General features: G+C 34.7%; 1 protein-coding gene across 1 annotated transcript; it reads left to right on the top strand.

Moving 5' to 3' along the window:
• The first annotated feature begins 3,185 nt into the window (after positions 1-3,185).
• LOC129229479 (equilibrative nucleobase transporter 1-like) lies at positions 3,186-97,792 on the top strand. Its single transcript, XM_054863792.1, has 13 exons — positions 3,186-3,238; positions 27,455-27,718; positions 37,081-37,223; positions 50,804-50,850; positions 52,847-52,923; positions 63,910-64,002; positions 66,440-66,662; positions 68,166-68,225; positions 70,275-70,442; positions 73,399-73,503; positions 89,191-89,389; positions 91,693-91,813; positions 95,774-97,792. The coding sequence occupies exons 2-13, from the start codon at positions 27,494-27,496 to the stop codon at positions 95,906-95,908; spliced, it is 1,596 nt and encodes a 531-aa protein (XP_054719767.1). The 5' UTR covers positions 3,186-3,238; positions 27,455-27,493; the 3' UTR covers positions 95,909-97,792.
• The last annotated feature ends 18,591 nt before the right edge of the window (positions 97,793-116,383 follow it).

Genomic DNA, 116,383 nt, shown 5'->3' with positions numbered 1-116,383 from the left:
ATGGAGGTAGAAAAATTCTGGTCTTCAGTATCAAATAAGGAAAATTTACAGTTAACTAGCACGCAAGGAAATAAAGATATGTCCAAAAATGCTACATTTTCATCGAAGAAGCAATCTGCAATAATTTTCATAGGAGATTTGAGATGGATCATTGAAGAACATAATTAGAATAACTCATTAGACGAAGTGGATCTACGAATTGTTCCACACATAGACTGGGCTGATAAAAATGATTCAAAAAAAGTGGTTGCGGCAACAAATGATACAGACGTCGTAGTGCAATAACATGTAATGCAAAAACAGATCGTAACCTTTTTAAAAGTAACTAATCTTATGTTTTTCGTTTATTGTGTTGTTAAAGAATGTGATAAACACGAATTTAAAATGCGCATTCTGGATTATTTACTAATTTTTGTACACATTTTAGTAAACGGAATATTCAACAACAAATGTCAGAGATATCTCCACGTAAAATTGTGAAAACAGCCAGAGCGGTTTTTAAGACATAATTAATACGTAAATTGACTTCTTAGACTCCAAAAACTAGTTCTAATCTAAAAGTAAATTTGTAGGTACGCCCGTTGCAAAAAACGTAACGAGCAAGTGAACCAGAATGGCTACCATCTTTGATGGCCAATAAAATGATTTCGCGCTGGATTCAACATGTCTACCCAAGATATTCTCACATTAGAACACCTACAGATCAAGATTCTAAAGAAAAACGATAGTGTAATTTTTAAATTCAAAAAAAAAAACTTTTTACGCAGCTTCAGAAGTATATAATATGGGACACACAATGTGCGTGTAATAACTAGAAAAACCGGATTTCTTGAGAAAGATCAACTTTTTTTTTCCAATAGTAAAAGTTTTCATTCATACTTGCAGAGGATCTCTTATGTGTAAGGTGTGCCTCTTTAGAGAGGCATAAAATCTTTTTAAGGGGGCACACAGCTGTGAGATTCATGTCACTTATCCTGAACGTAAAAATAAAAAAAATATATAAAAATTTAAAAAAAAAGCATCTGAATTTTTACGTAATTGAAATTGACGGATTTGAATTCAAATTATGTTTTTCTTAATTACGGATTGCGATAGAACACTACTCGTTGTGTTTTTTGTTTCTGCAGAAGGATTATAATGGTAATGGAGAAGAAATGCGTTCCAGCATATTATTATGACTGATGATTTTCTAAATTAGGTTCTACGAGGCATATGCAGGAAAAAGAAATGGTGATGTCTTAATTAAGATGCGGTAATAAAGATAAAAATTTTATGTCCCATATCCATCGGTACACTTGTCACAAAGATTATGTACAACGTATGACGTTATGTAATTTTATTTCTTATCAATCTTAAATGATGGGAATATGTAATCTGGAAATTTTTCTTTGCTGTTTGTCCATAACCACGGCTGCGGAGTCGGAGTCAGATTGATTTTGGGGTAAAAAAGTCGGAGTCGGCAGTCGAAGGTTCATAGTTCTAAGCAGTGATGTTCTTATCAATTTTTCTGAGGGTATACTCGTACTCCCAGTAATCAGTTACGCACAATATGCGTATGCGATCATATACATAATATGTCATAATATGAAAAATTTTGAAGCTTGAGGTTATACACTATACGTCTAAAAATATTTGAGGGTATACGCCGTATATGGTGTATATCCTATGAGAACACCCCTGGTTCTAAGAGTTGGAGTCGGTTATATCCTGCTTAGCCAGTACTAACGGAGTCGGACTGATTTTGGGGTAAAGGAGTCGGAGTCGGGAGTCGAAGGTAGAAAGTTCTAAGAGTCGGAGTCGGTCATTTTCTCTTGAAGTCCACAGCTCTGCCAGTACTAACGGAGTTGGAGTCGAAGTCGGACTGACTTTGGAGCAAAGGAGTCGGAGTTGGGAGTAGAAGGACTTCTGAGAGTCACAGTCGGTCATTTTCTCCAGTCGGTCATTAAGTCTGCAGCTCTTCCAACACAAACGAAGTCGGAGTCAGACTGATTTTGGAGTAAAAGAGTCGGAGTTGAGGGTCAAAGGCTGGAAGTTCTAAGAGTCGGAGTCCGGTCATTTTCTCCCAGAGTCCGCAGCTCTTCCAGTACGAACGGAGTCGGAGTCCGGTCATTTTGTCCCAGAGTCCGCAGCTCTTCCAGTACGAACGGAGTCGGAATCGGTCATTTTCCCTTAAAGTCCGCAGCTATGCCAGTAATAACAGAGTCGTAGTTGGACTAATTTTGGACTAAAAGATTCTTAGTCGTAGTCGAAGGATCTAAAATTTCAGAAGTCGGAGTCGGTCATTTCCCCTCCGGCTACGCAGCCCTGTCCACAACGCCGCTAAAACTAAACCAAGATTACTCAAAAAGCTGACTGGTTGTCAATCACTTTTTAATTGATTCCTCTCATCGGAATGAGAAATTTAGTAGCACGTGTGCCTGTAGTGCCAAGCGAGTTGACTGTCGCGTAAAGGAGCTCATGCTATTCTTTCACTTTTCTACCTGGATATACTTTCTGATAACCGTCCGCTAGAAAATTGATTCAACTAAACGACCTTATGTGAAGGAGACCTTGGTAACATCATAAAAAAAACGGTTTTCTGCGCTGATCTTTATCTTTATGAAGCGGTATTGATTTGTTACACTTATTCTCTTAGTATGCACTTGTATTATTCTTGATGTGAACTTGCGATTTCATTAATGCGAATTTCAGCTAAACGAAATTTCAGTTAAAAAATCATTCATGCCTCAACACGCGTTGAAGGGTTTAAAAAAAAAGATAGTCACTAAAAAAGTTTTTAGGAGGAAAGATTTCAAACTAGCGTTAGATGGAAGTTTACAGTAGCAAAGCAATGATGATGAACATCAAGAAGATGTCGTATCATCTATCAATTATTTACAAACGCAACTGAAGAAAATATCGTGCGCAATAAAAACCCAAACAATTAAATAAATTCTCGCAAATGAGTGCAATTATTTCATCAAAAGAAAATCATCTTTTTCCCACATCAACACTGAAAACGAAAGAAGTCATCAACCGCTTCGAATGCTAATCTCGGGGAAAGAGCACGTTTAAGTCACTGACACACTATTATTACTCGATGCGGCCGAAATTCAATGTTACGTGACGTCACAAATACTCGACCAATCAGGAACGGTTTCGGACGATGGGATTCTAAGGAGCGCGATACCTGAATGAATGAATTTAGTGTGTTGGTTGATTTCAAGCTCTAGTGGTAGATTTTACTAACAATTGCAAGGTAAGCGCTTTGAATAAATAAGTAGTTAATGCGATTTTGGTCTATGATTTTTTCATCGTGTAAAAATTATTTACTTGTAAAAATGAATGAGATCTGAAACAATAAATATTTTGTCGTCAAATCAAATTAATTGGGATCAATAGAGTTTCAGAATTAACTGATGTCCAAAACGTTTCAAGGAATTTTTAAAAAATTTCAGAGAATATTAATGAGCTCCGGAATAGTATGCAAATTAGTTTGGACCTAAAGAATTCTAGATTAACGCAGGTCCGAATCGTTGAAGATATTAATGTTATTTTCTTGTAAATATTAATGAAATGAGTAACAATGAATATTTTACCGTGAATCCAAATTAATTGGAATCTAAAGAGTTTCAGATTAACTGTAGTACAAATCGTTTCAAGGTATTAAAATAATGTTTCAGAAAATATTAATGAGCTTAGGAATAATTAATGTAAATTCCTTAATGAAAAATTGGTTAAGAATAAAAAGTTCCAAATTGACGTAGGTCTGAATCGTTCCTAGGTATCAAGATTATTTTTCAGTGAATATTAATGAGCTCTGGAATAATTAATAAAAATTCATCAATACAAATTAATTGGAACCAAAAGAACTCAAGATTAACGTATCCAAATCGTTTATGATATAAAAAAATACTTACTTGCAAATATTAAAGAGCTCTAGAATAATTATTACAAATTTATTGATTTAAATTTGTGCGGGTCAAAAGGGTTTCAAAATAACGTAAGATAATTATTTCAAGGCATTAAAATTATTTTCTTGTAAATATTAATGAGCGCTGTAATAATTAATTTTAAGTCGTTGATGTGAATTAGTTTAGTTAGTTTAAGCGAAAGAGTTCCCGACTAACGTAAGTCTGAATCGTTCCGATGTACTAAATTTATTTTCTTCTAAATATTAATTAACTCTTGAACAAGTAATATAAATTCATTAATTCAAATTAACAGGAAAATAAAGAGCTCCAGAATAAGGTGTAAGTCCGAATCGTCTCAAGAAACTAAAATTATTTTAATGAAAACATTAATGATCTCATGAGCAACTACTATTAATTTGTTGATTCAAATTGTTTGGGAACGAAAGAGTTCAAGACGAAAGTAAATCCGAATAGTTGGAATTAACTAGGACTTGGATAGGTCAAAAATTAATGGGATAGGCAAATCGCGAACAACGAAAAGTTACATTCTTCGTATTGATTGGAATTAGTAGAGACCTAACGAGAAATTAAAAAATCAACTACGGGGTAATGGTAAAATGGTAAGACTTCTTTGTGTCGTTGAATAGTATAATGTATAACTAGAAAAAGAGGGAAAAATCGGATACTATTATGAGTATTTCCTGTTGATAATTATGCATTTTATAAGTTTTACAAATGCTCCGATAATATTAATATTTTTAATGTAAAGATACTCAAAAATAGTGTTAAAGATGTCTTAAACTTTTAAAAATCGTTTTTAAAAAATTTTCACTCATATGAGTCACGAGGTCTTCTCAATTGGACGGTTTTGCTGACTGTTCAAAGATGAATAAAGAATTCATTATTATAGTTATTAATTTAGATTTCGAGTAAACACTTTGAAAGGTACGGGATCTATTTGGTGCTAATGCCAATGCGAGCAAATACTCAAATGATCAGCAATTTCGAAGTTCAACCAATTTGAACTGAAAACATATACCTACCTGCAGGGCCTTAATTCAAGCGATCAGGGGGAGCTTAATCCCCCTCCCCCTGGAACTTTGGGTGACTAATGTAAATGTTTATTTGATACCGCCCTCCCCACCCCCTCGGAAACTATTGAAATAACGTACACGTCTGTCTCGAATATTCTAAAAAATAAGAGAAGGAAATTTTAACATTCCTATATATTGTCCCATTTGCAAAATTTACTTTATTCTTCCGGTCTATCATTTCCCACATTAAAAATGCATAAAAGGTATAAGACCTTGAAAAGTTGGCGTAATTCGTTTATTAAATCATTCTCTACGACCTTCTGCTTTTTTTTAATCGATCAAGCGTTTCATATTAGATCGGTTAAAGATATCTGCAAAGTGTCGCGTTTCGGCAAAACAAATGTCATACAAACGAGATAGTTATTCTCCCAAACTAAAATGCACGACTAACTTCATAAATAAAACAAAGATGTTTAGTTAATCACTCGATTCTTAGTCACTGCAAGTAGTTCAACGGAAAACAGTTTTTTTGAATTCTGAGAATTTCTTTAAAACTTCGTTTATGTCGTTTTCGACTATTTATTTCAAAATGCTAGAAGTTTTATGTCCCTTATTCTACAACAAACTTTTGGTACCTTTTTTATGCTATACAAAGCAACCGTTTTTCGCAGTATAGTCGACAAACGTTCTTTCGCTAATAAAACTAATAGAATAAACCAACCAACGAAGATTTTTTTTTTTCAATAAAGAAGGGTTTTTAACTTTTTGTGGAAGGAAAATCCCAGTCTTTGTAAGTGTTTTATTCCCTTATAAGTTACAGGATGCAAGCTAATATTTGACAAAGAATTTTTTTCCAAATTACCATCAAAATTCGATATAAAACCTTTACCCAGGAGCACATCGACGGAAGTTCACTGCAACCAAAGCCTTTTTTTTAATCATAATTTTTATATATTTTTCTTATTAGATGTAGGTATGAGCTATGTGTGCATGATTGGGTTTCAGCATTTGGTAAAATTGGAAATTTCATACAGAAAATTGAAAATTTTCCTTCTCCCAAAAATGTAAGGTCGGGGCGTCCCTGCCCTCGCCGTCCAATGAAAATCGATAACTATATCGAGGCTCTTTGGCTAATTTCTTAAATCCCTGTGAGGTGGCGCAATCAAGCTATAGAACTGCGAATACGCAATGTGAAGTAATTTCATTTCGAGAAATAAATTTGTTTCTTGAAAGAAAAACTGAAAATTTTCACAATCACAGTAGTTTCTGACAAAAATTGGGGATCTTATTCACCAGGAAAATATTTTGGGCAGCAAAAAGTTAAGAACTGAAACTGAAAGAAAGTCCTTAACCTTGATCCGGTTGAAAGACATTTCTTCTAAAACCTCAAGTATTGAATATGAAAATACTATTAATAACAGTTATAATTTAAGCCACCATTCTGTTTTCTTGTAACTTGACAATTTTTTGTTCTGAATTGGTTGCTAAATAATTACATCCTTTAATTATGAGTTAAGTTACAAGCTACTAACTTATTTTATACTGTTTTCAATAATATGCTCTATAGAAAAAAATGTAAAATTTAACAAGAGTCAGTTATTTTGCTTGTTATATTTTAATTTTCTAGGAACTTTTTTGGCAACAGAAAGAGAAAATGGTAAATTAAAAATTGTACATTTGTGTTGCAGTTTTTTTACTTTTTTACTAGTGACTAGTTTTGCTTTGACAGAACTAGTCGCCAAGATATTTTTAAAGATACTCTTTACATTTTTCTATTTCTGAATAGGATCTTAAATAATTTTTATTATTTCTTTTTATTCACTAAAGAACAGCTTTCTAGTAACTTCAAAACACGTGTATGACATTTTCATTTCAATTTTGCCCCAAATAACGCAGAATTTGCTAGGACGCACATTTAATTAGTTAGTTAGAAAATATTAACTTTTCGTTTGGCAAAATGTTCGTCCAAATCTAGTCAACTGTTCCATAAGAAAAAAATGCAAATAAAATTAATTGATTAAATAAAAAAATAGATGAATAAATAACATAAAAAAATTATTACTTTACTTATTAAACTTAAATGAAACCTGAAACATCCCAAAAATTTAATTGTTGAAAAATCACTCAGCGAAAAGCTTGGAATCGTTAAAAAAAAGCTTATTTAGTAAAAAATCAGCCATTTAGAACCTTGGAATTGTTTTCATTCAGACGAAATAAGTTTCGCGCGTTCTTTCTATTTAAAAACAATACACAGGATGAGAACGAGTTTTCATTATTTGGTTTTACTTGCTTGTTTTTTCTGTTTTAGCATGTTCCGGCTTTTATTGGAGAATTTTATTTGGTTGCAATAAGAATTTTCCATGCTAAATTTGCATTCATTTGAGACAAAGATAATTGTTATATACAATTTTAATATATGAGGGGGTATCCAAACTGTATAACTGCATCTTATATATTATTTCTCTAGTTTGTGTTTTTCTGTCTATCAGCAATTACCTCCCTTATTCCTGCATCAAATTCCATGATTTCCCCCCCATTTTAAAGCTAATTGTGCCGGCCAATGACGAAAAATAGACCCACGGCATGAAAATGTTCCATTTCTCTTTAATTTGAGACTTAAAATCAGCAAGAGGAGGTCCTTTAATCAGCGGCGTAGCTACACTTTCTTCCGCCCGGGGCGGTTCCTCAATTTGCCACCCTTTTTTATGGGAAATAGTTGACACATTAAAGAGTCAAAAGTATTTTGATAAGATTTTAATAAACAAGAAAATAAACTTATTTTTTTTCTTTTTTTTCTTGCAAAAGAAAAAAAAAATAATTCAGAGTCTCACCGAAACATTCCAAAAGTTAGTCAAAATTCGGAATTTTAAGCAACTTTTAGTAAAACTTGTAGAAAAGATGCTTGGAGTTCATTCCAAAATTTTATTTTGTTTTCAAAATTAAAATTAGTTTTATGCATTCTTCGGTGACGTTAGGGAGGTCGGGACTTCTCAAGAAATTTTTCCGAAACTGAAGTGTTGAAATAGCAATTTTAGGCTATTTTTGGATACGTGAAGATATTGGGGAAGGTTCGGGGGCGCTCTCCGGAAAGCTTTTCAACAAATTGAAAAACACGTAAATATAACCCCTAACTCCAACAAAGACTGGATTTTCATCCAGAAATATTTTCAAACTTGAAATCAATTTTAGTCTATCTTTGATGACGTAAAAAAGAATAGGGAACATTCAGGAGCTCTCTGGAAATTTTTCGATACCGAAGTTTCAAAAACGCAATTGTTAGTTATCTTTGACGGCATAAGTTTCCAAATGTTTCCAAAAATGTTGGGAAGTCGGATGGTTTCTCCGTCTCCCCTGGAAACTTTTTGAAAATGACGTCCTAAAAACGAGACTTTAGCCGTTATTTGACGGACAACGTTATGAGAAAGAGTTTGGAGGAGGGTTTCCCACCCGAAATCTTTTCGAAACTGTTGCTGATTTTAAGCTCTTTACTACTGAGAAAAAAAAAGGATTCGCGGTCTTCCCTCAGAAATTTCTAAAAACGAAGTTTGGAGCCAACTGTTATGACGTTAGGCGATTTCGTGCATATCTGGGGTCCCTACCTTAGAATTTTTCTGAAGTTTAAGTTTAGAAAACACCAACTTTAAGCTATTTTTGGAGATATTGGATGAGATGGGGATTTTGAAGTTCGATGTTGATGTCCTATATTTATACAGGAAGGGCCAGGGCTTGACCGTCCTCAGGAATTTGTTCATATTGAAGTTATAAAAACTCAGTAATCAATATTAGGCTAAAAGATGAGATGTGAAGGGATTGGGTGGGCGTTATCCCTTGGAAATGTTTCGAGACCAAATTTGGATGATTCTCTTTTTCACTAATAGAGGTCGAAATGTGAAACGCTTCGTCTAGAGATCATTTTACTAATTAAAAACCTTTAATTAAAACGAATGACTAAATGTGAAACTCATTGTAAAAAAGAATTAGTTGATATAGTGAAGTAGTACAAGCAATTATTATTCGAGTTGTGATTTTTTTTTTTTAAATAAAATAAACATAAAGTCCATTCTGTCTTAGTGAAAATTTTGTAGTCAATGACCAATCAAAGCAATTGTTGAAACAGGTAATGCTATCCTGAAAATGAGCAAGAAATCGCCCGCCATTTGAGACCTCTATCCTTTTACCCTTGATGTCACTTTTCTTTAAAAAAAAAAAAAGTGTTCTTTTTTTTTCTTTTTAATACGGTGCTTTTCTCGGAATTTACTTAAAATCAAGTGGTAGCTTTATCATATAACGAAAGTTATGAAATTTATTGTTTCCTCCGTAATAGTTGACCTTATAACAGCAAAAAGGAAAAAAAACATGGTCCCTTGACTTTACACTACCACCTCCCTCAGTCTGTAGCTTTAGACGAAGGAACAGAAAGAACAAACAATTGTGCTGAGATGTCCACAAAAAAAACACATGTTTTGTATTAGAGTAATTTTATTATCATAGTCGAACTAAAACCTTGCAATTCGGAGAACTTTTTTTCTTTTTTGCATGCAGTAATAGATCAAAAGCATGATTTCCTCATAGGGAAAACGCGTTAAATTTTTTCACATCAAAAGTGTGAAATTGCCGCCCCTCAAAAAGTGCCGCCCCCTCCGCCCCTCCCCAGTCGTCAGAGCATTCAGCTTTCAACCGAATGGTCCCGAGGTCGAGCCGCTGTTCGAGTGGCCTACAGTTATAGCATTTTTAAAATTTGCGTTTTACCTATAAGATCTTAGGCGCTAAAATGGGGTCGTTTCCGAAGTTTTAAAAGTATTTTTTTCTGAAAGAGCATGCTTAAAAACATAGGATTTGACCATTTTTTAAATAATTTGACAAAGTTTAACATTTTTAAAAAATTATTTAAATCGACTCAATTTCAGTTTTTACGCTTCTGCTCATGATATCACAAGTGATGAACTGCCATTCACTGATGCCATTAGCACGGAGCGCAGGAGCGCAATATTTAATTCGCATCTTTACTCACATGTACTGGTAACGATATACGGTTGGTAGCAAGCGTAGAGCGCAATATTTAATTCGCTTCTCAATTATCATAACAAGGAAACGCGGTTGACAGCAAGCGTAAGCATTCAGTGCAGTAGTGGAATACTTGCCGAAGTGCATCACTTGTGACGTCATAAAGACCAAGTCTTGTTTGAAAAATCGGACACTTAAAATAATTAATTTAAAATTAAATGTTGGTAAAATGAAAGTATTTTCTGGGCCCATGTTTTTTTTTTTTTTTTTTTTTTTTTTTGCTCATTCCATCAATTTCAGTGACTAAAATTAGTTCTTTTGACTGAAAGAAACAACCCCATTAATGCGTCGGGAATGCTCTTTTTTTTCTGACTCATTGATGCAGTTTTCATTAAGCATACTGAACGATTACAGATTATATACATTTTTAAGTCATTATCACAATTTAGTCCGTGAGTTACTGAGTTCGACAACCGAAGGTATGAATTTTTACATAGTGTTTATACGTGGTATTTTTGAAGCATTGAATTAATTTTGAGCGCAAATGCTTCTCTCGTGTCAGTACATACAAGTACAGCAATAATAACGCAGTACGCTTTTCTGCCGCTAGGCGTGTACAGTAGGGTGGTTCAAAAAAACTTCTTTCTAGCTATCGAGTCCAGGACACCCCTATTTTTTTAAGACTTGCTAATAGATACTGTAAAAGTTTTAGCTTCTTACTCAAATTTTAGGAGGGTGCTCAATGACCCCTTAGTTTAACATTAGCCGTAGCATACACTGTTAAAACTACAGGATGCATTCGGCACCTTTCAGGGGAGAAACGCTTGTTCACCAGCGGCACCCAATACGGAGCCGAAATCGCACATCTAAATAGGGTGAAAAACAGGCACCTTTTAAAAACTAGACAGCCGGAGTGAAAAAAAGGAACCTTCGGAGAGAGAAATGGCACCCTTACTATAGATCCTCCTCCCCCCTCCCCCGTATTGTGTGCGTTTTTGAATACAATTGTGTACTTTTTTTTTAGTTTTGTTTTGATTTATGATATTCTACGTTTTGGACATTTTTCACATTGAACTCGGTATTGGAAATGATTAAAACACGTAATTACAGCATTTGATCATATTTCAGAGTTTTCAACATAGTTGAGAAGTGCTCATAGCGTTAATTCATCTGATCGTGCTCTAACTCAGTGTTTCTCAACCTCTTTTGACCCACGGGCGCGGTAAAAGAAAATGAAAAACTTTGCGGACCGGTGAAATCTTTATCGTTTTCTTAAAGAATCATAAAATAAATAATATGAATAATAACTCTGGGGTCGTTAAAAAACATGTGAAAAAATTCAGGGTTCTGATGATTTTTTTTTTTTTACAAAAAGTAATGTTAAAATTTAATAAAACAATAAATATCTACCCCTTCATTTGTATCAAAGATCTGTCACAAATACGTTATAATTTTAAAACGAGTAATTATTTAAAACATGTGAGAAATTATACATTTACTAAAACTTGACGTATTCCGAAAATGAAGCATAGCTGTACTTATGGATTATTTAAATGATGAGCCAAAAATATTCAGGGATATTACAATTACGGGAAAACAAAATCGTTTCATAAACGTTAATCAAGATTAACAAAAGAAAATTCACATAGAGTTTTTCAACAGCTAAATAAAAAACCAAAAGAAAGTTCTAACGCTTTCGAGGACCGCTAACAGGAAATAATTCTAACATTTGAATGAAAAAGAAGAAAAAAAGAGCTAGACTCAGAGAGATTTTTTTTTTTTCGCTAGCTTTATGTTATAATCTACAAAGCACAAGAAACATTTTTATTAAGGTTCTTTTGGTGACTAATAAAAGCTGTTTATCGAGTATTCAAGAAAATAATGACAGATATTTTTAGTAGCGTTTTGAATGATGGAAATTTCACGATAGTAACGGTAAACGGGAACTAGAAGACTAACGGTTACTGAAAAGCAATAAATGCACTTTTAAACACTTAACTATGTTTGAAAGCCCTAAAAACTACAAAGTGATCAAAAGCTGTACTTGTAATTTCGGATAATTAATCCTAGAAAAGTCTGCTTTTAATCCAATAGTGTACTTCATTCAATGTGAAAGACACACAAACGCAATCATCATTTGTCCGCCATATTGAGGTGGTTGAATGTATGTCTAAGGCAAAAAGCGCATGCGCAATGAGTCTTTCTGCGATTGCATGATGTTCTGGCTCCTCTGCTCTATTTTCTAGCCTGTGTTGCACCTTCAGGCACTATGCTTTCACCTTAGAGGGAATATTTTCACTCGTCTGGAACCCCTGGTTTTAACAGTGTAGAAAATGCCACAAATTTAGAGACTTTTAATTTACCAAGTTATTTTTATGTGAACAATTATTTTATTGCAATGTGTATGCACATTACTAGTGTAGATGATAATGTGTAGCATTGGTTTTTCAGTTCAATGTATTTTGTTAACCCACCTCCCCATATGTATGAAGCTTGGGGGACGGAGTTGAGCATGCTCTTTTTCAGTTGAAATAGGAAGCTAAAATTCTTTCAGTATATTACTATCTATTCGACCTCTGGCTAGTTTTGTTTATCTGCAGTGTTTTGTTCTTGTTTCGTTTTTTATGATGGCAAGTTTAAGTGAACAGTGTGCAGCTGCGAAATTTGGCTTTCTGCTCTTCAGTGTTCATAAAGAATGACAGATTTGTTGCACACAGGAGAGTGGTTCTTCCATCTATGTTATCCTAAATTGTTCCCCTTCCTTCAGGAGATTGGGGGGTATTTTTAGTCTATAATTTAAGTGCTTGTCCTGTCCTTGTTTTTGTCTCGTCTTTGTGCTGTTACAAATGTTTTTATGTTGCTCAAAACTATTTTTCTGTGTACTCTTTTGGCTTGTTATTCAAAACTTAAAACTTCGTTTATGGGCTTATTTCGGCAAAAGTTTCCAAAATTCTAACAGTTTGTCTTTTACTCCTTCAACAAGTTCTCTCCTTTAGCACCTTTTCGAATTTAAACAATCGAGTAGCGCAATACAAGCTACTAAGGCTCTTGCGCCAAAAAACCCAATCCAACCAACCAGGGGCGGATTTACAGTCTATTCAAGGGGGTGGCGGTTGAAAACTGTAAAAACCCCCTCCCCCAACCCGTCACGTAGGGGTGTGTGTCAGAGTGTCAATTGCTCCTCCCCAGTCCCCACTCTCTAGGGCTTTGAAAAAATTTTTTTTTACATATAAGTGAGCGTGGTATTTGCTATGAAAGATAAGATGCTTTCAACTCTTTTACAACGTGAATATTTTTTCGAACATGAGGCTCATAGGAGTATGGTCTCGATAGGAGTAAGTTCTAAAGTCTGGTAGTACGCCGAAAATGAGTGAAGACATTGTGAAACAAACCCCTCGGAAAAAAATCGGTTTTGTTGATTTTTTAATTATTTAAGGGGGGGGGATATCTCCATGAGTCTCCCAACTTGCTCCAAATGTACATGTTTTCGAACTTTACACCTCTCTAGCTCCTCACAGCAGTGTTAATGGCCAATATAACGCTCCCTTTTCCTCCAAATAAAAATAATGGCAATAAAACTGTCGAAAACTAATAAAACATTAGGGGGCGCCATTTCCAAAAAGGGGACATGTAGTGGAAAAACGGCAATTGTATTTGAATTCAAAGGGTCATTTTACATAAGAATCGGTAAGAATTATGTCAGAAGCATTTTGATTCTTTTTTTTTTTTTTTTTTTTTTTTAAGTTTAAAACATCCGAGCTTGCAATAGGGTTGTTTCCTTTAGTCAAAAGTAGTACTTTTTGTCACTGAAATTGATGGAATAAGCAAAAAAAAATAACTTGGACCCAAAAAATACTTTCATTTTCCCCAACAGTTATTTTTTAATTTTTTTAAAATGTCCGATTCTTCAAACAAGGCGTGATCTTGATGACGTCACAAATGATGCACTATGGAGACTCTTTCTACCGCATTTCCACGTTATGATAATCAAGAAGCGAATTACAATTGCGCTCTACGCTTGCTATCAAATATATCGTTGCCAATACACGTGAGTAAAGATGCGAATTAAATATTTTGGACCGTGAATGGCAACACTGAATGGCATTTCATTATTTGTGATGTCATCGGCAGAAGCGTTAAACGATGAAAGAGCATCGATTTAAGTAATGTTTTAAAAATATTAAAATTAAAGAAATTATTTAAAAAAAATGGTCAGATTCTATGTTTTTAAGCACGCTCTTTCAGAAATAAATACTTTTAAAATTTTGGAAACGACCCCATTGTTCCAGCTAAGAGGGTTTTTTCAATTATAGGGAATATTTGAAGTGCAATAAAATGTATAGACTTCTTGCTCATATTGTTTAATATTTCTAATTATTTATTTTAATGTATTAACTTTAATGTTACGATTTTTTTTTTTTTTTTTAATAAAGGAAATAAAAGAAATGAGTCTCTTTAAAAAGTTACGTAGTGAAAAGCCGGTTCTGCGTTCGGCTGCCTCCTAATCTGAACATCTGTTTTTGCACTACAGACCCTTCTATCACAAAAGCTGAGATGGGCACAGAAGGCCTTGGCCTCCACGGTAGTAGCGCAGCCAGAAATACATTCTGGATGGGGGGGGGGGGGGTTATAGCCGTCACAATTGACAATATACATTAAAACCAAGAGCTCTAGGAAAGGTTTTGACCCCAAAACCTTCCCCTGGCTCCGCTACTGCCCCATGAGCTGTTTCACCCCTACGTTTAGTACTTGAAATTGAAATATATTAAAACGTATGGGTAGTTTTAGTTATAGTTCATATTTTCATTCTGGGAAAACCAACATGAACTTAAAAAAAAAAAAAAAAAAAAAACAGAAATTAAGTACTAACGAATTTAACGTAAGTACGTTCAGTGTTGGGTTTGAAAACATACAGTAAACCTAAAAACAAAACGATTGAAATAAGATTTGGGGAGCTGAAACTCGAAAAATCGTGGATCAAAATTATCCAAAACGAGTGTTCCCCGTGATGTAGCAGCAGAAAAGCCAATAAACACTTTTGTCAATAAATTTGTATTTTTTTGTTCCAGATTTTTGAAGTTATCTTTCCCAAGGTTCAAATAGCATTTTCTACAATAATATGAAAACAAGTGTTTTTAAAATAAGAGTTGTTGCGATACAAAGGGATAAGACTCAAAACCAAGAGAAGACAACAAACTTCCTCGCTCTTTAACATCTCAAAAACGTGTCTAAAATTTCATTTTTGAAACATCAATCCGACGCATTTCCTCGCAGAGCTTTCAACCCCATGCCTTCGCTCAGGAACTGACATATAGTCTACCTGCGTTGGAAAAAGTTAAAAAGTGCATTTCTTCGTCCGTCCTCGACTACACTTTTGTCTAAAACTAATTTAAAGCAAATTCATAAAATTTACCTAATAAAAATTGTAGCAATTGTTGGAAACTTATTCAATTTCAAATTATTCTTTTCTGAAAATGACGGTTACGGAGGGTGCGGTGCCCCCACCGCCCCTCTATTAAATCCGCCACTGCAACCAACCACAACCAACCAACCAAACAACCATCTGTGTTATTTAGTTTTTGGCTAAACATGGTTTGGTTTCACGGGTCTTGTAGTCAGTGGCGGATACAAATTTTGCAATTAAGTATATGTTCTCTAACAATTCCTTCAAAGACGGATGAAAATGATGATATGCAATACTGTTCAACATGCTAGCAGGTTTTTTTTAAACAGTCTGCGACGCATACTAAAAAGCTGCAAAATAGTCTTCAAAGTAAGCCAGCATTAGATCCGTCGTAACACTTATCGTAAATCATCGCTAAAGAATGTCTAACAACAAAATTCTAAACGTAAAAACTACGAATGAAGCGCAGGCAAAAAATATTCAAATTAAAACGGTGTTGTGGAGCGCATGGGGGGGGGGGAGTAGCGACTGGAGAATATGCTACCACCGAAAACTGCTTCATAGATTTTAGCGTGTTTTTGTTTTTATATTTTCTTTCTGTTTCATTCCGAACTGTATTTTTCCACTTTAAATTCTACAGCTTCGTACAAAAAGATAATTTTCCTGTTCAGAATCTGTAGAGCTCTTCAAGAATCTAACGGGCGTCACGTTGTTTCTGCTAACGGGATGTCCGATTGACATTACATATTACACTCCGGCAAAGAAAGTGACACAGCTCAAAAAAAAAAAAAAAAAAATTTGAATTCTGAAATTTTGAATTCAAATTATGTTTTTCGCACGAACTGAGACAGGACCCTACTCATTGGAGTTATTGTTTCTAGAAACAGCTCCTGCCCCCCCCCCAGCCTGTCTCTCCTCCTGGGCGGTTACGTGTGCAGAGTTGTGTGTGTGCGTAGACCTGTGTGTATGCACGTAAGCGTGTGTGAGGGTATGTGTGTGAAGTCGTGTGTATGTGTGTGAACGTGCGTGTGTGTAGGACATGGACGCCTCCGACCAGGAGAAGCGGGTAGCTCAAAACCGGTGCAGCCACGCCGCTCCGCCAGCAGAGGACGGTGGGCGGTGGTGCTGCAAAGGCTTCTGGACCAAGTTGAAAAAGGCACGGACACCAAAAACGGTCAAATGAGAACAATAAGCAATCGTGATTGCTAAAAAAAAACGGTATTGAAGAGAACTAAGGTTTTGCGTAGTACTTTTAAACGATTTTGTCTTAAACACAATACGCACAATACGCGATGTTTAGTGGCTACTTTTTGTTGCCTAAAATAATAATGTGAACTTAAATTTTGAAATGTTTTCTTCTGAATTATGAAATTGTAATGATGTGTCACTATTGATTGTACAGATTCTACGCCACCACGCACCAGTTATGTGAGCTCCCTTTACGCACGTTTTGTGGTGAAATAGAGCTTTAGATTTTAAATCAATAAATGGTACAATTTTTCCAAATTTTGTATTGTCACTTTTCTTTCTGGGGTGCGATATGTTGCATATTGGAGAGTAAAAATTACAGGTAAAAGTTCAGCAATGCTTCTACTAGACGTTCTCAAATAAATGGCTATTTAAAAATCTAATTTTTCATCCTAACACCATCGAACTCATTTGTTCATTGACAATCAGTAAAGTTATTTTACGATGCATCAAAAATTTTTGTTGAGCTTTTCATAAAAATATCAGTGCCCAAAAAAGATATTTGGAACTTTCAGAAACGATATACGAAAGCCAAGGACGCGGATTCTTCGAATAAACACTTCCTCCTTATCCGCCTTTCATTTGCAGAAACATCGCCGGAGGCGTTTGTTCTCAAAAGCTTCTACAAAAGTATCTAACTTACGTTCTAAATATAATTTAGAAGCACAATATAAAAAAGAACTTCCACCTTTCACCTCTCTTCAAACTTGTGAATCTACCCCAGGGTCGAGGAAAGCCCACAAACTACTTGCATGCCTTAGAAAAAGAACATTTTTCTTCTGAACGGTCATCTGCGGACAGTGTTAGCATGTGGTTGTTCGAAAACGAAACAAGACCACCCCGGACGATTGCACAACAACCGGTAACAGGTGGAGTGTGCCTGTTTTGAATAATAAATACCAATAATAAGTTTTCAGTTCTTCTTATGATATAATTGATGGAATCTTGCTTTTTTCAGTGCAAGATGTTGCTGAGAATTCTTCGAGAGAAAATATAAACATAAAAAAAAAATAATTTGAATTTTGACACCTTGAATTCAAATTATACTTTTCGTAATCACAAGTGCATTTGTGTGTGGGAGTATGTGTATGTGTGTGTAGGCATGTGTGTTTGTGTCTGTGTGTGAGGGGGGAATGTGTATGTGTGTGTAGGCATATGTTTGTGTCTGTGTGCAGGCATGAATGTGTGGGTAGTTGTGTGTATGTGTTTGTGTATGTAGGTGTATGTGTGTGTATGTGTATGTGTGTAGTTGTGTATGTATGCGCGTGCGTGCAGGACATGGATGCAACCTGGAGACGGCTTTCGCTATAGGAGCAGCATCGTGAGGAGCCGGTCGACGATTATGGTACGGAGGGTGGCGGTGGGAAAATAAAATGATAGGACGCCAAAAACAGTCAAGTGAAAGCAATAAGCAATCGTAATTGCTCAAAAAAAAAATACATTGCATAAAATTCTTGGAGCAATTTCTTTCGAAAACAAAGTCTTTATATTTGTCTGTACAGCAATTCATGGAAGAAGTGTAACAAGCCCAGTAGTAGAGTTGTTTTCAGCAGTCTGCGACGCTCATTAAATCTAAAAATATAGTTTACATGCAGAGTCGTAGAAGGTGGGCCTCTTTTCAGTTCGGTCACCGGGCCCCCTTCCACCCCTTAAATTTGCTAAATTTATACTACACCTATTCCGAGCTGAACCCTTACTTTGCGACTAGGCGGATATACCTCTCGTCTGAAGGATAAACCGACATTAGATTAGTCGAAAAATATAAATCGAAACCCAGAAGTGCTTAAAAATAAGATGCTATTTCAAGTATGACCTGCGGATGATTATATCCCAGAAAATACGGTACAAATCTTCATTAGCCGAAGTTTATGATTTTTTTTTCTTTGAAAACTTAAGGTTTTTTCAATTCCTTATATTAGCTCACATTCTCCGTACATTTATTCATATACATATCTTGTTCAAATCTTGCGACTCAATTTTCGCAAACTTCACGTGATCGCATTCTTCTGAAAGCCTCAGAACCGACAATGGAAATTCTGCAATAAAATTAATTAACAATTAATTGCTAAATTGTTTCAATTTTAATTAATATTTTTGCATAAATCCTCTAGTATGAGGACGAAAAAATGTGCTCAAAAATTAGGAAAAAAAATCTATAGAAACCTCTGCTGTTTTTTTCTGCATCAGATAAAATTTATTCCGATGTTCCAAGACAATATTAAAACGTGAATTATAATTACTTTTAACTCATTTCATTCTAAAATGTAGGTCAATTGGAAATTAATTCATTGATGATCATGGTCATTGTTGAACAATGCTTTTTTAAAAATTTGTATTGAAGCTTTCAAATTAGCACTATTTCCAGCTTTTATAAAGCAAAATATAAATATAGCTTCCATACACAAAGACAAAACTTTGCCAATTAGGAATTGACTTTAATAATTATTATTTTAAAAACATGTTTTTAAAATACCCTCTAAAAAGAAATAGTCCACATTTTTTCTCAAGAATCTGCGACCCACATCGTGCTGATGACAGAAAGTTATATTGCATCAGATGAAGTATTACCATTCATGGTAACTTTAATCCGCACTTTATACATATAAATTTGGACCCAACTCATATTTTGATGGTTTCATTGTATTTGCTGAGAGAAAACTGAATAAAACTCCTAAAATGTTGTAGAGCCATGGAAAACGGTCATTTTGTCTCGCAGTGACGCCGCTTATATTTCATCAAAAATTGTAATTTTTAATAACAAAACTTTTTTAAACCTTCTAAGGGTTAAAAAAATTTTGTTGCTGGCCCATTTTACAGTATTTTGTCAAAACGTCGAGTCCGCAACATGACACTTCTTTTGCCAAAACTATTTAATTTGCTGTTTCATTAGCACAAAATGTTATTCTGAGATAATCCTACCAATATCTATACTCAAAATAAAACAATGTGCTAATCAAACAATAAATTTAAATAATTGTGTCAAAAATAGTGTCATGTTGCGGACTCAACATTTGGACAAGATACTGGCTCTTAAGCAATCCCAAACGTAGTCTGGATGCTTAAGTAAAATGTTTTGTCACTACTTTTTGAAATTATTAATTTTTAAAGAAATATATGAATTGTTACATGCGGGACAAAATGGTCACTTTTAGTGGAATGGCCCTGAATTGTTATTTAAAATCAAGAAATAATAGGTATGAAATCCAATCAAAATATTATCCTGTTACAAAGTATCTGGTAATTAAAGTCACGTAAAATATTCGATGCAAAACAAATTGCTTCAATAAAAGTGGTGCAACTTTTAAAGTAGAAAAATATAGCATTATTAAATGTTTAACAAACTCTCTTCCTACTTCATTTTTCAGTTAAAACCCGACATTGCCAAATAACTATTTAACCATTAACCATGCCTAAATTAAACTGTTTTTTTTTAAATATTTTTCTTTAATAGAAGTTTAAAGCCAGAACATAGTATTTCACCATAAGAACATATTTTAAACTGTTTTTTAAAAATCATAAGAGTTAATTATAAAACAATGTAATATTTTATTGTAGCTGAGTGATTACTATACAAAAGTAAATTATTGCTCGCTCAAAAACAAATGCATGTGCTTTTGATGATAAATTATTTATTCTCGCTACAAAAATAACTGATTTAGACGATACTTGAGAAACAATACGTTGGAAAACTTTTTTGTTTTTTAAAATGAAGTGAGTTCTTATGTATGTTCAAAATGACCGAGACAGTAATGAAAAAAGATTGAGAATAACAAGATATTAATATTTAGCAATTGAAGAGCTTTGGAGAAGAACACGTTTCGAGACAAAGAAGCGAATCCGAGAAAATCGGATTATTTTTTTTGCTTGCTCTTTTTCTTAGCTTTATGCAATCTAGGTTTTCTTTAATACGATAATCTTAACTGTATCAAATGGAAAAATTTGTTGAACAGTTGATATTAAGACATTGTTCTTTTAAATTTTGAACTTTTCAGCTCTTGATATTTCTCCGTTGTCAGTGGTTTTCTTCAAAAGAGCTTATTAAATTCAGCAGGATTTTATCATATTACTTAAAATAGATTTACCTGATAGGTGAGTGATGGAAAACTAAGCTTTATATGCTTAAAAGGCTTCAATAATACGTTCAGTCGGTTAAAAATCTCTATTTCTGCGAAAATATCACATCAAGTTCATGCATTGTACCTTAAACCTAAAAGAGAAAAAAGAAAAAAAAAAGAAAAAATTAATTAAATAAATGACATTAAAAAAATAATAAACGGATACAGGGTAAGAAACAAAAGTAGAGAGAAACTGTTTAATTTTTATTTATTTAACGTTTTTTTTTTATTTATTTAATTCATGCCTAAATGTGGTATACAAACCACAAGTTTTACTCGATTCGAAGCGAAAACCGAATTAAAGCAAAAAATGTGGCTTTTATACCACAAACTTGTGGTTTTTATACCAAACTAACTTTGTGGGGTTTATTTCTGAACTAGTTTTAACGTTGTATGCTTGTACGAAGGCAAAGGAAGTTTAGTGTTAACAAAACATTTCTCTTAATATTCAACTAAGATTTTCTTTTGAATCAATCCTCAATGAATTTTGGCTCTTTCCTGACGTCTATACGTACATGTGTAAGTACACACGTTTGGAAAACCTAAAAATCTATTTTTGCTTGACATGATTTCATTGTGACAAGTTTGCCGTAACGTCTGTGCGTACATGCATGTGAACAAGCATTTCGCATAATGTGTCTTGTATTTATCAAAAATGTTTAGGTGTTGAAAATTAGTTGCGCCTGCATCCCCCCCCCCCTGTATCCCAATTGATCCTATTAATGCTGTGGACTCCTCGGAGCACCCCTCGCTTCTCAGTGCGACAGCCACTTTGGGAACCCCTATAAACAGAGCATGTGTACGTGAGCCTTTTATTTTGATTGAAATCGAATGTTCCGCAAGGGCACTGTAATTGTTTGTATCAGGTCGTAGTTCCTATCGAGAAGCTCTTCTTAATTTTTTTTTTCCGACGACTAAAGCTCTACACTAAGAATTCTGAATAGTAGTAACTGGCTACCAGAGTCACAAAATATGGTAGCCACTTTTGAATTTTGGTAGCCATTTTTTAAAATCTATACAGGGTGTCCGAGAAAGACCCGTACAACTTCAAAAATTTATTGAAAGAGAAACAATAGGATTACAGCGAAACTAATTTGTACATTAGATAGAATAACTCAAAAAGTTTTTTTCCTATAACTTAAGCAACCTTAGGAAATTTCTACATGAGATCCTTTTGTAGCACGAACAATATCAAGATGATAATCGAATTCCATCCACGATCGTTTCAGCATGCTAACATCAACAGTAGCTACAGCTGTTTGGATGTTTTGTTCCGTTGTGTTTGCGTATCGGATTTTGTTTCAATAAACCACGCAACACATTGAGCTTTTTTCACGCGATCCGCCATTGAAATAACTAAAATGCTTTAATATTCCTCTGCGTGACATATAGCGTCATATATAGTCAGAAACATACTGCAGAAAAAAACTTTTTGAGTTATTCTATGTAATGTACTAATTAGTTTCGCTGTAACCCTATTGATTCTTTTTCAATAAATTTTTGAAGTTGTACGGACCTTTCTCGGACACCCTGTATATTTAACGCAAAAAATGAAAAATCCTGAGGTCTGCCCGAATTACGTTGCCAAGGTGAAGACGTAACGTCTCAGGGTTGAAAACGTGTTGTCATAGCACGATATACGGTATGAATTTTTACATATAAAAAAACACATGGTGACACACTTTGGCGACTAATACCTGATTTTTTGGTAGCCATTTTCAATGAAATGGTCGCCCGTTGGCGACTGGCAACCACTAATTTAGAGTTTTACCAAAGATATTTCGCCTACTATTGAGATTACTATTGCCAACAGTTCAGTATTTCGCGCCACTTGGCGAGTCATGTGGCCACAGAGCTCCCATTACATTTTCATTACTAGCAGTAAAAGAAGTTTTGTAGTCACTAAAGATTTTTCATATTTCAATGGAATTTGTTTTTGGTAATTAAAAAAAATATTTCTTTGAATAAGCGTGCAAGAAAGTCACGCGGAGTCCACACTTATTTTTTTTTCCTTCTATTGCTTTGAGTATGAGTCAAACCACGGGACGTGCTACGATTACAAAACATTCCTTACATAAGCGTTTAATAATTAATGAATTAATTATTTTTTCGGAAGGCAGCCAAATCTTATTCTACATGGAAGTTTCCGGTAAATATAGTAGGGTACTATCTTAAGCGTCTTTGATCACCGGAACTAGAATCTTAAGAAACGATCTAAAATAATGTTCGTATTTTTGAAAGAACACGGTAATCTTAATGCGTTCACAATGTGTTACAAGTTTTGATCATGACGGGTATGAATGATTTTGCAAATTGCAAAATTAGTAACTGAAACAGAAATAACACCTGAAAAGTACTTAATCAAAACTAATTCCTCATTTTTAGAAGGACTTGTTTCACTTTTTACACTGCTACTGCTTTTGAAAACGTAAATTGATGTAATTGCCAAATTAAGAAATAAACTTTACTAAAGAAAAAGGATATGGGGGATCAAATCACAAACGCGATGACTGGAGGGGATAGAACCTGCGTATAAAGTTTTGAGACTCGATCAAGATTTAAGAAAGAAAAAAAAGTTTGCAATCGCATGTTTGCTGAATTAACATAATAAAATCCATTTTTTTTGTCAAGTGTTTATAAAGACGTAACGTATTACCATTTTAAGAATATTATGCTTTTAGAATGATTTTTTTCCTTATTTTAGATATTGGTCAGGTATAGTAGAGAGTGATTTAAATTGGCAGAAGTGTACTTCTCTGTACCTGTGGTTAATTAAATTGGTTAAAAAAAATTCTTAATAACTGCGAATCAAATTTTTAGAATTAGGACAATCAAAACCGCATGAAAATTTGTTGTCTAACTGTGTTGAAAGTGCTGAGTTCAGCGGTGATGGCTATTTCTTCACGAAACTTGATCAGTAAGAATCCATAATTAGCTAACCACTTCAAAAGAGAAAAATACTGTTTAAATGAACCTAAAAATATAAGCAAACATGCAGCGATTCAAATGAAAATTAAACGCAAATAATACAATGATATTGGAAAAACATATGATACAATAAGTAATACAATGATATTGCAATACCAAGTAAAACAGTAAAACAAAACTACTGTTAGTAAATTACGAATAATTACTTTAGTGAATGAAAATTAAATGAATGAATTACCGTTAGTAAGTTTTAAAAAAAGGTAAGAGAATCGTACGATCAGTGAATAATCACTGTTAAACAAACACAGAGCCTCAGAAAAGACTAGATACCTTCACTACAAAAGTCTGTACCCTCAAAGACAAATAAATTTTCATGTGGTTTTAATTCTGATGTTTCTCTTTAAACTACTACGAGGCGTATCCGGGAAGTAAGTACCGTTTCGTTCTAATGCCGCTGCAGCGCTGCTGTCGGCGCTCAGTGCATGCGTACTTGTTTCCTCTGTTCATCGGCTACAAACTCGCGCCATTACGGTTGATTTGTCTTGTGTTTTGCTTTTACTGTGGCCGTATATAATGTTTAAAAAAATCGATGATCCCGCCGACTGTGAAATTCGTTCTGTGATCCGGTTTTTGAATGCAAACGTAGAGGAATGCTCAGTGAAGGATTTGTGTTGCTGCATGACAATGCTCGGCCCCATACTGCTCGTGACACTCAAAGACTAATTGAACAGTTCGGTTGGGAGCAGTTTAATCACCCGCCGTACAGCCCAGACTTGGCACCGTCTGATTTTCACTTGTTCCTGCACATGAAACGAGAACTTGGAGGTAGGCGCTTTTGCTTGTGATGACGACGCAAAAAACGCTGTAAATTTATGGATCTCTTCATTGGCGGCAAGTTTCTTTGAGGCAGGTATAAATAAGCTGGTGAGCCGCTACGACAAGTGCCTCAACAATGGTGGAAACTATGTTGAAAAATAATTTAAGGTAAGATCTTTCATGTAAACATTAAATTATCTTTAGAAAAAAAATTATAGCTTTTTTTTTTCAAAACGGTACTTACTTTCCGGATACGCCTCGTACTTTTGCACTAACTGTATTTACACTTTTTGTACCTGTGGTAAATTAAATTTTTTAAGAAAAATTTCTTAACCATTGTGCGTGAAATAACAAACGTCTGAACACCCAAAACCGCAAGTAAATTTGCTGTCTATCCATGTTGAGCTGAGGGTGCTGAGCTCAGCGGTGACGGTCACTTCTTCCCGAAATGAGATCAAGCTCAATAGGGATCCATCCTTAACTAACTACCTCAAAATTGAAAAATATTTGGCAAATGAACCTAAAAATGAAATAAAAATCAATCATTACATTAATTTAAATGGAAGTTAAATACAATGCTATTGTGAATAGCATTGTAAACAGTAAAACAAAACAACCGTTAACAAGTGAGAAAAAAATGTAAATCTAGGAATCGCATGATCAGTGAAGAATCACTATAAAACAATCGCAGAGCTGCAACCAAAGGAAAAAGAGTAACTTCAAAATGTTGCCGTTAAACAGAGAAATTCGTTGCATTGAGACGTGTTAACTACACAACGTGCTGTGAATCCGACATGTTTTTATTGCGTCCTGAAAAGTTACTTATCATGCAGTAATCTGGTTCAATGGTACAAGCCATCGATATTCAATTTATCATCATGACATCAAGTCAGTCAATTAAATGGACACTTTTTAAATTCATTAAAAAGGGTTAAACTGCTACTTCCCTAAATCTTTGGTTTATATTTAGTCAAATAACTATTTTTAACGCCACTGAAAAATACTTTCATCTTTTTAGCGCATTTTTTTTCACTTCGAATTGACTTTATTTAACTGTATTTCCTTTAGTCATTATTTACAATGGATTATATTGTTTTCAAATGGTGTTTTTTTTTTCTACTTTCTTTCTCTTTTGTATATACGAAGGGGAGGGGGCAGAACGCCATAACTTTCTCAATACTTTACCAAACTTTAAAATACGGCATCATTTCAAATATTTTATTCACCACTTTCAGTGAAAAAAAAAGGGACAATTCATAATTTTGTTGTTTTGCAGGAAAAAAAACTGATTTATTCTGTTTTTTAATACACACGCTTCAATGCATAACATCCCGAAATGGAGACTCATTGACCTAGTTGCGTCGTACATATAGTGCTAAGGTCGTGAGTTCAAATCCTCATGGGTGGAAAAAATATCGTTTTAAATATTTATTTTCTTCAGCAGAATTCCGATTCAAGTTTCATAAATATATGATCTAAACACTTTGCAGGATTCTGAGCTGCACTCCCCAATTGATAAAATCAAAGAAATAAGACATCAGCTTTAACATAGTAAATCGCTGTGTAACTGTTTAAAAGTGTTTTTTAAATAGAGGCATATATTTTAATGTATATTGTTGCATTAAAGGTATTTAGTATATAGCACCGCGAGATGGAGGGCCGTTACTCCAGTTGGTAAGAGCGTAATGCTAATAACGTGACGTTTCTGGGATTGAATCTCCCAATGGGCCAGAGAATGTAGATTTTGAATGACTGATTTTCTACAGCTGAATTCTGATCAAAACTTCCATGAATATATAATCTTAATCATTGGGAGCAGAATTCAAAAATACCGTTGTGTTCTTGCTCTTAACGGTGTTTTTTATGGGTACGTAATAAATTCTTTAATACTTCATCAAGCATCAAAAGTAGGACATTTTAAAGATTTTTGTAACGCTCTCAGCGGAAAATAAACAAACAAGTCATATTTTTGCTGTTATTACAAAAAGGCTATATATATATATATATACAGGGTGATTGTAATTGAAGTTCCACTTTCAAAACGCTGTAAAAATACAACCACTGGTCAGAATGACGTCAAATTTGAACGGAATATTATCGAAGACGGGGGAAACGTATAGCAGAAAAAAATAAATAGTTGTAGTTTTTAGCAATAGATGGCGCTGTAAGCATCATAATTTAATTATATTGATTTTTAATTGTAATGAGGCCAAAAACCGCAGAAAAAACAGCAGTAAAAATCAAATCGGTCTTTAATTTTCCTCAGACTGGCGCAAAAGTTGTTCAATATGCTGTCCCCCGCCTGTTTTCTGAAACAAGTTGAAATCGAGAAACAGCATGTTCCACAACAGATCGAAGTGTTTCCTGGGTCACGTTTAGAATGTGTTGCGCAATGCGTGCCTTCAGCTCAGCAATGTTTGCAATCGGAGCATTGAACACAACAGTTTTCAGATACCCCATAGCCAGAAATCACACGGGTTAAGATCAGGTGATCAGGACGGCCAGGCTGTAGGGAAATGGCAACTTCAATGAGTCGTGCGCATACAGGTGTTTTGATTTACATATTTTGACACCTGCAGATCCATTTATTGCTAAAAATTCCAACTAATTATTTTTCTTCAGCCATTCGTTTTCCCCCTTCTTCAATAATATTTCGTTGAAGTTTGACGTCATTCTGACCAGCGGTTTTAATTTTACAGCGTTTTGAAAGTGGAACTTTAATTATAATCACCCTGTATATATAACAGGCTTTTGAATTCTTTATGTCGAGTGCGAATGCTTCGCACTGGTCAGCTAGTTGACTACATTTAACTTACCTTACGGCTGTCTTTCTTTTAGTAATAATGGTTAATTTCAACATTTCTGAGTAAGTCATTCATCGCATTTAAGCATGTTTGTTACACATATCTTGCAAGATTGAAACAAAACTGCATAATGATGCCACAAAGAAAATAGCTCGCCTCAGCGCTTCTCTCACAATACAACATTAAGATCATTTTTAACAATTTTCAGGTGACACTTGAGCTGAAGTGAATTGAAAAGCATCCAGCAATGCGTCAGCTGACCCGGCACTTCCTTCTCTGGTACGGCCTCCTGGAAACATTCGTCTTCACGGGGAACATCTTCGGATGGACAGCCCTCCACTACATGCTGAGGAAAGAAGGGATCTACGAGCAGGTTTGCGAAGAGGAGAGTCTCAGTGTGAACACTTCTGGATGGAACGCAACATTCTGGGACACGAATTTGTCTTCTCCTGTGAACAAATCTATAGCAACAGTAAGAAAAAATATTTTTGCTTAATAGTTGAGCGCCAAAAATCCGAACTAACTGGCAACATAGGTAGTTCGGATATTCAAATTGTTCGTATTTCCAAAAATAACTAAGAAATTACCGTTTAGGAATTTTGTGTGTAATTTAATCAATTTAGTTGATTACACAATTATAGATATTCGAGCAATTTATTATGGGTTATTCTTCATCAGATTGAGTTCACAGTTTTAACGTTTAAATATATGTTCGGTATAATGAATGTAGTGATCATTGGAAAAGCGCTATCAGCAAATTTTGAGTCACAATGAGTTCCCTATTATCTAAGTTAATTTAAAAATCGGGTTTTTATGAAAAACTGATTGGCGTTGAAACTGTCCACTTATTGTTGGAAAAAAGGACCCCTCCCCGCTCTGGCAACATCAACACCGCTAATTTAAAGAATAGTTAGATCCTTTACTGTGTCATTCAATTGCTCTGAAGAAATTCTATTCACTTTCCATGTACAGGTATGATCGGAATCCGTTAAAAATCCTTGATTTTGTGTTATAATCAAAAAGTTATTTTTGGATATCCTTAACCTCCTTGAACTCATACTACTAAATTGTTTCAGAAAGAGAAAAAAAGAAAGCGTTTTTGAGCAATCACGTTGCTTATTGTTCTCATTTGACTGTTTTGAATTCCTATGATTTTATGAACATATTTTTTTGAAACAAAAGAATATTTTTATCACAAAATTCGCACTTTAGTTTTTGTTTTGAAACAAAAATTTTTTTAATTTTTATTGATACTGAAAATCAATTTAGACAAGTTACTGGAACGAGAACGGGACGGTTCCAATACACCACATAGGTAGCAATATATTTTTTAAAGATACTTGGTGCGCTGCCTGGCGTTGCATGGTCTGCCTCGAAAATCAAACTTGTGTCAAGTGACTTATGATCAACAATCTCATTCAAATAAAAGAAGAAGAAAAAGTCAAATTTCCCGTTAGTGTGTAGAAAAGAGCAATTTCATGAATAAAATTTAAATTTATACCTGTGTGGATTTAAAAAAAAATTAATTCCAAACAGGATATTTTTATTAAGTGGGGTAAATATTCTGTATCGCGGATTTTCTGGCGACCCCCCCCCCCCATAGGGTGGCGAAAACCTGTCTATGTGAATTCCTGAGCCCATCAAAAGACTTCTACTTCAAATTTAGAAAAAATTAGAAGAAACTGTGGATTTGTATAAGGAAGCCCCCTATGTGAGTTTCTGAGTATCAAAGTACCTCTGTGCCAAATTTGGCAAAGATCCGACTTACAAATTGATACAAATCCACGCATACACAGACACATACAGCCATTTTCGAAGTAAAACTTTTTATGCGAGGGCTTTGAAATTCTGATCCTCAACCTTTATGTGTGACGCAAGTGACGCATTAATTGTTTTTATGTGTATAGATTATTAAAATAGAGGTTTCATACAGGTAAATTCTAACAAAGACAATTAAATATTTTACAACAATTTATTGTAATTCTTGAAAGTTTTTATAAAACGGAGCTGCCCCCTTCTTATACAAACATCTTCAACAGTTAAATTTCGACAAGAAGTCGCTTTTGAGGTAGGTAAGTTCAAGCTAAACAAACTTCAACTGAAGCAAAAAGATTTAATTGCATAAAATTATTTTCAGAAACAGTGTATTCTAAGAGGTGATACTATCTATCTGCGTAATTTCCTCACACGAGTTACTGTCGGAAAACATCTCGACAATTTGGCAGAAAACATAAAAAGTTACGATCTCAACGTGACGCTATTAAAAGCAAGGAAGTGTAGAACCTTACACTTTTATATTAACAGGTGGCAGAGAATCGTGTGTTATGAAATAATTTTCACGTTTGTCTCGGATTTTTTAACATGTGATACCGGCAGTAAAATGTCGGAACATTTCTTTTCCAACAATTCACGTTTGTTTTATTATGCATATAGAATCCGACAAACATTGTCGCCAAGAAACACTTTGAAACAGCAGACAGATTAAAAACTAGAAAAAAAAAAAAAAAAAGTATCCCTAAACTATTCAAGAGACACATTTCTTCAAATACTGGAGAGAAATAAAAACTTCTGAGAAAAGTTCCTTCTTTAGTTTAGAATGTTTCAAAAGACGTAGATATACTACAACTGTATACATGTATGGGGAGGGGAGGACATCATTCTGCTTTCTTGTAAATCGACATCTTTCCGAACTTGATTGATGACTAAATAACTAAATTCAGCTTGAATGAATGAACTCGCCAATTTCGTCGACTTCTTTCTGTTTATGTGTCATTATTGCATGCAACCATCATGATCAAGGTCACGTGACGTTTGTCCAGACACCAGACAATCAGAGGTGACTTTTTGGTGAACATTACATACAGTCATACATACAGTCGGGTTTTAATAAAAAAATATTTTAGTTTTTACTGTGTTTTAAAAAGCGGTCAACTACTGGAAATGAGTGGTCAATTACTGGCGAAATCTTTAACCAAAACCTTTGTTACTACTACTGAAAATAATTTGAAAAATAGTAACTAAAACAGAAAAATGACTAGCAATCCTTAATCCTGATAGTTTTATTGACGCATAAAAAAAAAAAAATTCAAATTGTTTCTTGTGAAATTAAGTTGAACTTGTAGGAACGTTCATACAATGGTCAACTATTGTCGAATCACCCGACTGAGAGTTACCAGCTCATGGCCTCAGGGTTGTCTGGCTCAAAAACAATTGCGATCCCACAATTTACATAATTTACGCATTCGATACTATTACTGTAGAAATGTCAATTAGTAACACGAAGTAACTACTTAACATGCATATCTTTCCTTAAATAACAATAATTTTACAATTACTTCAGCACTATGTCGTCATTCTTAATGAGTCGATCAAATAACGCTCAGAGTGCTTTCATATACAGTGTATGTGGGGAAAAAAAAGTTAAAGGTAATGAAACACTCGAGGTGAAACATATCGTTCTTTTGTGTAGCTGATTCCATGTAATAAAAAGGCAAGATCAAGGACGGTGTAAAAAGCAGTCTTGATGAATGGGATGTCAAGGATAATGGACGTCTGCTTTCATTGTCCAGGTGTTGATATGAATGAACTGCTTAACAAAATCGTGTTACAAAATGGATTTTCTTTCAGTTACTTAATTTCCTCGTGTCTGACGCTTAATTACTGAGCAAATGAGAGGTATCAACGGTGATTTGTAAACCAAGGACACGCTCATCTCCGTCGAAAGCTGGATTTGCCACAAAATAATCTAGATGGTAGAAAAGGCTTACATTTTAATGAATTGTTGAAGCAATGCTATGCTGTAGCAAGTAAAATACATTTTGTAGTAAGTTACCGCCCTAAGCCAGGGCTAAGGCAGAAATACTTAAAATACACCACCAGCTCAGTTATTCCATCCGAGGACTGCAGTTTCGTGCTTTTTAGCACTCATCAGCCCGGAATAGGAATCACATGAGCTGGTGGCGAAAATCCTCTTAAGGGAGCCAAGAGAGCCAAACAAACTGGTAGATAATGTAGAATTAGCACACCAGACGAGTGACCGCAGCAATGGTGCGGTTCAAATCAAAAGATTGATGGCAAGGCGTGGTATTTTTTAGTAAGTTACCGCCCTAAGCCAGGGCTAAGGCAGAAGCTCTCCCTTAAGAGGATTTTCGCCACCAGCTCATGTGATTCCTATTCCGAGCTGATGAGTGCTAAAAAGCACGAAACTGCAGTCCTCGGATGGAATAACTGAGCTGGTGGTGCATTTTAAGTAAGTAAAATACATGCAGTGAAATCAATTACTAACTAGTGAATTCAATTAAAAGCAGGGTCCGACTGATTCCGGACCATTAAAAAAAGAAAAAGAAAAAGAAAACTTGGTCACCAGTTCTTATAGTACAGAACTGTATAAAATATTCTTATAAAGTATGAGAAATAATTTGTCCGCTGCCTACAATTAGTCCTGGCTCCTAAGATTATGCATTTTTTGTAAGTTATTAGTCTCAGGTATTACACATGTCACATTTTTAATCCTGTAATTAAAATAAAAAATAAATTAATGTTTTCATCAACGTGAAACATAGTAAATAAATAAATGCAATTTCAGTAAAAAAGTATATGTAAATAAATGTAATGTCTGAAACTGCAAAAATAGCAGTCGGGGTTAAAATGAACCCTTTTTTTCTATTAAAAAAAAAAAGAGTTCATTTTAAAGTTTTTTTCTTTTTTTTTCATCTTCAAAAATTTATTTATGAAAAAATATTAAGCAAAAGTGCGTACCATTTTAAGAGAAATTGCACGTTTATAACATTGTTGATATTTAGATACTTATATTCACTGGAGGCATGTTTTTGCAATGAATTATGAAAACAAAATTTGGGTGAAAATGTATTTGAAAGAACATTATACTTGAGGCAATGAGAAGCGAAGGGATGCATGTGGACATTTTCAAGTTTTGAATAAAACGCGTATAAATATAACGTTCTAGGTAGGCGTTCATTGATTTTTACTTCCTTTTACAAAAAAGGAAGCATTGTATTCGCGAAAATATTTTCACTCAAAATTCGGCCTTAATTTCCACTTTGCTCACCCCCGAATTAATGTTGAGTTTCTTTTTTCAACCCGACTACACGCAGATAAGTGCCTAAGAACGTATAAACACCCAAAATATCCATTTTGATATTCCCCGAGTTAATTACAACGACTTTTCTCGTGACGCCCGTATGTATGTGCGGATGTATGTCGCATAACTCAAGAACGGTATGTCCTAGAAAGTTGAAATTTGGTACGTAGACTCTTAGTGGGGTCTAGTTGTGCACTTCCCCTTTTGGTTGCATTCGAGTGTTTCTTAATGGGTCTTTTGCTCCCTTTTGTGGGGAAATCATTGTTAATTTCGATGTATACTCAAGTGGTGTTATAATTTGGCGGACACTTGGCGATATATCGCCAGTCTTTTGGTCGCCAAGTTGGCGACAAATTTGGCGTTTTTTTTTTTTTTTTTTTTTTTTTTTTTTTGAAATTTTGCTTCAATTTGGTCACTGGGGTGATATTTAGAGAGTAAACTATTGAATCACATTAATGGGATAGTAACATTGTCCCACATAAATCACAGTAATGGGAAAATGGCATTAAAATTGGAGTAAAAGGAAGTCATCTGATGCACACATTAACTCGTTTTTTTCAAAATCATGCTGTACAGCAGCACCTACCAGGACTACTAGTGCTATCTCTTGCCCCAAGACAGAGGAGGGGTTCACCTACCATTTGTACTGGTTATCTCCAAATTTTTAATTTTGCCACTTGCATCCCTTTGCTTCTCACTATCTCATTTGTAAAAACTTAATCTAAGATCTATTACTCTGTAATTTGAAATTTCATCTGACATTTTTTTTTTTTTTTTTGCTATGCTGTAAGCCATAGATAAAAGTATAAAACTTTGCAAACTCATACCAGAGGATCCGTGGTGCTAAATGGTTATAACTCAAAATTTTCTAACGGGGGTATTTGCTCATGACAAACCGTTAATAAAGTACCATACTTTTTTCAAGTAGTACAATTGTTTGGTGATTCCATAAAGTGTTGGAAGGATAAACAATGGCCTCTAGGTAACTTTTGGAAAAAGAAAAAAATTGAGAGGGGAAAAATCAAAAAAGTTCAACAGTACAGCACTCTCCTCAACTCGTACTCAATTCGTGCACAAAATATATTATTCATGACTATGTTTAAACTACCAATATTTTATTCCAAATATAAGATTATTTTCTGTTGGACGAGGTGTGAGGATCAGTTCTTTGAATATCGTTTGCATTATCTTTTTCTTCTTTACTTCTTTACTAATAATAAAGCTGAAAGTCTCTCTGTCCGGAGGACGTCTGGATGTCTGTGACGCGCATAGCGCCTAAACCGTTCGGCCGATTTTCATGAAATTTGGCACAAAGTTAGTATGTAGCATGGGGGTGTGCACCTCGAAGCGATTTTTCGAAAATTCGATGTGGTTCTTTTTCTATTCCAATTTTAAGAAAAAAAATATCATAAGATATGGACGAGTAAATTACGAAATTATCAAACGTGGAACCCTAACATGGGCACAAGCCAATTGGCGAGATACGAAATTATCATAACGTGGAACCGTAAGATGGGTACAAGCCAACTGGCGAGAGAATTCACCATACATTATTTGTAAATATACAGGCGAACCAAAAGACCTTTTGATTTTTCTATTACGGGCAAAGCCGTGTCACTAGTACTAGTAATAAAGCTGAAAGTCTGGATGTCTGTGACGCGCATAGCGCCTAGACCGTTGGGCCGATTTTCATGAAATTTGGCACACGATTAGTTTATAACATGGGGCTGTGCACCTCGAAGCGATTTTTCGCAAATTCGATTTTGTTCTTTTTCTATTCCAATTTTAAGAAAATTTTATCGAGCAATTATCATAACGTGGACGAGTACAAAAATTATCATAACGTGGAAAATGGGCGAGCAAATGAACATATCAAATTGGCGAGAAATTCATCGTCCATTATTTGTAAATATACAAGCTAACCAAATGAACTCTTAATTTTCTACTGCGGGCAAAGCCGTGCGGGTACCGCTAGTTAAAGATAAAAGCAATAAAAAATTCTAAAAACAGTTCGATTTACTCAAACAAGTCCAGCAAGATACAACTGTTTTTAGAATTCATAAAAAAAAGAAAAAAAAACCTAATAGCAGGTCTAGGTCAGTCATTTTTTCCAACAACGAAGAAAAAAGCTTGAATGGGCTTAACAACCATCGCGGGTTGTTCGTTCCGCTACAAATGTACCATTCATTCTAATGTTTTTCTCGTAAAACTCACTCGATTCTTCCCAGAAGAAAGCTTTACACCAGTGCAACAAAATTTAAATGACATTAAAATCAATTTTCTAATTATTATTCCAACTAAATGTCGTTTGGCGAATTGAGGTCAAGGCATACTAAAATGGTAAAACGTGTTAAAAAATAAATTAACAGATAGTAGTGAAAAGAAAAAATATATTATTAACGCTGAGGTGTGAAAGTGTAAGATGAAGGTTTTAGAACGGTTGATTGCTGATGCGATGAGTTTTAAGAATCATTTTTTGTTTAATCTCTTATCTCCCATGTTCTCCACTTCTTCCAAGCATGATTGATTACAAGTTAGTTTCAGAAAACGTGATTCATTCATTGTTCTGTTAAATAATATTCTATTTGTGTTTGAAACGTGGCAACAGCAAAGTCGGTGGATAATTCGTTGTTAATCCGTTTTTACTTTAAAATGGTAAGAGATTATGATCATAAAGAACTAGACTAACGATGTCACTAATTAGCGTGGGACAACGCTGTTGTCTGATAAACGGTCTTTCAACCTATGTTTTGTTATTGGGATTTCTAAGATTGCCTTTATTGTTATGAATTTACTAAAACAGGTATTTCCGAAATTTTGCAATTGGCGGCACCCTTTGAAGAATTAGAATTTTCCCATAGTATGCTACTATGTCTCGGATACTCTCATATATTGATAACATGCACAGCTCGCAGCAACCCACGCCTTTTATTACGGCACCCAGTTCAGGAACGGTAAAATATTGAGTGGTAGAACACATGGTACTTGAATCATGGGTTGGGCTTCGAATAGTGACAGGTGTATAATGTGAATATTATTGATCAGTGTAGAGTTTTTTTCCGAGCATGTCTTAGTGGTACATAATGCATTCTAAGCTGTAGATGCATTATGATTGAAGCCAATGATCCTCATGAGTCTTCGTGCTCCACCTGTTTAGCAAAATATTAGTACACAAGATCTTCGACAGTTGGACTAGAATCAAAGTAATGAATATGAAACCAAGTCTGTAGTGTGTCTCAAATTGAAATAAAAGAATTGCCACAAGACTTCTGTAAGTCATAGAATTGACGTTAAAGCCAATGACCAGCGCATAACAATGGTTCAGTAAAATGGCACCAATCGCAGAGCACAGTAACAAGTCATTGATCATGTAACTTATTGCGTCAACTAAGTGCAGGACATAAGTGGCAAATTTTGCTTAATGTTGTGCAATACGTTTTTCAAAGCAATCTCTTATATAATTAAAAACTGAGCGTATCTATGTATGTCCAAGCTTCTTCTCCTGAACGACAGTGAACTGACCATCGAACCAGGTATCGATGGATTCGTAATCTTCCCGTCTTCATGTTTGGATATTTAACATAATCCTCCGATAATAATTAGCGGAGATATCAATTAAAAACTATTAATTATGAAACTTGGATTTCGACATGAAATCCCTATTTTTCGAAGGCTTTCCTCCATTCAAATTATTACTATTCAGTGCTTCATCTCAACTTTCCGCAACAATGCTTTTAATAAAATGTATAGCGGGTGAAGAAAATCATTGAGATGAAAGATCTGTTGCCATTTTTTTCTCGAATATGAACAGGTAAAATTCTTTTTTTTTTTTTTTTTGAGGCTTTTCCTGTAATCAGGGGATTTAAAATGTTTACTTTTTGGGGTTTTCCGCAATCTGCCGCAAAATTTCACTGACTTTTTTTTTTTTGGTTCAAGCCTGAGTGTTGAAATCTCGTCACTTGACACAACTTTTATTTTCGAGGTGGACCGTGCAAAGCCGGGCGACGCAGCTAGTCAAGAAAATATTTTGTGTCTTATAAAAATAAGCTGTTGCATATTCATTTAGTTATTTTATTTATTTTTTTAAATGATTGCTAGGAAAGAAAATGAAAAAAAAATATAGTGAGATAAACCAAATTACTTATGCTAAACTTATAAAAGTACATCATTGTATGGTGTAAAACTGCTACAAGATGGCACTTAGCAAGGTTAGCTTGGTTTTTGTAAGGACACACAGGTTAGAAATATTCAAAAATTCTCTGAATTAGGGTGCATAAAAAGAAAGAAAAGGTCGTAAAGCCTGAGCCCGATTAAGATATCAAGGGGCCCAAAGCCAAATAATTTGTTGGAGCCAATGAATAAAACAATTTTAATCATTGACTAAAGCAATTTTATTCGTTGACTGAAACAATTTTTGCCATTTGGAGGCCCCTAAAGAGTGGGGGCCTAGGCCACGGCCTATTCAGTAATCAGGCCCTGCATAAAGCCTCACTAGCTTTACATTTGTCAAATCTTAGGTATCAGATATAAGCTTGAGGGCTAGTGATGAAATAAAAAAAAAATCCCATGACTAAGCAATTGGCTACACGAATGCGTAATTATTAGATTTTGTAGAACCAATTACTGCGACTAACTTTTCGCCAATACATTCAGCTTAAAAGTATAAACGCCAAAACTAATTTCTTGAATGTTTGGAATTAATTAATTTATTTAGTTTCTCTTTCATTTTCCAGCCAACTTACCGTACTTGTGAAGAACAAGACCGCATTCTCAATTTAGCCTACACAATTGGAAGCTTTTGCATGGGCTCGACCTCCTTCATATGGGGATTTCTACTGGATAAATGGGGGTTACGAATCGTTCGAATCATCATCAAGTAAGTGTTCTTTATTATGAGCTGCAGAATAAAACAAATTCTGATTTGTGATAAAACTTCATTTTTTAAATTATAGAACATTTCACGGTGAAATATGAATAAGATGAAAACTTATTTCAACTGAAACACAGACTTTCAAAGAATTGCAGCCAATAGCTGTTTCAAAGCTATAAAAAGGCATACACATTTTCCGAAATCAAAATCCGAAATCCTTTTTGCATTGATGAAGGAAATGAAGAATCCGACTTGAATATTCCTCTTTGTCTTCATACTTCATTTCTTTGAAATTTAAGAATATGTAATTATTTGTGTTTTAAATTAAAAATTATAGAATGGAGATACAGGGAGGGTCAAAAGTATTTCATGCCTGAATTTAAAAAAGAAAAAAAAAACCTGAAATATGTACACGTTCTTTTTTTAATTGGAGAGACATCATAAAAGTTTTATGCAACGCAATCAATTTTTATAAAGTTCCACATAAGCTACCATAGTAGCATGTAAGACGTCAAACCCAAATTCAATTCAACTCCATGTGTTTTCCAGCATTTCAGCAGGTATTCCTGGAATGTCTTGAATGATTCAGTAGCAACATCCTGAACTGGTGCAATGAGACAGTGTTGCATATACTGTCAGACTGCATAAATTTTAATCATGTTTTTTGTAAATTCTTGAATCAGTTCCATCCATCTTTATTGGAACTACTAGAGAACACACCTCGTCTTAAATTGTTCTCCTTTCTTCAAGAGATAGAAATTTGGTCTTTAATTTAGTTTTTGTTCTGATGTCCCTGTTTTCGTTACGTATTTGTTTCGTTATTAACGTTTTTTATGTTACTCAAAATGATTTCTAAGTTAATTTTTTTTTATTCGTTTTTCAAAACTAAAACTTCGTTCAAGTGTTTTATGCTTTTTTTTTTTTTGGTAAACTTAAAATTTTTGAGAAGATTTATGCTCTTTACACCTTAGTTAAAACTCACTTTTCTGACACTTCTTTTTAAAAACTTTTTAACGATCGTTTGGCGCAGTGTAGCTTACTAAGGCCCTTGCGCCAAAGACAACCCAATTAAACCAACCAAACAGAACTCGTGTTCTCTTTCACACTCGTGCCTCTGTTAAAATTCAGATTGATAAATAAAACAAATACGTCTATAAATATTTGGAGGTTTCTTAATAGCATATGGGAAAACCAGAGTGTTAAAGCAGCCTCAAATACTCAATTGCAATAATACTTATACTAAAAAAGTCAACATCAAAACCTGTCTTTCCCCCCTTTTTTGTTACTAAATTTAAGAGAAAAGGAACCGCTTAAATGCGCACAAAATGTAATTTTCTAAAAAATTCGATTTTGTTCTTTTTTATTCCAGTTTATTAAGCGTTATTTGTTCATAAATTTTCAAATTTGGGGACAAAAAGTAGTCGCTCACTTTTAATTCAAATTTCAGTCAAAACGGTTAACCCTTTCACTTAAGATGAATTTAGTTCGAACTTTTAAAGTACAGCAGTTATTCCTTGCCAGCATTATAGTTATTCTGATTTCAAGCATCACTTTCGTTCAGACGCAAAGGGGGGGGGGACTTATTTCTCAAACTTCCCGATTAAAATTCTTTATTTGTTTACCATGCGCGTAAAAAACTTTCGTTTTTTTCTCTCTCTTTCTAACTCTCCCCCTCCCCCACAGCACTTTGTTTCCATTATTTTCATTATTTAAAATTGCTTACATCCAAGAAACCTTGGCGGTCAAGTTTAATGATGTTTGTGTCAAGAGATGTTTGTCTGCGAATGATCGTTAATAGGGGCCTCATTTTAACTCTTGAACCTGAAATACCTCGGACTTTGTAAAAACGAAAATCCTATTAAAAGTTTCTGTATTATTAAAAATTGAAATCAGGAAGCAGGAAAAGCATACATTACTAGTGCGCTCGGTAGACGAGCGCAATAGGTATGAAAAACATCCAAGAGTCCTTCAAAAAGTTTGAAAAATCCCAGCTTGAAATGATTGAGTGAAATTTATTTTAATTTCGCTAAGTGACTGTTATTGCACTTGTTGTATTTTTGCTAAGCAATGCTTCATTTCTTAAATAGTAAAAGTAAGATTCAAATTACAGGTTTTGTGTGTTTTTGCATTTTTTTTTCTTTTATTTTAACATCATTTATTTTGATGCCATAATTTGTATTAATGCTTCGCCAACTAAACCATTAGTTTTAGTATTTCATAAAAAAAAGGTTAGCTCTCAGAGGCACCTAGCTTTCTCAAAAATTTACTGTTCACTAGTTAGGATATCGTCGGCGTCCAAGCTAACACCACCAAGTCCAAGTTTAGTTTTGAGAATTCGTCAATTTAAGCTTTTGAAATAATTATAATAGTTGTAAATTTAACAGATGCATAATTCCTATGGGGGTTAATTCAGGAGTTTCGAACATATTCTAATTCACGTACCCCATTTTATTTGTCATTAAATATGCGTTTTATTTTAATGGCCATTTTATTAAAGTGGTTTTTTTTTCTTTGGTAATCAGATATAAAACTTACAAACTCTCTGAAAATAACTGGTGGGGACGCTGGGTTTTCTTTTCGTGTACAAAGTTTATCAATGTAGTGCCCTTGATTGGTTAATAACGCCCATAATAGAACAAGAGCTGTGCCCCCAAAACGCGATTTATCTCTTTTATGGCTTATGGCAGGTTAAAATAATAAAAAAATGCAATTAAAAACTTAGGTTCGAATCCCCCCCCCCCCCCCACTAATTTTGGGTCACAAGGCTGCGTGGGTGGATGAAAGGTCAAAAAAAGAAAAATATTAAAGTGATGAGTTAAATGGCTAAAAATTATATCATAACATTAAATTAATAAGAAAAAACACGTAGCGAATTTCTCCCCCAGCTATGTTGGGGTGAACGTGGTAGCCCCCAGGGGTAAAGTATCGATTATAAAACTTTAAAAAAAATTATCACTTTCGTGGGAGGGAATTTTACAGGGTATTAGTTTCATTATTTTGATTGCCAAAAAAAATTCCCCCCAGCAACTATGGGTCAATTTGTCAAAAAAAAATTTTTTTTTGTTCCTCTTTATTTGGTCCACGTCGAGTATTATTCGAACTTACGCATGACTGTTTAAATTGCAAAAAAAAAAAAAAAAAACCAAAGTTTGAACGTTTATTCGATAAAAAAAAAAAACTCGTAGCAATCCCCCCTCCACACCTATGGAGGGGGTTGGTGCGCGGTTTTACAACGTGGTGCTCCCCCCCCCCCCAAGGGTGAATTATTGATTGATTAAATTAAAAATAAATGATCACTTTCGTGGAGGGAATTTTACAGAGCATACATTTAATTGTTTTAATTGAAAAAACAAATCTCCCCCCCCTCCCCCTCCAGTAACTATGGATCAATTTGTCAATTTTTTTTTTTTTCTTTATTTGGTTTGAGTCGAGTACTATTCGCACTTTAGCCAGACCGCTTAAATTGCAAAAAACAAAATTTGAATGTTAATTCGTTAAAAAAACTCGCAGCAAATTCCCCCTATCTATTTGTGGGGGGGGGGGGGGTTGCTACGCGGTGCGCGGTTTTACAATGTAGTGCCCCCCAGGGGTGAACTATCGATTGATTAAATAAAAAACAAATAACTGTCGTGAGGGAATTTTACAGAGTATACATTTAATTGTTTTAATTGCAAAAAAAAAAAAAAAATCTCCCCCTACCCCCAGTAATTATGAGTTTATTTCACAAACAAAAGTGATTTTATGTTAAAATTGCAATAACGATTTTTTTACTTGTAAATGATAATGCGTTAATCCGATGTGTTAAATGAATATTTAAAATAATAATTTGGAAATTCATATAGATTTATTTACCTTCGGCATATTGGTTGTGATAGTGTCTATCTAGTTTGATAAAAATGTTCCTGCAATCTCGATGATATAAATCTGCTTCTGTTAAGAACTCGGAAAAATCTAAATCACGGAATTTCAGTTTTCAATGTTTTCGAATCTTTGAAACTTTTAATCCTTCAAATAAAGTTTCTGTCAAAACATTATCTTTTATCTGGTGGCTGGCTAAACTTAAAATTACCCTTTAAAACACTCATAATATAAAAACAGCAAAATATATTTTTGAAAAAAGGATTTTTTTTACGTTTTCAGTTTAAGGATGCGGTACAGGGTGCTCCGAAAAGAAAAAAACAATAGCTATAACGACTTCACTGTGTTGGCTACAGTTGATCACTGACGAAACTGCCCTCGGAACAGCAAGAAGAAATCATCACAGGCGTATACTTTCCCCTTCCTTCTTTTCATGCTGAGCACACAATGGTGAAGCAGATGTACGGACGCTGAATTGCTTCCTTTCATTTTGAAAAATATTTCAAAATTTCTAATTTAAATTAAAAACATTTTGGGGGGAGGGATTTTTTTCCTGCTACAATCAAATGTAAACTCTGAGAAAATCCCCCCTCTCTACGAAAGTAATCTTTTTTTTTTATTTAATCAATCGATAATTCACTCCTGGGGGGCAACAAGTTCGCCCAAACATAGCTGGGGGGGGGGATTTTCTACGTGTTTTTTTACCGAATAAATAATTGCAATTGTTTTTTACAATTTAATAGGTCATGGGAAAGTTCGAATAGTACTCGACTCGGACCAAATAAAGAGAAACAAAAAACTTTTTTTTTTGACAAATTGACTCATAGTTACTAGGGGGGGGGGAGAGATTTTTTTGGAAATCAAAATAATGAAACAAATACCCTGTAAAAATCCCCATCCCCAACCCCACGAAAGTGATCTTTTTTTTTTTAATTTTAACAATCGATATTCACTTCTGGGGGGGGGGGCTCCCACATTCGCCCCAACATAGCTGGAGGGGGGATTTGCTACGTGGTTTTTTATTAATTTAATGTTATTATATAATTTTTAGACATTTCACTTATCATGTTAATATTTTTCTTTTATTTTGACCTTTCATCCACCAAAAATAGTGGGCGGAGGGGGGGGGGGATTAGAGCCAAAATTTTTAATTACATTTTTTTTATTATTTTAACCGGTCACCCGCCATAAAACAGATAAACCGTGTTTTGGGGGCTCAGCTCTTGGTCTACAGGGACGACGGGTTCGAACTGAAAAATTCATTTTGTGTTGAATAGTCCATTTATTGAGAAGGCTATAGGCTATATAACATTGCGCTTTGACTAATAGGAGTGGAGCAGCAATAAGAAATATAATGAAAACGGGAAAATTTATATAATTGTATAAAATGCTTGGAACGCCGAATACACGTACATTTTTGAGGTAGACCGTGCAACGCCTGGCAATGCAGCTAGTAGACTCATAATTGCTGGGGAGCAGAGATTTTGTTTTGCAATTAAAACAGTTAAACGTATGCTCTGTAAAATTCCCTCCACGAAAGTGATCATTTATTTTTAATTTAATCAATCGATAATTCACCCCTGCGGGCGGCACCACGTTGTAAAACCGCGCACCAACCCCCTCCATAGGGGGATTGCTACGAGTCTTTTTTTTTTCTTTTTTATCGAATAAACGTTCAAACTTTGGGATTTTTTTTTTTTTTTTGCAATTTAAACAGTCATGCGTAAGTTCGAATAATACTCGACGTGGACCAAATAAAGAGGAACAATAAAAAATCTTTTTTGACAAATTGACCCATAGTTACTGGGGGGGGGGATTTTTTTTGGCAATCAAAATAATGAAACTAATACCCTGTAAAATTCCCCCCCCCCTACGAAAGTGATCATTTTTTTAAAAGTTTTATAATCGATACGTTACCCCTGGGGGCCACCACGTTCGCCCCAGCATATAGCTGGGGGAGAAATTCGCTACGTGTTTTTTCTTATTAATTAAATGGCTAAAAATTATATAATAACATTAAACTCATCACTTTAATATCTTTCTTCCTTTTTTTTTTTCTTTTTTTTACCTTTTATCCAGCCACGCAGCCGTGTGATCCAAAATTAGTGGTGGGGGGGATTCGAGCCAAAGTTTTTAATTGCATTTTTTTATTATTTTAACCGTCCACAAGCCATAAAAGAGATAAATCGCGTTTTGGGAGGTCAGCTCTTGGTCTATAAAGCATTCTCAACATTTTGCTTGTTGCTATACAAGGTTCTAATTTATTTATCACTATCTATGAGTTTTTTTTAGTAGGCATTTTATTATTAGGTTTTCCTCAATCAGCACAAAACGCAAACTCTGAAAATAGTGGGCAACGCCGGGCTTGCTTTTGTGTACAAAGTTCAATGTGGTGTTCCTTTTTGGTTAATTATGTTAAGCTTGTTAACAAAACAACGTTAAATACAACATTCTAATATTATTTGTGACATCACTCTCTTCCCGTAATCTCCCTCTGTAATTAGAGAGGGCTCTTATTAATAATATTTATAACAAATTAATAATTTCGCTTATTTACCATTGGATAGTTGCATCACTCTCTTCCTCTGTATTAGAGAGGTCTGTAATTAATGTTTATGAAATTCTGCTTTGAGACAATGATTTCGCTTTTGTACCATCGGATATTTTATGGCATCACTCTCTTCTCGCACTCTCCCTCTGTATTAAAGAGAGTTCTTATTGATAAATTTTATTACATATCTTGCTTTGAGACAAAAATTTCAGTCTTATATCGGTGGATATTTTGGGCATTACTCTTTTATCACTCTCTCCCTCTCGATTGACTCTCAAATAAATTCTGGATATAGTAAAATAAGTTCTGGCCACAGAGAGTTGTAGCTTATACACTCAAACCTCTTTTTATGCGACTTTTTTTTTGCGGTATATTAAAATTTCAATCGGATTGGTATTCAATTGACGAAATTATTTTTAATTTATCTTCAAGTGACGACATAGGCAACCCGATGGGAAACCACCGAGACCTCCCAAAATTTTCCTTATTCAGGAAACTTTGTCCGAGTACTCGGCAAAAAATTATCCACTATTACAATTTTGTAAGTTTTTGGGTTATTTTTTATGTGAGACTTTTTTTAGGCGGTCCCTACCCACTGCAGGAAAAAAAAAATAACTGTGTTGCGAAAACAACTTTTTAAAGCTACTGGTGAAGTTTTGAACAATTTTTTTATGCGGTCCCTATCCAACGCATAAAAAGAGGTTTGGGTGTATAAGGTAAACACAACAGTGTTGTGGCCAGTGCTTCAATAGTAGTCACTTCAAGGTTTATATTTGAAAAAAAATAGTGTTCCAGTTCTCCCAATGGATTCAAAAGTGCATCAAACGTCCAGAAGGTATTACTTGATATTACCTCCTGCACGTTTGAGTCTATTGGGAAACCTTGAATCCTACTTTTAAATATAAACTTGAAGAGGCCACTACCGAAGCACTTGACCTTACCATTGGATATTTTACGACATGACTCTTTTTGTGTTCTCTCTCTCTCTCTCTCTCTGTGTTTGACCGGGAACTTAACAAAACTTTTTATAACTCATCCTGCCAGCAGACAATGATTTTGCTTTTATAATATCGGATATTTTGCGTCATCACTCATTTCTTACTCTCCCTCTATTGATTCTTAAACAAATTCTGGCTATTGTGTAATGTACTGTCTTCGTGATAATTAAACTGAGCAAGAATAACTTTTCCTCCAATTTTGTGCATCAATGTTGTCCACAATGAATATTGCCTACAGCCAGAGCAAATTAACGTGGCAGCATTTTGAAACATTCAAAAAGCCTGCTCACGCCATTTAACCTTGCTCCCCAACTATGGATTTATTTATTTATTTCGATTTATAAAATAGTTTCGTCTACATTTTACACCTCTTTCGGTTTTAAAATGACTCGTACAAGTATGATCCATAGGTTTTGCCCTTCTTCGATGTCTGTACAATTGAATGAAAGTAAAAGCACCGAAGATAACGTTAGAAATTTCTAGGATTTCTAACATTTTATGCAACGCCACTTTTCAACAATCACCTGTTTTTTTCACTCGAATTCAGAAGTTCAAGAAGCATTTCAAGTTCATCAACGAAAACTTGCGCAATAAATGCATTGGTACCCAGTGACTTGTAAGGTCGATACAACGCGCTTTAAAAACAAGGATATTTACTTTTCTCTTTCATACCTTTTTTTGTTTTCAACGAATCTACTGCCACAAAAATAATGGGATGAGAAAAAAAAACTTGAAAGTTTTTAAAACATGAAACAATGCTTTCTCATTTGATGGTAGGTTAAAAAAAACGGGAAAACAATGGGAATTAGTCATGCCACTATTACAGTTTTTCCTCTTCAATTTACTCAGTAATATTTTTCTTTAGTACTGGAGACACTGATGATTCATATTTTTTTCATCATATTTCACCCCTTCCCCCGTTTTGTCACAAAACGTTACACTGGACCTTCCCCCTCTCCTCTCTCTGCCCCGTGCCTACATTATCTAAGTAAACTTTTATAAAAAAAGGCATTACTTGTTCACACTTATCCCCCCCCCACCCTCTACACCTTTTCACAAACAGTCATTTTTTTTCCAAAGCCCCCACTCCCTTAAAGAGTGACGCCATTTCTGGACGACCCCCAACGGATTTACAAATAATACTTTTAGCTAAGATTGTAATATGTTTCATATTGAGTTACATTTCCATGTTTCTGGTCTTCAGGTAATATGTATTAGGAAAAAAAAAACTTTTAAAATAAACTTTTTATTTTGCAAACTTCGCAAGTGAAATACACCAATTGAAAACATTGGATTCATACTGTCATACCTTTAATTTTAATCAAGGTTATTTTTAGTTGAAGATTAAATGTAAGTAGTGAAGCACCGTTTATACGTTTCTCTTACATAAGTTTTTATCAGTTATACGTTTTTTAAAATGGTCCCTGCGAAATCTAATACACATTAACCTATACCTATTATACGTTTTTTCATTTGTACGCTTTTTTTATACAGTCCCTTTAAAAACGCACAAACGGTTCTTCACTGTAATGTCATTATTATCGAAATATTTCAGTTGAATAAAAAATGAACAAAATTTTTAAAATTGTTGTTTTTTCTCCTTTTTTTTGTGAATCAAATAGATTTTATAGGTCCGTACAGATCTTGTGAACTAAACCATTCACACAAATTTACTCAACCAATTACCACAAAACTTGACGCAGATGCCATCTATGTCACTATTTAATAGTTTTTATGTATAAAAAAATTCATACAACTCTACCGCAAAGTTAATGATCCTTCTAACTTTTACAAGTCTAGAGTCTGGGAAAATCCATTCATATTATGAAATAAGGAGTTTGTGTGCTCATGTGTATGGCACGCTGTCCGGGGAAACGGGAAGGACAGAAACATGAAAGTTGGTAGAGTTTTTTTTTTTTTTTTCATTTTTTGCCTCCATTGTGCTTCTTTTGTTGCGAATTTGGTAAATTAGAGAAAAATTATATAATTTTCAGCACTCCTTACACCGCAGAACAAATTGCGTAAGAAGCACATGTTTTAATCCGAGTGTAGAAAATCCAATTTTAAATAAGGGGAGGATAAAAATAGGGTAACGGCACCATTGCCAGACAAGGGTATAGTAACAGACATTTATCAGTTAAGATTTAAATTAAAAGAATTTAAACGGCTAAAACTGATATTGCTGTGACCCACGAATACTCAACCATCTAGTGCTATCAGAGTGAATTTTATGAGCCAGTTGGTATTTATACAAGGCAGTGACGGAATGTTATGAGCAGCCACCACGAGGTCAGCTGGTGTTTCATGTTCATTTGAATTTAATAAAGCTTGAGTTCTAAAAATAAAGAACTTTTGCGCATTTTGAAGAAGAAAAGGAAAAAAAAAAGGAATTTTTGTTCAGTACACATCCCTTTCGTCATCCTATCTGTTACTGGGCATCATCAGATTTCTCGGTGTCTGTTACTGGGGGGTCTGAGCTTTTTTCGAAATTGAGCAAATAAAAATAGAATTAACTCATTCAGAGAATCCAGAAGCATCCAAACGTTAGATGAGATGTAGTTGCGTGAGATAAAAATAGTTCAAAAAGCCTAAATTCATTAAAAGGCTCAGAAAATTGAGTTAACCTGAGAGCGATGTCTTAAGCACGTCTGTTACTGTTGGTAGTTCTTACATTTTTTAATGAATTTTTGAAAAAAGCATTTATGTCTGTATTCAATGGTAAAAAGAATTAAAGAAATTAACTGATGATTACTACACACATGCATTTACTAGCGAATGATAATTTAGCTACGGAGGAGTTGAAAATACACAATACACAATTCGTATTTCCTTGCTAACGTGCAAAACCATTCAGATAACATCTAAAACTGTGACCTCGTTGCGTAGACAAACGAATATAGGTTCCTTACCATTAGAGCTTTTAAATGCTACTGAGGGAAAAACAAATCAGCAATACAACATCTTTTCACTTATGCTATGCTTCCACAAGTATTCAGCCAGTTTCGTTTACTGTCATTTTTCTGAGTTTCTAGAGAAATACATGAGTTTTTTTAGCTCATGTTGTTCTGTAACTTTGGTTATATAAAGGGTATAACTGAGCTTACACTTTCCAATTTAACCATGCATTCATTTAGGAGACCAACAACAAATTGAAGTGGCAAAAGTATTTTATACATTCCGTGTTGTTAAACCGCTGAGAATAAGCTCTAAAATTTCAAATGAGGTGTACTTAAAGAATGTTGAATGTTGTAGCGTACACAATTATTCTATGAATTGTCATAAAATTATTACTTATATTCACCAAGATAGAAGCAGTTTTCCCATCATTCGTAAATTTTGGCTAGTACCTGGCAGAGTTTTCTGCCAAACTTTCAGAAAACTTGACAGCATACTAAGGAAAAAGTATTACTGAAATTTGAAATAAAAATAATGACCATTCGATAAAATATGATCATCTAAAGGAATGCCACGTGAATGCGCGAACGATGGGCAATTAAAAATTTCATCTATTCGAAGTAAGGATATGTGACAATTTATGTAAGGAAAAGAAAGATCTTTAATCGTTACAAAAACAAATATGAATAAGTAATTAAAAATTAATTATCAGTAAAGACCCATCAATAATCATTTATATCAAAAACAAAATAGTTTTCAATATTTTACGCTTCTTGAATTCCCTTCACTTTGGTTTAATGTATTGAATCATTTAATTACTTTCGTTTGCGAACTTTAAGTATCGAATGGCTTATCAAATTTTGCAAGAAAATCTTACATGGATATCGGGGGAAAAAAAAAAAGACAATGAATTTCTCTTTTGCTCGATGACAACGATCTGGGCTTAATATCCCCTTCCTCGTCCTTTTTTCTTTTTTTTTTTAAACTTTTGCTTTATCATATACAAGTTCGTAGTTTCATTATAAATAAACGAATTGTCTGTCGCAGTAAGGTTGAAATCAATATAAAAAAGATTATTGAAAATAATATTTTTTTTTTTCTCTATAAAATGCTTCTATCACGATTCTACATGACTTCGTCTGTCAAACAAATAGTAAAAGCTGGAACCCTCTCGAAAATTTTAAGCTTATTTTCGTGTTCCACCGAATTTTTCACAAAGCTGACGATTCCAAAAACGCATAATCATCGCCTTATCTGAATATTTTAGTCCTAATGACATTTGCATATTGCTCTTCGCAACTAATGCATAAAAAATCTAAATTATTTTTATTTGCGGACGAACAATGAAGTCAGAAAACGTTGTAACTGGCAATTACTTTCTTGTAAGTGGCATCAATAAAATTGGAGGTTTCGCGAGTGGTGAAAGATGCGACATTCGCGCTCAAGTGAGCATGTCGCGAACATTGTGCGTTCAAGTAAAACATATCCGCTGTTAATAGCTTGTTTTCAGTAAGGTATATGGCATGGTTGACTGCGCTTTTGATGGTAGCCTTTTTAATACTCTTTAAAAAAGCTCGCATCTTCTTGTTTTGCACTTTGAACGTTAATTAAAAGCTGCTTTTTTGTTTAAGAAATAGCTATTAAAAGAAGGATTAAGAATGGGGAATAAATTGCACCCAGGTTCGATTATATGAACTAACGGTTTTTTCTTCCCGAAAGATTTTACGAAACATTTCTTTTAAATCATTTTAATGTGTGTAATAAACTTAGTGAGCTAAAAAAAATGCAATTTAAGTCCCTGATGGAGCTTGAATAAACCCCTATTTGATGACTTTTGATAATTGGATCTTTTTACCCATAAAGTTCAGAATAAGGAAGACGTTTTATCACGTTGGGCGCTGGCGAGAAATTTTGACTATTTCTCATTGTGGCGAGGTTTTATCCCAGTAACTGAAAGACTTCCATATTCACAAAAAGTTCGTTGAAAAGCTAACCAAAACCTAACTCAAAAATTTAATTAGTGATTAATTTAAATAACCGCAATAAATTTGTCAGTTTCATTGTTTTTTCGACTCATAATATAACTTCCCAATTTTGTGAAAAACATATTCTTGGAGCTAGCCTATCATTTTTTCGCAAGTAATTATATTATTAAAGAACATTATGTTAAGATGTGATTTTCCATTAATACTTCAAATTCATCAAAATTGGAGGAAAAAAGAAAAAAACTGAGAAATTATCAGTACGTTAGCTGTCGATAGAGTTTGACATAGTTCAAATATTTGAATGAACGTACTAATATTGTTTTAAAACAATATTTGATTGATTTAAAACCCAAATTCAATAAAACAAAACTCGCACTAAAGTTAGTTACACGACTAGTGAGTTGTGGCTTAAAAACAATATAACCAACAATGTTATATTGTTTTACACTTCATTAAAATTTTATGATTTAGAAAAAACATTTTTTAACTTCAAGTATGTAATATTTATTTAGACAACAAAACATCACATTATTATTTTTTTTTCTTTTTTGCGTGTATTGTGATATTGGAGACTAAAACGCTTAAAACTACATTGCGTAAAAACCTTGATTTTCTCCATTGTTGTTGGATTTTTTTTTTTTTTTTTTTTGAGTTGTATCATTTTTTGCCAAGGTGCGAAATGCATGGCGGGTTTTGAAAATTAAAAATAATAAGAAGAAGAAGTGGAAAACGAAACATTCATCAAAATTATAAATTTTGACTGTTGCTGAACAGAAATTTAATTCGTAACTGCTGTAGTTATCTTTTTTTTTTAATATAGGTGATGAGGTGGGGGTATGTAACGACAACATTACATTTCTTACGCAAGCTTACAGCTTTCAAAAACTTTCAATGATTTTTGAATTTTTTTTATTTATATAAATACAATTGAAACAGGGGTGAACAATATATATATATATATATATATATATATATATATATATATATATATATATATATATATAAACACATTTGTGTTACATATATATATTATATATATATATATATATATATATATATATATATATATATATATATATATATATATATATATATATAAAGTCTCCATAAGAGATATACCCATAAAGCCATACATGAAAACATTACAAATATTTGAACGCTAACGTCCAACTTTTCTCGGGTGAGACTTGCAAGTTCTTGCTTAAATTATTTTTACTTTGTTGTCTATACCACATGAAAAAATGGAAAGTTCTATTTTTCTTTTGTTACTTATTGAATCATTAATCTCTTCTCTGGCAGTGGTTTGATTACAAGTGGATGCATTCTTCTTTCTTTGACGATAAAAGGTAAGAACCTGTGAAGAAATATAATGATAGTCTATATTCAAGTATTTATTTTTTTAAGCTTCATGTTTAGTTACGATAATGTCAAAGTTTTATGTGTGTTTCCTTCTAACGCAACGTTTGAGTAAATAAGAGTCAGCTGCTAAAGATTACAAAAATATACCCCATAGTTAGGAAATTCCACGGTGACAGACGTATCAGCAGTTGCACAAAATACCTCATAGTGCTCCAAATATCGCACCCTTGCAGTGAAAGTGACGTAACACAAAATTTGAAAAAAAAAAAAAAAAAAAAACTAGCTATCGATTTGAAATCTAAATTTAATGCTCCTTCCTGCCGCAAAAACTCATAGTTAGCTTTCATAACTAGTGCGCAGTGGCGTAAAAACGGTAAAATCAATTGTGACACATAATTAAAATTTAATGATGTAGAAGAACAATTTTCGAACTTTTAGTACACGTTATTAATTTAGACAACAAAAACTAACCAATAAGCATTACATCATAAATTTGTTGTGTGTATTGTAATATTTAAGACTAAATTGATTAAAACTATTACAGTAAAACCAGTAAAGTTGACCACCTGTCAAAAATGACCGCTATTTTCAGGCCCAGAATTAGATCTATAGCATATATAAGTCAATTTCTCCAAGTTGACTACCTGTTTAAGTTGACCACTAAAATAGTGTACCGCAAGTGGTCAACTTATACAGGTTTCACTGTATTGCGTAAAACCTTGATTTTCTCCCCAATACCGTTTCTTTCTTCTTTTTTTTTTTGAGCAATCACGATTGCTTATTGTTCTCATTTGACTGTTTTGATGTCCTATCATTTTATTTTCTCACCGCCACCCTCCGCACCATCACCGTCGACCGGCTCCTCACGATGCTGCTCCTATAGCGAAAGCCGTCTCCAGGTTGCATCCATGTCCTACACACACGCGCATACATACACACCTACACACACAAACACATACACACACGTATACATACAGACACCCACACATACACACACAAAAACATACACACATACGCAAGTACCCGCACATTCATGCATGCACACAGACACAAACACATGTGCCTACACACACCTACACATACCCCCTCCCCACACACATTCATACACACACATACACATAACCCGTACACACAAACATGTACCCCCACACACAAACACACACGCCTACATACACACACTCGTGATTGCGAAAAACATAATTTGAATTCAAGATGTCAAAATTCAAATTAATTTTTTTTTTCAGTTGTCCCTTTCTTAGCCGAGGTGCGATATACTAAATTCTTGTCAGGGGTGCCCTAAACTAAAAATGTTGGGAAGGCGGAAATTTTCAATTTTCCGAATAGAACTCTAAAGTTCACCGAATGATAAAATAAGGGTATGCAGCACATCTAATGAAAAGGGAAATTCGGACATTTAAAAAGAAATTTCGGACATTCAGTAGGTATAGCTTTACTAATTAATACCGCACCAATGGAGGAGAAAAATTTGATGAAATAAGAATCGAAGTAAAAAAAGAAGTACACTTCGGGTGAAACCTCTGTACTTGGACGCAAACCAGTGTTGACTGTTCGCAGTTCTGCTCATCAAACGCGATGAAGAAAATTTATTTTTCAACTCTGATGAATCTTGTTAAAGGCTAGTTTACTAGATTTAAAATAAATTTCAGACTTTTTCATAAATATAAATACTTATGCGTGTATTTCGGAATAAATGTACTTAGTTTCTGTCGCACTGAAAATATAGAAACCAAAACTTTTTGCATGTTTACTTTAAACCGGGTAAACGTGGAAATCTGTTAACACGAAATTCGGTTAACGCGAAATGTTTTGTTGTCCCCATCGAGTACGTGTGAACAAAGTTTAACTATCGATATAAATCTGAAATATTTTTGTAAATGAATTTCCTTTATTCGTGCAAAACGTTATGAACACCCTGTACATTAATGAATATTTCCGAAAATTTTACATGACCTTATTTTTTAGAAACATCCTTCTTCCTTTTCCCGTCACTAATACTCATGTGCACAGCTGGAATACCTCTGCGCTTGGCAAACATGCAGGTATGTTGGTTCATTTTGCCTTTATTATACTTTTAAAAAAAAATGTACACATTAACTTTATTCACAAAATAATACTTTAAAAAAACACGTAATTTTTTTAAATATGCCGAGCATTATTTAATGTGAAATAGGGTAGTATGTGACCACTGAATGAAAGTTTAAACACAATTTCATTTTTCTCAAATACACATTATCATTAAAACGGGACATAAATTAGTGATACGTAATAGCAGGGTTGCCAACCTTGGAGGAACAACTTGAGGAGCATGTGTGGTGATTTTGAGGAGCAGTTTGAAAATTTGCGGCGTAGTTTAGTATTTTGTATGAAAATCAATAAAAATTACCAAAATCTCTTATCTAAAATTGTTTTAAAGCTTTATTAATCATTTTGTACAAGTGTAAAAATAATTATTTAAAAAACAGCTTCAAACACTATTTCAATCTTTGTGTATAAGCATCTTTGATTCCCCATATTTTCATTTTTAACATGAAAATAGCTAAACATGAGCTTGAAAACGTTCGGCTGGAAAATGCGGAGCAAAATAACTTCTTTGCGAAACCGCGGAGTTTCGCCATTTTTGCGGAGCAGTTGGCAGCCCTGATAATAGTAAAAACACTTTTAATTATTTTTCAAAGATAGTTTTCTGATTCGACTTCTGGTTTTTTAAATGTCTAAAAAAACGTTCGTACTTTTACGTGTAGGACCCAAAAGATAAGAGACTAAGGTCACCAATTGCATTCAAAGCATGTAGTTGACGTAATTTTTTTTAATGCACTCTGTTACTTCTACCCTCAGTGTTTGGATAGTTTCACTCATGTCATATGGTTCAATTGTAAGTGCAGACCATTTTATTTTTTAAGCTAGCCAAAGCTCTTCGACGACGATCGAAGTATGGCTGTCAAGACTATCGCTGTGACATTATATTTCGTCAGAGTTCGTTAAAATACCTTCAGAAACTGAAGAGACGTTTAGGAAGGAGTACGTGATTCTCCACAATTTCGAGGATAAAAATGTACGAATGGTACGGGTGTTTCAAAGACGAACAAATATTCTTCTGGAAAGATGAGCGACCCGGTCACACGTATCAACGTGACGGGTCAAAATAAGCATGTTAAAATCCTTCATCAAAATTAGCTACAACTCGTCAAGTGATTGGTCTTAGAGATGTTCCCAAGGGTTCGACAACAACCCCTTTGAGATACTAATTTTTTATTCCGTGAAGTTGGAAATCGACCAGAGCGATCATCTTCAGAGAAGGATTTTTTTTCGTCTTTGAAACTGATACCATTCGTACACCTTCACTCTCGCCGTACAGCAGCGTTTTTCAATTTGTTTGATAAGTGGAACCCTTTTGAGTGTCGACTTTTTTCGCGGAACCCCTGGTTTTTCCTCAACAGCATAGTTTGCATTCAACATTCTAGAAATAGTTTATTTTCAATAAAGCACTTGTTTTTGTCTAAAAAGATTACTACTTTAAAAAGTTATTTCAAACAAAACACAATTTTCTCGAAACGTCTGCAACTCATTTCCCCCAAAATGTGACAGTTTTTACTTTAATGATATGAGAGGTACCTGTTTTTGTTACGACAAATACATCCTTTATGGATGAAAGCATTATTTTCAAATCGGGTTCAGCACGAAGTCTGTATGATATTTAGTTTTTGTCGACAGACAAATTGAGAACATAAATTAAATTGCAAACAGTAAACGTGACAACAAGGAATTTCGTGACAATTGAGAACATTTATTGAAAGCATTCATCTTTTTAATTGCACCATAATTTCACTGAATGGCATAATTTTAAATTTCTGGTGTAGGAAGAATCAAATGCCATTTCAGTAAAAAAGTCGTATTCTAGGGTTGACAAAATTGAAGGCTATACATTGAAAATAAATGGCCATTCAATCAACTATTGATATTTTTTAACCATTCATTCGGAAATTACTCATTGAACAATGAACATTTCACTCAAACCACTATTTTTTAAGTCACTAAATTGAACGTTTCGAAAAAAAAAAAAAACAATGCAAGTTTCATGGAATCCTTGAGTAATCTCCATGGAGCCCCGGGGTTCCATGGAACACAATTTAAGAAACACTGCCGTAGAGGAATCACGCCTTCCCCAGCATCTTCTAAGGTTTCCAAAAATGTGCTTTAATCAAACGCTGACAAAACCTAAGATTGCAGCGTTGGATTTCAAAAGCTACATTTCCAACATAGCCGTCGCTAAGCAGTTTGGCTAGCTTAAAAAAAACCATCTGCACTCGCATTTGAATCACATGACATGCGTCAAACTGTCCAAACGTTGAAGAACAGATCACAGAATGCGTTTTATTCCTTGCTTTGGCTGTCATTGTTGAAAATAGTCTCCGAGCTTTTGTGTTCTACTACGTATTTTACAAAAGTCCCCTTTGGCAGCAACCATTTTCGCCTAAATTTTCAGCACTCACAGTATATATTCCTTCTCTAATATGCTGTATGTACTTCAAGGGTTTGGGATTCCTTCTACTTCCCACAGAGTGCGACATTATTTTACTCATGATGATTTTTACGGGTTTGATGTACTTTTGTGCACAATTCCGTGCCCAGCGAGTGTTTTTCTGAATATCTTGCAAGCAAACATATTTTGAATGCAATAAATTTCGAAACTCATTTGATGCAAAATTTAGCACATTTCTACCATTTGTAAGGTAGTATCCAAAAACATGGATTCATTTCCAAAATTGGTACAACCACGCAAAATTTAGCGCATTTTTGTCATTAGTAAGGAATCTTAATGGCAATGAATCGTTTTCAAGATTGAAAAAATTATTATTAGGCGTAATTATTATTATCATTTTTAAATATTAAAATAATCATCAAAAAAATAATAAACACACATTTCACTCGAAATTCATATACGATGATAATTCTTAACTTCTCTTTGTGTGGAGAAAACATCAGTCTATTTTTTTTTTACAATTTGAATACACTTCCTATTATTTGGATTAAGAGCACATAAGTATAGCTTCGCGAAGGCCATCCTTTCGATGAAATAAGCAAACGATTGAAGAACTAATCTTTTGTCCAAATGCGCTGCTCCCCATCAAATCCCCATCACTTCAATCTGTAAGGGGTAATTATGCTTAAATAAAAATATCTTCTTGGCCTTGGAACGCAATGGGTTAGTTCTGCCTGCTGGACAGTTAAAAAGAGTGGAATGGTAAGTTGAACGATTTGCCTATTTCTTTCCCACAAAGCTGGCGACGTTTTGAGTTGGCTTGGATTGATTGACCTTGATCTGTCACTCAGTTAATTGCAAGAGAGTGTACTTGACTGGAGTTCGTTATGTAATATTTTCATAGCTTTTGTTTGTAATGTTGCGGGAATTGATTTTGGGTCTTTCTAATTGCATCTGTTCATGTCTTTCAAAGCAACATTTCGTCGTGTTCCTTCTATTTTTTTAAGTAATCGTAATCGATATAGATTGGATCGCAGAAAAAACATCGTAGATTGTATTATATTTTGCCCTCAAGAGTGCCAGACTTTTTTGTTTTTCGGTACTCTAGTCTATCCCTATAGTTGTGTGTATATACAGTACTCCTCGCTCCGCCTATGCGGGAGCTATTCCTTTTTATGAGCCTTAACCACTGTAGGAAATAATAAATGTATAACAAAAATGTAAAATAAAAATTGCATTTTACTATAAATTCGTGTACGGGTGAAACAATTCAGTATATGAAAACGAAATTTAAGAAAAAGTCGCAGCACTTCGGTTTATTAATTATGAAAAAGTCTTTCACTAAAAATGCACTCGCGTAGGTCAGACCGCCCATTTATGCAAGTCACAATGAGTTGAATATTGAATTAAGTAACAAAAACGAGACTGTAAAATTTAATTCATGAATTCCTTATTTTGAGCTTAACTGCAAGAGTCACATTTATATTTAGCATATGTTTTTTTTTTTCAACCTGGGTTGTTCTCCAAAGACCTGAATCTAATCACAAATTGATCAAAAATAAAAATGCTAAGAATTGTTTCAAATATTTATACTGCATCTTTATGAGGAGCTAAATAAGAGGAAAATGAAGGGTAGGAAGAAAGGAGCACTTTAACCATATTACATTTCAGCTATGCAAGCCTGAAATATAAAATGCCAAGAGAGTGACATTTTACTTACAAGGAGACAATTACCAAGGCCTAGAATTATATTTAAGGTTTAATAAAATGCTACTATCATTTTTTTTAAATAAACCTTTTATATAAAACAGAATTGTTGTCCAGAAGAGTGAAAGCAAAAAGTGCCAGATACGTTTGAACTTCAAAATTATAATAAGACAGCCAGGAAAATCAGAATCTCAAAATACTCTAGCAATTCAGTAAATTGATGCGATAAACAGCAGATTCATAAATCCCTTCCTTTTGCCTATACTAATTGAACTTATTCCTAATGCCAGGAGAATGACATGAAAACTTCGGGACAAACCATCTTTAAATACTGTTTTGTTTTGAACTTTTGAGTATGCATAATTTAATGCTACAAATTCATTTTTTAGAATGCTTACATTAAATTTTCAAATGATTTAAGTACATTGGAGGAGAAGGTTAGGGCCATTGAGAAGAAATAAAATGGAGGGAGTGAAGACTTTCTTACACAAACCAAAGATCCCAAGTCACGTGATAGATTTTAAAGCAAAGCATTGGAGGAAATCGGGTTTCTTTCGCTCGTTTCCCACAAAACATGTCAACCATTTGTCGCAGTTGAGTCACATGACTTGGTGTCTTATCAACAGCTTTTGCTAAGCCCATGCGTGGAATTATTCCTCCCATTTACTTATTCCTGCTACTAAGGTTCGGACTGGCCAGGAGCCATATAAGCTACCTTTACTGCTATTCGGGCATAGAAAAAATTTCATGCCCTTTATTGGCTTATTCTAGTGCCAATCAAAGTTTCAAAGCTGTGACGCCACTGTAATGTTTTTAGTTGTCTTTGAAGTGTGTTTCTTGTTTGTAATCTGCTAAATACGAATAAACATTTGCAAATGAGATCTTTAATTGAATGTTGCTGACAAAAACAAAATTTTAATTTCTAATCAATTTCATCCTTTGTAAAACAAATGAAAGCTGCCTTTGAGAAACTGCTTCGAAATAAAAATAGGTAGCGCCATCTTTAAGAAAAAAATGCATGTTTTTTGACAACGTTTTAATTTAAATTGAAATTATTTTTTAAATAATTCCCACGTTAAATTATTTTGTTTATTAAAAAGCGAATTCCGCAATTTTTCATATTCTTAATGATATTTAATGCAATTTAAACAGTTGTTCATATATATATATATATATATATATATATATATATATATATATATATATATATATATATATATATATATATATATATATATATATATATATATATATATATATATATATATATATATATATATAAAAGAAATGATTATCATTTAAGTTAATAACAAATACTTATTGTGAATAATTTTATACATGCTAATTTCTAATATAATTTGCTCTTGTGAAAGTAAATAAATTGTTTATCGTATAACTTTTCTTTCTCGTTGCTATATCTATTGTTTCACATTGTATCTGGCTGATATATTATGTACATCTGTTTTACAATATTTACTTTATTTTTATGTGAGTTCAATATGAATTAATTATGATTAGTTCCCCCTGTTGGTTTTCAAATACATGTGATTGGACTAGAAAGCCATAGTATCATTAAAATAATAATTCTTCCACATCATATGAAGAGAAATTACATTTTCATAAAACAGTTTTGAAACGATTCAGAACCAAAGCAGTTTTCTAACACTTACACATACATACACACATACTTTTATGAATAAAATATGTACATCAAGAGAAAAAAATGCAAATCATGAAAGGGTGCTCACCCCAATTTTCAACTTCTCAAACTCTGCGAGAAACACAGAGTTGTAAAACAGCTTGTTTCAAAGATAACTTAAGTTTGACACTTCTCAAAAAAAGAATTATTTTCACAATATTTTAAATTCAAATTTTTTGAATACTTTCAAATTTTTCAATGATCGTATGATATTTAATGTATTTGAATGATTACATTCAAATGGTTTCAAAACTATTCATGAAACCACGATAATCTTATCAGCAATACAGCAAAAAAATAAGGAAAACGTTTTTGCTAATTTTGCTGAAAATATTTAGCAGCTGCTGATCTTTTCATGGGCCCAGTCTAAAATGTTTAGTTGTATTTATTACAATACAACAAAAATCATATATTGATTTCAAAATTTTCAAAATTGTCTCAAAAATGGTTGAGTTTTCAAGTTTTAGAATTTTGTGAAACTTTTTTCCCCCAAATGTATTTACGTTAAATAGTTAATGAAACTGCATGAAATTCTCTTGAATTGCCTTATCAACTGTGTGTGATATTTTTTTTTTCAAAATAATAAATGAATTTAAGGTGTCAAAGGGTGCGATTTCTGAAAGTTTGACTTAAAAATGATTTGACTTGAAATAACATATATATATAATTTTACATTAAGAAACATAGCTTTTTAATGTTATTTTCAAGGGTTTCAATTACCTATTCCTTTTTACAGAACTTTAAATATTATGAAGAATATTAAAAGATAAAGAATTCGCTGTTTAATTGAAAAAACTTCCATTGAGAATTAGTTGACAAATGAGCATAATCAACTTCAATAGTACCTTCTTCAAAAGCGCCATTTTTTGCTTATAGATAATGCTATTTATTCGTTTAATTATGTATTTTACTTGTTTTTTTAATTATTTTTTTTAAAGCAGAGCATTACTTTATTTTATGAATTATGAAATTAGTATGAGACCACAAGGATATATTCGCCAGACTCACTCAATATTCAATTGGAAGTCTTATTCTCGGATGCTAACTCATATTCAATAGAAATTAGCTAGAAATTGTTATGTATTAAATAGTTCACTAGAAGTATTTATTATTAACTTAAATGATAATCATTTCTTAAGAAGAGCTGTTTGAGTTGTATTAAATATCATTAAGAATGTGAAAAATTGCGGAATTCGCTTTTCCATCAACAAAATAATTTACCGTGAGAATTATTTTAAAAATAACTTCAATTTAAATTAAAACAATGTCGTAAAACATGCATTTTTTGCTTAAAAATGGCGCCACCTATTTTTATTTCGAAGCATAGTTCCTCGAAGGCAGTTTTAATTTGTTTTGCAAAGGATGAAATTGATTGGAAATAATAATGCTGTTTTTGTCAACAACATTCAATTAAAGATCTCATTTGCAAATGCTTATTCTTATTTAGCAGATTACAAACAGGAAACACTGCGAGAAACGACAAGCAACATTGCAGAACGTCCAGCTTTGAAGCTTTGATTGACACTCGAATAAGCCAATGAGAGGGCTGAAATTTTCCTATGCCCGAGCAGGAGTAAAGGTAGCTTATATGCGGCCAGGAGAATGACTTTCTGGTTTTTCAAACGTTTTAAAAAATAATAATAAATTAGTTAAGTTTTCATTTACACAGAAATACACAGGGAAAATTATTTCGAACTATAAAAAATTTTGTGGGTCAAGCAATTCTCGTGTTATTCTTCCCGGGCACGATATTGTTAGGATTTTAGAGAATTGGAAGCCTATTAATTTATTTTGTCCCAAACTTCTAGAAAATTCTAACTTTACGTGATGCAACATGCAAAGCAGTTAACAAACATGAAATGCATAATCGACCTTCGCGATAAGCTTTTTTTTTCCTTCGCTACCGATCTTGAACTTCAGCGGATGACAAAGCGAGCAATATTTTATTCTTCTCTTCAAATTAAGCATTTTCGAACCACACGGTCAAAATTCGAAACATTCAAGGACTAGCCATTCAAGGCCGGTGCGCAGAAAATTGCTCTGCACAGACTAAGAAAACATTAACTCTACTTTAAACCATCATTATTAGAAAGAATAAATGCATTCCGAGACAATAAATAGAAAGAAAATGGCGTTCTTCAATTCTAATAGATACTACGCAAATTGGAACGTTAATTGAAGTTGCTGCGGAAATCTGGCCTACTGGCCTTGTGATTTGTTTTTAACTTTTAACGATTAATGGTAGTTTAATAGCTATATACCAGCAACGCTTGTGGTTCAAAAGTCGACCAGTTATATTTAGTGCTTTCCTGATCGTTTAGCGACTTCCAATCCAATATGTTCGCATTCTTGTTGAAGGCGAAATCTTTCATAACACAAATATCTTTAGATAAATATAAGATATAATACAAATATATTTTCTATTTTACTTTCAGAAAAATATGAAAGATCTTATTTTTAAAACAACTGATTTCAAGTTGAAAAAAAAACCACACCTTATCCTTAAAAAAGGAAAGGGGAAAAAAATCAGACATTTCGTACCGTATGAAAATTAAAATCGTGTGGGAATTTCATTCCCTCAAGTCGGGAAATTTTTGTGAAAATTACGCTTAAAACTAGAAAAAAAAAAAAAAAAGAAATGCTTTTTTTTTTTTGTGTGACATTTACTGTCTGGTGCAATTCGAATTATGGTCAGTCCATTTCCCCAGTTTCCCATATTATTTACTTCCATTAGTTCGGAAAAAAAAAGAGAGAAAGAGAGAGGTCGATGCATTAATGCGCGTAACCGAGGCAGTCGTTGGGATTTTTTTCAAAACCCAAGCATGTAAAAATCCCAAGATCGAGGACGAAAATCCAAAATCGTGTAAATAACAATTCTGACAGAAATTTCGTGATTGCTACAATTGTAGTTTGCCAATTATCATTCTGAAAAAATGATAAAAGGAAAATTGTGATAAAAATATTAAAATTGAACTCTCAACAATTATTTCTTAAAAGATGGTGTAAAATTCGTCTACTCCAAAAAAAAAAAAAAAAGTTAATATAGAAACTTGATACAAATATTCAGATAGTACAAGAAGGGCAGGAAAGCTATGCAGCGTAAAGAGAGAAATAACATCCAGGGCTAGAGCGGAGAAGCCTTTTATTTACGTGCACAATCTTTTTTAATGTTTTAAGTACTAGCTGACCCGTGCGAAGTATTCGCGCTTGATAGTGGTAATTCAAAGATCCATTTTTTTTTCAAAAGGAGTTTTATGAAAAATAGTAACAATGAGAATTGCTTATTTCCTCCCGACGGCGTCGAAAAAATAAATAAAATAATGTCTTATTTTGTAATTTTACCAGTTTTAGGAAGTATTAAGGAAGAACTCGAAAAAAAAAAAAAAAACACGCCCTTCAGAAAACAGTATTTATGAAAATAAACGTTTTTTTTTTTTTCTTTTCTAAATTTGATGCAACAGTACAACTGTGGTTCTGAATTTTGCAATGACTTTAGATAAGATATTCTTGGAATCTTGGATCAAAATTATTCAGAGGGAAAAAGTCATTCAAATGCGACGAAACCCATTGAGTTTGGGAACCCACTAAGTTCGCTTTCTTAGCAAGACGCTCTAACCAGCTGAGTCATAAGGCATCACCCGAGGATGATTATACATTAAAGCAACGCATATTCAAAAACAGAATGAACTGATTTTTTTTTTTCAAAAAAAAAAAAAAAAAAACGCAACAATGTGAAAATTTTCGATGAAAGCGGTGGAAAATATCTTTAAAATGATGCATTACTTCGGAAACTTGATGATTCATTCATAAAGTTAGGCGTTGTTACAAAACAAAAAAAAAAAGAGGAAATAACATATAAGATGTGCATTTTAGATTAATTAGCGAAAAAAAAATTGCTTTTAGTGAAAATATTATGTTTATATATATATATATATATATATATATATATATATATATATATATATATATATATATATATATATATATATATATATATATATATATATATATATATATATATAAAATATTTCACGGGTAAACAAAAAACCCTTAATCTTTTAACAAAATCCTAGAACGAAGTGCATGGTCCAGCGTAGTGAAGTTAAATCACTTTATTCCTATAACTAATATTTTAAAACATAATAGATTTTGAGTGCTTATGAAATGCTCTTTTTTAAGCACATCACATCAAATGCCGGATTTTTTTTTTTTTTTTTTTTTTTTTTTTTTGAAGACGTTAAAATTTTAAAAATACATTTTTAACTACTGACCTACGGTACTACTAGAAAACCTGCATAAGAGCTGTCTATAAATGGTTTCACACTTTTTTTTCAGCATTTGTTGACCCCTCCTCCCCTTTTTCACACAAAGTCATAATTCACCAGTTACACTTTCCAAAGTCACACCACCAAAGTCACATTTTCGTACTTGCTACGGAGTCATTAGGCCAAAAGAGTCATTAACCGAGCTGGAACTAGATGTTCTCTCTTTGAAGTCGTCTCTGGATGGTATATGCTTGAAGTTATGACTTAGCCCTGGCTTGTGGGTAGTAATTTTTAGCTTATTGCCTGAAACGTTTGCCATCATTTTACGAGTTGAGTCACACCATTGCTTACGGACTCTCACTGATGAGCAAAATTTTAGCTCTATATATATCTAGTATTAAGGTACTAATCTCAGGTTCAATGAGAGGGCAACTGCCTCCTGCTCGACTGACTATTTCGGACTGATGAGTCAACAACAAGGATGAAACTGCAATTTCTGTACGTCATTACGCTGTCGGTTTACGCTTAAAATTCCATTAACGGCTGGGTTAATTTTAGAATTTGCAAAATAGATAAAAGTTAAGCTGCGAAAAATATTGAAGAAGTTTCTTTCGCATGCATCACGAAGCATGGAATTTTTTTTTTAACTTCAAATACATATTTTTGATCCCTCAGTTTCATGTTAAACTTTTTTTCTGTATCACTGAAAATAAAATGTTCTACATAAGTACTATTACATATTATACTATTACATATTATACTAGAGCCAGAAGGTTATCGTTTCAAATCTGATCGCAACATATTTTCAAGCATAATTCTTTACGGAAGGAATGTCATTGGAATAACGCTGTAACTTTGTTGTTTTTTCTTTCAGATTGCAGACCTGTTTCCAAAATACCGCTCCACAATCATCACCCTATACAGTGGCGCCTGTAGTGCCTCAGCTTCCATTTTTGTTTTCATTAAAGTAAGTTCTGTCGTATTTATAATACTGGATTGAAGGTTGTAGATGAAAGGAGTAATATAATTCAATTTTTGTTGGAACTGTCTTACTTATACCACCGCATTCATCTAAAAGTAGATCAGATTAAAATAGTGTTTTTGAAGAAACTGATACGGTGAAACTTGTGTAAGTTGACCACTTGCGATGCGATACTTTAGTGTTGTTGTTGTTTACAATCCTTCATTGATCCAGCGGCAGCTAGATCAGATTCATGATGCCATGAACCCTAGCGAAGTCAAGAACCAGTAGTGGGCTAGCACAGACATCTGCCAGAGTGAACCACAAACAATCAAGGATGTGGTCGGGGGATGCCGGTTTCAGATTGCATTTGCTGCACAAAGAGAAGATCTTACACCCAGAGTCGAAAGTCATGTTCTTCAGATAACCACTTATGAGTCTCGAGACGGCCGTTTGATTATGTCTGTCACCCTCGAAATCTAACGAGCCTCCCGGGGTCATCCTGCAGTACCAGGGATGGGCGGGAGGGGTGATCCAGACTTGCTTGTCTCCTTGTTTCTTCATAGAGAAAATTTCCTTATAAGTTAATATGAAGTCCTTGTTGGGCAACTCTGAACAACCTCTTTTAGCCAAGATGTCTGCGGCTTCATTGCCATGGATGTTTACATGAGAGGGAATCCACTTAAAGTGGTCTTCCCTTCCCTTGGTTAGATTTTTGAGATGGGTGATAATCTGAATACCCACAAGGTCGCACACACTGCTCCAGTTCTGTAGGTATTGAATCGAGCTCCGACTATCAGTAAGGATCCAAATGTCACCATATTTAGTGTCGTGAAGGATGGTATTTAATCCTTCATTTATGGCGATTAATTCACTTCTGAATACCGAACAGTTATCCGGGTTGCGTCTGTAAAGCTGGACAGAAAGACTTTCGATAAAGACATCACTCCCAGTGTTATTCAATTCATCTTTACTGCCATCTGTGTAAATCAAAATGGCATCACTCGGGATGCCATCTATAACTTCTAGAGCCAACTGTCTTAAATAATCTGGAGCATCTGTGTTTTTGTTAGTGACGGACATAAGTTCAGTATGGAAGTGAACTCCGGGTAGGCCCACAATCGGGATCACACAAGGTCTTAGAGAAGACTGCTCTACTGATTTAGAAATTATCTGCATATTATCAGCCAAACTAAATGGGCTATATTTCTTTAATCTTTGATTATTTATCCAATTGCACAAATATTCTGATGTTCCATTATGGTTTCCATAGCTGCGTAATTTGTTAAAATATTTAACCAAGTTTGAGTTTCTTTCAAGACCAAGTGATGGAAGATTTGCCTCATAGAGTACAATGTCGTTCAGGCAGCTGCTTTTCAAACCTGTTATGATACGAGCTGCACATAACTGAACCCTCTCTAATTTGGAGAGATTCGTTAAAGAGGCGCTGAAGTATACTGGGGACCCATACACTAAGATAGGTCTAATAAGAGCAATATACGTTGCCCTTAGTGTTTTTGCATCAGCACCCCAATTTTTTCCACAGATGTACTTAAGGATGTTCAGTCTCTTGCGACTCTTGTTGACCAAATGTAGTAAGTGCCCATTGCACGTGATCTCTGGATCCAAAACGAAACCCAGGTACTTAGGGTGTTTGACATATGAGAGAAACTGGTTATTAAAGAGAATCTGGGGGCGATACGAGTAAAGATGTTTATTAGTAGTAAAGAATCCCGTATATGATTTTGAAACATTAAAAACCAGTTGAAGTCATCCGCAAAGTTCTTACCACTTTAAACCAAAGTTCGCCACTTTAGTGGTAAACTAATAGATGTTGATTCATATGATGTAGGACTGATTCTCTACCTGAAAAAAGTGGTCAACTTAGGCAGGTGGTCAACTTCACAGGATTGCACTTTATTATAAAACAAACGGTTTTTTTTTTTTTTTTTTTAAAGAGAGACACTGCTGTCAATCATCTAGTTAAGGGATCCCTACTTCAGTTCATGACAAATTTAACCAATATTGTTTACAAAATAAATTCGCAAACGTTTCACGGCATGTAGAGTTTACAGGTAAGAGATCTATGCTGTGACAAGCAAAATAAAAAGCATGAAAAAATAAGAGATTTTTTCCCTTTTTGAAGAGATTAAAGGTCTGAGGATGAACAAATGAATGTCAAAAATAAGTAGCAAATATTTCCCTTTTTTTGGAATTTCCAGGTTAAGAACAAACGTAGACTAATAATGAAACTTTTATTAGTACACGGCTAAAACAGATCTAACATATATTCAAAAGTAGTCTTAAGCAATAATTGTCACTCGCCGCAGGCGGCATTGAGCCACCGCGAGAGGCCGAGCCTTTAGCAGCAACATTTACGTCAGCAAAAAACAAAAATAAATGGACACAAATTTCAATCGACGTGATGGTTTCTTACTTCTAGTATGGCTTCGATGCTGGTCTTCCTTGGGAATGGGCTTGTTTCCTGCTGGTGGTGCTGAGCGTGTTGATGCTGCCCGTCACTCTCTTCTTATTGCCAGCAGACAGAGTAAAGGAGGAGGACAGTAAAGGAGGTCTTTTCCCTTCCCCTCAAAAAGAAGTTTCGTCTGTAGCACCCTTTGTGTGGGGGACATTTACTTACATTCTAGATGAATTGCCTTTCACGAGTAAGCAAATCTTTTCTTCAAGGTTTTTTAAAAGTTACGTACCAGGGATACGATAGTGTAGTAATGAAAATATCGAAATTAGTAGCAATCTAAAGAGCATGGTAAAACATAGTTTTTGCATAAGTTATATGCTCTCGTGTCCCGAATATATCGAAATAAGGTCATAATGTCTGCCAAAATTTTAAGAAAAGTCGCCAAATTTAGCACGTTTTGGTGAGAAATGGAACATACCTTTCAAGCGCTTTGCAGATGGATGCCTTGGTAACGTGCAGATGGTGAAGTATTGTAGTATGTTCCATTTCTCGTCAAGTCCTTAAATTTGGCGACTTTTCTTAAATTTCGGCAGGCTTTAAGACCTCATATCACGATAACGCTCTTTCGATTGCTACCTATTAAAAAAAAAATGTCAGTACACCATTAGTGTCGTTCCCGGGTTAGAAGAAACAAGGAACGATGTTAGTAATAATGTAGTCTTCTTTTATATAGTTTTGAACATCACATCAGGTAGATTAAGCCGTTTCCTGGCATTTCTCACAACTTCAAACAATCATAGAAGCGAGTATGTTTGCAATTTCTACTCGGATGATAACCTTCAGGTCTTGTAGGGTCCTTGGACGATTTTAAGATACGTGGTACTTCCAAAATAAATAAATAAAATCGGAAGGTGCCGATTTGGGGAGCGGGCTTAGGACGCTCCAAATCGCTTCGTATTGAGATAAGGCGCTCCCGGAAGTGTTTCTTCAAAACAGCCAATGATGGCCCTTGAAGTGTGAATCGTTCTCCGTCCTGGCAGGAAAAAAATGTCATCAAAAACAAATTCATCAAATCAGCGAGGGGGGGGGATACATAATTTCTCTCAAGTTATAAAGGCATAAGCCCGCGGATAAAATCTGCTCGCGGGTCAGATGTGGCCCTTGACCGGTTGTTTGGAGTCCCTATGTTAAAATTAAAACTAAAGGCGACATTAAAGATTGGTTACAATTTTACTGCAGTTTTCAACGAATATATAAAGATAATTTGATGCTATGGGAGGCAAAGAGACCCAAGAGCACCTTTTAAAGTTTTAAGTAAAACGCGCGTGCTAAGTTGAAACCATAGGTTGGCTTTCAACGAAAACTCTTTCTAAATCATGCTGTAACTAGAACCACCTTTTCCCCTAAAACAAATGAGATTTCCCTCTAGCAGTTCGTTATCTTCAAATAACGTTATAATCGTTATCTTCAAATTTTTAATTTTGCTTCTTTACTATGTTACCTGGCACTTCAAATCCGTAACCTCATCCAAACGATTATAATTGGCACGACACTGAGTGATTTGCATATTTTTCAGCTTCAGCAATGCCCAAACATCCACTTTATAAAGCTTAATCAATGATATTAAATTTGTTTATTTTCATCCTAAAAAATGCAAGCTATTTAATACTGCATGGGGATGAAAAAGTTTATTATGAAACAATATCATAAAATGCATTAATAACGTTTACTTTTGCACTCTGAATTTCAGAAGCATCAATGGCGTCAGAAAAAAAGGATCCCAAAAAGGACATGAATTTAAAAAAGAAAGGTAAGAACACGTTTTAAATTCCTCATAAACGAGGGGGAAAAATCTTTTTTCAGAAAGTTCTTTAAATTCTGAAGTGTTAGAGTGCTCCTTTTTTTTTTTAATTAGAATTATGCCTCAAAATCTAAATGATATTTAAACTTAAGATGTGTGGAAAATTCAAATTTATCTTTTCTCTTTTTGAATACCTTTCAGTTATTATTTAGTCAAATAAAACAGATAATAGACCATTCTTGTATACTTCTTTGAAAATGACTTGCGAAGAGGAGAAAAAGATCATCAATATTAAAAAAGGATGTTTTCACCGAAATTAAAACTCAAATAAAACTCTCTTTATTTATACTATTATTATTTTTTTACATTTCACAGTCGCTCTGCCATATATAAATGATTGAAAAAGCGCCTTACGTCCCTATTGACGTTTTGTCACGCACGATATGGCTGAGATATTCTTGCTCCAGGCTGTACTTTATTACTTCATCAAAGGATCAAGTCATTAAACAAAAGACAATACTAAGTCGAATGGTAGTATTAGATGATTGAACTTACCACGTTACGCAGATGGATGTTTTTTCAACTGTAAATATAAGCCGTAGACCGTGTAGAATTGAAAGGCTGAATGGAATTTTTCTTCATTTGTAACTCTTTAAAGAAATGCAATGGGTGATTAACTGAATTCAACTGCTAAAACAGACATTTACTTGCACTCAATTTAGCGAAACACGAGGCAACGGAAAAAAGAATAATGACTGATAAAACGTTATCACAAACCCCTTTTCAAGTGAATGAAAACAGGTCTGTGGGGCTGTTTTAGGCGTGTGGCTTCATTTCTACACACTCGGAGGATTCCGAAGAAAACTGAATTTGTTTTGGTCGAAAGAGCGTAAATCACAAATTACAAATTTTTCAAGACATGAAACTAGAAAGAAATTTTATTTTTTTTAGCAAATTACTTTGAATTTTGAACGTAAAACTGACTGCTTTATATATGGTTTAAGTTTTAAGTTTTGAACAACTATTTTAATGTAATTATGCGTAAAAATATCTACAAAATCGCCCTTTTAAACACAAATTCAAAAATGAATAAAGGAATGAACAAAAATTATTTATTCATTTAATAATTATTTTGTTCATTTGAATATACAAAATAAATCAAGTTTTTAAGGTTCAAAGTTTTTTTTTATTCATAAGTGCAACATACATTGAACATATTTAGTAAATATTTCAAGGAAACAAACAGTAAACGAAGCATTAAAAATAATTATAACAGCTAATTTTCATCAACACTCGACTCTGGTTCAATATCGCTATCAGCAATTTCAGCTTCAGTTGTTGACCAATTCAACAACTGAAATAACCTATTTAAATTGTAGTGTTATAGTAATCTTGATGTTGAACTGGGATGTAGCCCATCATCTTTCGAATGACCATTATTTTCGCTATATTTAATAGCACTTTCTCTACAGGATAGGCTGGAGCTGAGGGCGTTTAGACAGCCTGCGTCTTGACATTTCGATATGAGACCAAGGTCTCCGCAGTAGGGGAGAAAATATGCGTTTGAGCTAAAAAACCTCGTGCAAAAAAAAAAACGAAACCCAACGTTAGCATCCAGCTAAAAAGCTAGAATAAGGATATTTTCTTGCAGATTTTAAACTACCATATTAAAATAGTAGACACGTATTTGTCATATCTTTCATTTATATAAATATTAACGAATTGAAATAATCAGTTGTCCAACGTTTTGAAGCACAAAAAATGCCAATTACAGCAGACACGTGTTTCGGTGTTACAAGGAACACCTTTTTCAATGCAAAGAAGTATGAGCTTCTGGATGAAAAGTCATTCGACAAAAGCAACACGGTGGAATTCTTTTTAACACCGAAACAAGTATCTGCTGTAATTGGCAGTTTTTGTGCTTCGAAACGTTGGATAACTGATTATTTTAATTTTCAGCACAAAGGTCTTATTTGTTATTAACGAATTGGTTGATGAAAGTAAGATTTCGTGAAACATTTCGTTCCGGACTAAGACAGTGAATGAATTATTTTTCAGAAGCTGAGGCAGAATTGAGAGTAAAGGAACGTCCTTTGCGTGAGTCTTTATTATCAGCTTCTTTCATGATGCATCAGTATTGGTTCTGCTGGTTGCTGCTCTACACTATCATCTACATTGGAACTCTTCATTTATGGATCGACAGAACGACCACTGACCCTGACGAAGGTAAGAGAAGGAATTTCTAAAAAATGCCACCATCTAACACAATACCCAATCTAGAGATCGAAAAAATAAAGTTTACCCAATTTATTCCTTTTTTTTTTTTCCTCTTAAAGGTGCTACTTAAGGACTAGTTCTAGTGCGTCCAAGGCGAAATCAGCGATCGCCAGCTCAAAAATTAATGACTTTAAGGTGTACAAAAGCACTAAGTAATTGGTAAAATCAGATCCGGCAAAATCAAAATGTCGCATTTATGAACTAATTTATTGAAAATATATTACACTGAAATCCCGTCCCATTCACTGTAAATATAACCATGAGCTCGGCTTTGTTTAACCACTTTAAAGCACGAATTTTCTTCGTAAAAACTGGTAAAATATGAAATTTTTTTTGACAGAAATGACTATGCAATTTCAGTTGGGGAATGTGAAGGGATTAAAGTCTTTAAAAAATACATAAAACAAACTGTTTTCGATTGATTGCATGTTTATTTTCAATTTCAATATTTAAATTAAATTGTCAAACTTACAAGCATAAGAATAGCTTAAAAGTTTGGCAAAAATAATGGATATACTGCGAATCCTGTGTAAATTGACCACTCGCGGTGCACTACTTTAGTGGTCAACTTATAGAGGTTGATTTAAATGATATAGAACTAATTCTGTACCTGAAAAATGCGGTCAACTTTACAGGTTTTACTGTAATACCTTTTTCACACAAAAAAAAAACTGCTTTACACAAGAAAACGGGATAAAAAAGCTGCATAGCTGTCATGCAGTTAAACCTGTAGAGTTGACGACCCTTGTAAATTGACCGCTTTTTTTCAGACACAGAATTGGTCCTTTTTCATTTAAATCAAGCTGTGTTGACCGCCTGTTTAAGTTGACCACTAAAGTAGTGCACCACAAGTGGTCAACTTTCACAGGTTTCACTGTGCCTTCAAACAACCAGCTCTGACATTTTGGTTTTAGTAAAAACTAGCTGCGTTGCCCGGCTTTGCCCGGTCTACTTTGAAAATAAAAATTGTGTCAAGTGACGTACATTCAACAATCAGGCTTAAATAAATAAGTAAAAAAAAAAACATCATGCAAAATTTCCCCTCCAAAGAATGACGACACATATTAAAATACTTTTGAGAAATTAAAATAAAATGAGAAAGATCGATTATAAAAAGCGCGTAGCCATGGAAACACAAAATAAAATAAGTTTAAGAATTGAAAATGAGAAAGATGGAAATAAACAATGGATTCAAAAGCGTTACCGTGGAAATGCAAAAAAAAAAAAAAAAAAGTTAAAACTTGAATAAAGAACAGATTTTTGAACTTTATTTAGTTCGCTTATAACTTTTTTTCTAATGGAGATAGAGGGTTAAACTTTCGACCATAGGTTGAGTTAGATTTGGAGTAAAAAAAAACAGTTCTTGCCAATGGTGTTAAAAAGAAAACTGTGGGATAATTCCTTCACTTTTATTGATAAATTTAATGAAGAAAGTAGTGACTAAATTTCAGCTAAGCGTAAAAAAATCGAGCTAAAACCGCAAATAACTCCCTCCGTAATTAAGTTAGAGCATTGAAACAAATTGCGTAGAACGCGTAAAATTCTACCCTTTCCAACGATATGTAATATTAGTATGTACAAATAATTTTGCATCCCCGTATTTGGGAAATCATGTGCAAATTGGGCGTAAGTCAGAATAAAAAAAACTACTCGACGAATTTTTTTTTTTTTTTTTTGAACCGTTCTGCAAACCTTCCTGGTGCTAAAAGAAAGATACTGTGAAAATTTCAGCGAAATCGGCCTGGTAGTTCTCGAGTTTTGTGCGTTCAAACAAACAGACGCTTTTTGGAGACTTCATTTTATACTATGTAGAGATTAGATATCATTTCTTACGTTACTTTTTTACAACTTGGTATCAGTTGGCGAATCGGTTGCTGCACGTGGACGGTTTCGTCCACATGATTTGTCGAAAACGACTGATAGGGGAAGAATTTCGAGGAAGCCATAACTAATTTCAGCATCACACAACGCATCTAATAAGCACTGCATACATGATAACCCCGAAGTTCGCAAAAAAAAAAACATCGCATTGTACGACGCGATTAAAAAAAAATAACCGCATCACAGCTTCAAAGTTCTGCTAAAACTTCTATTCTTCAACGTATATAAGTTTCAGATCAGCTTACCCTAAATATGCCCAAAAGGCGATTCCATGCAAAAATGGATATTTTGTCCCGCACGTGACAACAATATATTTCATCAAAAAGTACAGTCAAGTGCCCATACTTGGGACAGTATCCTAACTAGGAACATTTTGTAAAATTTTGTTTTAAGGACTGCTACACCTGTTGGTACTTCACCAGTAAGAAATAAATGGTGTTACAGAATAAATGAATAGTTACGTTATGAGGCTATGTGAGTAGAACTTTGATGTATTATCTTTATGGGTTATTTTTATGATTTTGAAAATTTTGCAAAAATATGCGATTTTTAAGTATGAAAATAATTTTGGTTACGAACGCTAACTGAGATTTGTTTCAAAATTCATCTCGGCTATGTATCTGTGCCTTATTTGGGCAAATTCATTTCCACCCAACTAATCCAGTTGAACTTTCATAGGTTTGAGAAATTGCAACTATGCTCCAAACTTGGGACACTGTTTAAAGTTAGAATACTAAGGCATAAAAGGCGTCAATAAGGAACATTGAGGAAATAAAGTGCATAATTGTATCAACAAAAACGTACAGATACAAAATTTTATAAATTGAGGTATATTCTAATGACAATTAATATGTCATATATGTGTTATGCAACAAAATTTTAATTATTATTTTTAATAAAATATATGAGCAGTTACGTGCGGCATAAAAAATTCGTCTTTCCGTGGACTCCCAAAGAGCTCTGTTGCATAAATGTATTTTTTTCTCTGTTCTTGAGTACTTAGACATCATTTTTTTCTCCTCAGATTCCTTATTTTCTGAAGTGTACGGGCTCTCTCAAGTCACAGGTTTGTTCTTAGCACCTATTGGCGGGATTTTTATGGACTGGAGTATTAGGAGAGTAGCTAAAAGTAAGTAACATGAAGCTAAAAATTTAAAAACTAAAACTGCAAACAAAAAGCACATGAAAGAAAAAAAATAACTGTAAATGTTTCTTCATTTTTCCATACTTTAATTGAAACAGCGAGAACAAATGCTAGCTTTCGACGACAGTAATGTCAGTGTCACGTTTTATCTCGCCGCACAGTGTGGCATAGTGGGCAAAAATCCACCGAACTCGCTGGTTTTGAGCTAGGATTTTCTATTATGGCTCAAAATGCGGCAAAATTCTTCGACTATTTCGTAGTGGTGCTACAATTTTGAATTTCTTAACCCCCTAAGCCCCACAGAGCTCAGAATGGACCCAAGTCGCGATTTTGAAAACTAAAAAGTATGACCATATTTTTTCCCTGATATGTGGCTCAATGCTTAGTATAAATCGAGGAATAGGATGATAAAACACAACTTTTGATCGCTGCCGGGTGCTTAGAAATCGCTTTTTTTCCACCGTAGAGGTCATTAAAAACATTATTTTTCAGGTTTTTTCCGTTTGAAAAAATGGGTTTTAACGGTCTTCACACATCGCCCGCGCAAGAACAAATATATATTTTAATTCTAATCTACAAGTTTTCAATCATTTTCCAAAGTTCAAAAGGCAAAAACCTCCCTTAAAACACCGAAAAATTGCTCAAAGTCCGAATTTCAGCTCGAGATTCTACCATTGTCCACGGAAATACATCCGTGCAATAGCGGCAAACAGCTTATTTTATATATATACATTTACGTGTATACATTTTGAGAATAAATCGTCTGCGTTTGAATAAAGACCTTTACATTTAAAATTTCCTAATGCTTTTGATGTTTTTAAGAAAAATTTAATGTATTAAAGTAACAGTTGAGCAAATGTGTTGACGCAATATTAGTATGTTTGTCTATTTCCTTGGATTAATCGTAATATTCGAATTGTAACAGGTATGTTCACTCTTTTACATAAGCATACAAAAATAGAAAACTTTGTCCTCTGTTAACATAAATAAGTATTTAAACAAATTATGTAAATTACATTTTTTTAAAAATTAGTTTCTGCGTGTTTAGACCAACAAAACAACATAAATTTTAATATAAATTCAACAAAACTTTATAATAAAGTTAAAATAACATGTCTTTACTGTTTTTCATACAGAAAGTGACGAGCTAATGGACATATATTTGTGAATTATTTGTTTTTAAAATTAAATAGAGTGAAGTAAAATCATATAAGTTCATTAATCCTTTCATCCCTACCTTAAATTTAGCTGTATTATAACCTATAAATGATGTTGTTAGGAACAAAACTGGGCTAAAAGGGTTCATCTGAGCATTAATTGTTTAGTTTAAAACACATTAAAATTTTAACATGTGTTTTTTACATTTTAAGTTAGAATTCCAACAAAAACACTTACGTAAAAGAGTGGAACATAGAGTTACAATTCAAATATTACGATTATTCCGAGGAAACAGACAAACATACTAATTTTGCGTCCTACACATTTGCTCAACTGTTACTTTAATAGATTACATTTTTCTTAAAAACATTAAAAGCAATCGGAAATTTTAAATGTAAATTTATTCGAACGCAAACGATTTATTCTCAAAATGTATACATATAAATGTATACATATAAAATAAGCTGTTTGCCGCTATTGCACAGATGCATTCCCGTGGACAATGGTAGGATCTCGAGCTGAAATTCGGACTTCGGGCAATTTTTCGGTGTTTTAGGGAGGTTTTTGCCTACTGAACTTTGGAAAATGATTGAAAACTTGTAGATTTGGAATTAAAATATATTTGTTCCTTGCGCGGGGAGATGTGTGAAGACCGTTAAAACCCATTTTTTCAACGGAAAAAAACCTGAAAAATAATGTTTTTTATGACTTATACGGTGAAAAAAAGCATTTCTAAACACCCGGCGCAGCGATCAAAAGTTGTGTTTTATCATCCGATTCCTCGATTTTTACTAAGCATTGAGTCACATATTAGGAAAAAAATATGGTCATACTTTTTAGTTTTCAAAATCGCGACTTGGGTCCATTCTGAGCTCTGCGGGGCTTAAGGGGTTAAGAAATTCAAAATTGTAGCACAACTACGAAATAGTCGAAGAATTGTGCCGAATTTTGAGCCATAATAGAAGATCCTAGCTCAAAACCCGCGAGTTCGGTGGATTTTTGCCCACTATGCCACACTGTGCGCCGTCTCAGGTCGACCTGACGTCGTTCGTTCTTAAGTACATTTGTTACACAGATCAGTGACAGAAGCATGCGCACTAGGGTGTCCCGAAAAAAAATCTATTTTTCAAATCGGAAACCCTCTTATATTCTTCCCTTTAGGTCAAAACAATTGTAAAAAAAAAAAAATCATGTTGTATTTGAACAGCGGCAACGCGTGCCGACTTGCACCTGAATGTGTGAAACAGCTCTGTGTACTAGGCTAGAACCCCTATAGGGGTCTTATACTGGGCCGAATCGAAAAAAAAAAAATTTTTTTTTCGGTAGCTCGATACTTTATGTTGATAAAAGGTTGGCTCTATAGTCCCGCATGTAGGGGAGACCGGGGCAAGATGACTATGTTAACAATTTTTGGGGTTTATTAATTTATTTTTAAAGATAGTAAAATTAATTTTACATGAGCTGTTAGAGTAGTCTTTTGTATTATTAAATATATTACCATTTAATTTTTCAAATAAAAATAATGAAGGATATTTTTATTTTTTTCATAACCTTAACAAATTGTCATCTTGCCCCAGTACTGGTACAAGATGACTTTGACCTTGGGGCAAGATGACAATGTTGAAAAAGGTTGAACATATTTCATGTTTTGAATAAGTTACCTAGTTTTACAAATGATAACTGTATTTTACATCTTACGAAATATCAAATTAAGCGTAATGCATTGTAGCGTAATGTTGAAGTGTGAAGTTATACAGCTAACAATAGACACAAATAAAAATTCTATTTTCATAATTGGAACATTCCTCATGCCATCACTCTTGGCTTTTACAGCACTTGATCCATTCTTCTGTTGGAGGGTCGCAATATTCCTCTTTACAAGCAGGCATCTTATAACACCATTTTTTGAAGTTGATGCAACTGAATTGCTTGGCATGAATTGAATAGACTTGGACCTAAAGGAACTTAGTTTGAGTTTTTTTTTTTTTACTCTTTTTTTAGCATCACGAGCTTATTTTCCCTGTTTTTTTTAAATAATCCTTTTTGTCCTTCCGCTTTGCTCCTTGTTCTGACATTTCTTTGATGGGTGTGCTTGTAACAATGTTTGAGCTCAGTTTTCTGCTTTTCCTTTTTGTTTTCTCACATTGTGTTGCTTTAGGCAATGCATTGAAATCAGACACACTAACAGACTTTTTTGGTGCATCGACATCAGCATTTGCCATAATTTTCTGCTCCCAAGGTCTGAGGCACTCCTACCTCAGCACCTCAGCAGTGCTCAGAATAATAGCACACTATTATTCTCAGTTTCATAGCCAACAACGTCATAGTCCGCTAAAAAACAAGACAATTATGAGTCTCTATCCTTCATTCTTTAAACCCTTTATCGGCATTTCTAACTGTAGCTGCTTTGAAGTAAGCAATGCTCAAAAGTTCACCAATATTATTTGATAGTTTGTCCTAGATGAATGACCATAAAGGTATCACATGCTTCTCTATAGTAGGGTTTTTAATGGGCAGAAAAATGACGCATCATGAGTTAGAGACGATTCGATGTGTGGGGGTGGCAACCCAAAAGTAATCATGTTTTTTCACTGCAATATAAGATAGCCTAAGTTATGTGAGATTTATGATTGTCAATAATCAACAGAGCAGGAGATTCTTAGCTTGGTTTAAATTCATTCAACTAGTCATTTGGTCAACTAGTTTATAAATAGCCCCTGGTCACCCGTTTTCGAACGATATCTCCCTTGATTCAATGCGTCCTTTAGCCCCAAAGGAGAAGCGTAAGGTTGGGTGGACAAACACACAGACAAATAAGTGTTTACATGATTTAATAAAATGGACAACATAGTTTAATGAATTCCGAAACGATGGCAAGATGACGAGCTCGTCATCTTGCCCCGGACTGCCTGTTTAAACGGATTCTTCTCCATTGCCATAACAGAAGGCGATTAATTGACATTTATTCACGGTAATAGGTAGTATTTTAACTAAGTTACTCATAAATACTAAAGAGACACGACATATCCAATCTGTATCTGTAGCAGAGTTTATTTACACATGCATAAAAGTTATAACCGCGGCAACGGTAAACAATCAGAGCTTCAGAACTAGCACAAATAAGGCTATTTCAGGGTCTCTATACTATTGCTGAACGAACAGCGAATAGGAGAGCCATTAGCATGCAGTTGATGCTGTTACCTAGTTTAAAACGAAGAAAAAATGGGCATTCGTCATCTTGCCCCGGTCTCCCCTACCACAAAAAATATTTTTTACAAATTAAAAGATATTTAGGTGTCCAGCAGAAGGCCTAAAATTTGTAATTTTCTTTAAAAATTGATTTTTTCTTCATATTTAAAAAAAGATTATGTAAATTTTAAGAAGTTATCAAGCTGGAAAATATAAACATTAAAGCAGGTACAGTAAAACCTGTAAAGTTGACCACCTTTGTAAGTTGACCACCTGTCTATGTTGACCGCTTTTGTCAGGAACGGAATTAGTCCTATCTTGTATAATGAAGGAGAACCTCTGTAACTTGACCACCTTTCTATCTTGACCACCTGTCTATCTTGACCACTAATGTACCCCAAATTTGGTTTGGAGTATTGTAAAAAATCCTTTGTAAGTTGACCACTTGGTTTATTTTTTAAAACTTAATTTAGCAAATTATTTTATTATTTTTTTTATAGCTTTCCAGGAATATTTTTGGTGCCAGACCAGCATTTTACCAACTAAATAAAACAGCAACATAACTAAACCTCCTTATAAGTTTAACCACATTGGAAAACTACTAAGAACGAAGAACCCTTTTATTCTCCAAACTTGTTTTTCTTTTGTTCTATTTGAGATTACCTTTTGTACTCTCTGTTCAATGAAAACATGTGTCAGTAGAAAAGTACAAAGTATTTATTTCCAGTTGCAATATTTTGTGGCAACACTGGATTTGTGCTAGAGCAAAAGTTACTTGCATTGCAGTATTTCTGGTGCAAGGGATAAAGAAATGGTACATTTTCATTTTCAACTGCCATATTGAACTAGGAGAGTTCATCACCTTGTTGCTCTTTGTGTTATAGTTTTACATAAAATGGCTTCAAAAAGAAAGTTAGTTGAACTTGAGATTGATAAAAAGTATGAAGCATTAAAATTAATTGAAAAGGGAGAAACCCAGAGAAAATTAGCTGACACATATGAAATTTCCAAAACTAGTGTCTTAATAAGTGCGCCAAACCTCAATGAGGAGTTATTTTGTTGAAAAGTAGATCATCATGGTTATAAATGTATTAAATGTATATGAGAAAAAAAAAACGAAAAATTTGTTATTTTTGATTAGCTATGAATTTTTAGGAACTATTAATATCAAATAACTTTTTATGAACAATGATTTTTTTTTTGATCAATTTACTAAAATTTTAAATTTACATGACACATTATGCGTCATTCTGAGAAAATAACCTCTAAAAATATTTGAATAACATTTTAAATTATTGTTTCAAAGTAATGTTAAACAGTGAAAGTGAGTTGAACGGAGATAGTAAGTGTCAATTAGTCGAAAAATGAATACATGGTGCAAGAAATGACAAAAAAAAAAAAAAATCATTACCCCCTTTATAAGTTGACCACCTGTCTAAGTTGACCACCAAAGTACTGCACCGCAAGTGGTCAACTTACACAGGTTTCACTGTAATTAGCGTTAAATAGAAGTGTTCGCTCTCTTGCAATATTTCAGTTTTCCAAACAGTACTCAAAATATGGATTTTTAAATTTAAGTTAAATTTCTCATTTTATATATAGAAAAAATTTTAGTATTCATTTGCAAATGTTAATTTTTAAATGTGTTCGCTAATAATTTTTGAACTTGATATTTTATTTAAATGTGTAAGTAATTTTTTAAAAGATAGGGTCTGGTGGGGTAAAGTGGTCATAAAATCGTAGGTTTTCAACTTTGGTGGATAATAAATACAACAAATAATTTAAACATCTCAACTTTTTTTGTTGTTATTTTACATTGCATTATTAAAGAACACAGTACACTGAAGTTTAGAAAAAAAAATATTGATTTAATTAGTTTTATAACACTTTCTTTTCCCTTAGTATTTATGACCACTTTACCCCATGGGATGGGGGAAAGTGGTCATAGCGTGGGGTAAAGTGGTCATAGTTAAAAATAAATGCAAAACTGTATTAAATAACCCTAATATTTGTATATTTCAGTTATTTTATGGTTACAAGTATATGCACTAATATATGCGTGTATTCACGAGTATATACGTGTCGTGTAAACATGAGTAATCACGTTCATATATGAGTAGATACCGTGCATACCTGAGTATATACATGTATAGTAGACGTATATACGCATATATGTACAAGTGTACATGTGGGTATATACATAACTGTACATAAATGTATATACGGGTATACACGAGTTAATTCGTGGATGCATCCAGTGCGTGTTTGTACGTGTCTACTCACGTATATACACGTATATATGGAAGCACGAGTATATACGTATGTATACGTGTAAACACAATTATATACCTGAAAAAACGTATATACGTACATTTATGTGTCCGTACATACTCGTCAACCAATACATATATGTATTCACGAGTATATACGCTTACATACATGTATGCCTACAGAGTGAATCCAAGCTCTTGAGCAAAAATCTAAGGGGTGTGAGAGGTGAGGATAAAAAGCAAAGAACAATAAGGAGTTTATGGTCGTTGACGCGCTATATGCACACAAAGTCAGAAACTGATGGATGCAAAACAGGTCACAAATTTTTTACACAAAGATGATTTTACTCAAAATTTAGTTTTTAAGAAATATTTAGAGCACTTTTTAAAAGTTACGGCCCGTAGTAGTTCTAATATACGCATCGCAACAAAGGCGCAGCGACGGATGAGAGTTTTTCAAAAGTCTCGTTATTAAAACAGAGAGTGCTTTGTGATTGCGACGCATGCATTACAGCTGCAGGCCGCAAATTTCTTCAATCGCTTTAAAACCTTCTTACAACCTAAAATGTTGTGCAAAATTGTCTTAGTGTAACAAATTTGTGACCTGTTTTGCATCCACCAGTCTTTGGTTTTGCGTGCATGTAGCGCGTCAGCATTGTGTTTGTGACCATATGTTCCTTGTGATTCTTGCTTCTTATCCTCCCCTCTAACACCTGGCAAAAATTTTCCCAAGAGTTTAAACTAACCCTGTATACTTGTATGTCATATGCTTGTATGTAAGTATCTACTCGAGTACGTACGTGTACATACGTGTCTACCTGAGTATATAAGTGTTCGTATACATACGAGTAAAAGCAAGTAGATACTTGTATAGTCGAATGTATATCTGCATAGATAAAAAATACTCATATCGCAGATACCCATATACGTATTTATTGGTGCATTTATGTGAATACATTTGTATACGTGCCTACACGAGTATATGCGTATGCATACATATGTACTCGTATATTTAACCCCATTTACGGTAAAAACAATACATATTGAGTGAAATTAATATTTAATTCATATCTGCCTTATACATAACTCTTAAGTGACATTAGAAGAACAATATTCGTTAAGCCTAATATTATGACCACTTTACCCCATCTTACTGAAATTGTTCTAAAAAATGATCTAAAATATATTCAGCTAACTGCTAATGAGTAAGCGATCTTAAGACATGTAGGAAGCTTCCTGTGCCGTCAATCTGTTCATAATTCTAACAAACAAAATTTCCTAAAAAAGTTAAAAGAGGTGTTTAGATTTTTAAAATTTTCATATTTACACAAAATCTTTTTTTAACCAAATAAAATTTTGCCAGGTTTGAAAATTTCGTATTCAAAATGTAGTTTCTAACTCCCTGAACCTAAAATAAAATTTTCACATTCATTCGAACATTTATTTCCAAGCTATAGTCATTTATTTGACGTATGACCACTTTACCCCATTGACCACTTTCCCCCACCAGACCCTAAATAAAAAAAACATTTTTTTTGAAGAAAATTATTAAATTTTAGGGCTCATGCGGGACACCTAGTAAATATTTTTGTGGTACATTTGGGGTTATATCGGCAACGTTTTGTCAACATGAAATTTCGATTTAAAAAAAAAAAAATCTGTCTAGTACACAGGGCTGGTGCACACGTTCAAGAGCAAGTTGGCACGGGTTGCCTCTATTAAAATTAATTGAAACTTTTTTTTTTACAATTGTTTTGACCTAAAAAGAAAAATATAAGAGGGTGTGCGACTTTAATATTGACTTTCGTTTTTTTTTTTTTTTTTTTTTTTTTTTTTTTTTTTTTGAGCAATCACGATTGCTTATTGTTCTCACTTGACTTTTTGGCGTCTTTTGATTTTTCCCACCGTCACCCTCCGCACCATCACCGTCGACGGGCTCCTCACGATGCTGCTCCTACAGCGAAACAGAGATGGGCAGATCCGTATTCGTAAATCCAAATCCGAATTTGATTCTCAGTACCTTAACGTGTCAATCCGAATACGAATACATTCGTATTCAGAAGTGCGAATCCGAATACGAAATTCGTTGGAACCTATGAATACCTATGAATCCGAATCTATTCAGATTCAGACCTATGAATCCAAATCATTTCTGATTTACATCTGTGAATACGAATCCATTTGGATTCACACTTGGATTCACTGAAATATTCAATTCAAAAGCCCAATATAAATAAATAAATGTCTGTTTGTACCTCGCTATAGGTCGAGTTTTCGATGTTAGTGAATTTCTGAAGAAAAGTGACAATATTAATATGGGTCCAAACATTTTAAAAGTGGAATTCTACCAAAGTCATGTAAATTGAAACTTGATTTGTTTATATAATTTTACCACAGATAATTTATCTCAATTACACAACTTTAAAATATAATGAATATACAGTGATTGATGTTACAAAGGACCAAATTTAATTGTAAAAATTTGTTGATGTTACAGATACTTGTACCGTTGAAAATGCAGATTCTCTCTGAAACGTTTCGTTTAAAAAAAAGAACAAATATATTATGATGGAAGAAAACGGTTTTTTATTCAATAATACAAACATACATTTCAACACTCCATCTCCGGAAGGAAGCATCGATCACAAAGATAATTATTTACTAATAGTTCTACTAACCAAATTTCTCACGAAAAAACAGAAAATGCGTAAAAGAAAAATAGGTTGTATTTTGTATTTCGCATTTATTTTCAACTATCGCAACCGTTGACTACTGCGAAAACTTCTTGTCCAAAACTGCTTGTTCTTGTTTGTACCAAAGAGTTCTATGATAGGGTATAGGAACGACTCGTATACTGCTTCCATTGGCCGCGCCATGACCAAGCACGGAGACCGGATTGAGAGAGATTAGAGTGGCAAGAACGGTGGTTTCGTTATGAAACGTAATGAAATTCAAGCGATGATAAATGTTTTTTACTGCGTCAAATTGCTGATATTTTTCCTCAAACGCAATTCCAAATAGAAATAACGATGGAATCTGCTGGGAATTTTTTGCCAAATAATTTGAGGTTAAACTGCATAAAAACTTTTAATGAATGATGTAGTATAAAAACATAATGCACTGACAGAATACAGTGATTTTCAACAGATAAATTGGGAAATTTTTAATCAGTACTCAAGAACAACGAAAAACTCTACATATTTTATTAAATAGATTATAAAATAGTGTTTGAATTGTTGGATCTTACTTCATAACAGGGTTAATAAAAATCACGATTTTAAAATATATATATATAAACTCGGATTTTTCTGATTTAAATAGAATTTTTGAAGTTTAAATTTATTTAAATATAGTATTTGATACTAACAAGTTAAAATGCTCAAGTTAGCTGTTAAATTAGATAATTCTTTTCCTATATATGGTTAAAAATTCATAAAATCTAAGCTTGAGTTGTTCAGAAATCAGTAAAAAATAATTACACATCTTAGTTTGATAAAATCTTCCTACAATATAAAGTCCCATATCCGTATGGGTGTATTTCCCAGAAATTTTTTAACAATCAAAATAAATAACACCTTTATTTTTTCTGAGGAAAAAAAGGAAATAATATGGAAGTACATAAACTGAGAAAGAATAAAAATAGCGTAGAACATTGAATTTTTTTTTTTTTTTTTTTTTTTTTGAGCAATCACGATTGCTTATTGTTCTCATTTGACCGTTTTTGATGTTCCGTGCCTTTTTCAACTTGGACCAGAAGTCTTTGCACCACCACCGCCCACCGTCCTCTGCAGGCGGCGCGGCTGAGCAATCCGCTTCTCCTGGTCGGAGGCGTCCATGTCCTACACACACGCACGCTCACACTCTCACACACACACACGCCTACGTGCATACACACAGGTCTACGCACACACACATCTATGACACGTAACCGCCCAGGAGGAGAGGCAGGCTTGGGGGGGGGGGGGGACAGGAGCTGTTTCTAGAAACAATAACTCCAATGAGTAGGTTCCTGTCTCAGTTCGTGATTGCGAAAAACATAATTTGAATTCAAAATTTCAGAATTCAAATTTTTTTTTTTTTTTTTTTTTTTTGGAAAAATAACACCTGAAATAAAATGCATGAAGAAAAAAAGGAAACCATATGCTTCTTGTATTTCAAATATTTTAATAAAATTCATCAAGGACTGAAAAGAAGACTTTTTTTTAGAATTCTTACCTTATAAAACGCGCATGCATTTTTTTTTTTCCTCATTGTTTTGACTTACTGTAAGTTGAGGAGGATTGTATGTTTATTTTTTAGTGAATAAGTAAATAGCTTAACTAGGGTGGTTCAAAAATACATGTAAAAAAAACCTACTAATAGGATAACCGGACACCCCTCAATATTTTTAGACTTGTGGATAGTAATATATCGGAAGAATTTTGACTTCTTATTTCAACTGAAAGAGAGTGCTCAACTCCCTCCCCATAACATCGTAAGTATGGGGAGGGGCGTTAAAATTACATTGAACTTAAATAACAATAAAACATATTTTAATATACAAAAGTAATATGCATATACATTGCAAAAAAATTATTTACAAAAACACAGCAGGGGAAATTAATGTTTCCAAATTTGTGACATTTTCCTTGGTACGACTAATGTTCAATTCAGCACCCTCTTAAAATTTGAGTAAGAAACTAAAACTTTTACAGCATAATACTATTAGTACGTCTGAAAAAAAAAAAAAAAAAAATAGGGTGTGTCCTGGACTCTAGCTAAAAAAAGTTTTCTTTTGAACCACTCTAAGCTTAACTCTTAATAGGTACGTATCCAATTTAATTTATTATTTTTAATTTCATTGAAAGGTAATCTCGTTTCATATATGCTTTATTTATTTTGCAAGTTTTTTCTTTTTTAATGGTAATTGCTACTATGATTTTTTTATATTTTTCTTCGGTTTCAATTTCATTTATTTAATAACAATATGAACTTTTCTGTTTCTTTTAGTAAGATTACTTATTATTCCGAGGACAATTCTTTGAATTCGGAATGCGAACCTTTTCAGAAATTGTGATTTTCGCTTAGATCAGCACTAAGTGGAGATTTTTTCAAGCCGGTGAGTGATAATGCCGATGCTATTTCCCTAGAGAGAGCCTCTCATAAATCTATTCGAGCTCTATGTTTAATATGTGATGCGAGTTTTCCCTCAAAAACTAAAGAAGTTCAGGTGAACATTTTGAATACTTTGAATTTAATACGCCATTTACAGCGATACCACTCCACTGATACTGTGGAAGAATTCAAAGCTAGTCTTATATCTGCTAGAGAAGAATTCGTTATCACGAACCCCCTAGGGAAGTCCCTAACTTGGGAGAATGAACATTTTTTTTTTGTTTTATTTGTAAAGGGACAAATCTACACACTTATGCCTTGTCTTGAAGGGACGTAAAGGCACATCCTGAAAATAGAATACTCCGTTCGAATGGAAAACGTATGATTAATATGCTACTAGAGGTAAAAGTTCAAAACTGTCCCAAGTATGGGTACTTGACTGTACGAAAAATTAGCGAAAATTTTTAGTGTTCATGACCATAAAATCATGATTTTTAACTTTTTATGGACTTCTAAAACCTGGGTCCACTAGTATTCGACTTGGGGCTCCAAATAGTAGGAAGTTCATTTTCGGGTCAATTACTTAGTTTGACGCCAATAAATATACATCCAAAAACTCGCTAACGCCCAAAACTCGAACTGTAGCGAGGTACAAAGAAACATTTATTTATTTATGTTGGCCTTTTAAATTGAATTTTTCAGTGAATCCAAGTGTGAATCCTAATGGATTCGTATTCATAGGTCTGAATCCGAATAGATTCGGATTCGGATTCATAGGTATGAATCTGAATTTCGTATTCGGATTCACACTAGCAAACATGAATCTATTCGAATTCACACTTGTGAATACGAATGTATTCGGATTGACACGTTAAGGTGCTGTGAATCAAATTCGGATTCGGATTTACGAATACGAATCTGCCCATATCTGTAGCGAAACCCGTCTCCAGGTTACGTCCATGTCCTACACACACGCGCATCCATACACAACTACACACACGCACGCACGCACACACATACACACGCCTACACACATACACCTACACACACATACACACGCATACATACAGACACCCACACATACACACAACTACCCACACATTCATGCCTGCACACAGACACAAACACATATGCCTACACACATATACAAATACCCCCCACACACACATTCATACACACAACTACCCACACACTTACGCCAGCACAGAGACACAAACACACATGCCTGCACAGACATACACATAACCCCTACACACAAACACATACCCCTACACACAAATACACACACCTACATACACACACTCGTGATTGCGAAAAACATAATTTGAATTCAAGATGTCAAAATTCAAATTATTTTTTTTTTTCCTTTGGTTGGATGGTTGGTTTATTTGATTTTAATGGCGCAAGAGCCCTTGGGGGCTATACTCCGGCAAACCATTTTTTATTTTAACTATTTATTTTTCATCAAGCACAAAGTATGGAAATGGTAAAAGTAAGCGTTTTTTGAAGTAAAGGGCATAAAGCTTCAAGTACTAGTTTAAAATAAACAGTCGTTAAAAACATGTAAACATTGAAAACATTTAAACAATGTATAGATTTAGAATACATGGATGAAACAATATCTTGAAAAATAAGAAAAGGACAAAATCACATAATGACGATACAAACACTAAATTAAAAGGGAGAAACGAATCTTCTGGAGGAAGGAGTATAAATTGCGATGGGGGTGGGTCCCCCAGCAACTCCTTCAAAGATGGATTAAAATCATTAAAATATTTAAAACGTATTTGATTAAACTTTGAGCAGTTACATAAAATATGCAACACTGTCTGGTTGACACCACGCTTATTGCACATTGAATTTTTTTTTTTATTGGACACCCTAATGCGAATGTAACGTAACAGAGACCAGTGCCGTTGATATCGAGCATGGTGTCATGTTAAAAGTTGAGCATTTTAAAGTTAAGGAATGTACAAGTTCTCACTTGCAAAATCTTTAAAAGGGCAAAACCACGATAAAATTTTCAAAATGTCCCATCCGCAACGAAACGTTTTACCGTGATTTGGAAATATACTGTCGTAGGCAGGTAATGGGCACTAGCTGCAAATTTTTCCTTTTTTGGGCATTTCTGTCATCTGTTATATGTATATTGTACAAGTTTGCTTAATAGATTTCCGCTGAAAAAAACGTCCAATTCCAACGTTTCCGCATTGTTAGCATTGAAATACAAAACGAGTTTCTTCAAATATTCCGAAAACTCATTTCTGTTGATACTGCCGTTAACCTGCCCACGGCAGTGAATACATTCATTTTTTGGCCAACGTGAAACATATATTTGCCAAACATTAGTTTTTCAAATGAGACAGCGAGAAGCCAGGGGATGTAAGTGGACATTTTCAAGTTTTGAATAACACGCTTTGAAAGATATGTCCTAGGAAGACTTTCATTGAAAAGTTTTTCTAAATCATGCTGCATAACACAGCACCTCAGGGCTGCTAGTACTATCTCTTGCCACATGAAGGAGAAGTTCACCTACCGTTTGTAATGGTTACGTCCAATTTTTTAAATTTTTCCGCTTACATCTCTTTGCTTCTCACTTCCTCATATATACACGGGCAGCATTTATTTAATTATTTATTTTAAATCTGCGTTGCGAAGGAGATAGTTAAGAATATTTTACGCTTAATGAATGAATCAAATTGTGGCAAATAGCTGAATTCTGCAAATAATATAAATACATTGAAACTGTTTAAACTAGAGATGAGGAGACAAATTAAAATGGCTAGGAAAAAAAATTACTACATTGAAATATTTGCAATAGACTTCTTCGGAAATCTCAAGTAATGAAAACAATTATATTTAAACTTAATGTTTTTTTGCACAGTTTAAAATGCGTTAAAATATAGAGATATGCACCATCCTGGGTTTTTTTTGTGGTACATCGATCACTTTCTGAACTTATTTGCGAAAAAATTCTTCAACTCTCACGTATTTACTGTTTTACACGTGAGTTTATACATACATCGGACATTAATAATGTGCTGTTCAGAACAAAATTGAAAAAAGTTGATCATAAAATAAAGTTTTCTGAAAGTGTCAATATTACTAAAGATTCAAAAAGTAGTATACTTAAGCAAATGATATAAATTACTGTCTGACCACGGATTGTACGGAAAGACAAACAACCGTTTTACAACCGGAAATGGACAAAACTATTATTTTTTAGCGATGCAAGCTTTTGCAGAAGCAGAGTCTCATTCAAATGAGCGGAATACCGGCATCAAATTTTTACTTTCCCCCCTCATTCAGATAGATTCGTCTTATCTGGACGTTTGAAAATTCCATACAATCCGTGGTCGGACAGTAGTCTGGTTTCCTAGGAAAATTTTTTTCGTTTTATTTTTCTAGATAATCCTAAAAAAAGTCTCAAGGGAAAAAATAATAATGATAAAAGGAAACATGTGAGTGCCCACCAAATGTTCCAACTCAATAATTAACTTTAACAAAATAAACACAGCAGTATGAGATTTGAATTTTTAAATGTGAAAAACAACGTTTTATCGCACAAACTTGGGAATTAAATTGCACACAATACTCTTCGGTTTAACTGGGCCGTTAGTATGACAAACCGTTGTTTTCCTACATTCAATTTCCGCCTAAAGGTAAATATTATGTTTCCTTTGATGCTACAGTATGACTCTAATAAATTGAAGCTTGACCTTGAGAAAGTTGACCTTTTCTTTGGGGGGAGGGGGTTATTTAGTGAAAGAGCGACGAGAGGAAAAGGAATACCAATCCCAGCCAATTTGCCAATCCCAGCAAAAGTCATTCAACTCAACTCATATCGCCCTTTCCTATTACCCCCCCCCCCCCAAAAAAAAGTGAATATCGTCAAAGTCAAACTTAAACTTATCATAACCACACTACACATACTAACATTGAAACCTGTGTTTGATTCTAGAAGAAGGAGATGGAGAGCAAAATCTGCTGCGCGTCATCCGTTCTTGCTTCTGGCCTATGTTCCTGACGACAGTCTTGGAGATGATAGCTCAAGTTTGCAAATTCTTCAACACCAACTCCGCCATCTACGTCTCCATAGTCGCAGTAACAATGCTCAGGGCTTTCTTCCTCTCTATAGGCACCGCCTATTTACGCATCAGGTAAAAAAAATGACGCGTCTTTGGTTTGTTGAATTTTAGGGCGCAAAGGCCAGAAAATGATGTAATGCATCAAATATTTTGTTCCATGAAATTATGTTGTTTATAAAAAAGTTTTAGGTATTTAAGTAAAAAGTATCCCCTGGTTCTGTATCTATGGTATATGATTAGATTGAAAGTATTGAATTGTTAAAAATTAAGAAATAACGTAACACAGAGTGAAAGTTAAGATAAAAAATGCTACTAAACAGATAGTGTGACGAGTCTGTTTATTGATTTTACATTTATTAATCCACGTATAATGTGCGCCAGTTGTCTATAAGACGTTTTTCAAGTTCATCGATCAAGTTTTTTTATTGAAACACAAGATAATACAAACATTAACTTCCATCGATTAAAAATTTTTATTGAAACTCTCACAAGACATTACAAACAATAATTTTTTTTTCTTAGCAGTTAGTACTTTCAAAAATGCTGTTCCTAACGAATTGCCTATATAGATATGGGTTGCTCTTGCCAAAGATCCTATATTGGTATTGAATATTTTGAAACATTTTTGCAGGAAGCAAAAAACATAAGCGATGCATTATTATTGAGAAACTTTTCATTAACAATGAAGGTAATACATACTGGGTCCCTGACACATTTAAAAACATTAATAGATGGTTGGTTGGTTGGATTTTTTGCGCAAGAGCCTTACTATACTATGCTGCGCCAAACGATTGTTTAAATTAGAAAAAAAGTGCCTAACAGAAATTATTGAAGAAGTCAAGGACATAAAACCATTTTTGGCTCACAATGATTGTGAACTGAAAACATATATACTCTTTACTTACATGTACCTTCCATATTAACTATCTTTCAAAAGCAAACAGTCTTGGACTCTTCTCAGCCGTTCAGAAGTAATAAATATGTATAATAAATAATAATAAATGCTAACTCAAGTATCTCCATAATCGTAAATGGAGTAGGAAAAATCCTTGACACGTTTAAAATTCATAGAAAAGAAACAAATTGTATTAATACACACTTTGCACAAAGCTACTTTTCCAGGTTCAAGATTTTTTTTATGATATCGTAAAAATAAGAAAAAAATATTGTTTTTAAATAACTTAAAATTTTTCATTTTTTTTCATTTTTTTTATTTTTATCATTGTCATAAGAAAACTTGCTAAGTATTCTGATACTGCCATAGTTGATACGACAATTTGTTGCTTTTCTATGAATTTTAAAATATGTCAAAGATTTTTCCGCCTCCCTGTATGATTATGAGAGATACTTGAGTTAGCATTGTATTATTATTTATTACGGCGTATTTATTACTTCTGAGAGGCTGCGAACAGTCCAAGACCATTTGTTTTTGAAAGCTAGTTGATATGGAAGGTACATATACGTAAAAAGTATATATCTTTGCAGTTCACAGCCATAGTGAGCCAGATTTGGTGCTCTTGTACCGAATGCTATGTAAAAACTATGGACTTGCTCAACATGGTAAGCAACAGATTGTTCAACGCGCATAAACAAAAACGTGCGCAGTGAAAAGGCTGGCTGCAGTTTTTTTCCCCTCTGAATGAAATGTCATTTTTCTATTGAATTTTTTCAACTATGTGCCTTGTTCCAGAAAATTCAGTAGCATTCCACTTCTGACTGGCGTCATAATTGCTCCTTCAAAATCTTCGTTTCCGGGACTTCCATGCGTCGGCAGTTTGAGGGAGGAGTTATGACGTTAATCTGAATTAAATTAGTCATCTGGTAAAAAAGACATCTGGCTCTTGCAGAGATAATATAGTCTAACCAGAAAACTACACGAACAGTGCAAAATTGAAAAAACATGAAGTAGGTAGCTATCGAAATAACATGTTGAGACATTTTGTGACGCAAAAATTATTTGCCCCTGTTCCTCATGCCTCCGTTATCGACATATAAGGTCATCAAGTAGATTCAGCGTGAACTTAAAAAGGCACGCCATTTCAGTGGCATGATATCCATCTGCAAGTGTGTGAAAGATGTGTCCCATTTCTCACCGAAACTCGCTAAAGTAGGCGAGTTTTCTTAAAATTTCGGCAAACTAGAAGACTTTACATATCAAACGGAGACACGACGGCAATCAATTTATGCGACCAGAAACAAGTTTTACAACGCTCTTTCTAATACTGCTCAAAAAATTGCATTATTTCACTTTTGCATGGTTTCCTGGTTCGACTGTGCAGTAACTAAGAAATTAAATATTAAAAATTGATCTAGCTGTAGATGATAAAACTGATTGAATGTTCACATCTTGATTTAATAATTGTGAAATTTCATAGATTCCCCGCTGAGCACTTCAACAGACTTCTTGGAATAATGAGCACCATCTCTGCAATCATTAGTCTCTTCCAGTATCCATTATTCTTGTGGGAATCTTCTTCTCCAAAAAATGCCCTATATGTAAGAAACATATTTTATTAATCTATAGACTAGCAATTCACGACCGGTGGACCGGCCCCGAAAGATTCTTGCTCGTCTACGTTAAAAAATGTTCCTTATTCAAAAAATGAAACACCAGAAACAAAAATAATATCCTACAATGTACGGAAATTTCAGTGGCGCACACAAGAATTTTTTAAAGGAAAGGTCCAGAATTAAAGGTCTACCATTCACATATCACATTTAAACACACTGCCAAACATATTCCTTTGATTTTATCGATTGTTGGGAGCAAAAAAACAGTAAAAAATCAATTATTGAATAAATAACGGATACTTAAGTAAAATACAAAAAAGCACAAGAATGTATGTATAGTTACTTTTCTCATAATTAACAATAAAAACAGCGAAACACAATCTTCATTATAGAACAATTAATGTTCATATGCAATTTGATTTTGCAGCGGAAAGAAGTCATAAAATAAGTTTCATTTTTTTAATTCATTAAGCCTAAAATAATTGTTTACTTTTCTTGGAATTCTTTTATGCCCTACATACATAGGAGTATCTTCAATCAAAAAAAAAAAAAAAAAATCCAAAGGGAAATGGGAGAGGTCCGGACCTCCTAGACTCTTCCCTTGTGTGCGCCACTGGCAAGTTTTGCGATTAGTTTTCGTTTTTTTCTACGATTTTCCAGCAATGTTTATTACTTCTGTATCATTATAATAATTCCTTATCTTATTCTTATCATTTAAATGTTTTTTGTAATACTTCTTAAACACCAAGTTTTAGTTGTAAATTTATTGATTCTTTTATTATTTTACTACATTTTTTAAAGAAGAGAAAAAAAAACTTCAGCCGCTCTCAGAAGTTTTTCACGCGTATTTAACGATTATCGAGTAGAAAGTCCTCCCCCCCCAGTTTGTTATTAAAAAAATGACATTTTTATAACGATCCGCAAATGTATGTTCCCCCCCCCCCCCCCCCGAAAAAGAAGGAAGGAGTCACACGAGGTCAATTGACCTAATTTTTCAAATCGTCCTCGCTCGACCATCTTCGATTTAGATAAAACTTTATAGAGATGTAGAGCTGTCTTTTAAACTAACCTATGCAAATTTTCAGCTTCCTAGATCCAAATCCTGAGGATATAGGATCTCCGAAAAGTGTGATCCAAAATAACGGACCAGCTTTGATTCTCTGAAAGATATTGGCATCCAAAGAGGCGGTCAAAATCCTTCACATGAAAAATGACATATTTTTAATATGCTGTACCTCAAATTTGTCACCTTGCATCTTCTTTTCGTTGGCACCTTCAGAAAGAACATATTTTTCCCTATAAAAATAGTTCTTCTTTATGATGGTGTTCCTTCAGATAAGTGTATGAAAATGAACTTGAAAAACTATTTGTCGTTGGCGAGAAACTCTCGTATCACAATAAACAAAGAATGGTGAATAGCATGGAAACTGACTAATAATGATTTTGCAACTGTTATTATTCAGAAATAGTTTTTTAATTCCCTTTCAAAGTTATTTTGCAAATCAAATCTGATAGAAACCGAAAAATTTTCCCGCTCTGAAAAGCAGTCTGATACAGACAGAACAAGATAATTTTCTTCTATAATATTTCATTTGCAAAGTATATTTTTAAAAGATAAATAAAAATAATTTCTGACTTATAAATAGTACCAAAATCATTATTAGTCTGTTTCCATGGCATTCACCATTCTTTATTTATTGTGGAACGAGAGTTTCTCACTAACGACAAATAGTATTTTAAGTTCATTTTGATACGCTTATCTGAAAGAGCACCATCGTAAAAAAAAAAAGCTTTTTTTACGGGAAAAAATTTATTCTTTCAAATGGTACCAACGAAAAGTAGATGCAAAGTGACAAACTTGAGCTACAGCACATTAAAAATAGGCCATTTTTCATGCGAAAGATTTTGACAGCCTCTTTGGATGCCAATATCTTTTAGAGGATCAATATTTACGCCCTGCAACTATAACCCATTAAAAACGTGTATATTGACAGTAGAATTACAAAGTATGAGCTTTTGAATCATTTTTGTTCAGAATTTATAACATTTTAAAATCCGGGAAAAATTTTCTCCACTGCATTTTGCTTGCGATTTTGTATGCGTGTTACACAAAAGTCAATGAGCTCAAATTTCCAAAAATACTTTAATGTTTAGCTAATTGTACTTCAATCCCCTAAAATTTCAGGCTTCCAGAGTAGTAAAATTTTCCACAACTTGCTCTTAAAGATTGCAATTCGTTACGAGAGACGGAATTTCGAACTCAAATTTTTATCCTTAAACGAAAGAAGACCATCAAAAAAAACTTATTTTGAAAGAAAAAATCTGTTCTTTCGAATGGTTTTAACGAAAAGAAGATGCGAGGTGACAAACTTGAGCTATAGCTCTTTGAAAATAGGCTATTTTTCACTTGAACGGTTTTGATATGCACTTTGGATGACAATATCTTTTAGAAAATACATATTTAAGCTCTGCAACTGTAACCCATTAAAAACAAGTATTTTTCAATAGAGCCACGAAGCATGAACCACGAAGCATGAGCTTTCGAACAATTTTTGTTCAGATTTTATGACAACTTAAAATCTAGGAAAAATTTCCCATATCGCGCTTTTTCACAAGTTTAGGCGCATGCTACACAAAATCTAACGTGCTCAAATTCTGAAAAATACTTTAATATATTACCGGCCAATTGTACTTCAGGTGCCCAAAATTTCAGGCTTCCAGCGTGATAAAATTTTCCGTAAACTTAGTCTGAACTTGGCAATTTGACACAAAAAGATCCGCCATTTTGGATCGCATTTTTCGGATATCCTATAGATCCTCAGGATTTGGATCTAGGAAGCTGAAAATTTGTATATGTTAGTTTCAAAGACGTCTCTACACCTCTACAAAGTTTCATCCAAATCGGAGATGGTCGAGTGGGGACCCCTAGGTCACTTGACATGGAATAATGTCTAGAAAAAAGAAAAACCATCAACGGTTCGCCATTTTTTTTTTTTTTTTTTTTAAAGCTCCTGCCGGTCTGCGGATCAGAAAAGGTTGCGAAACGCTGCTATAAATTGCATTTAGTTGGATGATTTCAAAACTTTAACGCTTAAAAAACTGCAAATAATTTTCTCAGTAAATTATATACCCACAGCCAGAGATGGATGAGATGGCCGAGCTGTCGGTATATTGCATGTAGTTCTGCCTTGGCCCTGGCTTCGATACAAGTAACTTACTGCTTGAAAAACCTATTTGTTGAAAACATTTTGAGGTACTGTGGCTTTGTCTGAGGCCACCATTTTTTAATACTCCTTTGTGCAGCTAACTAGCACAGTGATATCTAATAATGGCTGAAATAAAAATAACGATCTCAAACAAAACCAGCGTGCTTAACAGGGTTTTAAGGAAACAAATTGAATACAAATAAAAAAATTTGAATGAATTTATTTAACTTTCTTTGCAGTGAGAGACTTTTAAGTTAGATATTATAAATCATTATCTTTAAATTATATCGAAGTATTTCCAGTTAAATAATAAAGCACGAAGAGTATCTTAGCCAAAAGGTATTGCAAAAGAAACATTTGAAATAATTTAATGAATTATCCTTCATAATTGCGGTATCAACGATTTTAGAGTTGAATAACAGAAAATAGCGCACAAATATAGGAATTTCTTCACACACACACACACACACACACAAAAACAAATTTTTACATTTTACGGCTTTTTTTTTTTTCTTGTTCAGAAAAAAACTAATCAATCTAAATGCAATAAAATTGGTTTTAAAACTTGGAAAAACTTTATGCATTTAACTTTATTTTTGCTAATGGTACAGTGAATATCTTCAGAGAATATTTCTTCTTTACCCAAAAATTGCCAAAATACTTTTATTGCAATAAAACATTACAATGACAGTTGAAATTTATATTTAAAAAAATGATTTGTTCCTTTATTCATTTACAGGTAAATGTGTTCGATACTTTCTGCCTGGCAGTGGCTTTCATCCATCCCATATTGCTAGTGGTGACACCAGTACAAAAGTACTTTTTAAGAAGAAATGTAGAAAAACAGGACACAAAAAGTTCAACTGTGAGATGATAACGGCAAATATCATCATAATTCGAAACTGGCTTACCACCTGTCTTTCAATTGCTTCTTTGCAAAGAAGCAGGTTTGAAGAAGAAAGAACAATATTTGCTCTTGCAGGCGGTTATAAATTGCGTCAGTGGTTTTTCTGTTCCTTATTTGCTGTGAACTATCGTGAAATTTTGAGGTCACAAATCCAGATACAAAATTTCATCTCAAAAAACACTTCAAAATAGTTTTTGGAAGTACAATTTTCAAAGTATTTCAGCACAGAGCATATAAGAATTATGATTCATATACCTATATAACCTCAATTTTTTTTTCACAATTGAACTCAAAACAAATTTAAAATCCTTCGTCGCGGCATACGGACGCATGTGGGGAGCAAACCTTGCCAAGGAACCATACGATAATGTAATAATGAAATAAAACTAAATAGGTAGCAATTAAAAGAGCATAGTAAATCATGTCTCTGGAGGCAGAAATTATTTGCTTTTCTGTCTCCGTTATCGAAATATAAGGTCTTAAAGTTTGTTCAAATTTTAAGAAAAAGTCAACGGAAGACCGCTTTCGCAAGTTTTGCATATAGATATTGAGCTTTCTTGCCACACGCAGACGGGGAAATTGTGGATGCCTTCAACTTCTCGCCAACTATTTTGGCACTTTTCATTTCGACTGCCTTTAAGACCTAATATCTCGATAAGAGTCACAAGGGCAAATAATTTTTCGATCAAAAAAATATCTCCATATGCTCTTTCGAATGCTACCTATTTGAATTTTTTTCATCGTTACAATGTATCGTTACAATCGTACTCAAAAAAATTCTGAAATTTTTACGATGAAAGCTACTGGTATCCATGTTGCCAGTAACTTCTACCGTAAAATCTTATTTTACTGTTAAAATTTACACTATAATAAACGAGAGTTAAAAATCACAAAAACGTTGACAGTAGATTCAATTTCGGATACTTCGTATTGTCAGACGGCTTCGCTGACCACCATAAGAGCTGGGACACATCGAGTGAGGGGAAATACGGTTTTATTTGCTTCGCACTGTAAGTCATATGGTGTATCAATTGGCGCTGCAATCGTTTATTTATTTTCTTTTTCAGAGTAATTTTACTGTAATTTTCTCTACTGCAAACATTTAATGTTACAGTAATAATTACCGTAACAGTTTGCTGAATTTTTTAAAGTGATATACTATTCGTGCGGTTCCCTGCCCATAAGCCGACGTTGTGTCGCGGACAGTGTTGTAGTTGCGATGAGGGGGAGGTGTATTTCTGGGGACTCGAAATATTTAAATTTTTTATTGTAAAATAATGCAAATGTTATGTATATTGGTTTCAAACCACCTTTTCTTTCGTTTCCCCAAACCCCAAGGTAAGCTCCCCTAAATATTTTTGCAACTACAGTAATGGTCGCGGCAGTTGTATCTTATCCAAAGAATGACTGAAATGTTAATCCAGAGCATTTATCACTTTGCCAAAAACCGCCCATCAGCTAATTGCGAAGGTGTGATTATGTATCTTAAATGCACGATACATTCACGTGAAACCCAGAGCTCCCTTGATCCAGAAAGTCCTAATGAATTCCTCGCTGACATGAAGTACTTTTTTCACAGCACTGCATTAAACGCATACAGTGCAAATTTCGAATTTGAACCTCGACTGTTGACACAAAAAGAAAAAAAAATTGTATATGCTGCTGTGAGAGTCCGAAATATGGTTAATGTCGACATTAACCGGCAAATATTAAAATCCTCATTCCAAAGACAACGGCGACACCAAATAAAGTCCGATGATTCACCGGTGACAGTCGACATTCTCCTGTTTATGTCTCTCACGTTAACAAATATATGAAACACGAAGGCAGTAAGAGCTAGCTCAAAATGCAAAAATTATTAAATACACATGCTTCAGGATTATCCTAATTCCATGCGTTAAATTCTGTGCTTCGGGACACTCAGCAGATATGTTTCATTGTGATTTCTTCGAGGCAAAGTCATTAAGTTACAATAGATAATAAAAAGATAATTTAATATGGTAATCACAATGTTTTTTTTTTTTTTCATTTTCCATATAATTTCCAGCAACGTTGATGTTAACCTAAGGTCGATAGCTAATAGGTGGGGTGTTGTGGGGAAAAGCAACGTTGATGCTTTGATCCTATCGTTTCATTAAAGTTCCAATTCCAGCTGCATAAAACTCCTTCTGTTGCTGTCTCAGCCATAGTACGGCTTCAGGTTGAAAGTCACCGTCATCTGTTTAAGATGACTCTAGTACTACAGCCTCCACCACAGAGTCCAGACTTGACCACGAGCTATTTCCATCTGTTAGGTCCACTGAAGCATCCAGGAGACCAACAATTTTCAGCTACGACGACGTTAAACATGTGGTCCCACCTTGTAGATGGGACAGCCACCCTGATGATTTCGTACAGATGGAATTGGGGCTCTGATAAAACAATGGAATGTGTACCGACGTTGCTGGAGATTATGGAGAAAAAAAATCGAAGTGATTACCATGTGAAGTTATTTTTTTATTATCTATTCTAATTTAATGACTATGCCTCGACGAAGTCACGACGAAGCATATCTGCCGATGATGGCTGATGAGTGCCCCGAAGCTCGGAATTTAACGCATAGAATTAGGGTAATCCAGATTACATTTTTTACTGTCTCTAGTGACTTAGTCAAGTAGGAGTACTTAGTCTAGGATACAGTAATTTAGATTTCCTCTTAAAATACCATTGTATTAAATTTTTTAGTAAAAAAGGCTTGGCCGATTTATATTTTTAGTGTAAATTAGATTCTAGAAAACTTGGTCACAGCTTGGCAGAATAAAAAATTACCAAACAAAAAAACCTGTTGCGCACGCAATCCCGATAACCTGCCATTTTAAAATTTGGCCACTTTACGGTCTACATTAGGCCGAATGTTCAGGCCTCGATTCATTAATGTAAAAAAAAAAAATATTTTCGGAGTACTTAATTCTAATTAGTCTAAAAATTAGTTCATGGCATCTCTGAAGCTTTTTTTCAAATCGTTTTACATATCAATCATTGCAATCTTCATATACATTTACGCAAGAATATTTAAAAAAAAATCGTTTTAAATATTTCCAAATAAGGTCTACGAACGTGTTCGGATACTAAGTTTGGAATAGTGTTCGAAATTGCGAAATTGAATTGTATTCACTTCATTTCTTGACACGAAAGAAAATATTCATAGCCTCTCGGAAAAATGTGTAGGTGAATATACGCTATTTGAATTTCAACCGCGCATAGAAATTTTTTAGGTAAAACAAATTATATTATTGTTATCGTATGCTTTTTTAATGAAGAATTTTGTCCTTTATATGGCCCACACAGTCAATTATCGAAAACTATTTTATTTTAGCATTTATAACTAAAAATAGTAAAAAATGTATTCTTCCCTTGCCCCCCTTTTTTCGACTTTTTGTACAAAAAGTTTTTTTTTTTTTTTCCAATAACCTGACAATATTTTTTACCATAATCACACACCTAAATAAACATCAAAACATATGTTATCAAAAAACATTGTAAAAATATTTATTAACATACAAAAAATTATTCATCTTCACTTGATATAATAATTATGTCAGCCTCACCTGGCGAAATTTAAAGACTCTAATTTAGCATTAAAATTGCTAAAAGATGTCTTTGACCGCGAATAACCAGCGTAATACAGACCGAAGTTAAAAGCAAGCTAATGGGGTTGAGTAAAATTCAAAAAAATATTGCATCAATTCCATTTGCACTGCTACAAAACGTGCTTGTGCCAGTCGTTTCGGCATTTCCCCAGGTAAGTATATATTTTTTAATTTTATCGTTACCTAAATGTGCGTCTGTACATACAATGCAATGTTTATTATGTGTAGACTTCACGGATTAGGTTTAAGTTTTGTTAAAAAGAAAGCGTGATATGTTGTTTTTATAGATTATGTGTGAATTTGTAACTTCTCTGGCAGTTTGTAAGCCAATAGTATAGCCTCCCTAAGGCAGAGGTTCTCAAACTTCAGACCTCCGCGGACCCCTTCCGGAAAAATTACGAACTTCGCGGCGCTATGTTTCTTTTGAATTTATTTATTCATTGTCCTGTATTTTTTTTATTAATGTGTAGTGTAATTACTTCCACGAATTCCGGGGGGGGGGGGGGGGGGGGGGCGGGGGGCTGCTGCGCCCTATATGTACTTAAGCAAGAACTTTTTCATTCCTCATAAATGTTGCTTTCTTTTTAAATTAAGATATCGTTACTCGTCCTGCAATCTATTATATTTAACGTTTAAGCAGGATAGCGCCGCGGACCACAGTTTGGGAAACTCTGCCCAAAGGCATATTTTTCCCGGGTGCCTATAAAACTCAAAAAAGTTAAAAAGACATCAGGTCTTCCTTTTTGCAAATACAAAAATAACGACAACTAGTGAACCAATGAATGTTAAAATAAACGGAAAATTTTTCTTTGGGAACGCAAAAAAATCATTTACCGTATATTAACCCGTATGCACAATTTTGACTGTAAATGTGTGTCTTACTTACGTTCGATTAATTCACGCATTCAATCCAAACGAAGATAAATACAACTGATGACTGAGGTTGATTTTACATAAGCATTCAAAGTAAACGTTCGTGAACTAAGCAATAACAGTTCACACTGATTTCAAATCTCTGTTGTCCATTGCAAAGCGAGGAACAGAAAAAATTATTCAACTCAAAATGCAGTTGCGTTGTGAACATATGCAGCTTTTCATAGAAGAATTGCATATGAAATCCCTAAACGAGTGTTTTTATATGGCCTGTAAATACAAGCAGTAACGTACATTTAAAAGTGAGTTTCAGCAAATGCAAAGGAATTTTTCAAATGCTTGTACAGTTGTCTATCATATTCTTCATAGGAAAACATTTAACTTCCATTGCAATTTAACTTTTCTTCTATACATTTATTTCATGAGATCATATGGTTTTAGACGACATTTTATTGCAAAGAGTGAGGGCTGTTTTAAACTTTTTGTAGTAAAAATAATTTTCACTGTATGTAATATTGAATAAAACTGTGAGAATAAATACTGTTTATTTGTACAAAGAAGATATTTGTGTATTTTTTATGATATATTAAGGGTCTCTGCCCACCGTGATTTTACGAAAGTCACGGTGAGCTGAGTTATTGATTTCTCTTTATGACTCAATATGTCCTACTGTGATATTAAAATGTGGAAGATGGAGGTCAGAGAGTGCTTTTCGCATTCGGATCCTAGCAGACCGGTGGACGGCGTAAAAAATTAATTTTGTTTTGACGAATGAAAAATATTCAGATGTAAAAGATTATCGGCATAAGATGTGACATTGAAATAATATTTTAGAGAAAGTTCTATTCGTCTATCGTGTGATAAACATTCGTGACTTAAAATTAAAAAGCTATTGATAGGTGAAGTTCTGATGCCACCTGTGCAGGGGCGCAAGGCCTGATTACGTATTGGATCCTAGGTTTTGAGCGGACTTTTCACTGTGAAGCCAGAAATTTGACATTCGTAATCAATATTTAAGCGTATCCAAGCCCTGGGGATTCTGAACAGGGACTCGGTATCTGGACCCCAAGAAGTGTTAGTCAAGACTCTGATAATATTTTATTTCAAGTTAAATTTATATTTTGCACACTACAGCTGAAAAAGAAATGTGAGTTTATTGCTATGTTTTACAACAAGAAATTTATTTGTTGATTTGGTTGCATTAGGTTTAATGTGACAAGAACCTTCAAAGGTTATACTGCGCCAAAACGTTGTTTTGTGTAACGAAAAATGATGCAAAAGACATAAAATTTCATGAGTCTTGATGAATTGCACTCTATTCTGCCTCAGAAGAAATGTTTTAAGTTATCAAAGATCCCCAGAAGAGAACAAGAGGCAATAGGAATTGGTCACACAAAATTCACTCACAAGCATCTCTTTTGCACGAACCTCTTTTAATATGCAATACAAGCAAAGTAGTTCAGACAAAGTGGCATATCCTCTTTGATTGTTTAAATTGCAATCATGTTCATTTCAAAATCTTGAACTATTTCCATCCATCTTTGAATTGTCGGGGGCACACCTCTTTCGAAGTTATTCCCCCTTTTTTCAGATGATTAGTTTCATGTCATCAATTCAGTGCTTATCCTTATATCCTTGTGTGGGTTGTGAGGCAACCTACCCATCTTAATCTCTAATTTTCTTTAACTTGGGTCCTTTCGCTTACGTGTCAAGTCTGATACCTTCTTCCAAGAAGTTTTCCTAATTGCCATCAATAGCTAAATTGAACAATTACCCGATGTTGTCAAAGGTACCATATTCGTTGATGATTTCCAGATTGCGTTCTCATCATCGAACATGAGTTTCGTTGAACAGCTTCAAATAGCACAGTCATAAAAAGCTATTATTTTACGCTATGGAGTTTCATTCGGATAAGTAGAAAATATAAAACAAACCGATGCAATTAACTTTAACATAAAAAGTTGGGAGGGTACGCTATTCAGAAATGGAATTGTCTTCGATTTTTTCCAATTCTATTTTTCGTCTACATAGCCGAGGAAACAAGAAATACTTAATTAACTATACAACTTCATAAAATCACGAAACTTATTTGTGCACCAAAAATAGGTGCAAACCAAGTACATTATATGAGAGAATTAATTACCAAATATTTAGAAAAACCTTCTGATGTATTTCCCCAATGTTCCTTTGCGTTCAAAACACCATTTTATTCTGCATTATCCAGCTCTGACACTCAAGTTTGGTCCTTTGATTCGAATGTGGACAGTGCGATTTGAAGTAAGCATTCATATTTTAAAAATAGTGCTCACAGCTGTCAGAACTTTATGAATATAACAAAAAGTCTTTCAGAAAAACATCAGCTACTACAGGCTTACATCAGAACTGACTCGATGTTTGAAAAATTGTCCCTTGAGAATGCAATAGCATTTCGAACTGATTTGTTTGAAGCTGATATCAGAGCAGCTGTGGTTAAAAAATCCTTGGTGAAAGAGAAAAATGTGCCTTTACCTTACTAATTTCGTGTCATAGAATATAGAAAAGATATGCATGTAGTCATTAAGCGAACTGAAAATAAGCTCATCTTTGGGGAAAAAAAAAAAAAAAGGTTTATCCTGTTCTTAAATAATGACATTTTTTTTCTGCTAAGAATTGTGGAATCCGCGTCGCCTCAGAGCAACAGTAAGATATCTAATCCCAGAAATAATACTAAAATATCATACTGTTGCTCTGAGGCGACGATTTGTCAATTAAATGTGTACATGGTGTGGAAAAATCAATTGTAAGTTCCGCCGAAAGAGGACGCCAGAAGCAAGTAAAGTTCCGCTCTCGTTCTGTTTTGATTTGATATTATTTCCGAGCGGGGATGATGGATATCATTTTAATCTAAAGCAAGTAAACCCAGCAACAGGTGAAACAACCAGCAAGACAGCTTCAGCGATGAATTTCTATGCATATAGATTAACGAATCGTGATACTGAAAATAATCACATACTAAACTGCAGTCAACTGTTTCTGCAATTCATCGTAGACATGTATGCGAAAATTCAGAGCAAACATGATCTTTACGTTCGTTTAAATTAACGTAAATTGCGAGTTGAAGATTACATTCTCCTTCGAGACGCGGAGGTAAATGATGGGAACATTGAACATGTAGGATCCTTGATTATAATACTGTAACGGATTCGGTGCGACTTCCACTTTCTTGAAATGAAGACGCAGTTCTTGATAAAAACACAGGAAATTTATTTACACTATGTACAGGAAAGATCTTCAACAACTGCTAAATTATTCATCAGCAATTAAGCAATTATCACACAACACCGTAAACTCAACGTTTACACACGTATTTACTTCCAAATACGAAAACAACACAGCGAAATGCCTCGCTATAAACAGAGCAAAATACAAACTCTCCGTTTATCCATCGCTAACGGCTTTTATAAACATCCAAGAATTTTCCACAACATTCTTTCTGCTTCGAGAAATGCGTAGACCGTTATCAAATTTTATCAATGAAAATAAAAAGAATAGGGGGTTGTATACTTTAGCCATATGTTAAGGGGTTGTATATTCATTATGGGAAATTATTTACAGGTTACGTTACTACAATAATTACTATTTACAGAATTTGTAACATTGCCCCCTTCCTAAGGACTGCACGTCCCGGGCAGTACAATCCCCAGAAAGGGTGTCGAACTTCTATCAAAAGTTTACAAATATTCACATTAATTAATAACTAACAGATACATAGGAAACACAATAATAACAAGAAATATTACTACACATTAAAAGCAAAAGAATTATCTACAACTTTTATGTTATCAACCATGGTTGTTTACGTAATACTCATGAACTATGGCCATAGTATGGGGCTAACCGATCATAATGTACAACCCTAGGTTTTGCATTAGGTGATTTTTGGATCCTCACTACGACGTCATTTAGTCGGTTAAGGACTTTGTAGGGTCCATCCCAATGCGACTGCAATTTGGGTGACAGACCTTTCCGTCGGATGGGATTCCATAACCAAACCTTGTCGCCTTCGTTGAATTCATGTCCAGTAGACCTTGTGTCGTATCGGGTCTTCATCTTCTCCGCCGCGATGTTGATTCGCTCTCGTGCGAAGTTATGAACGTCTTCCAATCGGTCCTGGAGATCCTGGATGTACTCCTCAGGCGATGCAGGCGCATCCGGAGGACGACCGAAGACGAGATCAAAAGGTAGCCGAAGCTCTCGTCCGAAGAGCATCTGAGATGGGGCAAATCCAGTTGTCTCGTGGACAGCACTGCGGTAGGCCAGCAGGAACAAAGGTAGCTTTTTGTCCCAATCCTGTTGATTTCTGGATACCATAAGCGAGAGATTATTCAGGATTGTGCGGTTAAATCTCTCCACCATGCCGTCCGATTGTGGGTGTAGTGGTGTTGTCTTAGTTTTCTCAATTCCGAGAATTTGACATAGGCATTTAAACACAGCAGAGATGAAATTCCTCCCTTGATCGGAATGAATCTGCAAAGGTGTTCCATATCTCGAGATCCAATGTTGGACTAGAGTCTCTGCTACGGTGGTAGCCTCTTGATCTGGAATGGGATATGCTTCCGGCCATTTGGTGAAATAGTCGATGGAAACAAGAATGTATTTGTTCCCATCAGCAGTTCTTGGTAGAGGACCCAGGACGTCGATCCCAATTCGTTCGAAAGGAACTCCAACGTTGTACAGATGTAGCTTCCCTCTGCTTCTCTTCTTCGGTCCTTTACGAGCAGCACAGGCGTCACAAGAATGGCACCACTTCTCCACGTCATCCTTCGCCTTGCTCCAGAAGAAGCGCTCCCGAACTTTATTGAGGGTTTTCAAGACACCAAAATGTCCTCCAGTCGCACTACTATGTATTTCTTTCAAAACATCTGAAATCCTTGATCGGGGAAGTAGTAACTGCCACCTAGATGTTTTGCCGTCGTCAGATTCCCATTTCCGGTGTAGCACGCCGTTCCGTAAATGGAGTGAGTTCCATAAAGCCCAGTATCTTTTTGTTGCAGGACTGAAGATGGAAACGTCCTGCCAGCTAGGGCGTCGACTGTCACTTTCCATGAACTCTAAAATTGGTTTTATGTCGGGGTCTTCAAGTTGATCTTTTCGAACTTGGTCATCACTCCATGGATCAGGTTCTGATAATGTTGGAGTCACTGTCACCTGATAGGCGGTAGGGCTAGTCGTTCCATACTGTTTCTCGATTCGGGAACAATAGTGGCAGTTCTCAGGACAGGGTCTCCTTGATAAAGCGTCAGCATTACCGTGAGATAACCCTTTTCGATGCTTGATCTCCATGTCATATTCCTGGAGTCGCTGTATCCATCTGGCTATCTGGCCTTCCGGATTTTTGAAATTCAAAAGCCAAGTTAATGAGGCATGATCTGTCCGAAGCAGAAATTTTCGGCCGTAGAGGTAATGATGGAAGTGTTCTACAGCTTTCACTATGGCCAGTAACTCCTTTCTGGTGTCGCAGTAATTTCGCTCCGACTTTGATAAGCATTTGCTCCAGTAAGCGATGACATGTTCATTCCCGTCAGTTTCTTGGGATAAAACAGCTCCGATGCCCTCGTTGCTCGCATCAGTGTCCAGGATGAAGGATTTTTCAGGCTGAGGATAGGCGAGGATAGGCGTTGATGTTAAAGCCTCCTTCAGTCGTAGAAATGCATCTTCGCATTCTTTGGACCATTCGAACTTTTGCTTGCTCTCCGTCAGCTTATGCAAAGGTCGTGCAATGTTGGAAAAACCCTTTACAAACTTCCTGTAGTAGGTGCAGAGCCCCAGGAAACTTCGCAGCTGATGGATGCTTTCGGGACGACTCCAACTCTTGACAGCAGATACCTTTTCTGGATCGGTTTGCACACCCTCAGAAGAGATGATGTGACCAAGGTAGTTCACTTCCCGGCGGAACAAATTACATTTGGACGGGCTTAACTTCAGATTGGCTTCCTTAAGCTTTTGCAGCACCTTCCTAAGATTTGCCAGATGTTCTTCGAAACTGCGTCCCACGATGATGATATCGTCTAAGTAGACCAGACAGGATTCGTAGGAAAGTCCTCTTAACACTGTCTCCATAAGAGCTCGAAAGTAGCTGGTGCATTGCAGAGGCCGAAGGGCATTACTTTAAACTGCCATAAGCCTTGTCCAGTTGTAAACGCTGTCTTTTCTCGGTCATCAGGGTGTATCTCAACCTGCCAGTAGCCGCTCTTCAAGTCCAGGGTCGAAAACCACTTGTGTCCGGAAAGAGTGTCTAAGGTGTCGTCTATCCGTGGAAGAGGGTAACTGTCTTTCTTGGTGATTTCATTCAGCCGTCGGTAATCTACACAAAATCTGGTGGAGCCATCTTTCTTTCGGACCAAGACGATGGGAGAGGCCCAAGGACTGGATGACGGTTCGATTACATCATTCTCCTTCATCTCTTTCAGGAGGGTCTCAACCTCTTCCTTCTTGGCGAACGGTAGTCGTCTTGGATGCTGTTTAATAGGGGGGTGTTCTCCAGTGTAAATCCTATGCTGCGTTAAATTCGTACGGCCAACATCCTCCGATGTAGATGAAAACAGATGCTTGAAGTCGTTCACCAATTGTTCCGCAGCAGTTCTTTGATCTTTCGATAATGGCGCACTCCCAATTAACTTCGACGTCAAGGACTCAGAAGACACAGTCTCAGGGGAATTGATTTTTCTATGTGATGCAGTTTACTGGAGTACAAGTTGCCAACACTTCACCTTTTCGGATATTCCTTGGCCTTTCACTCACGTTGGCGACTCTCACAGGAATTACATCCTTAGAAAGGTCCACAAGCGTAGATGCTACCAGCACTCCTTTTAGGCTATTGCTTAGGTTAGGGTATTCAATGAGTCCAAATCGAAAACTATTGCTTTCGTCAAGGGAGCCAGGCATTAATGATTCTGACCTTGAGGGAATCGATAAATCTGTTTGAGCTATTATTTGATGAGCGGATTTTACATCACTCTCTGCAGGGAAAACGGCTATGTCTTCTCTCATCGAATGCAGCTCATTAGTCTTGAAGTCGAGAGTGAAGTCATATTTCTTCAAAAAGTCCAATCAGAGAATGAAGGGGTCCGTGATATTAGCGACGAATGCCGTATGATGGTAGGTGGCATTCCCAAACACTATTTCCAAGTCCACTTTACCGTCAATCTCAATTTTGTCACCTGTCACAGTCTGGAGACTTACGCGTGGCGATGTCCACAGCAGTTTCAATCCAAATTCACGAGCCACATCTGTCCTAATGATTGTCACATTGGCTCCAGTGTCAACAGTCAGTCTGCAGGGGTTCCCATTTACATGTGCGTAAATGAAAAGTTCATCACTGCCACTACTAGAAGAGGAAATCTGCAGAGCTTTAGTGGCGGTGATTTCCTTCCCTCGCGTAGCTTGGCGAGCCGGACAACTCCTTCGCAGGTGTCCTTCACTACCGCATTTCCAGCACTTCTGCTCTTGTTTCTTTTGGGCTGTTATGCTGCTCAAATGTCTTGTCAAGTCACCGAGTTGTCTCTCAAGTTCAGCGAGGTGGGACGACCTGGAATCAGACTCATCAGCTTCCTGAGTCCGGATTAGATGGCGATCCTTGCGGGTTGCTTGCTGGGCGGCCTCCAACTTCATCGCATACACAACAGCAGAACTCAGGTCTTTGACATCCGCCATCCGTAGAGCTTTCTGGATTTCCGGATCTCGAACCCCGTCGATGTAGTAGTTGAGTGCCAGGTTGTCTCGAACATCCGCAGGGCAGTCGTAAAAAGCAAGATGAGACAGTCTCTCGATGTCCGCCGCAAGCTCTTGCAGGGTTTCCCCAGTTTTCTGGAAACGGGACTTCAACTGGAGTCGGCTGAAATCTTTCTGGCACTTCTCACCGAAGCGAAGCTCCAACGCAGCTGTGAGGGCGGCGAAATCCAGGCGCTGGCTGTCCGGAAGGGTCTGGAGAATGTCCACTGCGTCACCTCTCAGGGATGCTGCAAGATGACAGGCCTTGGTAGCAGAGTCCCATCCGTTCGCTTCCGCCACTATCATGAATTGGGTCTTGTACACCTGCCACGAACTTTTCCCATCAAATGTGGCCAGTTTAATGGACGGTCGAGCAACCGATGTGGGAGCGCCAAACTGTACAGAGCTGCTTTCCGCGGTCGCCAATCTCCTTTCCACGTCCTTAAAGATCTCTTCTTTAAATAGATGAAATCTTCTATCTTCTTCTTCAAATTTATTTTCTACAGCATTGAATCGGCTTTCAACGGTATCAAATTTTTCTTCAATAGCATCAACTCGATGCTCTATGTCATTAAATTTATTTTCCATCACAGTCTTTACCGAAATAAGGTCGTTTTTAATTTCTTCTTGGTTAGACGTTAAGTCCTTTTTCAGCACCGTTAAATCGCTTTTTAACTGGTCTTGATTTGCCAACATACTTGCAGTCAGATCACTTTTTAATTGTTCTTGATTAGCCGCCATATCATTTTTTATTTGTTCTTGATTAGCCGCCATATCATTTTTTATTTGTTCTTGATTAGCCGCCATATCATTTTTAACAGAGTTGATTGCATCAAGAAGTTGTTTTAATTGTTCATCCATTGCGCGAGTAATCACCATAAAATTAAAGTCCAAATTCAAAAAAAGTCTTTATGAAAAAAATGTCCAAAGTCACACTTACTCCAAGAAAGTCCAGAAGAAGCCCCACGTTGGGCGCCAAATTGTAACGGATTCGGTGCGACTTCCACTTTCTTGAAATGAAAACACAGTTCTTGATAAAAACACAGGAAATTTATTTACACTATGTACAGGAAAGATCTTCAACAACTACTAAATTATTCATCAGCAATTAAGCAATTATCACACAACACCGTAAACTCAACGTTTACACACGTATTTACTTCCAAATACGAAAACAACACAGCGAAATGCCTCGCTATAAACAGAGCAAAATACACACTCTCAGTTCGAAATCCTCAATCGAAACTCTCCGTTTATCCATCGCTAACGGCTTTTATAAACATCCAAGAATTTTCCACAACATTCTTTCTGCTTCGAGAAATGCGTAGACCGTTATCAAATTTTATCAATGAAAATAAAAAGAATAGGGGATTGTATACTTTAGCCATATGTTAAGGGGTTGTATATTCATTACGGGAAATTATTTACAGGTTACGTTACTACAATAATTACTATTTACAGAATTTGTAACAATACCATTTTCATTTACAGGCAGTCCTAGACACATGCATGAGTACGCGCAAGATGACATGACTTACGTTAGGACGTACGGGAAAACGGGTTTATTCATAACTTTCACTTGCAATCCGGCGTGGAAAGAAATAAAAGAGATGCTCTTTAGTGGCCAATCGCCCAATGAGCAGAGCAATTTCGTTGCGAGAGTCTTCAGACAGAAGCAGATAAAACTAATTAAAGTTATTACGAAAGGTCATGGGTTTGGAGTGGCAAAACGAGGTCTCCCACACTCACACAATTTAATCTGGCTAACAAAAATTTCAACGAACTCAAAATCGATGACGTCATATCCGCTGAATTGCCAAGCCGAACACAAGATCCTCAACTTTTCTCAATAATAACAAAACACATAATTCACGGACTATGCGGGAATCTTAATCCAAACTCGCCTTGTGAGAAAGATAGAATGTGTACCAAGAAGTACTCGCGTAATTTTATCAAAAAGACAAACTGGAACTGAATGGCTATCCATTATATAGACGTAGAGCTCCAGAAGACGGAGGATTCGCGTCGACATTGAACTCATGCTACAATTCAGTAATCGAAAAAGATAATAGATGGGTGTTCCATTTTCTTCGCTTCTGACAAAAGTGTTTCAGGCCCATATCAACGTAGAATATTGCAATTGAATTAAATCAATCAAGTATGTCTGCAAGTATATTTACAAAGGCAGCGATATGGCCATTTTCGGTTTAGGCAACCAAGGAACGAATGACAAAGTGATGCGATATCAGTTGGGTATATACATTAACAGCAAAGTAGCAATTTGAAGAATCCTGGGGTTTTCCCTTCATGAACGGCACCTAACCGTTGTTCATCTCAGTGTTCATTTAGAAAATATTCAAAGGGTGTACTTCAAGCCAGAAAATGCTCCCAGGCTGGTTGATAATTCATCAAATACTTCAACAGCATTTTTTCAACTGTGCGAACACGATCCTTTCGCAAGGAATATGTTGTATCATGAGATTCCTAAGTATTTACACTTGGAAAGCGTCGATTTAAGTTTTTGCAGAAGGAAAATTGGTCACTCTGTTCCTGGTCACGATGTTTTCGCGACTGATGCCATGAGTCATGTATATACAGTTCACCAAAAAAAAAAAGCCGAATGCTACATCCTAAGGATTCTTCTTCACTCAGTTCGATGACCAAGATCGTTCTTAGATTTAAGAACAATAAACGGCGAAGTTTGTCAGACCTTTAGAGAAGCCTATGAGAAGTTGGGATTACTGGAAGGAGAGCAGCACTGGAATGATATCTTGCGCGAAGCTGAACTGAACTCTCTACCTGAGCAAATTATACTTTTTTTTGCGATTGGAATAACTACATGCTGCCCTTCAAATCCAATGACTTTATGGGAAACATATAAAGAGGCTTTAAGTGATGATATTATCGCTAAAGTTCAGAGAGCAAACCGGACAGTGGAAACTAAATTAAGTCCGGATATTTTCAACAAAGCATTAGATAATCTTGATTGGTTGGTTGGTTGATTTGATTTTTATGGCGCAAGAGCCCTTGAGGGCTATACTGCGCCAAACGATATTTTATTATGTGCTATTTATTTTTTATTAAAGAATATAGTAAATAGAAGCATATTTTGAAGGAGAAAGCATAAAACTTCAAGTGTCAATATTAAAAAAGTGCATCCGATAAAAACATTTAAACAATTTGAAAATAAAGACAAAATGGGCGAAAAAATATCTTGAAAAGCAAAGGAAGGACGAAATCACATAATGACCAGACAAACACTAAATTAAAAAGGAGAATCCAATCTCCTGGAGGAAGGAGTACAAATTGCGATGGGGTGGATCCCCCAGCAACTCTTTTAAAGATGGGTTAAAATTATTAAAATATTTATAGCGAATTAGATTAAAATTTGGGCAGTTGCATAAAATGTGCAACACTGTCTGATTTACATCACATGTAATGCATGTTGGAGCTGGTTGGTTGGTTTGTTTATTTTTTATGGCGCAAGAGCCCTTCAGGGCTATACTGCGCCAAACGTTTTTTTGGGATAAAATATATAGATAAGTATAGGAGTAAGCGTGTTTTCAGATGAAAGCTATAAACAAAGGTAGTTTAAAATAAAAATAAAAAACAAGTAGACATTAAAAACATTTAAACAACGTATGAAATAATATGTTGGATAAAACACCTTGAATAACAAGAAAAAGACAAATCACATTTTAACGGCACAAACACTAAATTAAAAGGGAGAATCCAATCTCCTGGAGGAAGGAGTACAAATTGCAATGGGGTGCATGTTGGAGCTGGTTCATGACATAAGAGATATTTGTGGGTGAATCTGGTATGTCCAATGCGAAGTCGAGCTAATAAGACTTGTTCTCTCCTGGTGATATTTAATGATCCGAAACCTCTAGTGGAGGGCTGGATAGAATGTTATTTATTTTCGATTTCTGAATTCCACGTCCCCTGCCAATACGTGTTGAGGCTTACAACGATGGCGTTTTTGATATCATCGAAAGGGACACTAGTATCGACCAGGATACTTGCAGCTCTGGCAGCTGAATCGGCTGCCTCATTGCCTGCAATACCCACATGACTAGGGATCCAACAAAAGGTAATTTCAAAATTATTTTGCATAAGGTTTTTGTATAAAAGATATGACTGGATGACTATAGGATGGCTATTATTATTGCAGTGAGTGATGGCTTCCACTGAACTCTTGGAGTCAGTGAATATCACCCACTTTTTGTAGACGGATTGGGTTATTGATTGTAGCGATGAAAAAATAGCTTTTATTTCTGCAGTAAATACCGAGCAAGATGTGTTTAGTTTTTCTGCCGTAACTTGATCATTAATTATTGTTGAAAAGCCGACGTGATTGTTTGCTTTTGATCCGTCAGTAAAAATGTGTTTGTAACCAGAATACTTGCTTTTGATCTCATTAAAGACTTGTTGATAAACTGTGTCTGCAGCAGTTTGTTTTGGGAATTCTGATAAATCATTAATTATAGAAGGTATGACTTCGCACCATGGTTCAATTAGGTTTATTGTGTTGACGGTTTTAAAATCTGGTAGCTGCAGGTCTGAGAGTACCCGACGCATTCGGATCCCAAATGTTGGGGTCATCGAAGGCCGGTTTAGAAATAAAGCAGCATTACATGGGTTAAAAATATGGAGATGTAGTGGGTGTTTACTGCAAGGTTTTATTTTGAAGTAAAAATTTAAAGAAAGTTTGAGGCGTCTATTGTTTAGAGATTGTTCGTGTGCAAGGATATGAAGACTGTTGATAGGCGAAGTTCGAAAGGCTCCTGTGCAGATGCGTAGTGCCTGATTATGTATTGGATCCAGACTTTTCAGATAGGTTTTAGCAGCGGAACCATAAATTTGACATCCGTAATCAAGTTTTGAGCGTATCAAAGCCCTGTATATTCTTAGCAGAGACTCAGTATTAGCACCCCAAGAAGTGTTCGCTAAGACTTTAAGGATATTTAATTTTAATGAACATTTCTTTTTTAACTCTTGTATATGCGGTATAAATTTTAGTTTATTGTCAAGTGTGAGACCAAGGAATTTTCCTTGATCTTTTACAGCTATTGGTTGATTATTGAGGAGAAGATTTGGGTCAGGGTGAAGGCCTCTTTTTCGGCAGAAGTGGATACAGAATGTTTTTTGAGCAGAGAAAGTGAAGCCATTTTCTTCCGCCCATTGGGTTACTTTATTGATTGCAATTTGAAGTTGTCTTTCAACGATACTCATGCTCGTTGATGAGAAAGAAATTTGAAAATCATCCACGAACATGGTACCTTTTACAGCGGGAGGCAATTGGCCAATCAAGCTATTGATTGCTATAATGAATAGAGTTACGCTTAGTACACTTCCCTGGGGTACTCCTTCTTCTTGAATGAAGGTATCCGACAGAACAGACTTGACGCGTATACGAAAAGAACGATGTTTCAGAAAATTGGAGAGAAAGATGGGTAAATTACCTCGCAACCCATACTCGTGCAGGGTTTTGAGGATCCCATACCTCCAGGTACGGTCGTATGCTTTTTCAATATCGAAAAATACGCTCACAAGATGTTTTCGTTTAAGAAATGCTTCTCTTACTGATGTTTCGAGAAGAATTAGATTGTCTATTGTGCATCTGCCACGCCTAAATCCACTTTGAAATGAGGATATGAGATGGTGTGACTCCAGAATGTGCATCAGTCTGGCGTTTACCATCCGTTCCATGAGTTTACATAGGCAATTAGTGAGAGCTATAGGTCTATAGCTCTCAGGTTTATCAGATTGTTTATTTGGTTTAAGGATAGGGATAACTATTGCTTGACTCCAGGATTTTGGGAATCTATGTTCGGAATAAATTCTATTAAAAAGCTGCAGAATATTTTCTAATGAAGACCTGCTTAGATTTTTTAACATGCTATTGTGTATTTCGTCAGAGCCAGGTGATGTGTTTCTTGATTTTTGTAAAGCAATATTTAGTTCATGAAAGGTAAATTTTGTGTTGTATTGATGAATAATGTTTGAATTAAAATCAAGAACTCTTCGTTCTTTATGAGATTTAATAGCTAAAAATTTAGAACAGTAATTATTTGCGCTGGAGACTTCAGCCAAGTGAGTCGCCAGGCAGTCAGCTACCTCTTTGTGATCAGATAAAAGTTGACCATTTTTCTCCAGAATTGGAGCACAAGATATGCTATAGTTTCCAGCGATTTTTTTTATTTTACCCCATACAGTCTTGGACGGGGTGGACGTCGTGATTGTGCTGACATAGGCCTGCCACGAGTCCCGCTGGCTTTTCCGTCGAATCGCACGAGCTCGTTTAAGTGTCACAAGATTTTGTGTGGTCGGGTATCGACGAAATGTGTTCCATGCTTTTTTTTGTTTCTTCTGAGCTTCTTGGCAAGCAGAGTTCCACCATGGCTTAGGATATTTGATCCTGCCTTTAGAGGTTCTTGGTATAGCAGCGTTCGCTGCGTTTAAGATGATGTCGGTTACTCGCTTTACCGCTACATCAATATCAATGTCAGTCACGTCTTCCGATGTTATTTCTGCCAAATGGGTAAATGCTGCCCAATCAGCTCGATCAATGCGAAGACGGCCTTGCTGATGCTGCTGATAGCTGCAGCGTCCAGTATATGTTATTTTGATTGGAAAGTGGCCACTGGTGTAGAGACCACCCTGCACCTGGAAATCCCAAAGTGGCAGAAAGGAAGGTGAGGATATTGCAAGATCGATGGCATGGTAGGTTTGCGTAGGAAGGTGGAAATAGGTATTTTCACCGTCGTTAAGAACACATAGATCGTTGTCTTCAATAAAGTTTTCAATAATTAGACCTCTGCTGTTAGAGTCTGAGCTCCCCCAGAGAGGATTATGGCCATTAAAATCCCCCAAGATGACAAATGGGGGAGGAAGTTGATCAACCAATGTCTGCAATTCCACGCTTCTCAAGTCGTAAGAAGGTGGAATATATATAGAGCAAACTGTGAACAGCGAGTGAAGGTGAACGCGCGCAGCTACTGCTTGCAGGGATGTGTTGATATTGAGCTGGCTAGATGCATAATCATTGTTGATTAGCAATGCCACTCCTCCACAACGACGGTCGCCTGACAAGCAGTCCTTGCGGTATATGTCAAAACCTTTCAACCTCGGTCTATCAGCAGGGGACAGAAAAGTTTCTTGCAGACAGAATATGGTTGGTTGGTTGAATTGATTTTTATGGCGCAAGAGCCCTTGAGGGCTATACTGCGCCAAACGATATTTTATTATATGCTATCTTTTATTAAAGATTATAGTAAATAGAAGCATATTTTGAAGGAGAAAGCATATAACTTCAAGTGCCAATATTAAAAAAGTGCAGCCGATAAAAATATTTAAACAATTTGAAGATAAAGACAAAATGGACGAAAAAATATCGTGAAAAACAAAGGAAGGACGAAATCACATAATGACCAGACAAACACTAAATTAAAAAGGAGAATCCAATCTCCTGGAGGAAGGAGTACAAATTGCGATGGGGTGGCTCTCCCAGCAACTCCTTCAAAGATGGGTTAAAATTATTAAAATATTTATAACGAATTAGATTAAAATTTGGGCAGTTGCATAAAATGTGCAACACTGTCTGATTTACATCACATGTAATGCATGTTGGAGCTGGTTCATGACATAAGAGATATTTGTGGGTGAATCTGGTATGTCCAATGCGAAGTCGAGCTAATAAGACTTGTTCTCTCCTGGTGATATTTAATAATCCGAAACCTCTAGTGGAGGGCTGGATCGAATGTAGTTTATTTTGGATTTCTGAATTCCAAGTCCCCTGCCAATACGTGTTGAGGCTTACAACGATGGCGTTTTTAATATCATTGAAAGGGACACTATTATCAACCAGGATACTTGCAGCTCTGGCAGCTGAATCGGCTGCTTCATTGCCTGCAATGCCCACATGACCAGGGATCCAACAAAAGGTAACTTGAAAATTATTTTGTATAAGGTTTTTGTATAAAAGATATGACTGGATGACTATAGGATGGCTATTATTATCGCAATGAGTGATGGCTTCCACTGAACTCTTTGAGTCAGTGAATATCACCCACTTTCTATGAACAGATTGGGCTATTGATTCTAGAGATGAAAATATAGCTTTTATTTCTGCAGTAAATACCGAGCAAGATGTGTTTAATTTTTCTGCCGTAACTTGATCATTAATTAT

This window comes from Uloborus diversus, chromosome 9, assembly GCF_026930045.1.
Source record: "Uloborus diversus isolate 005 chromosome 9, Udiv.v.3.1, whole genome shotgun sequence".
Lineage (NCBI taxonomy): Eukaryota > Metazoa > Arthropoda > Arachnida > Araneae > Uloboridae > Uloborus > Uloborus diversus.
Note: the sequence above shows the minus strand (reverse complement) of the source record. Positions and strands in the feature narration are given on the sequence as shown.

Excerpts from the sequence above, each read along its gene's own strand:
- LOC129229479 (XM_054863792.1), top strand. The coding sequence starts at position 27,494 with ATGCGTCAGCTGACCCGGCACTTCCTTCTCTGGTACGGCCTCCTGGAA. Across the intron at positions 52,924-63,909 it reads TGCGCTTGGCAAACATGCAG|ATTGCAGACCTGTTTCCAAA; the intron begins GTATGTTGGTTC and ends TTTTTCTTTCAG. Across the intron at positions 66,663-68,165 it reads AGATGAATTGCCTTTCACGA|AAGCATCAATGGCGTCAGAA; the intron begins GTAAGCAAATCT and ends TCTGAATTTCAG.